This window comes from Coregonus clupeaformis, chromosome 16 (genome assembly GCF_020615455.1).
Source record: "Coregonus clupeaformis isolate EN_2021a chromosome 16, ASM2061545v1, whole genome shotgun sequence".
NCBI lineage: Eukaryota > Metazoa > Chordata > Actinopteri > Salmoniformes > Salmonidae > Coregonus > Coregonus clupeaformis.
This window is the reverse complement of record NC_059207.1, coordinates 55,124,980-55,246,875: the sequence shown is the minus strand read 5'-3', so window position 1 is coordinate 55,246,875 and position 121,896 is coordinate 55,124,980. Positions and strand designations below refer to the sequence as shown.

Sequence of the window (121,896 nt, the reverse complement as noted above, 5' to 3'; positions counted from 1 at the left end):
GACCAAGCTGACCTGTATCTGTAGAGAACAATCAATGTCAGCTGACACAATATGTGTAAAAAATACACATTTACTGCCATGCACTTTGAGCCTTGAGGTGCTGTTTATGTATTAAACATATACTTTACTGTAACCAAGTCTGATCTAATAAATTGTTATCTATTGAATACCCATAGTAATAAACCACATGGGAGCATAGATTGCAGTGTGATGAGTCTCTTTACCATGTGCAGATAAGGAAATTAATAAAATATGCATCCAATAAAGTCAAAACTTTGTGTGATGAGCACTTTATTTACAAATATAATTAAAAGCTTGGATGACAGACTCATGCTCTCTTAATCCTGGAAAACAAAATTAAAGTGCATGCAATAATAAAGCATTTATTTTACTGATCTGGTTTATAAGAAAATACACAGCATGTGGAGGTTAAAGCAAAAAGAATGATTCATTTCAGATGGACATTTCAGAGCAAGAAACCAATTGCCCGATTGATTTGCCTTTCAAATACTGAACGAAGAGGAAGGAGAAAAATCTAATTATTATTATTTTAAATTGATTTGAGTAACAGTTAAAATAGTACAATACGAAAATAAGTAAAAGCTCTCCAAAAAATCCTTCTATACACAAAATACATGTCCCTCCCCAAGCCCCGACAAAGCCCTTTGTGCTACCTTGGAGTAGGGATTCACATGGGTCTGTGTCTGGAATGACACCCTATTCCCTACATAGTGCACTATTTTATATACTATATAGTGCACTAACCAGAGCCCCAAAACTACTGCACTACATAGGGAATAGTGTGTCATTGACTCAACCATGTGGTATTCACATTACCTGCCAGTGCAGAGAATCAGTATGATACAGTGGAGTACCAGGGTGCATTGCAAGTCTCCCTCCTCAGTGTCTCATGTCAAGTCAATAATCAAATTCTCTCCAAAGAAGGAGTCACATTTATTTACTGTACCATTATGTAGACTATGACTTTAAACATGTTCTCAACGTATCAAATTGCTTTAAATTTTCCATAAAAATTTCCTGAAGAATATAAAAAGCAAAAAGAGTTGAATGAACTGGAAGCAGCGCCAAGAAGACAATAAGGCTGCAGAAGGAGGACCAGTTTGTTTTTAGGTTTTCGGCTTTAGGTTTTTGCACAGCTTGAACAAATGATTAACCTCTAATGCATGATCATTGAGCAACACAATATTATTCACTTCTATTGTCTCTTATTCTCTCCCTCTGGTTTCCGTCATCATTACACAAGAAACAGGAACACTGTGACATTGTATTGTTATTCTTTAAAACAAAGACAACCTAGGAAGTTATCCAGCACTTTTTGTCATCTTGTGACGGACACCACGAGAGAGGGGGGCCCGTTGGTTTTAGACCAGCACAGGCGTTCGGCTGGTTTGTGTGTGGCTGGTGTGTGTGTACACTCACATTTATGTGTGTGTGTGTATATATATGTGTGTGTGTGTGTGTGTGTGTGTGTACATCAGTAGCTAAAGACCCTAACTGCCCGGTCCAACCAAAACCAGATCAGGTCAAATCAGGTCAAGGGTCTGAGGAGGAACAGGAGGGTCATCAGACCAGACGATGAAGACTGAGGTCACCAGGGCTGGCCTAGTCATCTGTAGTCGTCCTTGGGGGGGTCCAGGGCCCCCAGATTACCGAAGCCCAGTCGGAGGCTCTCCATGTCGAACGTGTCGATCTCTCTCTCCTGGCGATCCAGCAGGTGCTTGATCCTCTCTGTACGCTCCTTCTGAAGGGAAGCCAGCTCCTCTTCAATCTACAAAACCACAACTTAGTTAATTAAACTACTTTGGAACCACAATATACTGAAGTAAGGTATGAGTATTGCAGAGTTTGACCTGCAAGGGCCAATGTAGTGTGTGTGCAGGCTTTTTTAGGTTTTTGCTTAAGCTAGGAGGGTAAGCGTTGATTTGAAATTCAGCATGAATTTGTAACCACTCCACCAACTAACTACAGACAGAAATACACCTGCACTAGCCATGAGTAGGGCCAAACACAATTTACTGTCAATCAATCCATTACAGCCGTTGTCTGCATCTTTAATCAATAAATATTAGCTGTTCATATTTCATTTTCAGCGTTTGGTATAGATTGATTCAATTCCATAATGCCTTTAGATACAGATTACATCTGGCCCCTGAGTCACGCTGTCCAGACAGTGGAACAAAATCTGCAGTCAGCACTTCTCTGGAAGCATATGAGTCTGGGGTGTGTTCATTAGGAACCAAATGGAAGACAAACTGAAACAGGGAGGGACTACCTGAACTGGTCCAATAAGAAATGCTCATTTTTGTTTTCAGTTGCAGAACGCTTTAAAACATCTCCAGTTGTGTGTTCTGATTAATACAACCCTGATACAGGGTTAACAATGACATCACCTGATCCAGACAGCCTGCAGGGCAACAGATAGACACCAGATGGCGCCACACTACCACTGGTTGCATAATACTGTAATGATACTACTGTAGGCTACTGCCTGGGCAACAGAAACTGGATCAGGGCGGCATGTTCCTTTGTTGTCAAGGAACTATATAGCGATGACATCATTGCTTTGGAAAAACATAGTATTCAAGAATTGAAAAAAATATATTCTGACTGATAAAGTGGCCTATAGTGATTTGAATTTATGCAATACCAGGCCATCACCATCCACTGTTCAGATGTAAATGGTCAACAGCGGGGTACAGAAGTATTGAGTGGGGAGAAGAGGTGAAAGTGAAGGTGTTGTGACTCCAGATTGTAGAACACAGAAAGGAGTGCATGACTCAATGACTCAATTAATACAATAGTAAGTCATGTCTTATTGTTATGGATGACCATATTACATAATCAAATTTTTTAACACACTGGTTAGGATTAAAATGTAGAACATGTTGTAAGAATAGTACAACACTAACATGTTGGGAGTTTGCAACAAAAGCTGAGAGCATGACAAATGATTTGGGCCTCAGTTACAAAGTAGTAGTGAGTGAAATCTGTGTCAAATGAAAGTGAAGTCTGTCTGTCTGTCTCTGTGGGTGCGTGTTGATTCTGCTTCCAGCACGTTGTGCTCCACAAGGGCTCTGCCTGCATGAGTGTGTATATCTGTGTCTGTCTGCGTTCTGTGCATCTGTCTGGGTGTAGTCCCCTGTAGCTCAGTTGGTAGAGCATGGCGCTTGCAACGCCAGGGTTGTGGGTTCGTTTCCCACGGGGGGCCAGTATGAAAATGTATGCACTCACTAACTGTAAGTCGCTCTGGATAAGAGCGTCTGCTAAATGACTAAAATGTATCTGTGTCTGTTTTTGCTCCTCCTGACCTCTTCACCTTTTGTTCTAGGTGTGTATGTGTGTGTCCGTCTGTCTGTCCGTATCAGTCAGTCACTCCCCCCTCCATGACACCTCTACCTTTTGTTCGAGGTGGGCTCTGCGCAGCGACACCTTCTGCTCCAGCTTCTGCTGCTCTCTGTCGTGCTGGGCCTCGGTCTGCATCTTGATCTTACTCTGGTAGGCATTCAGCAGCTCCATCTCCTGCTGCAGCTGCTGCCTCAGAGCCTGGCACTCGGCTTCCTGGGCCTCGTCCAGACGCAGCTGACAGGGGGAGAAATAAAGAGAAGACCCCAACAGAAAAAGGGGGAGTAAAGAGAGAGAGAGAGAGAGAGAGAGAGAAAAAAAAGGAAACACGGGGGGAGGGGTGGGGGGTGGGAGGGAGGGAGAGGGAATAGAAGAGGCGAAGAGTGGGGAAAGAGATGAAGAGAGAGGGGCAGTGAAGAGGAGAGAAAAGAGAGAGGAAGAAGCGAGGAGAAAAGGAAATAGATGAGACCGGACAAGTGATGGGAATAAGAGAAGCAAAGAGGGTTACAAACTCCTACAATGACTTAAATCTCCTATGCCTTGGGGCCTAAGATTATTTAATTCCCCTATGGAACTATTTTTAATGTCAGATATGAGTTAATAAGATCTTTGACATTGATATGAATTAGTTCTTTGAGATTGTCATAAAGGAAATTATCAAATGTCAACTTCTTAGTTGAAAACAAAATGTAGTTAGTAATCCCAACTATCGGGCATCAAAACACCCATTCTCCATTTTGTGCCGACTCACCGCCTGCGATGCCATCATCTCATTGATGCTCTGTTCGTACTGCTCGGCCAGGATGGCCAGTTTCCTGGTCTGCTCCTCCTTCAGGGCCTTGAGCACCGTCTTGTGCTCGCTCTTGGGCGTCACCTCCATCTGGCGGTGTCTCAGGGCCTTGTACTGCTTGGTCTGGACCTTACACGTGTCCTGGAACTGCTTCTTAATCTGCAGCTCCATGACCTGGTGGAGATGGAGATTGGAACGTGTGTTAGTTAGGTGAACAAGGAGTGTTAAACACAAGCACACACAGAGTTGGAGTTTAGGGATCCTGTTGACCCCATTACATTGAGTTTCTACTATCTGTTCTTTGCCTGTCCAAATATGTTTCAACTTCTGATGAATGCAATGGCTTGTTACGTTGAAGACTTTTGTAGCCAACAATGAGGATTTCCCTTTTTCCAGGAATGCGTGCACTAGGTGCACCCCCCTAACCCTCACCTTGAGGTTAATGGTCTGCTGTTTCCCCATGTCTTGCCCTATATAATCTGCTACCTGGTTAGATCAGAGCCTTTTCCTGGAGAACACCTAATGTAGCTACCAATGTAGCAATCACATTCCCAGGGCTGATCCGCACCTTGAGGTTCTTGGGTTGCTGCCGTAGCTCCAGAACGTGTTTGCGGTGGAGCTCTCTCTCGCGGCGGTTGTTGTACTCTATCTGGTTCTCCAGTTCTGTCTGGTGCTGCAGGCGGATCAGGTCCATGCGGAGCTTCTGAAGGGTCTTCAGCTGACGATGCTCCAGCTCCTGGGTCGACTCGTCATGTCTGATCAGCATGGCATGTTCCATCTCCTTCTGGGTCTTCTTCTTGTTCAGCTCCTGATCAGAGTGTGAGAGAGAGAGAGAGGGGGGGAGGGAGAGAGAGATATGGAGAGAGGAGGGAAAGAGAGAGATATGGAGAGAGAGGGAGGGAGAGAGGGAGAAATGGAGAGAGAGGGGGAAGGGGAGAAGGAGAGGGAGGAAGAGATAGGAATTATCATGGCCGTCCATGACACAAACTTTGCTTTTGTATGGGAAAGGACATTTGGTCTGGAGCATCAGTGTCACATGGTGGACATTGGTCATTGCAGACACTAGACTACACTTAAATTCTTTGTGCATTTGTTTTCGGCTTTTTCAAGGTTCCTATTGTCCTACTATGCGACAACAATGTCACTAGGTAAATAACATCTCAAGCACAACAGTGCCACCATACTATAGGCAATAACACACAGACACTATATCCAAATACTCCTAAACATCTCCCTTATTTCTATCCTTCAAGTCTATGAGAGGAGCAGCTTTAGGGCTGGTTGGGTTTTGGTAGCCTGATCCCAGGACTGTTTGGGCTGAGTGGACAAGACAGTACAAGCAGATCTTGGACCAGGCTAGCTTTAGGGTATCATCCAATGTGCCCCTAGGTTTCAGGTGGATGGTCATGTAAGGTCTCAGACCTCCTAATACTTTCCTACTCCCCCCTCCTGATTTACAGAGTAGATTAGGAGATTACTGCATTGTTGCCCTGCTTATACTTCATAATCTGCACCACTTCTCAGTGCTTTCCACAAAACAAATGGAATACGGATATTGGTCGAAGAACTCTTGTTTTTCATGTTACAGGTGCCATTCAAGGACAACATTGACCATGTTAATGTTATAGATAATCAGTTGGAGTTGGACATGTGATTTTCATATCCCTATTGGATTGCAGTGTTCACTGCACACCACTACAGACTGAACTTGAACTAAAATGTGTGTACATCCAAACAACAAACATCCCACTGATTCTCCGCAAGTGTCATCCACTCCTCCTTGCCTCTCATTTGAAATCTGTACATCTATATAATATACCTCTCGTATCTGCTCCTGTTCAAACTCGTGCCTCTTGATCATGACTTTGCGTTTGAAGCCTCTGCAGTTCCTGTCGTAAAAGACTCTCTGTTGGCCCAGGAGATGGGCCTCCTCCTCAGCCTGGCTGTGCTGCAAGTTCTCCTTGTGCTTCGACAGGCGCTCCTGCTTCTCCTTCTTAGGGGTGTGGTGGTCCTCGTTCATCTCCTGAAGGGATGGAGATTGAAGATAGATTAAGGTTAATATATATATATATACACAGTGCTGTGAAAAAGTATTTGCCCCCTTTCCAATTTTCTCTACTTTTGCATATTTTTGATACTGAATGTTATCAGATCTTCAACCAAAACCTAATATTAGATAAAGGGAACCCGAGTGAACAAATAACACAACAATGACATACTTTTTTCATTTATTTCATAAACAAAGTTATGCAACACCCAATGCCCCTGTGTGAAAAAGTAATTGCCCCCTTACACTCAATAACTGATTGTGCCACCTTTAGCTACAATGACTCCAACCAAATTCTTCCTGTAGTTGTTGATCAGTCTCTCATGTCGCTGTGGAGGAATTCTCGCCCACTCTTCCATGCAGAACTGCTGTGGGTTTTCAAGCATGATCTGCTCGTTTCAAGTCCTGCCACAACATCTCAATTGGAATTAGGACTGACTTTTTGGCTTTTTAGCGATTTTCATGTAGACTTGATTGTGTGTTTTGGATCATTGTCTTGCTGCATGACCCAGTTGCGCTTCAGCTTCAGCTTCAGCTCACAGATGGATGGTCTGACATTCTCCTGTAGAATTCTCTGATGCAGAGCAGAATTCATGGATCCTTCTATTAAGGTCCTGAGGCAGCAAAGCATCCCCAAACCATCACACTATCACCACCATGCTTGACTTTTGGTATGAGTCTCTTACTGTGGAAAGCAGTGTTTGGTTTTCGACAGGCATAATGGGACCCATGCCGTTCAAAAAGTTATACTTTTTTAATCATCTGTCCATAGAACATTCTTCCAAGAGTCTTGATGATCACCCAGGTGTTTCCAGGTCATTTTGTTGGCAAACTTTAGTCAACATTTCAGTATCTCTGTCACTAATTTCTGACTCAGGTTGCATCACAGAAATTCCGTTTTTGGGTGAACTATCCCTGCAGTTAGTGTCTGTCCCCATTCGGTTTCATGGATGTTATGGTAAATCCATGGTGTATCCCAAATGGTACCCTATTACAATTTTAGTGCACTACTTCTGGACTCTGGTCAAAAGTAGTGCACTATATAGGGAATAGGGTGCCATTGGGGGCACAAACCATGTCTTAATACACTCTCTAGCTAAAAACACTTTATTAAGTGTATTAGATCCCTGATCTCTCTGTGTGGAATGATTCATCTCTACCTACAGTTTGTTGGGATATATATCAATCCAGGCCAACAATGCCTCTGTTAACAGAGATGTTCTAGATCCGGTCACTAAGTGAAACATGACGTATCCAACAATCCACAGCAATGGCTCCAGTTTTGAGAAATAGTGTGTCAAGGTTCTTAGAAACAAAAACACAACTTGTGTGTGTGTGTGTGTGTGCGCGCGTGTGTGTAGTGAGTAGGAGGGATGACTCAGCTCCTTCTCAGTAAAAGGCATGACGGACATACAGTACTTGTGTATGTTTGTGTGTATCTGCAAGTGTGTGTGTGTGTGTATTCGGAGGAGGGCTGATTCTACCCAGCACAATACACATCATATCGAATGTATCATTCTATAGTCTCTTGTGATACAGGGTTCTGAGATTAGTCATACTATACAAGAGGCAGGGGAAGAGGGGGGTACAGTATTAGCTAGCTAGTGGACACAAACAGACACACAGCTAGAGGACATAAACAAACATAGCGTTGCGGACCTCTTTAATCTTCTCTTTGCAGAGCTTGTACTGCTTCTTCTGATTATCTAGGAAGGTGGTGAGCTCCTTCTTCTGCTGGGCCACTATCTGCTGCTGGAACTTCCTCTCGTCTGCTGACGTTGTCTTCATCTGAGGGGAGGGGGGAGAGAGAGAGGCAGAGATGTTAGTTAGCTGTGAAGGGGCCTCGTATGGGAGAGAGCAGAAGAGGGACAAAACAAATGGCTAATGTTGTTTTGCTAGCTAGCTTTCTGGAGGGCATGCTGGATCATGGAGGTTAGCCTAGTTTGCAGAGTTACAGATGACCTAGTTTGCTTTTTAACATCATCTCGACATTGAGTGGCAGCAATGCCCAACCCATAACATGAGTGAGTTGCCCTCTCCCCAAAGTAAAGAGGTTAACATCCCCATACCTCCCCAGACCCCTTCTCTGTGAGGACGGCATGGCACTTCTCCAGGACAAGCCAGTTTCTCTAGGTCAGGACCCCCAACCACTCCCCTCCCTGGACCCCCCCCCCAACCACTCCCCTCCCTAGACCCCCCCCCCCCGCACCAAACCTACCTCTTTGTCACAGTGGACGGCATGTCTCTTAGCTAGTTTCTCCAGCTCTATGTAGGCATTGTTGGCCTGGGTCTCCACCTCCTTCTGCAGCTTCAGTCGGTGTTCGTCCATCTCTGCCTTCAGCTTGTTCTCCAGAGCAATCAGCTGCTTCTGGTGCTGCCGTCTCATACGTTTATACCCGGACATCTGCTCCCGCAGCTCATTCTCCTGCTCATGCTCATGGATCTGCTTGGTCACCTGGTGAAGGGAAAGGTTCAGTGAGGTCAATGAGGGCAGAGATCAGAGGTCAAAAGTTAAGGTGTACAGCCAGGGGTGGTGTTCAGGAAACTGATGGTATGCAGGCAACCACTAGTGGGGAAACTGGAACAGAGCCCTAGCAGGTATACCATGCTACGCTAGGAGAACCTCAACATTGGTCTTCAAGGTTTAGCAGTTCCCTGTTCATGCAGATTTGATGTCATTCCAACTGGTTACTCAGCTTAGATTGACCTTATGAGTGGACTAAGATGTAATGTGAACCATGAATGAAGTGACAGCTAACAACATTGGATGCATTATCAAAGCCCGGATATACATCCAGAGAGGATGGAGTTACAACTAAGAATCACAACAAAAAAAGACCTTCATCTGGCAGTCAGAGATGTACATTCTATACACTCAATAGAGAGCCCATGACGGAGCTGATCAAAGCGGTTTGAGAAGCTTTAACGAAGTCAAGTCACACCGACCGCTTAGCTTATAACACCGCCCTGCCGGCTGATCAATCCCCCTATACAGTACAAAGACAACCAACACCAATGCTCTTGACCACTGCATTATTACCAGCCTCACAACAATCTAACAGGTGCGACCTGTAAAAACTTCCCCTGAACCGAGTGAGATGGGAGACATTTGTCAACGGCCTATGTTCCTCATAAGTGCCAAGGGCTTAAGCCAAGTAAATCAAAATCACAATAATATAAAGAGTTAAGAGGACAAACAAACCAAACCTGACAAAAGGGACTATCCGGGTCCCCATAGTAGTCGTTCATCTTCTCATAACTCATCTTCTTAAGGCCAAGCATCATGGCGACGTTCATGTTCAACAACCGTCCGAGCATCCAGAAACCCTGTGTGGCATTTCCTACACCCGAACCCCTCAGCTCAGCTTTACCCAGCCCAGCAACAAACTGGCAAGAACCGCGCTGGTTGGTTTACGTTTAGACAAACGACGTTGGACAAACACAGGGGCAGCTACACAGGGGCAGGCGTGTGAACTGTGAATGAGGGAAGGAGAGGGAGCGGGCTCCATAGGAAGGCAGAACAGAAGGGGCTCTTTGGGGGCAGAGCGGCGCTCGTTCAGCAGGTGGGTCACATGAAAGCCTCATTGAGAGAGGGAGAGAGAGAGGGAGAGAGGGTGTCAGAAACGAAGACGGGGGGGCTGAGAAAAGGAGAGAGAGAGGGAGAATGAGAGGGAGAGAGAGGGTGAGAAAGAGGGAGATCCCCTCCTAATCTAGCTGAATCAATACCCCTTCTGTAATGCAGGGCCAATCCTAGTCACTTGCTTTCTGCCACCAAGAGCCAAGTCACGTCATGTGACCACCATTCACACAGCCTGGCTCAAAGAAGGGAATCACGCTCCAGGGGGAACACTTCCAGGTCAAAGGTTATTAAGCCATTGGATTGGGACACCAGGTGGAAGGACCTTTTGATTGGTTTATTTGTTTAGTTTACCTTTTGTCAGGTCAGCCACTAAGTCAATGACCTGGTTTATCAAGGGAGCCTTAATGTGTGTTTTGAATGAAGTCGTATTTCTTTTCAACTTGTGTTATACTTCGACTTATACACTGATGTAGTATTCTATCTAATTGAAATGTTTAGCCATTTCAAAATGTCACATTGTAAATTGTTCTCTTTCAAAGGAAAACAGGATGTTGTACAGTGCACTCGGAAAGTATTCAGACCCCTTGAATTGTTCCACATTTTGTTACAGCCTTATTCTAAAATTGATTAAAATATTTTTTCCCCCTCATCAATCTACACACTATACCCCATAATGATAAAGCAAAAACAGGCTTTTAGAATTTTGTATGGAAATATCACATTTACATAAGTATTCAGACCCTTTTCTCAGTACTTTGTTGAAGCACCTTTGGCAGCGATTACAGCCTCGAGTCTTCTTGGATATGATGAAACAAGCTTGGCACACCTGTATTTGGGGAGTTTCTCCCATTCTTCTCTGCAGATCCTCTCAAGCTCTGTCAGGTTGGATGGGGAGCGTCGCTGCACAGCTATTTTCAGGTCTCTCCAGAGATGTTCGATCGGGTTCAAGTCCGGGCTCTGGCTGGGCCAATCAAGGACATTCAGAGACTTTTCCCAAAGCCACTCCTGCTTTGTCTTCGCTGTGTGCTTAGGGTCGTTGTCCTGTTGGAAGGTGAACCTTCGCCCAGTCTGAGGTCCTGAGTGCTCTGGAGCATGTTTTCATCAAGGATCTCTCTGTACAGTCGTGGTCAAAAGTTTTGAGAATGACACAAATATAAATTTTCACAAAGTCTGCTGCCTCAGTTTTTATGATGGCAATTTGCATATACTCCAGAATGTTATGAAGAGTGATCAGATGAATTGCAATTAATTGCAAAGTCCCTCTTAGCCATGAAAATGAACTTAATCCCAAAAAACATTTCCACTGCATTTCAGCCCTGCCACAAAAGGACCAGCTGACATCATGTCAGTGATTCTCTCGTTAACACAGGTGACAGTGTTGACGAGGACAAGGCTGGATATCACTCTGTCATGCTGATTGAGTTAGAATAACAGATTGGAAGCTTTAAAAGGAGGGTGGTGCTTGAAATCATTGTTCTTCCTCTGTTAACCATGGTTACCTGCAAGGAAACACGTGCCGTCATCATTGCTTTGCACAAAAAGGGCTTCACAGGCAAGGATATTGCTGCTAGTAAGATTGCACCTAAATCAACCATTTATCGGATCATCAAGAACTTCAAGGAGAGAGGTTCAATTGTTGTGAAGAAGGCTTCAGGGCGCCCAAGAAAGTCTAGCAAGCGCCAGGACCGTCTCCTAAAGTTGATTCAGCTGCGGAATCGGAGCACCACCAGCGCAGAGCTTGCTCAGGAATGGCAGCAAGCAGGTGTGAGTGCATCTGTACGCACAGTGAGGCGAAGACTTCTGGTGTCAAGAAGGGCAGCGAGGAAGCCACTTCTCTCCAGGAAGAACATCTGGGACAGACTGATATTCTGCAAAAGGTACAAGGATTGGACTGCTGAGGACTGGGGAAAGTCATTTTCTCTGATGAATCCCCTTTCCGATTGTTTGGGGCATCCGGAAAAAAGCTTGTCTGGAGAAGACAAGGTGAGCGCTACCATCAGTCCTGTGTCATGCCAACAGTAAAGCATCCTGAGACCATTCATGTGTGGGGTTGCTTCTCAGCCAAGGGAGTGGGCTCACTCACAATTTTGCCTAAGAACACAGCCATGAATAAAGAATGGTACCAACACATCCTCAGAGAGCAACTTCTCCCAACCATCCAAGAACAGTTTGGTGACGAACAATGCCTTTTCCAGCATGATGGAGCACCTTGCCATAAGGCAAAAGTGATAACTAAGTGGCTCGGGGAACAAAACATCGACATTTTGGGTCCATGGCCAGGAAACTCCCCAGACCTTAATCCCATTGAGAACTTGTGGTCAATCCTCAAGAGGCGGGTGGGACAAACAAAAACCCACAAATTCTGACAAACTCCAAGCATTGATTATGCAAGAATGGGCTGCCATCAGTCAGGATGTGGCCCATAAGTTAATTGACAGCATGCCAGGGCAGATTGCAGAGGTCTTGAAAAAGAAGGGTCAACACTGCAAATATTGACTCTTTGCATAAACTTAATGTAATTGTCAATAAAAGCCTTTGACACTTATGGAATGCTTGTAATTATACTTCAGTATACTATAGTAACATCTGACAAAAATATCTAAAAACACTGAAGCAGCAAACTTTGTGAAGACCAATACTTGTGTATTTCTCAAAACTTTTGACCACGACTGTACTTTGCTCCGTTCATCTTTCCCTCGATACTGACTAGTCTCCCAGTCCCTGCCACTGAAGAACATCCCCACAGCATGATGCTGCCACCATCATGCTTCACCATAAGGATTTTGCCAGGTTTCCTCCAGACGTGACGCTTGGCATTCAGGCCAAAGAGTTCAATCTTGGTTTCGTCAGACCAGAGGATCTTGTTTCTCATGGTCTGAGAGTCCTTTAAGTGCCTTTTGGCAAACTCCAAGCGGGCTGTCATATGCCTTTTACTGAGGAGTGGCTTCCGTCTGGCCACTACCATAAAGGCCTGATTGGTGGAGTGCTGCAGAGATGGTTGTCCTTCTGGATGGTTCTCACATCTCCACAGAGGAACTCTGGAGCTCTGTCAGAGTGACTATCGGGTTCTTGGTCACCTCCCTGACCAAGGCCCTTCTCCCCTGATTGCTCAGTTTGGCTGGGCGGCCAGCTCTAGGAAGAGTCTTGGCGGTTCCAAACTTCTTCAATTTAAGAATGATGGAGGCCACTGTGTTCTTGGGGACCTTCAATGCTGCAGAAATGTTTTGGTATCCTTCGCCAGATCTGTGCCTCGACACAATCCTGTCTCGGAGCTCTACGGACAATTCCTTCAACCTCATGGCTTGGTTTTTGCTCTGACATGCACTGTCAACTGTGGGACCTTCTATAGACAGGTGTGTGCCTTTCCAAATCATGTCCAATCCATTGAATATACCACAGGTCGACTCCAATTAAGTTGTAGAAACACCTCAAGGATGATCAATGGAAACAGGATGCACCTGAGCTCAATTTCGAGTCTCATAGCAAAGGGTCTGAATACTTACAGTGGGGAAAAAAAGTATTTAGTCAGCCACCAATTGTGCAAGTTCTCCCACTTAAAAAGATGAGAGAGGCCTGTAATTTTCATCATAGGTACACGTCAACTATGACAGACAAATTGAGGAAAAAAAATCCAGAAAATCCCATTGTAGGATTTTTAATGAATTTATTTGCAAATTATGGTGGAAAATAAGTATTTGGTCACCTACAAACAAGCAAGATTTCTGGCTCTCACAGACCTGTAACTTCTTTTTTCAGAGGCTCCTCTGTCCTCCACTCGTTACCTGTATTAATGGCACCTGTTTGAACTTGTTATCAGTATAAAATACATCTGTCCACAACCTCAAACAGTCACACTCCAAACTTCACAATGGCCAAGACCAAAGAGCTGTCAAAGGACACCAAAAACAAAATTGTAGACCTGCACCAGGCTGGGAAGACTGAATCTGCAATAGGTAAGCAGCTTGGTTTGAAGAAATCAACTGTGGGAGCAATTATTAGGAAATGGAAGACATACAAGACCACTGATAATCTCCCTCGATCTGGGGCTCCACGCAAGATCTCACCCCGTGGGGTCAAAATGATCACAAGAACGGTGAGCAAAAATCCCAGAACCACACGGGGGGGACCTAGTGAATGACCTGCAGAGAGCTGGGACCAAAGTAACAAAGCCAACCATCAGTAACACACTACGCCGCCAGGGACTCAAATCCTGCAGTGCGAGACGTGTCCCCCTGCTTAAGCCAGTACATGTCCAGGCCCGTCTGAAGTGCATTTGGATGATCCAGAAGAGGATTGGGAGAATGTCATATGGTCAGATGAAACCAAAATATAACTTTTTGGTAAAAACTCAACTCGTCATGTTTGGAGGACAAAGAATGCTGAGTTGCATCCAAAGAACACCATACCTACTGTGAAGCATGGGGTTGGAAACATCATGCTTTGGGGCTGTTTTTTCTGCAAAGGGACCAGGACGACTGATCCGTGTAAAGGAAATAATGAATGGGGCCATGTATCGTGAGATTTTGAGTGAAACCCTCCTTCCATCAGCAAGGGCATTGAAGATGAAACGTGGCTGGGTCTTTCAGCATGACAATGATCCCAAACACACCGCCCGGGCAACGAAGGAGTGGCTTCGTAAAAAGCATTTCAAGGTCCTGGAGTGGCCTAGCCAGTCTCCAGATCTCAACCCCATAGAAAATCTTTGGAGGGAGTTGAAAGTCTGTGTTGCCCAGCGACAGCCCCAAAACATCACTGCTCTAGAGGAGATCTGCATGGAGGAATGGGCCAAAATACCAGCAACAGTGTGTGAAAACCTTGTGAAGACTTACAGAAAACGTTTGACCTGTGTCATTGCCAACAAAGGGTATATAACAAAGTATTGAGAAACTTTTGTTATTGACCAAATACTTATTTTCCACCATCATATGCCAATAAATTCATTAAAAATCCTACAATGTGATTTTCTGGATTTTTTTTTCTCATTTTGTCTGTCATAGTTGACGTGTACCTATGATGAAAATTACAGGCCTCTCTCATCTTTTTAAGTGGGAGAACTTGCACAATTGGTGGCTGACTAAATACTTTTTTTCCCCACTGTATGTAAATAAGGTACCTCTGTTTTTTTATTTTTTATTAGCAAAAATGTCTAAAAACCTGTTTTGGCTTTGTCATTATGGGGTATTGTGTGTAGATTGATGAGGATTTTTTATTTATTTAATCAATTTTAGAATAAGGCAGTAACGTAACAACATTTGGAAAAAGTCAAGGGGTCTGAATACTTTCCAAATGCACTGTATATAAACATGTTTGAGGAGAGGATAGGGGAAACAGAGCTTAAGTGACATATGGTGAAGCTATCAGGATGAAGAGATGAAACAGCGGCCTCAGAATGCGCCCCTTCGTACAGTAGTCCTCTCTTCCTGTGGATAAGCTTGGGGCCTCTACATCCCTCTCTGTCTCTGTCTGTCCCCATAGAGAGGACCTCTCTCCTCCTCTCTCTCTGTCCCTCTCCCTCGCTCTACAGTCCTCTCGGTCTGTTCCCATAGAGGACTTCTGTCCCCTCTCCTCCTCTCTTTCTCTGTCCCTCCCCCGCTCTCTACATCCCTCTGTCTATCCCCATAGAGAGGACCTCTCTCCTCTTCTCTTTCTCTGTCCCTCCCCCGCTCTCTACATCCCTCTGTCTGTCCCCATAGAGAGGACCTCTCTCCTCTTCTCTTTCTCTGTCCCTCCCCCGCTCTCTACATCCCTCTGTCTGTCCCCATAGAGAGGACCTCTCTCCTCCTCTCTTTCTCTGTCCCTCCCCCGCTCTCTACATCCCTCTGTCTGTCCCCATAGAGAGGACCTCTCTCCTCCTCTCTTTCTCTGTCCCTCCCCCCGCTCTCTACATCCCTCTGTCTGTCCCCATAGAGAGGACCTCTCTCCTCCTCTCTTTCTCTGTCCCTCCCCCCGCTCTCTACATCCCTCTGTCTGTCCCCATAGAGAGGACCTCTCTCCTCCTCTCTTTCTCTGTCCCTCCCCCGCTCTCTACATCCCTCTGTCTGTCCCCATAGAGAGGACCTCTCTCCTCCTCTCTTTCTCTGTCCCTCCCCCGCTCTCTACATCCCTCTGTCTGTCCCCATAGAGAGGACCTCTCTACATCCCTCTGTCTGTCCCCATAGAGAGGACCTCTCTACATCCCTCTGTCTGTCCCCATAGAGAGGACCTCTCTCCTCCTCTCTTTCTCTTTACCTTTCCCTCCCCCTCTCTCTACATTCCTCTTGGTCTCTGTCCCTATAGAAGACCACTGGATAGACTGCCATCCTGAACAGGGACTGTTACAACCAAAACCTTTTGAGATTCATCCAACTTCAAACTGCCAACCAACGCTCCGGTCGACGAAAGGCAAGCCCCTTCCTTTGCCCATGTCTAAATTCTTGTTAGTGTATGACTGGTTCAACACCCAACCGTATCTGACATGTACAACATTTATGCAAAGCATGGTTGGATTGAAACTATTAGCATAGTCTATAGAATAGAGCCATAGATATTCTACGTAAATAAACAAACTAAAGTGCTGTATATGTGGACTAAACCAAAACATCCACAGATCTCAGATGGGCATAAAAGTGTTGATAAATGATATGTTAAATTAACATCTCTCGCTCTCCCTTTCCCAGTCTAGCTGACCTGTAATAACCCCATTCATCCCTCTCTCCTCCAGATGGGGCTCACTATCCCTCTCTTCTCTTTGCCTCTCCTCCCCCCATTGCTCTCCCCTCTTAACCACTATCTAACACTTCATTCAGTGAGACCAGACAGAACGCACCACTCTCTCCTCTCCCGCCTTTTCTCACTTTCTCTCTTGCCTTCTCTCTCCTTCAGTCTCATTCCTCTCTGCCTACTTGACTCGCTCTCTTGTCCATCTGTCCATCTGTCTGTGTCTGTTTCTCTGTCTCTCCCGCTCTTTCTCGCTTTCTTTCTTCTTCAGTCTTTTTCCTTCGCTCTCAATCTGTCTCATGTCCGTCAGTCTGACTGTTTCTCTCTCTCCTTCTCATCTTTTCTGTTCATCCCATCCCATTCTCTCATCTCTTCTCCATCCCTTTTTCTTTGTCATTATATTGCTTATCCTCCCTCCCTCCCTCCCCTCTCCGCCTCCCTTCATCCCCCCACCTGTTCTTCCCCGTCTGAGCGAGCAGTGCAGGTCCATCTGGGGACGTGTGCTCGCCTCGCGCCAGCCAGAAAGGGATGATGTAATCAAGTCATCGCAGCAGCAACAGACTACACACTGTCTGAATGCAACTCATACTACCACCTTGGAAAATCAACACCACTATAACCTGCCTCTTTTGGAGAATAACTAAAACAACCAATTCACTCGGATTAACTGATGAACACAGTCAGTAGAGCACTCATTTCAACAACAAAGAAAGGGTCAGTAGTGACACATGATAAAGAAAACACTAACGGTGGAAAACACTCCACAGTGCACACCACTACCAGTCAGTAAAGCTATGTAACACATGGCATGTTAAGGACATAGACACACAGAAACACTGTCTCCTCCCAGTTCCCCCAGTGCTAAAGCTAGTCCAGAGACCAGAAGGAAACAAATCCCACAATTAAAACCAGTGGTAGACAGACCATAGACACCATTACCACCCTAGATTGCTGCTTACCGGAGCCCTGTAACCATGACAACAGACATGGAGAGAGCGAGAGAGAGGCAAGGAGGGTAATATTACTCCATACTACTGCCTGCCCCCCACCCAACCATAGAGGGGGTATGAGAGTGATATTAGTGAGGGGGAAAGTACAGGAGAGAAGAAGGGAGAGGGAGGGGAAGAGGAGGTGAAGGCGAACGGAAGGATAGTGAAGGACCGGGAGAAGACAAAGGGGTCTAGTGAGAGGGAGGGAGGGAGGAGCGAGAGCAATAATAAAGAGAGGGAGGACAGGAAGGAAAGTACAGAGAGGAGAGAGATAACAAGAGGAAGAGAATGAGAAGAATGAGGAAGGGGAGAGAAACAGGAAGCTAGAGAGACAAGGACAGCCAGAAACTCAAAGGGAAATAGAGAACGACAAAGGAAAAAAGGGAGGGAAAGATGGACAGAGAATGGGGGAGACTTGGTATCACCCAGGGAGAGCGAACTATGATGTTAGCCCTTACCCGCGATGCTGATTTGATGGTGGATAGTAGACAGACAGACAGACAGACAGACACAGGAGAGAGAGAGAGAGAGAGAGAGAGAGAGAGAGAGAGAGAGAGAGAGAGAGAGAGAGAGAGAGAGAGAGAGAGAGAGAGAGAGAGAGATGAAGCTAGAGAGAGAGAGAGAGAAGCTAGAGAGAGAGAGAGAGAGAGAGAGAGAGAGAGAGAGAGATGAAGCTAGAGAGAGAGAGAGGTGTGTTGACCCTTACCAGCGATGCTGATTTGATGGTAGAAAAGTTGTTGTGGCGGTATGTGTGTGCCTGGCTCTTGTCTGAGGAGGCTGGTCTCAGCTCTGGCCTGTGTTCACGTTTCAGACCATCATCCCAGTTATACCCTTGGTCCTGACGAAAGAGAAGAGAAACTGAGTTTCATGGCTTGTTCCTACAATAGTATTACTTTTCACAGTGCACAGAATGAGATGAGAAAATTGCAAAATCCAGGTGCACTTTTGGATGGTAGTGAACATGTTTTGGATTAAACTTAACCCAAAGTGTGATGGTTAGAGTATAAACCTGGAGGGTTTGTAATCTTTTTAGTCATAATGCCAATACTGCACTTCACTACAACACATTGTGCTCAGTTCATGTCCTAAGAAAATGAACTATAATCTATAGACAGACAATAGTCTGTCACCTCCTCATGTTCTGCTATCCCCAACGGTCGTCTTGTGACACATCGTCAACCTAGACACCAAGTGACATTCTTAATAACAGTTTGTCATTGCAGGCAGATTCATAGACAAAGACAAGGAACAAGACGTGGCTAAAGATGAGGAATGGCATCTCATAATCTGCTGCTGTTTGAAGCGTGTGTGTGTGTGTTGTGCTATGATGCCCAAGACAAAGAGTATTCAGAGTGAATCTCAGCCATTCAGCAGTGTGTCAACATCAGCCCTCAGCCTGCATGGAGACGCCAGCGGAGAGGAGAGGAGAAGAGAGGGCATCTTTGTTCTGAGGGTGTGATTCACAGCAGTGATGAACTCTGGCTCTGTGTATCTCTCTGTGTGTGTGTGTGTGTGTGTGTGTGTGTGTGTGTGTCTATCAGGAGCATATTTTTATAGGAATCAAGCTAAGCAGGATTTTGGAGGGTGAAAAATGTGTCTGGTTTCCATGGTGTCAGTGTTTAACAGCGATGGGTTTATTTGTGAACAGTATGATTATATGATTACCTCAGAGAGGTTGGTTGTGTGTGTTTGTGTGTTTCTTTAGACGTGGGTTGGAGGGAATAGTGCAGAAGCTCACTCCTTTGTACGAGTCTTTATGTTTATGTGTTGACGCACCCCTGAGAGCTGTCATTCTTGAGGACGTGGGTTGAAGTTTGGTGTAGGTGGCTGCTGGCTGAGGGGACTAGATGAGCAGTACCTTATTGGCATGCGTGTTCCTGTTTGTTTGTGCTATTCTTGAGAACGTGAGTAGGGTTGGAGCGGGTGACTACCTGGAGGTTCACTGATAGTGCCAGATGAGTCTTACCTTCTTGCTGTGTGCGCGTGATACGCACGTGTGTGTATGCTAGCTTGTGTGTGTGTGTTTCTCTCCCTCTGTCAGTGTTACCTTCTTGGTGTGTGCGGAGGACTCGAGGGTGCTGTCGTAGTCGTGGTGCATCATGGTCATGTCGGAGCAGCTCTCGTCTAGGACCTCCTGCATGCTGTTGATGCTGCTGCTCCGGCTACCTGTACTGACCGAGGTGCTGGGGACGGAGTGATTACTGCCCAGGCTGTTCGTCTTACAGCTGGCCTGCTCAGATTCCTGGAGGGTACAGAATCAGGATATGGGGATCAGTTTTCAGTATGGGAATTGTGGGAAACACACATACATGCTTTTGTGCCACACGCTCGGTTTTGTGTGACACACTCAGGCATACTGATCCGGTTAGGACAGACACACAGACCGACATGACTGTAGGACATAGCTACTGTCTGTCTGTCTATCCAGGTGAAATGGACCGCATTGAGACAAATGGGGGTTAATGGTCAATTTGACATGAGTTTGAATGTGTTGCCCTCAATTGCAGGACATTATTTTTGCTGTATCAAGGTCGCAAGCTTAATGAGGCTATGAGGCAACCCATTTATTTACTGTATGTGTGTGTCTGTGTCGGAGGCAGGACCTAGCACAGGGAATCAAATAAAATTACCTCAAGCACATCCTGTCTGGAAATCTGTTCTTTATACATGTTTATTCAGAGCTTTTTGATGGTGACAAAAAGCCAGAAAAAATTCTGGGAAATTAGCAGTGACAGTTTTTCCTCTGTCCAGCTCCTGACCTGGACCGTCTCTCTGGATATCACGTAATTTACACCAGTGGCTACTTTGTGTGTGCTACTTGGGCCTGGTTCATGACCGGTAAACAGGAGAACAGGTGTCTTCTCCATGTCAACCTTTTCTGACCTCTGAGACACCTATTCCTCCTCCGTGACAGTTATTCCTTTTTGTGCCAAACAGGAATAGGAGTTCAGTTGAGGTTTAAACCTTCCTTCACTCAAGAAGCAAATCTATTCTCACACATACAGTACAAATACATGCCACCCATTTTGTCTTTGGTGAACATATTTTGTTTAAGTGGTGTTAAACCCACCTCCTCCTCCTCCTGGCTCTCCCCCATGGGTCCGTTGTGTTTCTCCTGGTAGAGGATCTTCTTCATCTTGCGGTACTGCAGGTTGTCCAGCTCCCGCACCGCATCCTTGGTCCTCTGGATGAGCTCCGTGAGGACCCGTGGGGGACGCTCCCGACGGACAAAGTCATGCTGGGGAGAGGAGAGAGGGCAGAGGTTAGAGGTCAGAGGTTAGAGGTCAGGGTTATGGTTCATGAGGACCCGAGGGAGGTGATGCTGATACACAAAGTCATGCTGCAGGGGGACAGGAGAGAAAGAGGTCAGAAGTTATACACAGTGTCTGTCTGTTTGACTGTCTGTCTGATTATAAAGTATGTAAATATGTGAGATATGTACCAAAAAACTGTGAGGATGTTGACAGGGTAGTCAGGGTAAGTGTAGAAACAGGTCCACAAAATGGGGGAAGACCTCTTAAATGTTTTATCTTTTATAACACAGCCGTTACTTCATGTTATAAATCCATGGTATTATTAACATATATTCTATATCAATAATATATCAATACTCCATGTGATTATTATTTCAGAGGACATTACATCTCTCTCTCGCTCTTTGCCCATTGGTCACTAGAGGGCGCCTGTGGGTTATTCAACCTAGATTTGAGTTTCTTCTGCTGGCTTACCAGAAAAAAAAGAAAAAAAGTATATATATGAAATACTCCATCCTATAGAGTGTTCACACACACACACACACACACACACACACACACACACACACAACTGCACTCAACACACATTCATAAAAAATAAATTAGCCAATTGGCTGCTGAGTGGAAATGCAATATATGCAACCACTTGGGGGCTGAAACAATGCATGTCTCTCCCTACACACCTTCCTTCTATCTGACAGATGCTGGCTGGGGTAATGTAATGGACTCTCCGATTCAGAAGCAGAAGGATGACATCATACTCTGGAAATAGAGATGAAACATTTTCCCGTTTTCAAACAAACGGACAGAGAGAGGGAGCGAACGAGTGAGTGAGAGAAAACGAGAGCTGCCATGGACCAGGGGGCTGGGAGAGAGAGAAAGATAGAGCGATAGAAAAGAGAGAGATGGAGGACTAATCTTCAGAGTAATCCCTTCCCGAAAAAAGGAAATCAAAAACCCCAATCCTGGGGACCATGAACGGAGTCGGACCGACGGTTCGCATCCTTCTCTTCCCTTCCCTTCCCCCCCATCCCAACATTTTCCTCCCCCATTTTTTTGATGCATGCACCCAACCATGTGATTCTCCAAAGATCATGGGGACAGGGTAGTAGTGTAGTTTTGGTTGGGTGTAGGACTAAAGGAGTATGGGAAGCGAAGTTTGCCTCTATATTGAGGAAGTGGAACCTGAAGGGAAAGAGATTAGTGACCTGATTTCTCCTAAAGAGCTCAAAGAGGGGCAGAGGGCAATGAGTGTGTGTGTGTGTGTGTGTGTGTTTGTATTAATCAGGGGCAGTGATCTGGATGCCCCCTTCCCCGACTCAGATTAGGAGCAAGCTGCCTACTAGGCACTGATCTAAGGTCAGTTTAGCCTTTCCCCTACTAATAATTAAAGGTTAGGATTTGGGAGAGGGAAAACTTATTCTAGATCTGCACCTAAGGGACAAGGGTTACTTCTCCCCAGAGCTCCAGACCCCACAATCTCATCCCCTCTAGCCCACTAACCCCTCCCTGGGCAGCCAGGTAAGACCGACAGGCCAGTGAGAGAGCGTGACAACCAACCAAGAACATAAAACTCTTAGCAGGCCAATAGGCTTACCTGTCGGCCAAACAAACAAAAAGATCAACTCTACATTACACGGCCAGACACACACACACACACACACACACACACACACACACACACACACACACACACACACACACACACAGATTAACAGTGGATTGGCCAATCAGGATGTATAAACAAAGGCTAGCTGGCAGAATACATTGACACACAACTGACTGTGCTCTTGTACTGTAACACATGGGTCTATGGGGACAGTCAGTCTGACTTTAGCTTTCATTGTGTGTCAAGGGGATATGTTCAGAATGTTTAGAGTGAGTCCACACACACACACACACACTATGGATGTCTTATGAACCTCCAACACCAGGTGTACTATAGCGCAAGATAAAAAAAAAAAAAAAGGGTTCAAAAACGCTTAACAACAAAACCCTAACCCCCTTCTCACTAGGGAATAGGGTGCCATTTTGGACACATTCGTCCAGATAGTATTTGAGAGACTTACACAGGAAGTGAGGTCACAGCCTCTGTCAGAGATAACAGGAAGTGCACTCACCCGCAGCAGCTCCCCCGACGAAAGTCTGTCCTGAGGAATTTTGAGTAGGCAGTAGTCAACGAAGCTCCGGAACGGGTCAGACCTTGTAGAAAGATAGAGGGATGGAGAGGTGGAGCAATGGAGAGGTAGAGTGGAGGTGGAGAGGTGGAAGGATTGGAAGAAAACAGAATACAACAATGATTAGACAGGCATAAAAGGCAATAGCTGTCTCACCAAGCTATCTTAAGATGAATGCATTAACTAACTGTAAGTCGCTCTGGATAAGAGTGTCTGCTAAATTACTACAATGTAGGAATATATACACTCCCCTACGTATTTATTTGGACAGTGAAGCTAAAACGTTTATACGAGGCGACAGTACAGAATGTAACCTTTCATTTTAAGGTATTTTCATACATATCAGTTTTACCTTTTCGAAATGAACACACTTTATTTATCTAGTCCCTCCAAGTATTTGGACAACTTCACTTAAAGTGTATTCAATTTAGTGAAATGTTTAGTATTTGGTCCCAGATTCCTAGCACGCAATGATTACAACAAGCTTGTGACTCTACAAACTTGTTGGATGCATTTGAAGTTTGTTTTGGTTGTGTAGAAATTAATGGTAAATAATGTATTGTGTCATTTTGGAGTCACTTTTATTGTAAATAACAATAGATTATGTTTCTGAACACTTCTACATTAATGTGGATGCTACCATGATTAGGGATAATCATGAATGAATCGTGAATAATGATGAGTGAGAAAGTTAGCGGCATAAAGGTCATGCCCCCATCTCCCGAGTGGCGCAGTGGTCTAAGGCACTGCATCGCAGTGCTAGCTGTGCCACTAGAGATCCTGGTTCGAATCCAGGCTCTGTCGTAGCCGGCCGCGACCGGGAGACCCATGGGGCGGCGCACAATTGGCCCAGCGTCGTCCAGGGTAGGGGAGGGAATGGCCGCAAGGGATGTAGCTCGGTTGGTAGAGCATGGCGTTTGCAACGCTAGGGTTGTGGGTTCGATTCCCACGGGGGGCCAGTATGAAAAAGAAAAAAATAATGTATGCACTCACTAACTGCAAGTCGCTCTGGATAAGAGCGTCTGCTAAATGACTAAAATGTAAAATGTAAATGTAAAACATGCTAACCTCTCACCATTACCAATAACAAGGGAGGTTAGCATTTTTCTTTGGGGGGTATGATATTTATGCCTCTGTACATTTCTCACTCATCATTATTCATGATTCATTAAATGATTATACGTAATCATAGTAGGATCCACATTAATGTAGAAGTGTTCAGAAACATATTATATTCTTATTTACAATAAAAGGGACTCCAGAATGACACAATAAATGATTTACCATTCATTTCTATTGGGAACAACATACTCCGAAACACAACCAAAACAAACTGCAAATGCATCCAACAAGTTTGTAAAGTCACAAGCTTAATGTAGTCATTGCGTGCTAGGAATAGGGGACCAAATACTAATCTTTGGACTAAATTTAATACACTATAAGTAAATTTGTCCAAGTACCTATGATACCTTCAAATGGTAGGACTAGATACATAAAGTGCTTTCAATTCGAAAATGGTAAAACATTTGATCTCAAATCCAACATGCTGGAGTATAGAGCCAAATTAAAAGTTCTAGCTTCACTGTCCAAATAAATACAATGTAGTGAATGTACATCCACTTTTCCACTTTCAAGCCATAGAGTCACGGTAAAGCCGGGGTGCTTCTGTAGCTATTCATCATGTTGTCTGTGCTATTGAAAGTCAATTCCAGTCCTGGAGGGCCGAAACACTTCTGTTTTTTATTTCTACCTGGTAGTTAATTGCACTCACCTGGTGTCCCAGGTCTGAATTAGCCCCTGATTAGAAGGAGAGGATGAATAACAGAGGTGTTTCGGCCCTCCAGGACCGGAATTGAAGAACCCTGGTCTACATAGTTGTATACATTTTAAACTAGTCTCAGCTAATGAGAGAGGCTAATGCCAGAGGCCTCTTTGGAACACCTCCAACAATACACTGACTAGTGTGTGTTTGTGTGTGTATACAGTGTGTGAATTCAATAGAAGACGAATCAAATTGTACCTCTATGGGAGGACCATAACCTTGCTTCACACACTCTCTTCAGTACAAGACTAAGGCTTGCTTTTAATGCTAATTTGTCAAAATATGCATAATCTTTGCATACTGAAAAGACAGTCAAATATTGTATTATTTTAGTTTCGCAATCACACAATCGATTCTCTCAGTAAGGAACATGGAAAAAATGCAACACTTACACCTTCAGGCAAATCACTTCGGAAAGAGTGACGCAGGCTTCCACTTGTTTTAGCTGTATTATAGATCCTCTATTTGTTGAAAGGAATGTATTCCTAAAGCCATATACAGTTGAAGTCGGAAGTTTCCATACACCTTAGCCAAATACATTTAAACTCAGTTTTTCACAATTCCTGACATTTAATCCTAGTAAAAATGCCATGTCTTAGGTCAGTTAGGATCACCACTTTATTTTAAGAATGTGAAATGTCAGAGTAATAGTGTAATAGTAGAGAGAATGATTTATTTCATCTTTTATTTCTTTCATCACATTCCCAGTGGGTCAGAAGTTTACATACACTCAATTAGTATTTGGTAGCATTGCCTTTAAAATTGTTTAACTTGGGTCAAACATTTCGGGTAGCCTTCCACAAGCTTCCCACAATAAGTTGGGTGAGTTTTGGCCCATTCCTCCTGACAGAGCTGGTGTAACTGAGTCAGGTTTGTAGGCCTCCTTGCTCGCACACGCTTTTTCAGTTCTGCCCACACATTTTCTATAGGTTTGAGGTCAGGGCTGTGTGATGGCCACTCCAATACCTTGACTTTGTTGTCCTTAAGCCATTTTGTCACAACTTTGGAAGTATTGATGCTGCCACCCCGTGCTTCACGGTTGGGATGGTGTTCTTCGGCTTGCAAGCAACCCCCTTTTTCCTCCAAACATAATGATGGTCATTATGGCCAAACAGTTCTATTTTTGTTTCATCAGACCAGAGGACATTTCTCCAAAAAGTAGGATCTTTGTCCCCATGTGCAGTTGCAAACTGTAGTCTGGCTTTTTAATGGCGGTTTTGGAGCAGTGGCTTCTTCCATGCTAGGCGGCCTTTCAGGTTATGTCGATATAGGACTCGTTTTACTGTGGATATAGATACTTTTGTACCTGTTTCCTCCAGCATCTTCACAAGGTCCTCTGCTGTAGTTCTGGGATTGATTTGCATTTTTCTTACCAAATTACGTTCATCTCTAGGAGACAGAACGCGTCTCCCTCCTGAGCAGTATGACAGCTGCATACTATGGTTTGTACAGATAAACGTGGTACCTTCAGGCGTTTGGAAATTGCTCCCAAGGATGAACCAGACTTGTGGAGGTCTACAATGTTTTTTCTGAGGTCTTGGCTGATTTCTTTTGATTTTCCCATGATGTCAAGCAAAGAGGCACTGAGTTTGAAAGTAGGCATTGAAATACATCCACAGGTACACCTCCAATTGATTCAAATTATGTCAATTAGCCTATCAGAAGCTTCTAAAGCCATGACATCATTTTCTGGAATTTTCCAAGCTGTTTAAAGGCACAGTCAACTTAGTGTATGTAAACTTCTGACCCACTGGAATTGTGATACAGTGAATTATAAGTGAAATAATCTGTCTGTAAACAATTGTTGGAAAAATTACTTAGTAGATGTCCTAACCGACTTGCCAAAACTATAGTTTGTTAACAAGAAATTTGTGGAGTGGTTGAAAAACGAGTTTTAATGACTCCAACCTAAGTGTATGTAAACTTCCGACTTCAACTGTAAGTTCTATATCCATCAGTATTTGGGTCCAATAGAGTACAACATTGCACCCACGTCAACCTTTATGGTGCGATACTATACTGTGCCAATAAAAGTACACTGGCTGTAGTATCATAACATTGTAAATGTTGACAGAGTCATGTTTGACTGGATCTTCCTCCTATGGCAGTCATCCCACTCTAAGTTCAAAGAGCATCAACAGCACCAGAAAGAGGGGGGGCTAGTGTGATTGCCGCCCGTCTTTCTGTCTCTCTCTTCCTTCTCTCACCCCGTCTCTGCCTCGCTTTCCCTGCCTCGCTCAATCCAGAGCTGCATTTGTCTGTCTGTCTGTCTGTCTAAATCCCTGTCTCTCTCTGCCTCCCTCCATCTATCCGTCTCACCCTCCCTCCCGTCTGCAGAGTGTGGTTTGGTGTGTGGTACAGTGCAGTAGTAGCCTGTGAGTTTAGCCTGGGGCTTGGTTCTTTAAATAGGAAAGGCCTCAGCTCAGCCCCTCAGGTAATTACATAAGAGACAGACTGGGACTTCCTGGGCTTTGAGAGGGTGTGTGTTTGTGTGGTCACACAGCTCAGCAGAGGGATGGTGAGGACTTACCACTCGTTGGACTGCAGCGTGGGAGAGTCGTTCTGGGCAATGTGATACAAGGCACTCATAGCGTTCATGTTGAACAGGGGAGGCTTGCGCTCCGCTTTGGAGAGGGAACGAGAGAGAGAGAGAGAGCGAGAGATGGAAAGGGGGAGTAAAGAAAGAGAGGAAGAGAGCGAAAGAGAGGGGGTTATCATATCTGGTTGACCAGGAGGAAAGATAAGATATAATTTTAACCTAGACAATGTTATTTTATCGCTCTCTCTCTCTGTGTGTGTCTATGTGTGTACATGTAGTGTCCGAAATGCATATGGGGCCATGGTAATCACACGACAAACACATGATTGAGCAACATTGTGAATCAACTGTCATGTGTCAGTCTGTCAAGAGTGTGTCATTGCTCTCTCTAAATGGGGAAGTCCAGGATGGTCTAGCTATGTCTGTTTGTTTCTTTGACATTCTGGAAAGGCCATAAAAAGTATATTTTCCTAACAAGTAACGATGCCTCCTGAGATGTCCAAAATAGTGTCTGTGCTAGAAGCTGAGTGGACTAGTTGCAAGATAATGATCTACAGGGAGCAAAGAGGAGTATCTATAGTGCCTTTAGAAAGTATTCATACCCCTTGTGTATTGAGAATGAAATACAGAAATATCACATTTACATAAATACAAGTTAGAATCACCTTTGGCAGCAATTACAGCTGTGAGTCTTTCTGGGTAAATCTCTAAGAGCTTTGCACACCTGGATTGTACAATGTTTGCACATTATTCTTTTAAAATTATTCAAGCTCTGTCAAGTTGGATGTTGATCATTGCTAGACAGCCATTTTCAAGTCTTGCCATAGATTTTTATGCCGATTTAAGTCAAAACTGTAACTAGGCCACTCGGGAACATTCAATGCCATCTTGGTATGCAACTCTTTGTGTTTAGGTTATTGTCCTGCTGAAAGATGACTGTCTCCCAGTGTCTGTTGGCAAGCAGACTGAGCCAGGTTTTCCTGTTGGATTTTGGCTGTGCATAGCTCTATTCCGTTTCTTTTTATCCCAAAAAAAATCCCTAGTCCTTGACAATGACAAGCCACCACCATGCTTGAAAATATGAAGTGGTACTCAGTGATGTTTTGTGTTGGATTTGTCCCAAACAAAACGCTTTGTATTCAGGACATAATTTCTTTGCCACATTTTTTGCAGTTTTACTTTAGTGCCTTGTTGCAAACAGGATGCATGTTTTTTGAATATTTGTATTCTGTACAGGCTTCCTTCTTTTCACTCTGTCATTTAGGTTAGCATTGTGGAGTAACTACAATGTTGTTGATCCATCCTCAATTAAACTCTAACTGTTTGGCCTCATGGTGAAATCCCTGATTTCCTTCCTCTCCGGCAATTTAGTTATTAAGGACGCCTGTATCTTTGTAGTGACTGGGTGTATTGATACACCATCCAAAGTGTAATTCATAACTTCACCATGCTCAAAGGGATATTAAATGTCTGCTTTTATTTAATTTTTTTACCCCTCTACTAATAGGTGCCCTTCTTTGCGAGGCATTGAAAAACCTCCCTTGTCTTTGTGGTTGAATCTGTGTTCGAAATTCACTGCTCGACTGAGGGACAGATAATTGTATGTGTGGGGTACAGAGATGAGGTAGTCATTCAAAAATCATGTTAAACACTATTATTGCACACAGAGTCCATGCAAGTTATTATGTGACTTGTTAAGCATATTTTTACTCGTGAACTTATTTAGGCTTGCTATAACAAAGGGGTTGAACACTTATTGACTCAAGACATTTCAGCTTTTCATTTTGAATTGATTTGTAAACATAATTCCACTTTGACACTATTGGGTATTGTGTGTAGGCCAGTGACACAACATCTACATTTTATCAATTTTTAATTCAGGCTGTAACACAACAAAATGTGGAAAAAGTCAAGGGGTGTGAATACTTTCTGAAGACACTGTATGTACCAATGCACTGACTGTAAGTTGCTCTGGATAAGAGCGTCTGCTAAATGACTGAAATGTAAATGTAAGAAAGACAGTAAAAACTGAGAAAAGCCTGGTACAGTAAAAACAGATGTACACTAACCCAGTTCAATACAGGTGATTCCCAGGGACCAGATGTCCACCTTCCCTTCATACTGGCCCTCGTCCATCGCTAGGATCACTTCCGGGGCCATCCTGGGACACACACACACACGTCAGTAATTAACCACCACTGTTACATTTGTGGAAATTCATAATCTGTTAAGCCTGGATACCTTAAAGTCCCTTTGGTATGCAGTGATAGCCTAGCTAGCAGCTCAGATCTGAGTACTGTGCTGCTGGAAGACTGAAGGCGTACGTTATGTGTCGAATTAACGTGACTGCCTGGCTGGATACAAGTAGCACACTGTGAGCTTTGAGTATCATGAATAGAGAGAGTATCAGGAGAATCGACACAGTGTTCTGGGATTTCTCCCTGTTTTCTTTATATGCTTGTTTATATGTTTGTCTCCAGCGTTACTACGAGGGTTTCTATGTGAATGACCAGTGGCTTTTATAACATAATAAATAGTTGTAAATTATGACACATAGCCATCTGGTCCCGGTGCTTCCCACATTTGTGTTCCAGCAGAACATGCGATTCAATGAATCAACTAATCGTCAAGGCCTCGAGTAGTTAAATCAAATGTGATAGTGGTGGGCTGGAAGAAAACCCATGGGGCGGCGCACAATTGGCCCAGCGTCGTCCAGGGTAGGGGAGGGAATGGCCGGCAGGGATGTAGCTCAGTTGGTAGAGCATGGCGTTTGCAACGCCAGGGTTGTGGGTTCGATTCCCACGGGGGGCCAGTATGATTTTCTTTTTTCTTTTTCTTTTTTTATATAAAAAAAAACCCAAAATGTATGCACTCACTAAACTGTAAGTCGCTCTGGATAAGAGCGTCTGCTAAATGACTAAAATTTAAAATTTAAAATTTAAAAATGTAAAAATGTGCATTCTGGGGAGGAAAGCCCTATTGTAGTGTGTTAGGTACTGACAAGTATGGTACAGTACTCCCACAAAGGAGAAGTTTTGGACAAGGTCTCAATGAGACTAACTTGGGTAAATAACAGCTAAATACAAGAGTATACAAATACAATACAAGATATAGCTTTACATTGCGTCAGTGTTAAGATATTGACCAGTAAGGTGTTGGTGTTGAGGTGCTAATCATGTAGGAATACACTGAGTGTACAAAACCTCCCACACAGTCACACACAGTATATACGCATGTGCACGGGCTCGCTTCATACTTTTACAACGTGGTAGCCACGGGACCAAAACAGTGGAGAAGTTGAGCCTCGCGCTTCAACGCTCTTAGTTGTTGCAGAAATGTACCCACTATGCTGTTTACTTTCTGCATCTACGTCATATCGCTGACTCTACCTTCAAATGGTAGGTACTGACCAGTAAGGTGTTCCTACGAAGGAGTTGGCAGGAGAGGCTATGGAGGCAGAGCCGAAGTCTGCCAGTTTGACCTGGCCTGGCTCAGTTAGCAGAATGTTTCCAGCTTTCACATCTCTGGAGAGAGAGAAAAAAAGAAGCGATGACACAGACAACAGGGTTAGAACAGGGTGGTGGGATATGGTTCAGAGTGATACGGGCTACTTTAGATGTATTGGCTACCTCTCTTGGGAGTGATACGTTTGAAGTGCACTGGCGTCTGTCTTTTTCATGCATATACCTGCATATCCACTAGCCTCTAGCGTCTAATGTGGTGTGCATATGACAATGTGACTTGATAGTGATGCGTTTAAAAGCGGAAAGAAAGGGAAAGATTGTCGCACTGTCAGGTTGAAATGCAAATAACTCAAGCTTAATAAAGACATTTCCTTGAGCTCAGCTAAACAGTGAGCGGAGCACACATTTATTTAGGCCTGTACTTTGGGAGGCATACAACCTCAATTAATTTATGTGGTGAATAAATATACTTATTTCTTTCCTTTTGGTTTCATAACTTTTAACATGGTAAAACAGTAATATTTGTCTTTATGGGCCATGGTGGTAAAATTCTAAGGGTTTCACGTAACATTTTCCATAAGTGATGAAGAGGGCTTGTTGGAATGCACGTTGAACTGCAGATTAGGGTTGGCAGATACAGACATGACAACTCTAAGAACGTTATCTCTGATGAGTTTATTATTACCTAACAGTGAGAACAGAGGCACCACGAATATCATCTGAGCATCAGCTCAAACGTGTTTTAATCTGTTGATGACAAACATTTGAACGAAGGGGAAGATAGAAGACAGGTAGACCGACAGCTCACCTGTGAATCATATTATGGGAATGTAGGTAAGCCAGTCCTAGCAAGGCACCGTGGGTTATGGCAGCAATTTCAACCTCTTGGAGCGGTTTCTTATGAACTGGAAGAGAGGGGAAAAAATAAGAGAAAAACACATCAAGGGAGAAAACCGTCAGTGATATCTAGAGACACAAGCAATCTGCCCTCCTGATATGACACACAACAACAAACCCCAGAAGCATCTGTTAAATGTGTAAAGTCTAACAGGGTTGGAATAAAAGGGTTATGAAGCACATTCCCTGTGGGTGGATTGCTGCTCTGGCAGAGTGATAGCCTGGTCCCAGATCTGTTTGTGCGGCCTTACCAACTTAATGACAATAGGAGTTGGCATTGGCAAGACAGCACAAGCAAATCTGTGACCAGGCTAGCAGAGCGACGCCTTGCCTTAGAGTCAAATAGGTCAAAACCAACCAACTGTCATGGCTTTTTAAAACGGTTTCCATGACAGCCAAGACGGGACACAAACAGAAGTGCTAAATATATCACTCAGGCCAAGGTGCGGAATGTTTGGAGACCCTGAACAAGAACATTCACAGTGGAATATTACATGCCCTGTAAGATAGAAAAGGTTCCTTGCTTACCATGAATATTGCATTACTAATGGATTTATAGAGCACATGCTCAGAAAGTACTCAGATATTTTCATTGCGATTTTATAACTTTTCTTTGGATGAACTGTGTGTGTGTGTGTGTGTAGGTGTATAAGTGTGTGTACTCACCCTCTAGTAAATCTGATGCGGAGCCTAGGCAGTACTCCATCACCAGCTGGAAGAGAGAGAGAGAGAAAGGTCAGAGGTCAGAGACACAACTGGACACCCAAAAACACACCCAGGATTGAGAGTTGCCTCCTTAAAAAAATTACCAACAACCCAAATTATCTATTACATAATGACAGAGACAAAAACAAGGAAAGCCTCATTTATTACCATCATAGCAGAGGTAGTGGAAACCAAAAAGAAGAAAGTGCTGTCAAGTGCAAAGAGATTTTCCTAACGACTTTTACACTGGAGTGGTTGGTGCATATTTTAAAAGGTCATGTCATAAACCACATTGTAAAAAGGGGGTTTAGAGAAGGAGACAAACGGTGAAAGACAGAGAATCAGAGAAACTATGCAAAAGAGAGATGGAGAGAGAGACAAAGATGGGAAAGATAGAAAATGGCGAGATATAGAAAATGGCGAGACCGAGAGAAAGAGAATGAGAGAGATTATATGAGAAAGAGAGAGACACAGTCAGAGTGAGAGAGAGAGATGGAAAGAAAGAAAGAGTTGAAAGATAGAAACAGCCTGATGAAGAGGGGGGAAAAAACGGGTTTCCCTGGTAGCTCTGCCACACTCCACTGACCCAGGCAGTGTTATCCTTCAAGTAGCAGCCTTTGTACTCAATGGTGTTTGGGTGGCGTAGCTGTTCCAAAAACTTGACCTCCTTAATGATGTCCTGCCATTTCTGAGGAGAGAAGGAGGGAGAGAATGAGAGATAGAGTGTAAGTGTCAACAGCATCAACACATCTGCAAAGAGCCCTATTCACAGCATGTTGACCCTGACATATTGGCCAGGGCAGTGGGTTTATGGATAGGTCAGTTCCATTTACACAAGAGAGGAGTTTGAACCCAACCCTTGACCCCAACCCTAACCTCAACCCAAGGCCTTGTGGATCGCAGGGAATGTTGAACCTCTGTTTAAAGCCCTTAGGTGTGACCATACTGTGGCCAGTGGGAAGAGTGTGTAATTTCAAAGGGTTCGTGTTAGTTGTCCTCTTGTCTCATTTGACCTCTGCTGCAAGGCCTAAGTTGTGACCATTCCAGTGGCCAGGTTGTGATTTCAAAGATACAGAGTTGTGACCATCATAGTGGCCAGAGGAAGGGACTGTCCATGGAATGCTGAACCTCCGTTTCAAGTCCTGAGGTGTGACCGTCCCATTGGCCATAGTGGGCCGAGTTTGAGAGGGAGTTCAAAATGTTTGTATTAGTTCTCCTCTCAACTTGTTTGACCTCTGTTTCAAGGCCTGAGGTGTGACTGATAAAGCAGACAGTGGTAAATTAGTTGAACTTGTGTTTAAAATGAGTAAAAGGCTGCAGTCCTCTCACCTCGGTGGTCTGTTTGCCATTGTAGGACATCTTCTTGATGGCCACCACCTCGTTGGAGTAGGAGTTTCTGGCCTGAGGGAGGGGGAAGAGAGAGAGAGAGAGAGAGAGAGAGAGAGAGAGAGGGGGGAGAGAGAGAGAGAGAAGAAGAGAGAGAGAGAGAGAGAGAGAGAGAGAGAGAGAGAGAGAGAGAGAGAGAGAGAGAGAGAGAGAGAGAGAGAGAGAGAGAGAGAGAGAGAGAGAGAGAGAGAGAGAGAGAGAGAGAGAGAGAGGAGAGAGAGAGAGAGAGGAGAGAGAGAGAGGAGAGAGAGAGAGGGAGGAGGGTGAATGCGAGAACAGGCATTTCTTATAGAAACACATAGCACTAGTCTGGATACAGGATATAGGCCTATATTTGACAGCTGGCTAGAATCCAGTTGGTAGCCGAAAACTGGTAAAAGTAGGTCATATGACTGAGATATAGCCAATCTCTATATATGGCTCTGGGTCAAATTAGGGTAAATGGGAAACAAGAATCAACTGTCTCTTCAAAAGATGGCGATACTAAACATATGTGACAGAATCTGATCACCACAGGAAACTCCCTGTAGTTACAGATATGAGCATAGAGGAAAACAAGCATAGAGGAAACAAGCAACTCAACAGAGAAGCTAGCTAGTTAGCTATGCACTTAACCACACAGTAAGTAGTACATTGCGTGTGTTAAACCCTCTAAGGCTTTTAGAACACATGGATGGCTTCCTCATATAAACATCAATGGTTCCCCATTCCAGTAATTTCCCCCCATACACATGCCTTTGGTTGGAAGGAATGTGAATGCATAGTAGAGCTATTAAATAGCCACTGCTGCTAGCTAACACTCCCAGTTAGCTATCCTAGCCACAGCGGGTAAAGAAGAAGTGTATCAATGACCACAAAGGCACCATGATTTCATCATAGCCAGCCAAATCAGCCAGACAAGACTGATGGCCTCAAAGTACTGTATGTGTTGATATTTAGCCAAATAAATAGAATTACTAGAAATGGGCAAATCCCTTCAGACTTTAGAAATTTGACTGGAACACTTTAAGGGGCTATCTGGGATTGGTATATCCATTTCGGTCTTTTAAATTATTGATACATAGCCATTGACCGCTGTTTTTTTTCGAATCCCAGATTGCCCCTTTAAAACCATTTCCCATTCTAGTAATTATATTTCAATGACTGGATATAGAGGAGCACTAATGCCAGTCAACCGAGGCCCAGTAAAATCTCCTGCCTGCCCATCTATATATCTATCCATCCATCCATCCATCCATAATAATAATAATATGCCATTTATCTATCTATCTATCTATCTATCTATCTATCTATCTATCTATCTATCTATCTATCTATCTATCTATCTATCTATCCATCTATCCATCCATCTATCCATCTATCCATCTATCCATCACCAGCTGGCCTCGCCACTTAATCCTGAGAACAGCTGTCTTAGGAGGAAAGGCTTCAGTTTATCCCTCTTCCCCCCAGCCTTGCATCTGGAGTGGCTGGGGGATGGATGAGGGGAGGAGGAAAGGGATGATGGACGTGGAGGAGGAGGAGGAAAGAGAGGGATTGGGGAAAATGCGGGATGGAGGGAGGGTTGAAAGGAAGAGGACGGAGGGAGGGGAGGAGGAGGAAAAGGAGGAGAGGGCTGGAGGGAGGGATGAGAGGGGTGAAGGGAGGGGAGGAGGAGGATGGAGGGATTGGTGCTAGCAGATTCATCCTCCCTCTCTGTGTTGATTTAGAATCAAAGGCTTTATGTCATTAGTGACGAACAGATTAAGAAATGCAGCAGAGAGACAGAACTTAACAGAAATGGCAGCAGAGTTATTATTAGACAACCTTGAGAGAGCGAGTGATCTTGTCCCTGGACTCTGACATCTATAGCCACAGACAGACTGACATCTATAGCCACAGACAGCTAGACTGGGTGTCTAACATGATCCTGACAGTGAATTGTATGGATTGCACTCAATAACCCAATGCATATAATACACACTGACCAGGGCCAGTTTTCCAGACCCAGATTAAGACTAGTCCTGGACTAAATGGCACTTTCAATTGACAATCGCCATTAAAGCATCTCCATTGGTTGAGAAACTGAAAAGAAATAGTCCCTGTCCAATGGTTGGCCAATAACTTCAAATACTATCTAAATACACAATTTATTGTGAAATATCTCCCAGTAATACAGAGTTAAACATATCTCAATTTAGTATCCAGCCCTGAGGTCCTACTCACAAAGTAGACAGCCCCGAAGCTGCCATGGCCGATCTCGTGCAGGTCACAGAAGACTTCCTCGGGGTCATCTTTGAAAAAGAGGTCGGCCAGCTCGGGGTCCTTCAGCGGTCCCTTCCGCGTGGACGAGGGCATGGTGGGGTGGGCAGGGCTAGACGGTACCGTGGTTACCGTGGTGTTCCACCTCACTGCAGCTGCTCCTCCTCATCCACGCGCCAGGCATTTACCATACCCACCTGGAGAGGAGAGGAAACATAGATAGATAGAGATAGAGAGAGACAGCATTTACGATCAATCACTACCTGGATGTAAGACGCAGACACACACACACAAACATATGAAATACTTTATGAATCCACAAATCATAATTCATACAATAAGGATTCAAACATTTCAGGACAGGGATATCGGGACACCTAAGGAAACAGATAGCATCTTCTCCACACAGCAAGGCTGCCCATGACTGCTGACACGGAGCAGTAACTTGCTAGCTGCTTCGTCTTATGCAGGCCTGCTATCTGAAGGCCACGTACTGTCAGTCTGTGAACATGGCCGGGACAGCGAGCTTGCACTGATAGCCGAGGCATGACACGAGGGGCTGGTATTTAAGCAGCTTGTTAGGAATGGCCTGATCCATGTCGCAGACACACACGTTTATGATGGAGTTACTGTACGCCTACACACAACATAGAGATTACATTAACAATCAGGACCTACAGGCAAACACAAACATGCATATACACACAGTCAGATCAAGTGACTGAATCAGTTCAACCTTGTCTGCTTCCATATCCTACTCATCCCCATATAACCTGATTCTTTCCAGGAATTACACGCTGCATGTGTGTGTGTGTGTGTGTGTCACGTGAACAGTTGGCAGGGTAGAGGGGAGGGAAGGAGATGGTATGGCATGGACTGCTCACTGTCTGCTCCTGTTGCTCATCCAAGCAGAAGATCAGACACACAGTCGGGGGAAAATACACACAAGCACGCACGCACACACACACACACACTGGACAGCTCGATCACCGTGAGTCATTGGTGCATCACTTCCACACATGCGCACACACACACTTGGACACACACTCGGGGGGACACTCGGGGAAACACAGGGCAGCAGCAGCAGGTAGGGCTGTTGTGAGTCACCAAGCTGCAGCCAGGCCATCAAGCGTGTGACATACAGCCTGAGCCATGCTCCAGTTAGTGACACACCAATGACTGTATATATGAATGGACAAAGCCATCGATCACGTGACACCATTGCGTCCTATGTGAAGACTCAATAGCACATTGAAGCCAAATGAAATCGGTTAAGATTGCTTCTCATGGAGACATAACATGCGCAGTTTGAGCTATTGCAGGAAGTGACGTTGCAGGCTAGCTCACTGCTGCCCCCTCTCATTGAATAACTCAAGTTGAAAGCCGACCGGGGTACTGCAGGCTGGCATTAGTAACTAAATTATCCTTATAACTTCTGTGTTCGATTTTAAAATAAATCGGTTCAAGGACATACATCTGGTGTATTAGAAGCAATTATTGGTACCACAGTTGTCTTCAATTAATTGTTTCAATTTACACGAAGATTGAAATTTTTTCCATTCAGTATAATGGGGGATCCTGTTTTCTGCTAACAATGCCTGCAGTACCGCAGTCGGTCTTCAACTTCCATGGCTTCAATGAGATTGGGGTTCTCCCCTGGGATGCACACACACACACACGGACACACACACACAGAGAGAGCAGAGGGCCACATGATCACGCACAAACACTTCTTTACACAGGCAGAAAAACACACACACAGAGTGTACACAGGCAGAGACAGTAACACACAGACACTCAACATCGTCATCATAATTCTCATGAGCTCCATCTTAAAAGAGGTATATCTTCTTTTCCGATACAACAATATATCAAAAACCCTGTTTTTATTTTAAATGGTTGCTTTCAATGTAAAGAGCTTTATGATTTACATCTGTAAATGAAATGCTCTACAAATATAACGTATTATTATTATTATTATTATTATTATTAAGTTGACTTCACGCCTGAACGATGGTATGACAAATGAATAGGCTACGGTGTGAAAAACCGATAGGATGTGTAGGAAGTATCCATAATGCATGACAGCCTGGGTACAATGGTTCTAATGTGTACATTACAATACTGTGCATTGTGTTACATTCTTGCTATAGCGTCACTCTGTTCAACTAAAGTGCACTTCTAACATACAACTCACATTATTACTGCTATGTAATACCCGTGGAAAATATGGGTTGAAACCTTTTTTTAAACATTGATTCGTTCCACCACTGATATCAGAGTTAGGAATGGGTAAACTACTGGCAACTTAACGCAGTTCATGGTCAGATTGTTCCGAATGAAATTGGCGCCATGTTTCTTACTGGCCTCTGCTGTTATAGACCTTACTTAGAACGATAAATACACCCTTTAGCTATAGAAAAACACCATGTATTCAAAGATCCTGCAATCATTCACTGGCCCTTCTGACATGCCAACAGGGAAAACACACTGTGTGTGTGTGTGTGTGTGTGTGTGTGTGTGTGTAGACAGTGTTTTTGTTTCCATGATTATAGGCTTTACTGTGAATCCAAATAAAGTATTCCAAATGTGTGTGTGTGTGTGTGTGTGTGTGTGTCTCTTCATTGCATCATCCCTGTCTGTCTCCCCTCTCATCTTGTTGAGCTCAAACCTCTTCAGTAAGAGCTTCAAATAAAACCTGACGTAAACCCCCTGCTCAATCTGGATACACAGCTTCCACCAGACAAAAGAACAGAGATCGAGAGAGAGAGGAAAGAGAGAGAGAAATGTGAGAGAGAGGGGAGAAGGAAGAGAGGGGGCAGAGGTGAGATAAAGAGAGAGAAAATAAAGGAGAGAGAGAGAGAGCGAGCGAGCGAGCATCAGTGATTTTACCCACGTGGGTTTCAAAGATTTCAAAGCCACTGAGTGCACAAAACATTATGAACACCTTCCTAATATTGAGTTGCACCCCCTTTTGCACTCAGAACAGTATCAATTTGTCAGGGCATGGACTCTACAAAGTGTTGAAAGTGTTCAACAGGGATGCTGGCCCATGTTGACTCAAATTCTTCCCAGAGTTGTGTCAAGTTGGCTGGATGTCCTTTGGGTGGTGGACCATTCTTGATTCACACGGGAAACTGTAGAGCGTTTAAAACCCAGCAGCGTTGCAGTTCTTGACACACTCAAACCGGTGCGCCTGGCACCTACTACCATACCCCGTTCAAAGGCACTTCAATCTTTTGTCTTGCCCATTCACCCTCTGAATGGCACATACACAATCCATGTCCATTGCCTCAAGACTTAAAAATCCTTCTTTAACCTGTCTCCTCCCCTTCATTTAGACTGATTGAAGTGGAGTTTTGTCAATTCAGTGTAAATGAGAGTGATAGAAGGATATAGGGAAGAGGGTCAGAGATAGAAATGGAGCAAATTAAGAAGTCACATGCTCACTCTAGGGACACTTCGCTTCCATCTCTCATCCCTCTATTTTCCCCACTCTCCTTCCGCTCCTCTCCTCCAGCTCCTCTCCTCCAGCTCCTCTCCTCCAGCTCCTCTCCTCCAGCTCCTCTCCTCCAGCTCCTCTCCTCCCGCTCCACTCCTCCCGCTCCTCGGTAGGAATATGTGATATGATGCAACGAGGCAACAACAGGTTGTAACAGTGCTGTTGGGTTGGTTCAACCACTGCTCCCCCGTCCACCCACTACCCACTTACACCGTTTGGCGTTTGGTGTGTGTGTGTGTGTTGGGGAATAATTGTGGATCTATGAATGCCATTGTGCTAAGGGAGGTGATTAGGGAAGCGGCTTAGATTATGTGTGTGTGTGTGTGTGTGTGTGTGTGTGTGTGTGTGTGTGTGTGTATATAAATCGGCTCACGTGTATATGAGGGAGTGCACATGCATGCATTTGTGTCCACATGAATGAATGAGTGGATGCATATAGTACAGTGCCTTCAGAAAGTATTCACACCCCTTTTCTTTTTCCACATTTGGTTGTGTTAGTCTGAATTTAAAATGTATTACATTTAGATTTTGTGTCACTGACCTACACACAATACCCCATAATGTCAGTGGTATTTTGTTTCTAGAACATTTTCGAAATTCATCAAAAAAATTAACCTGAAATGTCGTCAAGAAAAGGGGTTAACATGATTTTTTTATGACTACCCCATCTCTGTACACATAAAGATAATTGTAAGGTCCCTCAATTGAGTAGTGAATTTCAAGCACAGATTAAACCACAAATACATTTTTCTATGCCTCACAAAGAAGGGCACCGATTGGTAGATGTGTAAAAATAAAAAAAGCAGACGCTGAATATCCCTTTGAGCATGGTGAAGTTATTAATTAGGCTTTGGATGGTGTATCAATACACCCTGTCACTACAAAGATGCAGGCATCCTTCCTAACTCAGTTGCTGGAGAGGAAGGTACGAGCGCAGGGATTTCACCATGAGGCCAATGGTGATTTTAAAACAGTTACTGAATTGAATGGTTGTGATATAAGAAAACTGAGGATGGATCAACTAGGGCTGTGGCGGTCATGACATTTTGTCAGCCAGTTAATGTCATGCAAATGACTGCCGGTCTCACAGTAATTGACCGTTAATTAACATAAACACGTTTAGCATCTCCAGGCCTCCACGCATACAAGCAGCTGATACTCGCCTTTGGAACATCTACATTTAAAAAAGTATAATAAATCAATTTAACAAAATAAATAATGGTTATTTTAGGCAGGTCTGAAGAAACATTATGATATGAAGAAAATGTACTTTCAGAAGAACTGAATATGAGTTGGACTATTGTATGTTATCTGGCTATGCACCATGCCATAGGCTGTAGGCTATTGATTTGAGAAAGTCGCAAAAAAAGCTTACCTGTTCCTTGCCTCAGGCTGCACACCTCAAGTGATCATATTTTCATCCATCAGACTATTCTCAATTTAATCTTATATGATCACTTGAGGTGTGCAGCCTGAGGCAAGGAACAGGTAAGCTTTTTTTGCGACTTTCTCATAATCTACTAATATGTAATTGTAATTTTATTTAGAATGGCCCATTATCAAAACGGGAAGTAACAGGAGCAGGAGGAAAAAAAAGACTACTGGAATAGTGAATGGAGGCCACTTTGCCGCCGGTTCATTTTTCCACTCGTGTCAGGTAGACTATTCTGGTTATTTCACTCCATGTATCAACCACTGTTTGAGGAGCATGCAGCCTCTTGCTGTGTGACAGGTGATATTCCGCCCAAACTATGTATGCCATGGGCTCTCCAACCCTGTTCCTGCAGCTACTCAGTGCTTAATTTGGGAAACCAAGTTAAATCTGTCCGGGAACATCAACAGTAAGATGTTTTCACAACCAAACATAAATTAAACTGTTGACAACCCCTCTTTCTGCGCCCTTTAGAAAGGAATGAAGGAAAGAGGGGAGCAGATGGAAACGCACGGTGGTGAGATATTCTGTAGCTAAAGGTAATGTCAGCCTATTAATGATGAAAATATATAACATGCCCTATTACTAGGCTATTCAAAATCAAATACAAATTCACTTTAATTGTAGGCCAACTCTGAATGTGTTTAATTTAGGCTACCAATTATGTACCAAAGACATTCAATCATTAAAAAAAAAAAAAAAGTCTGCCGTGTGTAACATGTCTAGGCTATGTAATGTATAACAGCACAATCATTATTTTAATTCAGGTTTTATTTTGGGCTTGGGCCTCCCGAGTGGCGCAGCGGTCTAAGGCACCTCATTGGTTCGTTCCCAGGCTGTGTCACAACCGGCCGTGATTGTGAGTCCCATAGGGCGCCGCACAATTGGCCCAGCGTCGTCCGGGTTAGGGAAGGGTTTGGCTGTTATCGTAAATAAGAGTGTTCTTAAATGACTTGCCTAGTTAAATAAAGGTTAAAAATATATATAGCTCCATGCTCATGCATAAGCGCTAATATGCATACGGGTGTTTGAATTAATCATCACCTTAAAAAGCGCTGTCCTTTTCGTTGTGTTAGGCTTGAAACAACATCCACAACGACCATGTTTTCCACTCAGGTTCAATCTGTTGTTGAACTTCTTTCTTCAAATTGATCAATCACAGTGAGGTGAGTTTTAAAAGCATATACTGTTTTGATGATGTGTTTGATGTGATTTTCAATATCATTTGCATTGATGTCAGAGTGGTTAGAGGGACAATAGAACCCTGAGTACCAGGCCATTAGCGACCTGATGATCGTTAGCAAGTTGAATACTACTAACACGTGTCCAGAGTGCATAAAAGGAGATTACCGTGACTCAACGGTCACTTAGAAGTTTACTGTGGTCACGACTCATGACTGCTGGAGTGGCGGTAATACGGTCACTGCAACAGCCCTAGGATCAACAACATTGTAGTTACACAACAAAACTAACCTAAATGACAGAATGAAAAGAAGGAAGCCTGTACAGAATATACAGTGCATTTGGAAAGTATTCAGACCCCTTGATCTTTTCCAAAAAAAATTACGTTACAGCCTTATTCTAAAATGGATGAAATCGTTTTTTCCCCCTCAATCTACACACAATAGCCCATAATGACAAAGCAAAAACAGGTTTTTAGAAAATTTCGCTAATTTATTAAAAATAAAAAACTGAAATATAACATTTACATAAGTATTCAGACCCTTTACTCAGTACTTTGTTGAAGCACCTTTGGCAGCGATTACAGCCTCGAGTCTTCTTGGGTATGACGCTACAAGCTTGGCATAACTGATTTTGTGGAGTTTCTCCAATTCTTCTCTGTAGATCCTCTCAAGCTCTGTCAGGTTGGATGGGGAGCGTTGCTGCACAGCTATTTTCAGGTCTCTCCAGAGACATTCGATCGGGTTGAAGTCCAGGCTCAGGCTGGGCCACTCAAGGACATGCAGAGACTTGTCCTGAAGCCACTCCTGCATTGTCTTGGCTGTGTGCTTAGGGTCGTTGTCATGTTGGAAGGTGAACCTTCGCCCCAGTCTGAGGTCCTGGACGCTCTGGAGCAGGTTTCCATGAAGGATCTCTCTGTACTTTTCTCTGTTCATCTTTCCCTCGATCCTGACTAGTCTCCCAGTCCCTGCAGCTGAAAAACATCCCCACAGCATGACGCTGCCACCACCATGCTTCACCGTAGCGATGGTGCCAGGATTCATCCAGATGTGACGCTTTGCATTCAGGCCAAAGAGTTGAATCTTGGTTTCATCAGACCAGATAATCTTGTTTGTTCCTCATGGTCTGAAAGTCTTTAGGTGCCTTTTGGCAAACTCCAAACGGGCTGTCATTCCTTTTACTGAGGAGTAGCTTCCATCTGGCCACTCTACCATAAAGGCCTGATTTGTGGATTGCTGCAGAGATGGTTGTCCTTCTGGAAGGTTCTCCCATCTCCACAGAGGAACTCTGGAGCTCTGTCAAAGTGACCATTGGGTTCTTGGTCACCTCCCTTACCAAGGCCCTTCTCCCCCGATTCCGCAGTTTGGCCGGGCGGCTAGCTCTAGGAAGAGTCTTGCTGGTTCCAAACTTCTTCCATTTTAGGATGATGGAGGCCACTGTGGTCTTGGGGACTTTCAATGCTGCAGAAATTTTTTGGTATCCTTCCCCAGATCTGTGCCTCGACACAATCCTGTCTCGGAGCTCTACGGACAATTCCTTCGACCTGGTGGCTTGGTTTTTCCTCTGACCTTATATAGACTGGTGTGTGCCTTTCCAAATCATGTCCAATTAATTGAATTTACCACAGGTGGACTCCAATAAAGTTGTAGAAACATCTCAAGGATGATCAATAGAGCTCAATTTCGAGTCTCATAGCAAAGGGTCTGAATACTATAATTTTTTTATGTGCCAAAAAACCTGTTTTCGAGTTCTCATTATGAGGTAGTGTGTGTAGATTGATGAGGATTGTAAAAAAAAAAAAAAAAAAAAAAAGGCCAAGGCAACAAAGGAGTGGCTCAAGAAGAAGCACATTAAGGTCCTGGAGTGGCCTAGCCAGTCTCCAGACCTTAATCCCATAGAAAATCTGTGGAGGGAGCTGAAGGTTCAAGTTGCCAAACGTCAGCCTCGAAACCTTAATGACTTGGAGAAAATCTGCAAAGAGGAGTGGGACAAAATCCCTCCTGAGATGTGTGCAAACCTGGTGGCCAGCTACAAGAAACGTCTGACCTCTGTGATTGCCAACAAGGGTTTTGCAACCAAGTACTAAGTCATGTTTTGCAGAGGGGTCAAATACTTATTTCCCTCATTAAAATGCAAATCAATTTATAACATTTTTGACATGCGTTTTTCTGGATTGTTTTGTTGTTATTTTGTCTCTCACTGTTCAAATAAACCTACCATTAAAATTATAGACTGATCATGTCTTTGTCAGTGGGCAAACGTACAAAATCAGCAGGGGATCAAATACTTTTTTCCCTCACTGTATCTTGTTCACTACAAGGTACTTAAGTAATACTGCAAAAAAATGTACTTGTCATCGGCAAGGACTACAGAGTTTAAGATAAAATTAAATGGAATACAGCTAACCACAGGCAAAATCCTAGAGGAAAACCTGCTTCAGTCTTCTTTCCAACAGACACTGGGAGACAAATTCACCTTTCAGCACGACAATAACGTAAAACACAAGGCCAAATCTATATTGGAGTTGCTTACCATTATGATATTGAATGTTCCTGAGTGGCCTAGTTACAGTTTTGACTTAAATTGGCATGAACATCTATGGCAAGACTTGAAAATGGCTTTCTAGCAATGATCAATAACCAACTTCACAGAGCTTGAGGAATTTTAAAAGAATGGGGAAATATTGTAAAATCCAGGTGCGCAAAGCTCCTAGAGACTTACCCAGAAAACCTCACAGCTGTAATCGCTGCCAAAGATGTTTCTAACATGTATTGTCTCAGGGGTGTGAATACCTATCTAATCAAGATATATTGTATTATTTTTCATTCATTTTTTATACATTTTAGAATTTTTCTTCGGCATTCATATTGCAGAGTGTTTTGTGTAGATCGTTGTCCAAAAATTACAACTAAATCCATTTTAATCCCACTTTCTAACACAACAAAATGTAGAAAAAGTCAAGGGGTGTGAATATTTTCTGGAGGCGTGGGCGTGTGTGTAAAGAGCGAGGTAATGTAATTGTGATGGACTGGTTCATTAGAGTGATAATGATGACCAGGCAGGTACACACACACACACGGACATGCCCTCACATTTGCACGTGCACACAAACATACACTGCCATTAACAATATTCATAAACAGACATGCCCTCACATCTCTTCTTCCCCACATACACACGCACGCACACCCACCCACACGGATGTTTCTTACGCTGTAAGTTCCCTGAGGTCCCTGCACTGCCATTACTAATTTCTCTAAACATGTTGCTATGAAGGAAGACAATCAGGCTGCTGAATATTATATTCTATAGCTCTGCTCTGACATGCACACACACACTCACACTCACGCATGGATGTGCATGCACATACACATGCACCCATGCATGGCTACGCACACACATGCTCATACAGAAACACATATGTCAGAGCTCTACTCCACTGAGAGCTACCCGGTACAGTGAGATTGATGTAGATGGACCGTGTGAAAATATACTCTGAGGAGTTCTCGCTCTCTCCATCTCTCTCTGCCTCTTTCTCTTACACTAAACATTAATACTCTGAGGAGGATGCAAAGGCTCTTTCTCATTCACTCCCTCTTCTTCTCTCTGTTCCTCTCTCCATCCCTCCCAACGTTTGTGTATTCCATTTGAACTCCTACGAATGAGGGAGTGGAGGGGGGGGTGAATGCGAAGGCAGCTCACGGCCCTCCGCATTAAGGAAACAGGAATTATACAGACTGTGGGAATTCATTACGGATTCAAACGCAGCCGGGGACTTATAATAAATGAAAAAGATAAACTTGGCAAATTGTGCGTTGAGATAATGTATGGACGGTGGGATAGAGCGAGAGCGAGAGAGCGAGAGAGAATAATTACTTAATGATCCTTTCGCTTATACTACTATCATGATATAACAGAGTAGAATTAGGGCTTCTTGATAGGGTATTCTACTGTGGTATTCATTCCCATAGATAATCGCTGCACTTCAGTAAAGCCTTACTAATCAAGACATCACCCCTGGTGGCAGGTAGACTAGCAGGTAAGAGTGTCGGGCCAGTAACCAAAAGGTTGGTGGCTCGAATCCCAGAGCCAACTAGTTGAAAAATCTTGAGCAAGGCACTTAACCCTAATTGCTCCTGTAAGTCACTCTGGATAAGTGCGTCTGCTAAATGACTAAAATGTACGTGTTCTTGAAAGTATTAATAACACACTTTAACACAGGGGTTAGGTCATTCAATCTCACAGAGACACACGCAGAGACACACTCCCTCCCCAGGACCCCCCAGCGCTCCGCCTGGGCTCTGCACTACTCTGTGACTCAGCAGCCAGCTTTCCTCCTGGCGATATCTGTGTGTGTGTGTGTGTGTGTGTGTTTGTATGTGGGGAGAGAAACTGGAGCAAAGCTTGCTTCTCTTCTCCCAGAGAAGAGTTTAATTCTGAGTGATTGGTTCACGAAGGCAGCAGCATCACGCCGGCTCTTGTATGTCGAGCAGCAAAAGCGAAGCTACCTTTACAGACAAAACACATTTCCCACAGTCGCCTGCTTGGTTGCAATACAATATGGAGGGAGCAGACTTGATTGACAAAGGACTAAATGGTTCAAAATGAATAAATGTATCAATCAAAATAGATTGCATATTGATTTTGAGGATAGGTTCTGACTGTTGACTCCGTTGATTCCTGCACGGCCAGATACATTACAGACTAGTCTGAATATAGGTTAACTGTAGGTGGCTTTGGATAAAAGTGTCTGCTAGTGCTAGATGACTACATTACCTTAGAAAGTGTATAAGGAGGTGCTGCTATTCTCTGGGCTCAGAGTGGGTCTACAGCCCACTCCGTTTCATGACTGGAACAGATGATGGGAGAAAACCTGAGGAAACACAGAATGGGATATGCTTAAAGGATGTGGTCAAAAACTTTAACATATATCACATAGCCTCCTGATAAATGCAATGGTGCTTCAAAATGTTGTGAAATTGTTTGCGCTTATCCAATGCACACGTTAGGGAGTTGGCTGTATAGCCTAGTTGTGATTCTCTCCAGACCTGCGTTCAAATACTATTTAGGGTATTTCAATTACTTTCAAAGACATTGGAAGTACAGTGAGGGAAAAAAGTTTTTGATCCCCTGCTGATTTTGTACGTTTGCCCACTGGCAAAGAAATGATCAGTCTATAATTTTAATGATAGGTTTATTTGAACAGTGAGAGACAGAATAACAACAACAAAATCCAGAAAAACACATGCCAAAAATGTTATAAATTGATTTGCATTTTAATGAGGGAAATAAGTATTTGACCCCCTCTCAATCAGAAAGATTTCTGGCTACCGGTGTCTTTTATACATGTAACGAGCTGAGATTAGGAGCACACTCTTAAAGGGAGTGCTCCTAATCTCAGCTTGTTACCTGTATAAAATACACCTGTCCACAGAAGCTATCAATCAATCAGATTCCAAACTCTGGCCAAGACCAAAGAGCTCTCCAAGGATGTCAGGGACAAGATTGTAGACCTACACAAGGCTGGAATGGGCTACAAGACCATCGCCAAGCAGCTTGGTGAGAAGGTGACAACAGTTGGTGCGATTATTCGCAAATGGAAGAAACACTGTCAATCTCCCTCGGCCTGGGGCTCCATGCAAGATCTCACCACGTGGAGTTGCAATGATAATGAGAACAGTGAGGAATCAACCCAGAACTACACGGGAGGATCTTGTCAATGATCTCAAGGCAGCTGGGACCATAGTCACCAAGAAAACAATTGGTAACACACTACGCCGTGAAGGACTGAAATCCTGCAGCGCCCGCAAGATCCCCCTGCTCAAGAAAGCACATATACATGCCCGTCTGAAGTTTGCCAATGAACATCTGAAAGATTCAGAGGAGAACTGGATGAAAGTGTTGTGGTCAGATGAGACCAAAATGGAGCTCTTTGGCATCAACTCAACTCGCCGTGTTTGGAGGAGGAGGAATGCTGCCTATCCCCACCGCCAAACATGGAGGTGGAAACATTATGCTTTGGGGGTGTTTTTCTACTAAGGGGACAGGACAACTTCACCACACCAAAGGGACGATGGACGGGGCCATGTACCGTCAAATCTTGGGTGAGAACCTCCTTCCCCTCAGCCAGGGCATTGAAAATGGGTCGTGGATGGGTATTCCAGCATGACAATGACCCAAAACACACAGCCAAGGCAACAAAGGAGTGGCTCAAGAAGAAGCACATTAAGGTCCTGGAGTGGCCTAGCCAGTCTCCAGACCTTAATCCCATAGAAAATCTGTGGAGGGAGCTGAAGGTTCGAGTTGCCAAACGTCAGCCTCGAAACCTTAATGACTTGGAGAAGATCTGCAAAGAGGAGTGGGACAAAATCCCTCCTGAGATGTGTGCAAACCTGGTGGCCAACTACAAGTCTGACCTCTGATTGCCAACAAGGGTTTTGCCACCAAGTACTAAGTCATGTTTTGCAGAGGGGTCAAATACTTATTTCCCTCATTAAAATGCAAATCAATTTATAACATTTTTGACATGCGTTTTTCTGGATTTTTTTGTTGTTATTCTGTCTCTCACTGATCAAATAAACCTACCATTAAAAGTATAGACTGATCATGTCTTTGTCAGTGGGCAAACGTACAAAATCAGCAGGGGATCAAATACTTTTTTCCCCTCACTGTATGTATTTTGATATTTTTTATTTGAAAACACAAGTAGTTGAATATTGGAATGTATTTGGAAGTACACTTGGAAAAGTATTGGCATGTATTGACAGTATTTATACAAATATGTAAATACTCCCATGCATTTGAACCAGGTCTGTTTGGTATTTGAAATAATGTATTTGGAAATAATTCTTAGAAAATACTATCCAATAGAAGTAGTTGGTTCAGGACACATTGTTTTAAAATACTCCAATACACAGAAAATAAGTATATCATGTATTTTAACCCAGATCTGATTCTCTCAAGATGTTAGAGCAAAATATTTATGCATATAGGGGAAACACTGTTTTTATTCTGTGTTGTTACAGCATTCAACCCACATAATGCATTTAAAGTCTTTTTTTTTTTTTTTTACCGAAAACCATGATTATTTTTTTATAATGGAATCGAAACCGAACCGACCTCAAAAAGCACTAATCGCTCAGCACTAGAGTACAGCGCAGTCCTATCATACTCTGAGTTGACAGGTGGTGGAACATCCTCATCCAGCAAAGACACAAGAACAACCCTGTTCTGGCACCTAGCTAGAGTCTGGCCAAACAACACAATAACACGTTGTGAAGTTAACACCCACCCAGACAACATCAGCCAAGAGAAAATAGACTATTATTTAACCAAGGACCCCTGACCTCTTACTAAGAGAACTAGTTCCTCTTTTCTCCAAACGGCTTCTTCCTCTTCGATACCAGAGGCCTCAGATCAGGTTTGGTATAAAAACCAAAAGATTGAGAAAAAAAAGGAAAGGGGAGAGGATAAAAATGTATTGTGCTTCTTGTGAGTGTCGCTGCATGACTTATAACTAAAACTGACGCAGGAGGCAGGCGCCTCGGGAAAGTTAAGCTCTCAACTCTTCTCCTAAGAGAGAGAGAGAGAGAGAGAGAGAGAGAGAGAGAGAGAGAGAGAGAGAGAGAGAGAGAGAGAGAGAGAGAGAGAGAGAGAGAGAGAGAGAGAGAGAGAGAGAGAGAGAGAGAGAGAGAGAGAGAGAGAGAGAGAGAGAGAGAGAGAGAGAAGGATAGTGGTTGAAGGGCAAGAGAGGGAACGAGGGAAAGAGCGGGGGTCCTATTTTGGGTGAAGTAACTAACTGAGCTAGGTCAGAGAAGTCCTCGTAGCCAAGGGCAGGAGACGGCCTTCAGACACTGTTATTGGTATGTGACCGTGTGTCAGACTGTGTGTGTGTGTATATGAGTGTGCGAGTGATCTATGTGTACCCGCACAGACGTCCTTCAGACACTTATTGACTAACAGAGACACAGCCTTGCTGAATGTGTCTGAGTGAGGACAGATAGGGAGGAGATAGACAGCCTGGCTGCCATGAGCCATTTGACAAGAAAGAAGGATGGTGGTGTGTGTATGTCAGTGTCTTCTGTAGGGCCACAGATACAGTCAAAAAATATATATGTATGCACACATACACATACACATCATGAATGGACATGGCCCGCTCTGTGAATTGAAGCAATTGTACACGAGAGGGCTTGTCAAACAACTTTTGCTGTCGCCTCGTATCTAGGACCACAGCAAAGCCGTGCAAAATAAGTTGTTTAACAGTGCACTTTTTTTTTTTGGTGTGCTTTTTTTACAATGGGTTACCAATTAAATAAAAAACATTATTTTGATAAATGTGTTCACAGGCTACTATTTCATTATGAGAATATAGTCCCAACACAAATCTAGGGCCAGCTGGTTGTTAGTTCGATTTGCTTTGTTATCATTCAAACCGACTGGTCGTTCATTTGATTGGCATCGTTGTCAGCCAACCCCTGTGTAGTTAGTTCGATTGGCAACGTCCGTTTGGGCAGGTAGGCACTGCTAGTGCTGCTGCTGACAGTGATAGCGCTGTCCGTGGTGCTGAATTTAGTGCATCAATCATCAACGCTCATCAAGCAGAAATACAGGCCTACTGCCAGACCATTTTACAGAAAAGGCAATTATTGTAATCATAACAATGGCAATTTATTTCAATCACCCACTAGATGATGCTATGCAAGCTCTTCCCCTTTGCTAGCTGGATACACACCAAACCAGTTGCATTTAGTTTTGTTTGACCTGTCTTTCCACATAAAAAGTATGCTAATGCATGATTTCGCCAGCATCAGAAAAGCTGTCGGTCCTGACACGTTCATTTGGGCCGGTGGAGATCGCTATTCAAAATTGAAACAATGATGCAAAGGTGAGGAGACACAGCAACATTTGTACTAACAGCTTTTTTTGTTGTTGCACAGATTAGAATGCATCTCAACCAATCACAATGTTTGGTTTGACCAACCTGTTGTAGAAAATGTTGACACACACCTGTACCAACACATGATGTAGACCTACAGGCTATTACAGCATGTGCAAACAAGGCAGTTAACTCCCACCCAACAACCTTCAATAACAAATAAATATCAGAGTCCTGTTTTGGTGCCAGCTGGGATTTTATAGACGTGACTCATCTCAGATAGGTTGAATAATAACAGACACGCCTCCACACACACAGTCCGCTGCTACAAAGCAGGATTTCGTAGCTTTTCAGAGCAGCTCACATCTTAGTGACACTGAACATAATATGACTACTCTATGAAGATTCACTACAAATCATGGGAGTTAGGCTAAACTAGATCTCATGAAACGTGATGCTCTAGGATTAGTTTAGCCTGATGAATAATGGACAGGGAGGACCTGGTCCTAGATCAGCACTACTACTTTGAGGCACTGTATTTATGAATACAGGCCCTGGCCCCCTACTATTGCCCAATAAAGCACAAGGTCCACCTCTACAGTTCACTTTCCCTTTACAGTAATATACCTATACTCGGAGTGACAGCTTCACCTGGGCTGAATATAGCTACTAATAGTAAGTGCTGTGTTGATTAATAGTATCACCGATGATAGAGTGCTTAATTTAACACTTTAAAATCTTCTTCAATCTTATTCTCAGCTGTTCAGTTAAAAGGCACTCACTAGAAGGACATGGATGCTGATTGAGCTACAGTACAGCATGAGACGTTCGCAAGCTCACATCTTGCGAATACATATACATATACATACACACACACACAAACACAGTTGAAGTCGGAAGTTTACATACACTTTAGCCAAATACATTTAAACTCAGTTTTTCACAATTCATGACATTTAATCCTAGTAAAAATTCCCTGTTTTAGGTCAGTTAGGATCACCACTTTATTTTAAGAATGTGAAATGTCAGAATAATAGTAGAGAGAATGATTTATTTTAGCTTTTATTTCTTTCATCACGTTCCCAGTGGGTCAGAAGTTTACATACACTCAATTAGGATTTGGTAGCATTGCCTTTAAATTGTTTAACTTGGGTCAAACGTTTCGGGTAGCCTTCCACAAGCTTCCCAAAATAAGTTGGGTGAATTTTGGCCCATTCCTCCGGACAGAGCTGGTGTAACTGAGTCAGGTTTGTAGGCCTCCTTGCTCGCACACGCTTTTTCAGTTCTGCCCACAAATGTTCTATAGGATTGAGGTCAGGGCTTTGTGATGGCCACTTTAATACCTTGACTTTGTTGTCCTTAAGCCATTTTGCCACAACTTTTGAAGTATGCTTGGGGTCCATTTGGAAGACCCATTTGCGACCAAACTTTAACTTCCTGACTGATGTCTTGAGATGTTGCTTCATTATATCCACATAATTTTCCTTCCTCATGATGCCATGTATTTTATGAAGTGCACCAGTCCCTCCTGCAGCAAAGCACCCCCACAGCATGATGCTGCCACCCCTGTGCTTCACAGTTGGGATGGTGTTCTTCGGCTTGCAAGCAACCCCCTTTTTCCTCCAAACATAACGATGGTCATTATGGCCAAACAGTTCTATTTTTGTTTCATCAGACCAGAGGATATTTCTCCAAAAAGTACGATCTTTGTCCCTATGTGCAGTTGCAAACCGTAGTCTGGCTTTTTAATGGCGGTTTTGGAGCAGAGGCTTCTTCCTTGCTGAGCGGCCTTTCATGTTATGTCGATATAGGACTCGTTTTACTGTGGATATAGATACTTTTGTACCTGTTTCCTCAAGCATCTTCACAAGGTCCTTTGCTGTTGTTCTGGGATTGATTTGCACTTCTCGCACCAAAGTACGTTAATCTCTAGGAGACAGAACGCGTCTCCCTCCTGAGCAGTATGACGGCTGCATACTATTGTTTGTACAGATGAACGTGGTACCTTCAGGCATTTGGAAATTGCTCCCATGGATGAACCAGACTTGTGGAGGTCTACAATTCTTTTTCTGAGGTCTTGGCTGATTTCTTTTGATTTTCCCATGATGTCAAGCAAAGAGGCACGGAGTTTGAAGGTAGGCCTTGAAATACATCCACAGGTACACCTCCAATTGACTCAAATGATGTCAATTAGCCTATCAGAAGCTTCTAAACCCATGACATCATTTTCTGGAATTTTCCAAGCTGTTTAAAAGCACAGTCAACTTAGTGAATGTAAACTTCTGACCCACTGGAATTGTGATACAGTGAATTATAAGTGAAATAATCTGTCTGTAAACAATTGTTGGAAAAATTACTTGTGTCATGCACAAAGTAGATGTCCTAACTGACTTGCCAAAACCATAGTTTGTTAACAAGAAATTTGTGGAGTGGTTGAAAAACAAGTTTTAATGACTCCAACCTAAGTGTATGTAAACTTCCGACTTCAACTGTATGTGACTCGTTTCAGGAAACTAGGCATATGTCGCACGTCACTACTTCACAGGAGGCATTTTACCTTCTGGAACATGTGAACTTTCATGTGCCTTAATAACAATCTTGTATTCCACCCAAATTACGAGCCTAGTTGGTTTAGCCACGGAAAAAGACAGGAACCTTCCCGCTAGCCATGATTGGCTGAGATAATGGATGGGCTGGACATGCCGGGACATGAGTTTGGATTGGTTTGCTTCTGTCTATAACGTGAGCTGTTCAGTATTTGTTGACAATCCTTTCTACCGCGCCGTTTTTGAAAGATATAACGTTAGCCATTGAGAACTACAAAAGTTTTGCTACTTTTCTCAACAACATTGATGCCCTGAATTTAGGAGGCGCTATCGACAGATCAGTTGGAAAAAGTGCTGGGCTACTTTCTGCACATACCACAGTCAGTATGAACCGGAGGGACTTGACACAAAACACTGGCCAAACAAGATGTAGCTACAAACAAAACTGAGTTAAATGGTTCCAGTCTGCTGTGAAGCATTCATCCACGTATACGGGTAAGAGTCTAGCTACAATTCCAGATATAAGTTTCTAATTATGTCCAAAAGTATTTTTATTGCAAGTTAAAAAACTGTTAGTTAGCTAGCAAACGTTAGCGTGCTGGCTCGCTAGCTAACGTTACGCGTATGATCTGTGTAGTAATATTATTTGAATCAGAAAATCCATTTGCATTGCTAGTTATAGCCTAATGTTACCTAGCTATCGTTGAACCTAGTTTGTTATACATTTACATTTACATTTAAGTCATTTAGCAGACGCTCTTATCCAGAGCGACTTACAAATTGGTGCATTCACCCTATAGCCAGTGGGTTAACCACTTTACCACTTTTTTTTTGGGGGGGGTATTCCTTAAAGAGGTGGGGTTTCAAATGTCTCCGGAAGGTGGTGAGTGACTCCGCTGTCCTGGCGTCGTGAGGGAGCTTGTTCCACCATTGGGGTGCCAGAGCAGCGAACAGTTTTGACTGGGCTGAGCGGGAACTATGCTTCCGCAGAGGAAGGGGAGCCAGCAGGCCAGAGGTGGATGAACGCAATGCCCTCGTTTGGGTGTAGGGACTGATCAGAGCCTGAAGGTACGGAGGTGCCGTTCCCCTCACTGCTCCATAGGCAAGCACCATGGTCTTGTAACGGATGCGAGCTTCAACTGGAAGCCAGTGGAGTGTGCGGAGGAGGGGGGTGACGTGAGAGAACTTGGGAAGGTTGAACACCAGACGGGCTGCGGCATTCTGGATGAGTTGTAGGGGTTTAATGGCACAGGCAGGGAGCCCAGCCAACAGCGAGTTGCAGTAATCCAGACGGGAGATGACAAGTGCCTGGATTAGGACCTGTGCCGCTTCCTGTGTAAGGCAGGGTCGTACTCTCCGAATGTTGTAGAGCATGAACCTGCAGGATCGGGTTATCTTTAGCTACCTGCAGATTTATACTACAGCTATGACAATATTTGTATTGGTAGCAGTGGCGGCTCCTGAAAAAATTCTCAGGAGGGGCAATTTTTCTGATGATTTAGGTGACCTACACACATTTTTAAAAAGATATGTCCAGCAACAACATGAAGACAGGGGCAGCATATAAGTCAATACCAGAATCATTTATTGACTGATCTCAGGGAGTGCTCCTAATCTCAGCTTGTTACCTGTATAAAAGACACCTGTCCACAGAAGCAATCAATCAATCAGATTCCAAACTCTCCACCATGGCCAAGACCAAAGAGCTCTCCAAGGATGTCAGGGACAAAATTGGAGACCTACACAAGGCTGGAAATAATAATAATAATAACAATAATAATATGCCATTTAGCAGACGCTTTTATCCAAAGCGACTTACAGTCATGCGTGCATACATTTTTGTGTATGGGTGGTCCCGGGGATCGAACCCACTATCTTGGCGTTACAAGCGCCGTGCTCTACCAGCTGAGCTACAGAAAGTGGATACTCATGGATGCGCATCGCAATTGTAAAATGTCAACACAATTGGAGACACCACGTCATTTTTGGAGACATGTTATTGACAGTAAACTATTGTAGATGCGACTGCTAACTAAATAAAACATTTTAGCTGGCTAGCTAATCATCTTAGCTAAATGTGGGGCAAACAATTCAGTTATTTACCGTTAATTTGAGGGATTGGGGTGAAAGAAATCGAGTTACATAGTGATACTTTACGATATACTGTATTGACAATATCGCAATATAACCATATCCACCCTGTCCAAAGTCTCTACTTGGTCTCAGTTCTCCAGTAAACTTGTGATTATCAACACTAACCTCATCGTTGTGGCGGCGGACAGCTAGCCTGTATCCCTCATCCAGTTGAGTGGCAATGTTATTTTTTCGTTCGTACCATTTTTTGGAAAATCCTCGGGTGTAGGACTTCCCCCCTTTAGTAGAAACCTGTTGAATTATTAAATTTGGTCTGGGAGGTCCTAATTGTTTCGTTGCCAATTTATCTTCATTTGTTCGCCGACAAAAAGGAAATTCTTTGAAAGACACAATCGAGTTGCACTGAAGCCTAGCCATGTTGATAGTAGTAGTGAATTGATTGACGCTGCTACCCTCTCTTTTCTTAGTTACGTTCATGTGACGAAAGCGGCGTAAGTGCAAGCCCACAGACACCCATTGAGATTGTATTGAAGGCTCTGAAATTTGAAAAAAATAGATTTTACATGGGAGTCTATGACAGAAGTTCTGGGCGATTTTCAATCTGACTGAAATCGCCCCAAAAGGGGGTGGAGCCATTTGAAGCACGACTTTAGCCTGATTCGACATTTAGTGGCAGTGTGGCACTGTGGCAGATCAGACGTATAGATTACAACACTGATAACTACTGTTGCCGTGATATAATTGATTAGAAAAAAAATCCCTTCCTTTTCCCGTTTGGCAGTGCGTCGCCCATATCGCCCTATTGAACAGGCCGTCCCTGATTGGTAGTAGTATGAGTTGGGATTATGCCTGTTCATTGCTTAGCTAGCTAGCTACATGTCTAAACAAAAAGACTCCACTTCGGACTCCACTTCGGACGGATTACTGCATGACCCATCAAATTAGCAGGTGTGTCTGGGGGTGATTACGGCCATCTATTGTATTTCATGAACATGTGTACATGTCTAGACAATAGTGACCCATCCACTTAGCTAGATGTGGCTGGGGGGTGGTTATAGCATTTCCTTAACATGACCCATCAATTTAGACAAGTGTGTCGGGTAAGCGTCATCTAATAATGATAACATATTTTTATCCGGACACTTTCTGTTTTTGATATTGCTACTATGCAAGTCACCACTTCACTGTACCGTTTACACCTTCTGTATCCTGTGCATGTGACAAATAAAATTGTATTTGATATAGCGTATGTTTACCACATGGCCTCACATGTGAATCCTTAAAGAGATGGGTGGGGCTAGGGTTTAAGAGGGTGTGAATGATGCTGAATGGGTGTAGACAAATAAGAGCTCTCCAGTAGGTGTACCAATTAATTCAACAGCCATTTTCTCAAAAGTGGGGTTACAAGTTTATCAACTTTCAAAGCAGAATTACTTTCCCATTGTTCCTCAACTGCAGTGTATGATATACTACTTTCTAGCTCTGAGTCTCTACTTTTATCCAATATAAAAAAAAAACACAATTTCAAATTTTGCTACATAAGACCGAATAGAGGTGGTCGGTCACATACAGTACATTCGGAAAGTATTCAGACCCCTTGACTTTTTCCACATTTTGTTACATTACAGCCTTATTCTAAAATTAATTAAATTGTTATTTTTCCTCATCAATCTAAACACAATAGTCCATAATGACAAAGCAAAAACAAGTTTTTAGAAAATGTTTGCTAATTTATAAAACATAAAAACCGTAAATATAGTATTCAGTACTTTAGTCATTTAGCAGACGCTCTTATCCAGAGCGACTTACAGGAGCAATTAGGGTTAAGTGCCTTGCTAGTTGGCAAGTATTCAGACCCTTTACTCAGTACTTTGTTGAAGCACCTTTGGCAGCGATTACAGCCTGGAGTCTTCTTGGGTATGACGCTACAAGCTTGGCATACCTATGTTTGGGGAGTTTCTCCCATTCCTCTCTGAAGATCCCCTCAAGCTCTGTCAGGTTGGATGGGGAGTGTTGCTACACAGCTATTTTCAGGTCTCTCCAGAGATGTTCAATCGAGTTCAAGTCCGGGCTCTGGCTGGGCCACTCAAGGACATGCAGAGACTTGTCCCAAAGCCACTCCTGCGTTGTCTTGGCTGTGTGCTTAGGGTCGTTGTCCTGTTGGAAGGTGAACCTTCTCCCCACTCTGGAGCAGGTTTTGATCAAGGATCTCGCTGTACTTTGCTCCGTTCATCTTTGCCTCAATCCTGACTAGTCTCCCAGTCCCTCCCACTGAAAAAAATCCCCAGAGCATGATGCTGCCACCACCATGCCTCACCACAGGGATGGTGCCAGGTTTCCTCCTGATGTGACGCTTGGCATTCAGGGCAAAGAGTTCAATATTGGTTTCATCACACCAGAGAATCTTATTTCTCATGGTCTGAGAGTCTTTAGGTGCCTGTTGGCTGTCATGTGCCTTTTACTGAGGAGTGGCTTCCGTCTGGCAACTCTACCATAAAGGCCTGATTAGTGGAGTGCTGCAGAGATGTCTGTCCTTCTGGAAGGTTCCCCCATCTCCACAGAGGAACTCTAGAGCTCTGTCAGAATGACCATCGGGCCCTTCTCCCCTGATTGCGCAGTTTGGCTGGGCAGCCAGCTTTAGGAAGAGTCTTGCTGGTTCCAAACTTCTTGCATTTAAGAATGATGGAGGCCGCTGTGTTCTTGGGGACTATCAATGCTGCAGACATTTTTTGATACTCTTCCCCAGATCTGTGCCCTCGACATAATCCTGTCTCGGCGCTCTACGGACAATTCCTTCGACCTCATGGCTTGGTTTTTGCTCTGACATGCACTGTCAACTGTGGGATCTTATATAGACAGGTCTGTCCCTTTCCAAATCATGTACAATCAATTGAATTTACAACGGTTGGACTCCAATCAAGTTGTAGAAACATCTCAAGGATGATCAATGGAAACAAGATGCACCTGAGCTCAATTTCAAGTCTCATTGCAAATGGTCTGAATACTTATGTAAATAAGGTATTTAATTTTTTTTTTTTTATAAATTTACAAACATTTCTAAAAACCTGTTTTCGCTTTGTCCTTATGGGGTATTTTGTGTAGATTGCTGAGAAAAAAATGGTATTTAATCCATTTTAGAATAAGGCTGTAACGTAACAAAATGTGGAAAAAGTCAAGGGGTCTGAATACTTTCCGAAGGCACTGTATATGATCCATCTAAGTGGCAATATGCAATATTCAGTCCTGCCCCAGCTTAAAAAAGCAGCTGCTCTTTCAAGGCTCTGGGGACTGCTCCATGTTCTTTAACACCTCCCATGCAACACCTCTTCTCTGGGAGCATAGGCACTCACTCACACACTCAATAATAAACACACACACTCAAGCCCACTCACACACACACTCATTACACACACACACTGGGAAATAGCCTTGAAACTTACCGGGCCACTATCCCCATCTCTCACCCTGAGTGTGGTTGGATATTAAAGCCATAGAGCTTCTTTAGGGTCAGAGAAAAGATGACCCCTCAATTCCAAGTGGAGGTGGTTTGTTGAGATCAATATGGCTGTGATCATCATTTTGCAATACAGGGTTTGTTATCCTGTGTTTCACTCTGTGCTGTGTGTGTTTGAGTGTGTGAATAAGTGAAAGACAAGTCAAACGGATGCACACACACCAATGTGATTGGCTGAATGCGGTGTGTCCAGTGTTTGTGTGTGTGAGTCAGCGCAAGACATGCCCTCATAAAACGCAGAGTACACACACCAACATAAATGAAACAAACAAGCAAAGTGCCCTGTCACTCTTCACCCCATGGAGTAAATATTTAAACAAATCACTCACAGCTAGTTTTACACGCTCAGTTGGGAATGTGTCCCAGTACCATTCACAGTGGATCATTACACATTGAAAGAATCGGGGAGGGCGAGCAGGGATGGGAGAGCGAGGGAGAGAGGGGGGAGAGAAGGAGCGGGGTATGGAAGGCAGAGGGAGAAAGCGGAGAAAGGGATAGAGAGAGTGATAGAGAGATATGGATGGAAAGAAGGCAGAAAGAGAGAGAGAAAAAAAAAACATGCCATCACACCCGATCAAGCACCTATGACAGGCAGGCAGCTGTAAACAGCTGAGTCAATAGGGAGTGAAGCGTGAGGCGGGGTGCTGCTATCACTACAGTACTACTACAGTATTGCTGCTCCTCATAGAGCACCAACAACGCACCGACCCTTACTCTAGTCTAGATACATATGATCTGTGTCTAATGGGGCGGCAGGTAGCTTAGTGGTTAAGAGCATTGTGCCAGTAACCGAAAGGTCGCTGGTTCTAATCCCCGAGCCAACTAGGTGAAAAATCTGTCGATGTGCCCTTGAGCAAGGCACTTAACCCTAATTGCTCCTGTAAGTCGCTCTGGATAAGAGCGTCTGCTAAATGACTAAAATGTAAATGTAATCTAAAATGGTAGCCTAACCTTAGTGTCAGGACACACTGGGTGAAAAGGGTCCATATCAGGGGATATCTTTACACGACACATTTCTTTTTATATTCTAGAGCCTTCAGACTCAACTCTGGACCTCGAAGCTAGTTTCATGGGACACCAGGCGTGTGCATTTAATTATCAGGTAGAACAGAAAACCAGCAGGCTCCGGATCTCGTAGGGTAAGAGTTGAATACCCCTGTTCTAGAGAATACAGACCATTTCCATATTTGGAGTTGTGGATATGCACCATATCCTGACAAATTCTGATTCCAGATGTGTCTTTTAGACATACGGTGCATATAAAAAGTCTACACCCCCTTGAACTTTTTTTCAGATGTTGTTGTGCTACAAAGAGGGATTGAAATAGATGTAATTGTAATTTTTTGTCATTGCTCTACACAAAAATATAATAAATCAAATAGTTGTTGCGTAAGTATTCACCCCCTTTGGTTAGGCAAGCCTAAATTAGTTCAGAAGTCAAATTTGGCTTAACAACTCATAATAAGTTATATGGGATGATTTCTGAATGTCCCCCATATATATACAGTGGGGAAAAAAAGTATTTAGTCAGCCACCAATTGTGCAAGTTCTCCCACTTAAAAAGATGAGAGGCCTGTAATTTTAATCACAGGTACACGTCAACTATGACAGACAAATTGAGGAAAAAAAATCCAGAAAATCACATTGTAGGATTTTTTATGAATTTATTTGCAAATTATGGTGGAAAATAAGTATTTGGTCAATAACAAAAGTTTCTCAATACTTTGTTATATACCCTTTGTTGGCAATGACACAGGTCAAACATTTTCTGTAAGTCTTCACAAGGTTTTCACACACTGTTGCTGGTATTTTGGCCCATTCCTCCAAGCAGATCTCCTCTAGAGCAGTGATGTTTTGGGGCTGTCGCTGGGCAACACGGACTTTCAACTCCCTCCAAAGATTTTCTATGGGGTTGAGATCTGGAGACTGGCTAGGCCACTCCAGGACCTTGAAATGCTTCTTACGAAGCCACTCCTTCGTTGCCCGGGCGGTGTGTTTGGGATCATTGTCATGCTGAAAGACCCAGCCACGTTTCATCTTCAATGCCCTTGCTGATGGAAGGAGGTTTTCACTCAAAATCTCACGATACATGGCCCCATTCATTCTTTCCTTTACACGGATCAGTCGTCCTGGTCCCTTTGCAGAAGAACAGCCCCAAAGCATGATGTTTCCACCCCCATGCTTCACAGTAGGTATGGTGTTCTTTGGATGCAACTCAGCATTCTTTGTCCTCCATACACGACGAGTTGAGTTTTTACCAAAAAGTTATATTTTGGTTTCATCTGACCATATGACATTCTCCCAATCCTCTTCTGGATCATCCAAATGCACTCTAGCAAACTTCAGACGGGCGTGGACATGTACTGGCTTAAGCAGGGGGGACACGTCTGGCACTGCAGGATTTGAGTCCCTGGCGGCGTAGTGTGTTACTGATGGTAGGCTTTGTTACTTTGGTCCCAGCTCTCTGCAGGTCATTCACTAGGTCCCCCTGTGTGGTTCTGGGATTTTTGCTCACCGTTCTTGTGATCATTTTGACCCCACGGGGGTGAGATCTTGCGTGGAGCCCCAGATCGAGGGAGATTATCAGTGGTCTTGTATGTCTTCCATTTCCTAATAATTGCTCCCACAGTTGGTTTCTTCAAACCAAGCTGCTTACCTATTGCAGATGGAGTCTTCCCAGCCTGGTGCAGGTCTACAATTTTGTTTCTGGTGTCCTTTGACAGCTCTTTGGTCTTGGCCATAGTGGAGTTTGGAGTGTGACTGTTTGAGGTTGTGGACAGGTGTCTTTTATACTGATAACAAGTTCAAACAGGTACCATTAATACAGGTAACGAGTGGAGGACAGAGGAGCCTCTTAAAGAAGAAGTTACAGGTCTGTGAGAGCCAGAAATCTTGCTTGTTTGTAGGTGACCAAATACTTATTTTCCACCATAATTTGCAAATGAATTCATAAAAAATCCTACAATGTGATTTTCAGGATTTTTTTTCTCATTTTGTCTGTCATAGTTGACGAAATTACTATGATGAAAATTACAGGCCTCTCTCATCTTTTCAAGTGGGAGAACTTGCACAATTGGTGGCTGACTAAATAATTTTTCCCCCCACTGTATAGATAAAACATATCACCTGATATTGACCCTTTTCACCCAGTGACAGGAACGCACTGTAGCAGTAGTTGATCCAACCTCTAGCAGGCAATGCATGCACGGACCAGAGCATGTGTGTCTGTGCAAGTGTGTATGCTGTCCGCCCCACTTCGACAAGGTTGCCTTGCCATCAATACAGGCATTTTAAGCCCTTTAGTTCCAAGCCAAACTGGAAAACCTGGGCTGTGTGTGTGTGTGTGTGTGTGTGTGTGTGTGTGTGTGTTTGTGTGTGTTTTCAAGCTTCATCTGCATTAGGATACCACCATTCAAATCCAACTGGAAATAAATCACATAAATAAAATTAAACTAGACAAGTACATTTCCTGAAGAAAATGTGGAATGCTTGCTGACTTGTTTTAAAGTATTTAAGGTTGTGAAATAAGTTATAGCAGTGACTGCAGTAGTAATGGTATTGACTGGTTATAGTTGAAAAAGTAGGTAGATGGAAACTGATTGAATGATTGATAGATTGGATAGGATAGCCTGAACATGTGAAAGTTGGTTTGTTGTCTCTAGCTTGAACAGTTCAATAGTAATGCAAATGTATATAGCTGATAAAAGTTAAGAATTGGGAGTTAGGATAGCCTGAACATGTTGGTTTGGTGTCTCTAGCGTGAATGGTTATTTTATGCAAATGTAAATAATTATAGTTAGGATAGCCTGAACATGTTGGTTTGGTGTCTCTAGCGTGAATGGTTATTTTATGCAAATGTAAATAATTATAGTTAGGATAGCATGAACATGAGAAAGTAGGTTTGCTGTCTCTAGCTTGAACGGTTCAAGAGTTACTGATATTTAATGCAAATGTATACATATTTAATGCAAATGTATATAATTATAGTTTATAAAGGTTTTAAAGACTTTGAAGTTAGGATAGCCTGAACGTTTTAAAGTTGGTCTTATAGCTTAAGTGTCGAAGGAGCAGGACCATTTTGAATAGATACCTCTGAATTCCTACAGTTCTCATTCAAACCAATGTTATTTATGCACATTTTAAATGGTTATAGTTGAAAAAGTATAGATCGATTTAAAGATTGATTGATTGTTTGCTTAGGATAGGACAGCCATAACATGTGAAAGTTGGTTTGATGTCTCTAGCTTGAACGGTCGAAGGTTACTTCTACTGTAAATGGGTTGGTTTATGCTAATTTATTTACATTTATAACGTTTATAAAGTTATAATTGAGAAAGTTTAGAAACTTAAATAATTATTGAAATGCGTGTACCTTAAATTTTTTAAAAGCAATAGCATTTGACATGTCTACGAATGTGTTCTTATGGTTGGCGTTGAACTATGAAGTGTTATGCTAATTTATGCTAATAAAGATTATTAATATTTTATAAAGGTGTGAGAGAATTATAAGTTAGGATAACCTGCATGTTTTAAAGTTGGTCTTGTAGCCTAATTGGCCAAGGAGCAGGACCATTTTGAATAGATATCCCGTTTTTGAACTATATATACACAAATACACTACATGACCAAAAGTATGTGGACACCTGCTCATCGAACATCTCATTCCAAAATCATGGGCATTAATATGGAGTTGGTCCCCCCTTTGCTGCTATAACAGCCTCCACTCTTCTGGGAAGGCTTTCGACTAGATGTAGGAACATTGCTGCGGGGACTTCCATTCAGCCACAAGAGCATTAGTGAGGTCGGGCACTGATGTTGGGCGATTAGGCCTGGCTCGCAGTCGGAGTTCCAATTCATCCCAAAGGGTATTCAATGGGGTTGAGGTCAGGGCTCTGTGCAGGCCAGTCAAGTTCTTCCACACCGATCTTGACAAACCATTTTTGTATGGACCTTACTTCGTGCACGGGGACATTGTCATGCTGAAACAGGAAAGGGCCTTCCCCAAACGGTTGCCACAAAGTTGGAAGCACAGAATCATCTAGAATGTCATTGTATGCAGTAGCGTTAAGATTTCCCTTCACTGGAACTAAGGGGCCTAGCCCGGAACCGTGAAAAACAGCCCCAGACCATTATTCCTTCTCCACCAAACTTTACAGTTGGCACTATGCATTCAGGCAGGTAGCGTTCTCCTGGCATCCACCCAACCCAGATTCATCCTTCAGACTGCCAGATGGTGAAGCATGATTCATCACTGCAGAGAACGGGTTTCCACTGCTCCAATGGCGGCAAGCTTTACACCACTCCAACCGACGCTTGGTGATCTTAGGCTTATGTGCGGCTGCTCGGCCATGGAAACCCATTTCATGAAGCTCCCGACGAACAGTTATTTTGCTGACGTTGCTTCCAGAGGCAGTTTGGAACTCGGTAGTGAGTGTTGCAACCGAGGACTGACGATTTTTACGCGCTTCAGCACTCGGCGGTCCCGTTCTGTGAGCTTGTGTGGCCTACCACTTCACTGCTGAGCCGTTATTTCCACTTCACAACAACAGCACTTACAGTTGACCGGGGCAGCTCTAGCAGGGCAGAAAGTTGACAAACTGACTTGTTGGAAAGGTGGCATACTATGATGGTGCCACGTTGAAAGTCACTGAGCTCTTCAGTAAGGCTATTCTACTGCCAATGTTTGTCTATGGAGACTGCATGGCTGTGTGCTCGATTTTATACACCTGTCAACAACGGGTGTGGCTGAAATAGTTGAATCCACTAATTTGAAGGGGTGTCCACATACTTCTGTATATCTAGTGTATATCCCATTCAAGCCTATGGAGCATTTCTGAAAATGTAAAATGGTTGTAGTTCAACAAGTATAAATAGTATTTTAAAAAGCCTTTGACAAGCAATCAAAGTTGGGTCAGTCTGAACATCTGGTTGGTTTGGTGTTGATAGCTTAAACGGTGTAAGAGGAGATGCGTGCAAAGCTTTCCCCATGTAAGTCTATGGCCTTTTTTTTGCCATTAAACTGCATTGTGAGCTCATTTAAATATTGTTTTTATTTGAAGAACAAGAATAACAAGAAGAAGAAGAAGAAGAAGAAGAAGAAGAAGAAGAAGGTATGTAAGAAATCTAGAGTCGTGCTTAGCCTTCAGCAAGCACAACTAAAAATCAATAAATAGGCTCAAACTAATAATGCATATATAGGCCATAGTCAGATGAGCCCTGCTCCAGTCAGCTGGTCTAGGAGAGACAGACTCAGAGAGTGGGAAGAAGAAGATAGAGAGGAGAGAGGGAGGAGAGGAGGGGAAAGAAGAGGGAGAAGGAAAGAGAGGGAGACAGACAGAGAGAGCGGGGGAGAGGGAATGAAGCGAGAGAAGGAAGGACGGGAGAGGAATAGAGTTAAGGAGGAGGGAGGGAGAAAGGAGGGATGCAAGATTTGGGATTGGGAGAGAAGCAGGGGGTGCATCTCAAAGTCCAAAGCAGCATCCCCTCTCCCTCTCCACGTCTCCTCTCTCTGAGTAGAGGAAGCAACATTAAACTATTGAGATGCATCCAGTCAGAGGATCCATAGGGTACTGATAGTGGACTGTAGACATCTGGGTCAAGATCTACTATAGCCTCCTCCATGTTGTGTTATTTTGTTCTTATTCATCTACTTACTGTCTATTGATTCGTTTTGCTGCTTTACATTTATTCTGCACTGTTGACGGTGAGCGGTAAGTAAGCATTTCACTGTACCGTTTACACCCGCTGTTTCCTGTGCACATGATGAATCAACTTTGATTCCTTCTTTGATTTCATCAACAGCCTACACGACCACACACATACATACATCCTGCACAAGGGCAAGGCAGTAGATAGGAGTTTCGACTTCCGAGCATCTACTACCACCTCTGCTTAGCTGAGTCACTGGCCTGACATATACACTCACACACGATGGCGTGGGCTTTGAAGACGATTTTTGCAAAAACACTCAATCAATCTGTGTTTCTTGGAGTTGTGTGCTTCAACAACTAGTCATTTTCCCCAGGAGAGCAAGAGGGGAAAACAGTCTACATCCACCCCAGGGCTAGAGATAACCTAGATTTTCTCTTTCCAACTTGAATATACAAAATACATAAGTACCCTGTGCGTAGGGAGTGAAGGGGAGGCTTTATGGTTTCTCTGCGCCTGCCCTCTCGCTCACCCTGCTCTTGTAATTATAGTTTACAGTCAGAGGCAGATGCAGGGCGAAGGGGAGCACATCTCTGCTCCAAAAGTCTCACACACAGTCACGCACAAGCAGACAAGCATGCACGCACATGCAGGAAGACAGACTGTGTGTGTGTCTGGCACCAAGAAGTAAATGCACTGTAAAAGTAGAAGGAAAAAAATCCGGGCAAACAGTTATTCTGCTAAATGACAATAGACATGCAGCCAGCCTTGACTGTCATCCTCTAAACTTTGTTATTTTCCACTGGCATCATACACACACGCACAGCAGTCAGCACGCTAATCTGTTCACTCACTGACACACTTTACTTCTTCCAGTTCAGTGTAACAGATCCCACACAAACATCTCTCTCGGACTCTGCAATAGTGAAGTACTAGAACCCACCCAGCAGTGGAGAAGGTGCTTTGGGATTGGGATTAGGGCTGTGACGGTAATTGAATAACCGTGTAACTGACTGTTATGGATGAATACCGCCATGAAAATAAAAATACTGTCAAAACCTTTTAAATAGGCCTACATTATTTTATTTATTTGTATTAACTTTATTTTCATGTAGATAAACTTGACCTAATAGGAGTGTTTACTAATGATTATAAGCAATTGTTTTGCTTATATAGTCTGGTCTATTGAATGGTCTTCATCTCCTCGTCTTTCCAACTGTCGTTTGGTGCTCGAGCAGCTAATCCGCTAGATGTGCGGGGGTGTAGAAGTGCTAGCCTATAGGCCAGGGCTCTCCAACCCTGTTCCTGGAGAGCTACCCTCCTGTAGGTTTTCAATCCAACCCCAGTTGTAACTAACCTGATTCAGCTTATCAACCAGCTAATTACTAGAATCAGGTGCACTAGATTAGGTTTGGAGCGAAAAACGACAGGAATGGTAGCTCTCCAGGAACAGGGTTAGAGAGCCCTGCTATAGCCTATGGCACTTCAGTAAAACAAATCATTTGATGTGTGGACTTCCTTTTATACAATGCACATTTTCATTGCTTACTAGTAAATAAATTGATCTTTTAAAAAAGGTTGGATGTGTCTGCCTATTCATTAATTATTCAACAGCAGTCGACAAGGTTGGTCAGGCTCAAATGCCTAGAATGCGCTAATGTCGTGTCCAATGGACAATGCGCCAATCCTATCCAACCTGGCATGGTATAATTTGATACGGAATCTTTTCTTAATTTATAGACTAGTGTGATGTCACGAGAGGCTGTGTCCTGGAGGGACGTTACATCCCCCTGAGATGGCTGCAAACCCAGACAGCTATGGCTCCATCTGCTGGTATGGTCGGGAACTCCACCCCTCTATGGCCAATCTTCCCACGCAGCTGAAACCAATCAGGAGCTGATGAGCTGAAGGTTTGGGGAAGGGAAGAGACACGGTCTGGAAGGTGGGCTCGGAGAAGAAGAGAATTGTGTTATAATTTCGTTAGTTGCCGAAGACCTTTAATAAAAATCCTTGTTTTGGTTGAACCTGGACTCCTTGCACTACTTGGGCAACCCCGCTGGAAGCGGTAGCCTCTCGTGGCATCACAGATGGTGGAGAATACAGGCACGCTCAAGCGTTAATAGTGCATGTCAGAGGAGGATACCCGAAGGTTTGATCACCCAGTTTTCCAAGTTGGCCGTAGGCTCCCGCCGACTGAAATGGAGGACATATTGAAAGCCCTGGTTGCTGGCCAGCAAGCCCAGATGCAAGCAAACGTGGCTCTCTTGGAGGAGCAAAAGAAAGCCAACCTTCTGAAGGCAGAGGAATTGCAGTTGCAGAGACAGAGGGTGGTCCAAAATACCCGCCCAATAAAGGCAAGTGACTTTATATCTAAGATGGGAGCTACCGATGACATTGAGGCATACCTGCATGCATTTGAGGCCACGGCCACTAGGGAAGCCTGGCCCAAGCAACAGTGGGTTGGTCTGTTAGCCCCCTTTCTAACCGGGGAATCGCTGAATGCTGTCCGGGACCTGGGCCCTGACCAGGTTACTGACTATGATGCCCTGAAGTCTGAGATCCTCAGCAGATATGGACTCACAAAGTTTGGTATGGCCCAGCGCTTTCACAGCTGGACCTTCCAACCAGACCAACCTCCTCGGGCGCAGATGCATGAACTTGTCCGAATCGCAAGGAAATGGCTGGATCCGCAGAGGAATACAGCAGCGGCGGTGGTGGAGGCCGTTGTGGTGGATCGTTACCTCACGCGCCCTGCCTTATGAGGCAAAACGGTTCATCAGTCAACAGGCCTTGACCACGGCTGATCTGACCGTGGAAGCTGTGGAAAAGTACCAGGCCACAGCGGAGATGCTGAATGCTTCCCGAAAAGACCCCAGGAGTGCGGCCCCACCACAAATGGGAAGAACCCGTCCAAAGGACCCCAAGGTCTCGAACCCAGCCACGTCAGGACTTATCCCGGCTCCAGGGGGAGCCAGAAACCAGGCGGGTCCAAGAAGAGTACACCAGGAGGGGGAAACTCGACAGTGTTACCGGTGTGGGGAGATGGGACATATCTCCTGGCAGTGTGGGAAACCAGCCGATGAACCTATGCCCACTGCGGAGTCCTCCAGCTCAGCACCCACACACCGTTTTGCCTCGCTCTTGGGAGTCGTAGATGGCGGCCCAGATCGACCCCCCACCTGCCCGGTAACTGTGAATCACCATGATGTGGAGGCCTTACTGGATTCTGGTAGCCGGGCCACCCTGGTGCGTAAGGATTTGGTGGGCCCAACGTGTCTGACCCCGGGGAAAGTCCTCCCAGTTTCCTGTGTCCATGGGGACACCAGAGAATACCCCATTACTGAACTTACAATGACCAGCACACGGGGAACCATACACACGACGGCGGGGGTGGTTGATTCCTCCCCGTCCCTGTCCTAATTGGGACGAGACTGCCCAGCCTTTTACCCACTCTGGAGAGAGTCTCAGGAGAGGATAACCCGAGTACCTCGGAAACGGAGAGGCAAGACTCATCCTGGGAAGGCTCCGGTGCAATCCTCCGAATTACTCACTCCCGCCCGGGCTCTGATAGGGATGGCAGGGGCCCAGACCGACACAGAGACGGAGCTACAGAATCTGGACAAAGAACTGTCTGGTCTGAAGGGGACCGCTGAGAGGTATTGTTTGTTAAAGCAACAGTTAGACATGAAGACAGAAGAGTTAGATATCCTCCAGGCTAAACTCCAACAGAGCTCCTTCCATAAGCAACAGGGGGAGCTGGAGAGGCTGCGCAGGACCATCGAGGAGTGTGAGGAGACCCTGCGCAGTAGTAAGGAGGTCCAGAAGAAGGCAGAGGAGAAGTACAAGGTGTTGGAGAACAAGATGAAGAATGCGGAGGCAAAGAGAGAGAAGGAACTGAAAGCTGCTCAACAGAAGCTAAACTCTGCTAAAACCAAGGCTGATGCGTTCAGTAAGAAACTCAAGGAGAGACAACAGGAGGCTGAGTCCCTGGTCCTAGAGGTGGAGGAGTTGAAGAGAGAGCAGGCTGGCAAGCACCACGGCAATGCGGACGCCCTCTCCCGGCGTGATGCCTTCTTCGCTGCCTTTACCCCGACGAGGACGTCGGTCCCGAGGAGGGGGATGTGTGATGTCACGAGAGGCTGTGTCCTGGAGGGACGTTACATCCCCTGAGATGGCTGCAAACCCAGACAGCTATGGCTCCATCTGCTGGTATGGTCGGGAACTCCACCCCTCTATGGCCAATCTTCCCACGCAGCTGAAACCAATCAGGAGCTGATGAGCTGAAGGTTTGGGGAAGGGAAGAGACACGGTCTGGAAGGTGGGCTCGGAGAAGAAGAGAATTGTGTTATAATTTCGTTAGTTGCCGAAGACCTTTAATAAAAATCCTTGTTTTGGTTGAACCTGGACTCCTTGCACTACTTGGGCAACCCCGCTGGAAGCGGTAGCCTCTCGTGGCATCACACTAGTCAACGCTGATAAATACGATAGGGAAAGGGGATACCTAGTCGTTTCGGTTGAATGCAACAGAATGCATTCAACCATAATGTGTCTTCCACATTTAACCCAACCCCTCTGAATCAGAGAGGTGTGGGGGGCTGCCTTAATCGGCGTCCACGTCATCGGCGCCCGGGGAACAGTTGTTGTTGCTCAGGGGCAGAACGGCAGATTTTTTTCACCTTGCCGGCTTGGGGATTCAATTTCATCTTCATGCCTATCACAGCTGTCTCTATATATCCCCCTTAAAACTTTCCTCATCAATTTATATGATAGGCTACACTGATTTAGCATTATCCTAGAATTTTGGGGGGATATCCTACAGAAAGGATTTTTAATACATTTTTGGGAAAGGACAAATGGGATTTGCTTATGTGTCTGAGTGAGATGCGCTTCAGGCAGCTTTGATTGGTGGATGGTCCTTTTAGGCGGGTGGGTGTGTGTGTGTAGGAGTTTGCTAATATGTCCATTCAGAAAGTTTCCTAAAGTAGGCCTAGCTTGTCTTGACTTCATCTCTACACCCAAACGAGGGCATTGCGTTCATCCACCTCTGGCCTGCTGGCTCCCTTCCTCTGCGGAAGCATAGTTCCCGCTCAGCCCAGTCAAAACTGTTCGCTGCTCTGGCACCCCAATGGTGGAACAAGCTCCCTCACGACGCCAGAACAGCGGAGTCACTCACCACCTTCCGGAGACATTTGAAACCCCACCTCTTTAAGGAATACCTGGGATAGGATGAAGTAATCCTTCTACCCCCCCAATAAAAAAAAATAATAATAATAATATATATATATATATATATTGTAAAGTGGTTAACCCACTGGCTATAGGGTGAATGCACCAATTTGTAAGTCGCTCTGGATAAGAGCGTCTGCTAAATGACGTAAACGTAAATGTAAATGTAATCTCTGACCACAGGTGGCAGTTTTGTGTTTCCGCTCTTGTTAAATGGGTTGCAACTGAATGATACGTAGCCAAGGTCCTTTCATGATTCATCCTATAGGATGCATAGCCTATATACATATATTTTCAGAAGCATATTCTTTTTCCAGTAGTATATGATTTTTCTCTCATTGCTGTGTCCTCTCGAGCCACTTTGAACAACCTATTGCCACAGAGAATGACCGCAGCAACGTTGGTGAAGTTATGCAAATTGTTCGGAAAAGTAGAGGGAAAAAACACATCGGACTTGGTGTGAATGTTTTAGTGTGTCAAAATTAGAATCTGTAATTTTTCAGAATTCCTCTCCAATCAGGCATTTCTTAATTTGTATACTGGACTAATATTTAGAGGTAATAATAACTTGCATAATAATGAAATGCTACTGATAATAACGAAGTGTAAAGGTAATAGTGAAGTTGCAGAAAAAAGCCACGTGTTTCTTTTTAACCCAATGGTTATGTCGGTGACTGTGAACATTGGCCTGGCTAATTACCATCATCTAAAATTCCAAGACCGTCACGGCCCTAATTGGGATGAAGGCAAAACGGCTATGACGATTGTGTGTGTGTGTGTGTGTGTACTGCCTGTTGGTTCATGACTGCTGCTGGCGGGTTGGTAAACAAACAGAGACAACAAAAGGGCAAAAGCTCAGTGTTTGTGTGGCCCACCTACACACCCACACACGTTGGAGCAGTCTCCTGACATGACACCCCCTTCGTCAGAGACAGGATCCCCAGGCCTGAATGAACTCACGTCATCGTACGGGGCGAACCACCAACGCAGATCCCAAAAATAATCGGTGACCTTACCAAAGCAGAATGGAAGAATGAGTCATACATAAACTAGCCCAACTATTAGATTGATATACTCTCTATTAGAGCCAAGAGATTTTCCTGACTATGTGAGAAACTCTTAATGCATGTGGTCTTGTTTTCTGTAACTGCCTATGGCCTAACACAGCGTGGAGGCCATTAGGCCACACCATGTATTTATCCATTATTCAGGCTAAAGGTTAAGCAAAAACCAGGCTACTTTCTCCTCCTACACAGCATCTGTCCAATTATGCTACTGTCCAATCACCTCCTCTGTTGCCTCTCCCAGGAATAATGACAGTTGATCAGGGGTTTGGTGAATGGACTGTTTGTAAATCAGGGGCTGACTGGGCATTAAGCCAGAGGTTGGCATGAGGTCAGTAGGTTTTAATGACATTCTGAAAAGAGGTTAGGCTTAATTGCCAAGTCTCTCAATCACCATCCTAACCAGACCAATGAATCTAATTCACGAGCTGGCCATGGTCATTCCAAATCCAGGTTAGTGGGATAGGAAACTGAAGTCCTACATTGAAGTCAATTCCTTTGCTCTGGGTAAAGAGATCTAGGATCAGATTACTTAGCCCCTGAATAATAACCTTGACCATTAGGGGAAAATGCATAACTGACCCTAGATCAGTCTAGGTAGAAACTTCACTTGACTCCAATGTGCACACCAACTCCAGTTAATGCAGGAAGTAGGCTTTAGTAAATTAGATTGGAGAATTTGGAGCTGGAACAAAATGACCCCATGTTGCTGTTCTCTTGCCTTGGCTATTTAAAGTCCATGTCTACTTCCTGAATTGACTGGATTAAATACATTTGGATTGACCAACCTCTTCTAGCCAGCCTGTCCAGCTCTGCTACATCATTGCAGACAGAGCCACCTCAGATTATTGAGACGCAGCCAACCCGAGACTACTGCCTTAATAGGGTCACTGAGGCCATTGCATTTCCCATACTAACTGACAGGATCCATACAAGGAGGAAGCAACTTTAGACTACTGAGATAGATAGACTACCAACCCAAGACTATCATACTGGGGTTATTGAGGTCATTGTAATTCCCATACTGGATCCCAGTCTTCTGATTGACAGCCATGGTTTGACATGGGGCTGCCATTGCAGTTATAGATATAGCCAGACCATTGAAATGAACGTCAGACCATTTAATAAGTACTCATTCCCATCAGTGTGTGGAAAACAGCTCAACTGTATTGCCATCGACTGGGCCTGGGCAATGACCCTTGGTCTGTTTATGACGCTATCAATTCCCAGCCACATTGATTTTCAACAGGCCTGCAAACTAGATAATGGTGAGTGGTGCAGTATAAAATCTGTCCCACGTGAGTCCGTCAGTGTGTATGGATTAACTATGAATTACACCCGCTGTGTCATGGCTAGGGTTTGGTTTCAGGCAGCTTCAGCACCGACTGACAGGCTGGCTGTTACAGGCCTGGCTAGCTCTGCCAACAACCAACTGCCAAAGCTGACACAGTACATGGGGGAGGAGTAGACACACACAGTCCCATGGATGCCCCTGACACAACCGTAACAAGTGCTTGTGGTGAAATGTCTACAGAAGCCCAGTGAATCAAGTTTCTACTACAGTCACAGCTGGGCTCCCACTAGGACATGTAAAATGCATGAGAAGAGTCTGTGGATGAGCAAACACACACACACGCAAATCAACACAAACACAGTCGACATACCCACTGGACAGTACTGTGTACACACAGTCAAACGCAAACACTCAAGCTCAAACACTACTGTTCATTATAACATACACGTACATCACTTACACACAATTCGGTTTGTGTCCCAGCACACACTGCCGCACCAACTGATCTAGTTTCAGAGAGGATGAGGAAGGGGGGGACTGGAGTAGAGGGCTGCTCTGATGCTAAAGCCCAACAGGATTTTCCAATCAAGAGAACCAGGAAGATTAATAGTGGTCTGCTTGCACGGTTGCGCCTCAAATAGCACCATATTCCCTGTATAGTGCACTATTTTTGTCCAGGGACCATAGGGCTCTGGTCAAAAGCAGTGCACTATATAGGGAACAGGGTGCCATTTGGGACGCAGACTGTGTTTCACAGTGAACACAGAATCAAGCACAGCGCAAAAAGACAAAACCCACCACAATCCCAGGACAGGCTCTGGCATCCACGCAAAACCAGAGCTGCTTAAATATTTAAAATATCAAATGAACAGATACTACTTTGGCTCTACACATTAGATCAGAGTGTGTTAATGGGGTCAATGGCCCCGCTGCAACGAGATGAGGTGTCACGACTAGAACTGTTCGAGTGATTTGGGGCTTGGCGGAGAGGATGGCGTAACTAGGGCAGGATGAGAGGAGAGGAGTTGAATTTCATTCACTGATCCACAGTTTGGGAGGTCAGTAGGAGAAAAGGTTGGACCTAGAGTCCATCTCAATAGTCTAAAGTCGCTCTCCTCACCTTTCTCTGTACTGATTGGAACACACACTGGATAGCTCATTGATACTAGGGGTGGACCTCAAGTGTCTTCTTTTTCTCTTCCACACAGGATATGTGACAGCAATATGATGGACGGCACTAGAGCCTATTGAGAATTTACAGTCACCCGTTTCATAAGTGTAAATGAAGGAAAGGAGACAAGGAGAGGAAGACAATTTATATTATTGAGATGCAGCCCCAGATTCTCTCTCCAAGGCCATGTTCTTGAAGTGGGTGTAATGATGTCATACTGTGACCAGTCACTGAGCTCTCAGAGAGGTTGTGATTCATTGGCATACATTTATTAACTATACCATCTTTTCAGCTCTATCAACTTTAGAATAGGCTGGATGAAGTCGTTTTTGGCGTACCCTTCCAACAAGGAGGCAGCCATTTTGAAAAGAAGCAGTTGATTTTGGCAATGTGAGAAAAAACTGAAAACATTCTCTGTAGACATACAAAACTCAACCACCCTGCAACTTCCCCGCTACGGTCTTTCAAGCAAGGGAAATACGTGTGGCGCGCACTCTCATTCAATTTGCAAACAAGCGTGTTAGCGAAGACGCAAGTCGACAGATTAGTTTGACCAGAAGAGAAAGCGTACCATTGAAGTGGTTGGTTGTGAAAGCAAGGTGCAAGTGTTGTGCGTTGCGCAAATGGAAAGGATCTAGACATGGCCTAGGCATGATGATGTACCAAGCCTTGCCTACATCCTTTCCTTTCATCAGTTCTTCTATACAAAAAAAGAAGAATGAAAAACAAAGGAAACGAGAGAATGATCAACACAGACATAAAAGACAGAAATGGGGAATGAGCGAGAGAACGAGAGAGAAAGCTGAAGAGAGAATGAAAGAGACAAAACGTGCACGAGAGAGAGATAGTAAGAGAGAGAAAACGAAAAAGCGACAGAATGAAAGAACGAGAGAGGGGGGGGAAACGCCAAAAAGGAAACATTGCATCTAGGCCACTGAGTCATTTCCCCTGTGCTCTTCTGCGCTGCTTTTTCTTTAATATACACTGACAGTATAAATTATGTACATCATGGTTAGGAGTTTACAGGGGCGAGAGGAGAGGGAGAAGACCCATGGGTTTAGGGTTGGGATTTCAGCTTTTATCCCTGTAAAGTCTGCCTGCAATTAATTTGGGAAATAATGCAAGCGCAGAACTCTACACAGCTAGCAGATTCTCTTTTTTCTCACAGCTGCACTGTTTCGGTTTCATCCCAGCATCCTCGTCTCTCTCAATAAAACCGTTAGAATTCAGCCCTGTGGTGCTGTGTGAATTTACGTAATATTTTACCCACAATGATTTCTAGGTAGGCTAACACCCTGTGGTAGTAGTAGTATTGACTGAAGTAGGATTGCTAACGTGGCATTGTACTGTAGTAATTGCGCAGTTGCCTGGAAATGATTTATGCAAGGAAAGATCATGCTAGGGGTAATTTACTGACGTGTCATACCGAGGTCCGTTACATCAAAAAATCAATACGCTTCGATACGCTGTAGAACTGTATCTAACCATCGAGTCTTTAAGCCTGAGGCACTGAAATATTGATGGATCCCTTTAAATGATTACCAGTGAATGAGTGACACGGTATAGTGAGTACCACTACTCCCCCTTAACCCCACACCCCACTACACCGACCCCCCATCTTCACTGCACCACACACACACAGTACGCACATGCACACACTACTCCCTGTGCGCTCAGCCGTCAAAACACCTTTTCACGTCACCTCAGTGTGTGTGTGTGTGTGTGTGTGTGTCAGGGTTTCCGTTAGCCAGCAACTGCCGGCTTTCGGACGGTAAAAAAAAAAAGAAAAGCTGATAAATAAAACTGTTGCCGGCCAAAATGACCAGGATAAAAAAATACTTGCATTCACCATTCAAGTGCAGGCAACAGGCTACCCACCACTTTACATTGTGAGCTGGAGGCAGTATGCATTTTGTTTGAAACCTGAATGTTTTATTTCATATTATGTCTTACCTTGCCTCAAAGTAGCATATAACCAAAATCAGACCATGGAAATGTGGCCACAATTATTTTATAAAGATTTCATAGGCGGCGCATGAGTTTGAAGTTTGGGGAAGCTTACAATTTATCCTCCCTACCATTTCTACAGATCTGCGTGACAGTTATGATTTTCATATGCCCATTTTTGTGGAACTGTTTCATTTTAGTAACGTTTTTGGTTCTCAAAATCATTGTCACGTGGTTAACCTCAGAAAGTCTAAGCCGTTGGGGGGGTACTAAGCGAACATAATGGAATTGTTTTAAGATGGTCATACCATGGATAATTTAGCTATTTGATACCTAATTTTAGGTAGCCCAAAAAACATATATAAAATATATATTTGATAAAATATAGAATTTGGCCTTTACTACTATAGCCCATAGACACGTATAGAATAAAACATTAATAAATAGCAAGAAAGCAAGAAATAAAAAAATGTATCATAAGGAATATGTTTTTTTGGCACATATTTAACCCCTTCCATTCGTTTGTATGGGTTACCTTTACATGAGTCCCGGGACACTTGTGGGGGCCGTAGAGCAAAACGGAGAACACCATCATGTTCGTGAGATTCTCCCCTTTCCATAGAGTGGTTTGTAGGCCGGTGCTACAGACCTTTTCGTGAGAAGACCGATTTTTCGGGATGTCTCATGGTCTGACAAACACCACTGTAGCTCTGCCACTTTCCACCGCAGATGTGGAAGGCAGACATAGGCGGACGCGGTGGATTGAATCACAGCCCATGCAAAAAACCTGGTGAGTTAAGACAATCAGAAATCAGACATCCCCAAATGGGCACTTTCCTACCAGGTACTTCTATGCGTGTTCAGGCACATGTGCTCCCGCAACATTATCAGGACAGAGAACCAGACACTTGCTCATTGCTCACATGGAGCAATCCAAACAAAATACCATTTAATATTTTTTTAGAAATCTTGTAAAAGATTGTTATGAAATGAACCAAAACTTGTTTCTCACAAGTGCAGCAGGTTGTGAACTCTGCAAATAACGTTTCCACTCTGAGAATGAGAACGGTAAATTACTGTAATTAATACATGCAGTAACATAAATTAATGTAATCAAATGACAGAGATTAACAATACATTTACTACTGGTGACATATGTAATGGGGAATTTATAAAAATAAATCATCAAAGGGCAAACAATTCACACAATGAAACTATTCACGTGCAAGAATTGGCGGGAGACAGCTGAGGCCATTCTGGAGAGAAACTCTCCTATATCTTCGCCACACACCCCTCCCCTTCTTCTTGTCTGAAAATGATTATTAATTATACTCAAGACACATCATCTTCACACATATTTTAGATGCTTTTCACTAACAGCCGCAACGAAATAATCAGCTAAGCCTATTGCCACGCACGCTGCCCTACTAGGTATAGGCCTAGGAGCCTGTGATTTGAAACAATCCACAACTATTTTTTTTAAAGAAGCTAATGATCCTCGACTCCTCTGTGGCTAAGTCATGCTTTCTGGTGAGGTATATAGACAGGCAAATGTATTACAATTGACTTCCCTATTGGACCCACTGCTATGCCATTTCTCATGTTCTATTGTTTTTCATATTAACTTTCTTTCATTGTCCAGAAGCCAAAGGCACAATCCTAGTCATTATTAGCAACCCATCCTAGTTGTTGCATCTTTAAATCCCCCCTCTTTCTACGTTTTCATCTCTGTCATATATGGAACCGCTCTCATCAGGTGCGCTGTTTAGAATGGTGTTTTCCCGCTAATTGCATTTTGGCAAATGTTTGAAAATGACATTTTATTGGCTGCTTCATTACAGGAGTTGCATGTTCTGTTAAGATGAATTACCATAATCTAAATGTGATTTCTGTCACTCTGAGCACCGTGGGTGGACACCCTAACTGGTTACGCACCCAATGCATATGGGTCCGGTAAATTTCACAAAAACGGTCACGTTGTCCGGTGCCACATTTTCCAAACGAAACCCTGGTGTGTGTGTGTGTGTACAGACTGTCCCAGGCAGCCTATAGCCGCAGGCCTAGCAGAACACACAGTGGTAGTTATGAGGCTGACTGGGAGAGCTGTCGACAGTCATCCCTGACTCACCCATTCTGCCTCAGACTACAGATACATTGTGCCTGGATATACAGTACTGTATGGGCCCCAGTCACTGTCTGCATCCCAAACTGCATCGTATTCCCTACATAGTCCACTACTTTTGACCAGAGCACTATGCTTTTGACCAGGGCCCATATATAGGGCGAATAGGGTGCCATTTGGTATGCACCCTTGAGTACAGACACTACTGAACTGAACTAAAGCAGGCTGGCTATCTCTCAGCTAGCCCTCCTCTCTTCTGGTTAGTGTACAGCCAGCCAGTCAGCTGTGAAGTGCCAGCTCTTGTAACACACTAACCTTTCTCTGTGTCGGCTATCCTAGATATCATCACTCTGTGGCCCATACTTATCTGTTATGACTGTCTCTGGTGCCATCCTTTCTTCCTAGCCAACCTTCCACCTTTCCTCTGCCAATACAACAACTTTATTTATCCCATCACGGGAAATGAAGGGTGAAATTGCCAGGTCACAAATAATAATATCCCCCACATATGATATGCTGTTATGGTGATGGTGCTTTAGCTCCACTCTGGCAGTGGTTCATAGAAATCAAATGGGGAGCAATATCAGAAGAAGCTGGAATAATTAGACACATCGGGACTGCTACTAGCAATTGCGACGGTGTACTGGATCTGTGTATCCTCCTGGCTAGCGTTTCTCTGCCTGGCTAGCCGCCACGGCTAACAACCTCCTCAGAGGATCACCAGCACTTCTACCACTGCCCCTCTCCTCAACCAACCTCCCATCCTCGTGAGATCTAGCACATGCTCTGCTTAGGTCAGGCATCCAGGGAGATGACCACACACACACCCCATATCCCCTCTTGTGTTTCACTTCAATAATTCATTGGGTAAATCTTCTTTGTACTGCAAATATTTTATGAAGAAATACAAGGACATGAATTAATCATGGAGAGCCACTTCATTCAGAATAGAGACAAATAAATCACAGGGAGCAGAAGACCACCAAGGCTCAATATACAGAGAGCACTGCCCCCAAGGCTCAATATACAGAGAGCAATGCCCCAAGGCTCAATATACAGAGAGCACTGCCCCTAAGGCTCAATATACAGAGAGCACTGCCCCTAAGGCTCAATATACAGAGAGCACTGCCCCTAAGGCTCAATATACAGAGAGCACTGCCCCTAAGGCTCAATATACAGAGAGCACTGCCCCTAAGGCTCAATATACAGAGAGCACTGCCCCTAAGGCTCAATATACAGAGAGCACTGCTCCTAAGGCTCTCCCATTTCCACTAAGGCACAGTTCAGGCTTTACTCGCCCATTGAATATCACATGGAAATAATAGATTAGGGATGTGTCTGAAATGGCACCCTATTCCCTAAGTAGAGCACTATATGCTATGAAAGTGACACAGCATTTTCCAGGAAGCAGTCTCTAAATAAGCTTAGTTGTCAAATTAAAAAGGTAAAATAGACTGCATTTCAAACAGTCAGCAATAATCGAATGAATTCAGGGCTTGTGAAATTATACCTAGGCTAAATATAAGCCTTCCACAATCATAAGACCCACTAATAATTAAATTATTTTATCAAAATAGTTTTACCTGCTTTTTTTGGTAATAATCACTGATCTTCCTTTCAAGTCTGTCTATCAAAATGCCCTTTTTGTTACATATTTAACCAGAACCATGCATAATGCACATTCATTAATAATGACCAACTTGTAGCAGGCATTATAGAAAATTAACACAGGTCTCAAAACAATCTCTCAAGCATAAGACCACGTGCTAGTGAGTTGCCAGCTAATCTTTATATTTTAAGTTTAGCCAACTTGGATCTATTTGCTAGCTAACAAGGTATGACAGTTGAATTGTTATGAACACACCCTTCTGTTCAACTTCAACTGTTTGAACAGCATGCTAGCTTGTCCACTTTCTTCAGATGTTGAAATCAAGTGGCCTACCTTATTTCTCAGAATGAGAATTAGTTGTCAATTCCTTATATAATAGTGTTTTATGTTCATTGCACATTTATAAAACACAGACTAGAAACACAGACTAGATGGCTAGTATAACAGTCTGTGGCTAAAATGTTTCTAGCGGTACCAGCGCGCAACAGAAACGGCAAATGTTCATTGATACTCTTGTTTTAGTAGGGTCTGCTCTTCGCACAATTTGAGGAGTTGAGACATAAAAAGGGTATCGTTGGAAAGTTTAAGTTCTCGTCTATTACAGTAAAATAATGTCCCAATAATGTTTCGGTGTCCATATGAGAGATTCTGTTGCACCAAACCTCAAATGCAAATAGCAAGTTGAAACCGCTTGTTGTCAGAGAGTAACAAGTGCTTTCATCTTTGTCGTTGTGAGTGGCTGGGGGAGGAGCTTTGTGAGTGGCTAGGGGAGGAGCTTTGTGAGTGGCTGGGGGAGGAGCTTTGTGAGTGGCTGGGGGAGGAGCTTTGTGAGTGGCTGGGGGAGGAGCTTGGTGTGTGTGTGTGTTTAAATGAGAAGGTGCACAGTCACAGCAGAAGGAGCGAAGGAGACGAGACCAAAAAGAGAACAAGCGGACATAAACGCTCAATATTTTTTTATATATTTTTTTTATCACAATTAATTGATTCTTGCGATACAGGCATGTGGAATATCACGCTAAAACAACATGTGATATATCTCCCAGCCCTAACGTAGGACGACGACACTTTCATACCGTATATAGGGAGTAGGGTTCCATGCGTCCGCAACGGTACCCTATTCCCTATAGAATGCACTATTCTTGACTAGATAAAAGACCACTAAGTAGTGCACTAAGCTAGAGGATAGGGTTCCATTTCAGGAGCAGAGTAGGTCTTCCTTTATAAAGGGACATTTCTGTCCATTATATTATCTGGCCATTACACCAGGAATTATTAAGTGGACTGTGAAGTCATGAAGGCCAGTGTGCAGGATGAGGCAGAGGGAGAGATTGGCCTTCTGTTGGTTCTCTTCATTGTCTTGCCTGCTCTTGGTTTCCTTCACTCTGTCTTCTCAGACAATCACATTTCCTACAGAACAATTAATGTAGGGTTCAGAGCCCAGCAGCTGTGCGGAGCAGCACATCTGTTCCTGTGTGTGTGTGTGTGAGTTGGTTCTTCTACCCTTGTGGGGACCTAAAATCCCCCAAAAGCGTAGTAAAGCAAGGAACATTATCCCTCATAGGGACATTTCCCACATCCCCATGAGGACAAAGGCTTTTTTGAACTTAGGGGTTAGGTTTAGGGTTACAATTAGGGTTAGAGTTAGAATTAGGGTAAGGTTAAGGGGTTAGCTTTGGGGATAGTAGTTAGGTTTAGGTTTACGGTTTGGGATAAGAGTCAGATTTAGGTTTAGGGAAAATAGGATTTTGAATGGAAATTAATTTTAGGTCCCCACGAGGATAGAAGAACATAATGTGTGTTTGTCCAACTGCGAGAGAGAGAGAGAGAGAGAGAGAGAGAGAGAGAGAGAGAGAGAGAGAGAGAGAGAGAGAGAGAGAGAGAGAGAGAGAGAGAGAGAGAGAGAGAGAGAGAGAGAGAGAGAGAGAGAGAGAGAGAGAGAGAGAGAGAGAGAGAGAGAGAGAGAGAGAGAGAGAGAGAGAGAGAGAGAGAGAGAGAGAGAGAGAGAGAGAGAGAGAGAGAGAGAGAGAGAGAGAGAGAGAGAGAGAGAGAGAGAGAGAGAGAGAGAGAGAGAGAGAGAGAGAGAGAGAGAGAGAGTTTTCAGCGAGTCACAGTTTAATTGGACTATTGTTCAATTCAACCCCAGGCTCTTCTGACTCACAAAGGCATATAAAACCTAGGCAGTATGGACTACTAAGCAAGAAAAGGATAATAGAAATGCAACATAAAATACCATTTACTTATGAACCCTGGGTGTTTACTCTGAGAGTATGAAAAAAAGCATTCACTAGATTCTAGAACATTCAAATACAATGCTTTCAATTCAAATTGGTGCAGTAAAAAGGATCCTTGTGGCAATTATGGGAGGGCTAATGTTGAAGTCAAACATATCAGTTCCTAAGGCTGCAAAGAGAAGAAGTAGAGCCCAGTGGTTCAAAACAGGGGGTTAAATCTCAATTTATTTGTTGGCGTTGACATTGTGATGCATTATAAATCACAAACATGTCACACACACACACAGGGTTGTTATCTGCATATTCAGTCCCAGGAATGGCAAGAGAGAGAGCCAGAGAGTCAGAGGGAGAGGGAGAGAGAGAGCCAGAGAGAGAGGGAGAGAGTCAGAGACTTAAATAAAATCACATTTAGCCTGATTCACTGCTGGCTCGCGGTGAGCACGACGCAATCTCCCCAGATTCATCACAGGCCAGGCAAATCTCCACTTGACCCAATAGAGAATAGAGAATATCCAGTCCCAGCATTACTTAGGGCTACACCCACCGAGAGACCACAGCACAGACACAGACAGACAGAGAGAGAGCTTGGGAAAGGACCTAGTTTCTAGTTGGGACTAGGGGAAATGCCCAAACTCTGGGAAACCAACTCCAACAGATGAAGAGGATCAAGCATCTAGACCTACATCATCAGCCCCAGAGTCAGCTTTATGTAGGCATCTCTAAATTAGAAAACGGACCATTTAAAGAACATACGTCAGCAGCCCACTATAAATGAGGGTAGGCTACATTATTGCCACCATCTGTCCCAGTGCCACTCCATCTATACCAACCAATAAAGAATCAAATATAATTCTTACAAAAAAAGGACACTTCATAAAATGAGAACAGGTTTAAAGCTGATGTTGGCCAGCCAGGGAAGCGAGCAGCTCTGTTGTGGAGTGGTGGAGTGATGGTGAGGCAAAGCGCTTTAGGCAGACCGAGGGAAAGCCCAAAAATAGCTCACCATCCGCCACGACGGAGTGCATTACCTCACTTCCCACTCACATCAGCAAATGTGTCCATCACAATCACCCACTCTAAACCAAGCTGGCATCCCCTCTCTGCAATGCTAGCTAGCTAGAAGCTCATACCGTAGCTACTAGCTACTCCGCTGTGGGTTCGGTTGGTTTGCTCGGGAATCCAACCGCAGCATGGCACATAAAAGCCGTGACACTTGAATTTTTCAACAGGCATACGGTATATGCGGTCTAAAAATACTGCGCTTCTGCCTTATTCTAATGAGCTAAATTAAACCTAGGCCCAGGGGCAGCACACAGCAGCACAGTGGGCAGAGATAAGACAAGTACAGTCATCAGCAATGTCTCTTTCTCAAAAGTCTAAAAATCCCATGCTTTCATCCTCGTCTCCTTCCATTCCATCAGGAAAAGACTTGATGAGGGAAAACAATATGGTGGAATGCAGCTCATTATTAGTCTGGCTTTCAGATCAGTCAGCTGGTCAAGTTCTTTCTGATCAGTACTGATGAAGGAGAGGAAGCAAGAAGGAGAGGAAGTGAGGAGGAGAGTAAGTGAGGAGGAGGACTGGAGAGGATATTTCGACAATTGAAAAAAAGCTCATGTCTGAAGTACTCATTTGGAATGTAGTCTGCTAAATGACTAAAATGTAAATGTAGTACTCATTTGGAATGTAGTACTCATTAGGAATGTAGCCTTACAGTACAGCGGGCAGAGAAGACAAGTACAGTCATCAGCCATGCCTCTTTCTCTGGGTGATGACAGCCATGGCGGCCTATTCAACTGAGCAAGTACAGTATGGCTTCATTATGTAGGCTCAGTCACAGGCAGCGTTTCGTGGCAGAGAGGGGACAGATACACGCACGCACAGAGCAGAGCAGAGGGGGGTGGACACGACTCAGTTGGTTGCAGCTGCCGTTTTCTTCCCGCCAGAAAATCTGAGGCGACGCATTTTGTACTGGAAAGGCTGCAATTAAGTTGCTCGCTAGCGTTGCGTCCCTCACCCAATCAGTGTAGGCCAATTTGCCAAGAATGCCTCTCTCATGACTGAGGGGGTTGTACACGGCTACGCACTCGAAGAAAACAACATACGGGGAGAAGAGCAGTAGATGTACAATATGAGAAGCCTTTTCTCTATATAGTAGAGATGTAAGGATTCACTGATACGCATCGGTCCCAGTTGGTTTAGGACATTAGGACTCCCCAGTTCACTAATGTTTTTAACTAGCACTGTTTTATTCCGAAAATACCTCTTATCTGTTGTGACTGAATTGATGAGTCTATCGAACTTTTATGCATGTAACTGCGTACTAACTGCGTATGACTGTCATAACTGTGCGCACAGTGCTGGAGACACAGCTGCTTGTGCTAACGAGAGGTAGGCCTATCCCTGTTCTAAAGCCTTGTTTACACTGCAGGCCTTTATGCTCAAATCCGTTTTGTTTTTCAAATCCGTTTGGGACTGCTGACTGTCCAAACAGCAAGATACAAGTGACCAAGGCTATGCTAGTTGTCATAGTAATGACGGGTATGTGTGCAGTGGTGTAGGCTGATTGGTGGTGGTGCTTCCTATCACTCAGAAGTTATGTAGCAAGCTAGTGACAAAAATGCCGGCCATGGACGTTTCCCAGTTGCTTTGAATGTTCAAAATCATAGTGTAAGAACACTTTTTGAGCCTCAAAGGATAAGATGATCCAACTTTCAAAACAAGTATTTTGGCTAGCCACAGCAGTAAACTAGCTAGCTAGGTAGCTGTTTAGCTTTCTAGCACATTCATTTTCTAGCACATTATTAAGCTAGTTATCTACCACATGTTCTTGTCAAACTGTCAGAGTAGCTAGCAAGCAACAAGATATGCCAAATAATAGTCTAAAAACCACTTGAGGGCAAATAAATCAGATTTGACCATTCAGACAAGTCACATGGCCAGGAATCAGATTTGATCTGACTTTGTAGGTGGTTTGAAATGTGGCTTGAAATATCCGATGCCATGTGCTTTTTGGCTGTTCAGACTGCAAGAAAAATGAACAGATTTGCAAATAAATAGGATGAGTCACTTCAAACTGCCAATGTGAACACGGCTTAATAGGCTATTCGTACATCTGCATTCAGATGCTTGTAAAATGGCTCTTGCAATGTCAAATCATAGGCTTTATTAGTTGAGTGACAACCAATGTAATTTGCTGGGTCATTGTTACCAAATGCCCTGTAGAAAATGGTGTTTTACCAGAATTGTATTGCCTACCAGAATGGACAAAACTCACATCCAACTGCTGATTGGGGTTTTCAATCGTTCAGATTTGATTTAGATTGTTAAAGTTCACCATAAGAAATAGTTTTGGTAGTTTAGCTTTAAACAGTCAGTGTGTATTTTGTCATTTTTACATGAACAGGGTCATTTCCTACAGCAATCATTTTTGCCAGCTGCGCATTCATTCATTGGTCAGAGCGGGAGAAGCTCACTGTAAAATTCTAAACGGTCTAAACCATTCACTTTTGAGATGGGGATAAAATCCAAAGCTGCATTATAATAATTGGCTAAATGCCATGCTAATTTCTAAAGATAAATATTGACCTGGTACTAGTTTAAAACATGTTTAATCTGCAAAAATGACAAGTAAATCAGTGGGTGATGGTGATTTCAGATAAAAAGTGTGGGGACAAAAAGCAAAAACATCCCACCCCTTATCTGACAGTGGGGTGTTAGGTGCAGTGTGCCCTATGGCTAAGGTGCCTACGCACGCACACAAACAGAGAGCCACTCAGCTTAGAGAAGTCATCTCAGACAGATCCAGCTCAGAGAGGCCCAGCTCCCGAGCTCCCATCAGCAGCAGATATTAATTTTTAATGGAAAATTAATGTGTTCATGCAAAAAATGTTAGTGCATCGAATCGTATCAATTCGCTCCCCTAATCAAACCGAATCGTTTCAAACTAAAAGTATCGTTCCTGTATCGTATCGGAGCCAATGTATCTAGATGCGTATCGAATCGTTCATGAAAGGGGAGATGCACATTCCTACAGTCTAGCTGTTCTATATCTGTAAAGACAGTGCTATAGGGGGGGGTAGGTAAGGTGAATTAAAATGTCAAGCCAGCCAGGAGACTGGCTAGAGTCTACATGGGTGTGGAAAAAAATGATGACATTTGCCTGGCGCAAATAGGTCGGTATATGTACATAGCCGTTGGTTAGCCTACATTAGAGTCAATGGCTGCTGCTATGCTGCTCTACAGCTCTTTGCTCCTGTCTGTGATGACAGCTGCACCCCAAAGCTCCAACCAAGTATTTCATGTGAAAATGGTCAGTTAAGAAAGACACAGAGAATGGATCCTTTGGAGCGTTGGTTGGGTGGGAGTACAGTCACTGGGACGGCATTCACAATCACTAGACACAGACCATACCTTCCTTAGTGACCATAGGGTCAATCTCAATTGTATTTATTTGATTCCACAAGTCACATCCTCTCTCCTCACCCTCAAGCCTTCTCATCCAATGTCTTTTGAGAAGGAGTCGAGGAGAGAGGACGCAAGGAATCAAGGATATACAATTTAAATTCTCCCCATAAATGTGCTCGACTAGCCCCTGCATGTGATTTAGGTCTGACTGGGGTAACTGGTGGACCATGATGAGCCATGAGCAGACACATTCACATGTCCCAGTGACTCCTTCCTTCTTTCCACAGTCATCCATCCAAGAGGCAAATGCAGACTTTCCACCAGACCAGACGATGAAGAGAGAACTAGGGGAAGGAATGTCTCAGAGCGACAGCTAGGGCTCCAGGCCTCATTGAAACAGACAGTGGAGAAGCACATTAGGAGAGAGGGCGGGGTAGCTAGGCATGAAACATGCTTAAAAACCAGAGCAGACAGTCAGAGCATCTGATCTTCCACACACACCTTTGATTAGGCTGACAGGATGGATGACAAGACCGCCAGCAGCTTTCTGGTCTGGAGTACAAACAAACAATAGGTTATGCTCTGACGAAGGTCATTAGGCATACGGACTAAATGCTTAAAGCGAGACTGAAATTGCATCTCTTGGCTATTACATACTGAAATTGCATCTGTGTGCAGAGGCACCTTTTTCACTCGTGTCTCTTCTCCTGCATGTTTCCTAACCAAATGGTCGGGTGTGTAGCAGATCACCTGGTTATACAAACAAGTGTTGCCTTCATGGTAACACCTGTTCTGAACAGGGTGTCTATTATGAGGTGGTAGTATGAAGTGGTCAATATTGGTTATTAAATATAGTGGTGTTACCCAACATCTGTACCCACTCAGCATCCTAAATGGCACCCTGGCTATTCCCTATATAGTGACTTTTTTTTAACCAGTTCCCTATGGTAGTGGACTATATAGGGAATAGGGTGCCATTTGGGACAACCCATCTGCTTTCGCACGACCAGACCACTCGCCTCACAGCTTTCAGCGTACGCAGGGTTTGCAGTCTTTTCAAATCATCATTAATAACTCTCTAGAACCCATATCGGCCGTCGACGGACGTTCTTTAAAATTACTATAGCGGCGGCGAACGGCCTTGTTTTTCTATCATTATTATCTTGGTCAATATTGCAAAATGAACTTGCCAACAACCTGGTGTCTTATTCGCGAGGCTGTTGTCATCAACCAGAAACCGGAAAAAGGGTATGCTGTTATATGACTTTTTACAATTTCTTCACTTCATTACTCAAAATGACGCCGCCGAAGCGGCCACAATTTTTCACTGTGCAAGAGGCTGTATCTATGTTGGTTGGTGATAAGGATTCGGACACGTCCTTGCACTTTGAAAGCGATGATGATGTAGAGGTGAGTGAAATAAGTAAACTGCAGATATATGTTTGGTGTTGTCGATGTTTGATGCTGTGAAACTTGGTGAATAGCTCACAGCTAAGCAAGTCCTGTCATGATCAACGGGTTGATACAGGTGAGTACATCAGCGGTGGAGCAGTGTTTAGCTGTAGGCCCTATATAGTCAGCTAACTCTTTTGATGTTTTGTCTTGTTTCTACCGAAGTAATTCACATGGAAACGACCCAAGCCGCTTGCTATAGCTAGCGAACTAGCTAGCAAACTGTCAGGTTCGTCTGTCAGGCTAGCTAGAAAAGTTGTGTGGCTTTAAATGTGTGCTGAGCTTGGGAAGCATCAAGCTACCTAACGTTAGCCACACAGATAAACAGCAAACTAGCCACAAAATAGAGATTATAATAATTTGTGTTTATCTGTTGGATTTAGGTTATGGTTTGTCATGTTTGCTAATTCCAGACATTCATACACTATACATTGCCTTGATTTCCTATTATTTCACAGCTTGCTTAGCTGTCGTGTTATGGTAGAAGCCTGCGCAGTGGAGCTCCAATGATATTGAGTTGCAGTGATATTTGTTTACACAGCCAGCTAACAAGTTGCTTGTTTTGTCCTGTTTTTACCAATGTAATTCATTTGGAAACTGTCCCAGCTTCGTAACTAATCAGCTAACTCTGTAGTTGTCTGTCAGGCAAGAAAACGAGAGTTGAGGGGAGGCGGCAAAATTGTGCTTCGCTCTCGACGCTGTCACTTGATCATCTCACAACCCTGAATATTGTCCTCTGGTCACATTTTGGATTATTATTTTAATATTTATATGTAATATCTATAAGTATAATATCTTATACTTGGTACACTTTGAGTAAGTAACTTAGTCAAATTTACTACAATTTAAATACTATTTTTCTATTTTTTGTTGTGTTGAATGTTCATTTTTTTTGATAGTGTCTTTACACAATGGAAGACAAAATGATTGTTATTCCTTATTCCTACTGAATGTGGTGTCATGCTCTTTAAAACGAAGTTAACTTGTGATTGTCATTTGTTCTTTGTTTTTGAGCCATGTCTGTTTGTTTGAAATGTGTGAGAAAATTAGGTTTATCTTGAAAATTCTCAGTAATCTACAGCAGCATTCTATAATTGTATTGAGGTCTAAAGGGTTAAAAGAAACATCTAGCTAGAGATTGAAAGGAAAAGAAAGGAGTGGAGGAGCATAATTCTCCTAGTCATCCGAGACAGCATTCTTATATTAGACAAGTTAAACCCGACTTACATCCAAATGGCACTCTATTCCCTATATAGTACACTACTTTTGACCAGAGTTCTATGGGCCCTGGTCAAAAGTAGTGCACTATATAGGGAATATGGTGCCATTTGGGACACAACCCAGATCAGTGCAGAACATTAAGCTTGACAGCGCAACGCTTTAATATTTGATGTGCTTTGCTACTGTCTTGGCGTATATACACACACACACACAGGCTATAACTGACAATTCTCTCTCTCTCCAATCCATCCCCTTAATATATTTTTCTGAAGTAAGGCTTCTCTCACGTGGCAGGAGGGAGGTGGCGGCGAAGGAAAGAAGAGGGAGGGAGGGAGGAGAGAGAGAGAAAGAGAGGAGGAGAAGGGAAGAAGAGAGAGAGAGAGAGAGAGAGAGAGAGGAGGAGGAGAAGGGAAGAAGAGGAGAGAGAGAGAGAGAGGAGGAGAAGGGAAGGAGGAGAGAGAGAGGAGGAGAAGGGAAGGAGGAGAGAGAGAGGAGGAGAAGGGAAGGAGGAGAGAGAGAGGAGGAGAAGGGAAGGAGGAGAGAGAGAGGAGGAGAAGGGAAGGAGGAGAGAGAGAGAGAGAGAGAGAGAGAGAGGAGGAGAAGAAAGGAAGAAGAGAAACAAGTTCAAGGCTTTCAGCTGAGACGCATGAGGTAGTTATGTTGCACAGCAGGAGAAGAGGGGGAGGAGGAATGTGAATGCATTGCACTGGCAGGGACTCACTCGCAACAGGTTGCCCCTGCCACCAACTCAGGGAGGCCTACAGGGCCCTTTACACAGGAAGTACACAGGATGTCAGTTTATAGGCCGGGGGGAAGGGATGCAGGCATATGCCAGTCATATTGCACTGCACATACTGGGTCTCATTTATCAAAATGTGTGCGTCTCACTGTTAATAAATGTGTGCGGGGCAATAGATCATGGCGGGCCCTCGTCTCTAACACAGATAAGCACACGATGGCGCTAAACATAAACACAGCAGAATCCATAATAGAAAATGATACTGATATATATATATATATATATATATATATATATATATATATATATATATATACATACACACACACACACACAGTGAGGGAAAAAAGTATTTGATCCCCTGCTGATTTTGTACGTTTGCCCACTGACAAAGACCTGATCAGTCTATAATTTTAATGGTAGGTTTATTTGAACAGTGAGAGACAGAATAACAACAAATAAATCCACAAAAATGCATGTCAAAAATGTTATAAATTGATTTGCATTTTAAATTAGGGAAATAAGTATTTGACCCCTCTGCAAAACATGACTTAGTACTTGGTGGCAAAACCCTTGTTGGCAATCAGAGGTCAGACGTTTCTTGTAGTTGACCACCAGGTTTGCACACATCTCAGGAGGGATTTTGTTCCACTCCTCTTTGCAGATCTTCTCCAAGTCATTAAGGTTGAGGCTGACGTTTGGCAACTCGAACCTTCAGCTCCCTCCACAGATATTCTATGGGATTAAGGTCTGGAGACTGGCTAGGCCACTCCAGGACCTTAATGTGCTTCTTCTTGAGCCACTCCTTTGTTGCCTTGGTCGTGTGTTTTGGGTCATTGTCATGCTGGAATACCCATCCACAACCCATGTTCAATGCCCTGGCTGAGGGAAGGAGGTTCTCACCCAAGATTTGACGGTACATGGCCCCGTCCATCGTCCCTTTGATGCGGTGAAGTTGTCCTATCCCCTTAGCAGAAAAACACCCCCAAAGCATAATGTTTCCACCTCCATGTTTGACGGTGGGGATGGTGTTCTTGGGGTCATAGGCAGCATTCCTTCTCCTCCAAACACGGCGAGTTGAGTTGATGCCAAAGAGCTCGATTTTGGTCTCATCTGACCACAACACTTTCACCCAGTTCTCCTCTGAATCATTCAGATGTTCATTGGCAAACTTCAGACGGGCCTGTATATGTGCTTTCTTGAGCAGGGGGACCTTGCGGGCGCTGCAGGATTTCAGTCCTTCACGGCGTAGTGTGTTACCAATTGTTTTCTTGGGGACTATGGTCCCAGCTGTCTTGAGATCATTGACAAGATCCTCCCGTGTAGTTCTGGGCTGATTCCTCACCGTTCTCATGATCATTGCAACTCCACGAGGTGAGATCTTGCATGGAGCCCCAGGTCGAGGGAGATTGACAGTTCTTTTGTGTTTCTTCCATTTGCGAATAATCGCACCAACTGTTGTCACCTTCTCACCAAGCTGCTTGGCGATGGTCTTGTAGCCCATTCCAGCCTTGTGTAGGTCTACAATCTTGTCCCTGACATCCTTGGAGAGCTCTTTGGTCTTGGCCATGGTGGAGAGTTTGGAATCTGATTGATTGATTGCTTCTGTGGACAGGTGTCTTTTATACAGGTAACAAGCTGAGATTAGGAGCACTCCGTTTAAGTGTGTGCTCCTAATCTCAGCTCATTACCTGTATAAAAGACACCTGGGAGCCAGAAATCTTTCTGCTTGAGAAGGGGTCAAATACTTATTTTTTTGTTGTTATTCTGTCTCACTGTTCAAATAAACCTACCATTAAAATGATAGACTGATAATTTCTTTGTCAGTAGGCAAACGTACAAAATCAGCAGGGGATCAAATACTTTTTTCCCCTCACTGTGTGTGTGTGTGTGTATATATATATATATATATATAGGGAAATGATTTATTGTATCATTTTGACAATATCGCAATATTGTTTTTTACAATAGTTTGCTGTACCTGCACCCAAGCTCCAGTGTTTTTTTCCCCATCATAGCTTGTTCTCCATTTTCTTTATTTTTAAATAGGGAGACCATTTGTTTTCAGCACTTTTATTTCCATGACCGATCAAAACGTGTTCCTCTCATGTCTCTCTTGTCCCACTGCTGCAGACATATGGTGACCAATATGTTTGGAACATCAAATCGGATTAAAATCACATTATCGAATCGCAATACATATAGAATCTTGAGAATCGCAATACATATCGGATCGGCACCTAAGTATTGTGATATCGTATCGTGAGGTTCCAGGCAATTCCCAACGCCAGAAAATGACAAAACTGCAGGCCAATATATAAGGGCTCTGATGCAGCTATATGATGCAGTAGGGATGTAACGAGCGGGACCCTAAACCGATTCAAATATAGCATGCATCAGTCAGAAAACTGATTTAAACGTTACGAATCACTGGTGACGATACCCCGAAAACCCAAACCTGCATGTATATAGCGAAATACGGTATACCGCCCAGCCCTACAAGTCATTTTGCATGCCGAACAACCCCTAGTCAAACTGTGCACTGTTAAGCGCGTTGACCAACGCGTTGGCGGCCTATTCCTGATCTTGCAAATCTGCATGGCACCTTCAGCATTCAAATGCTTCTGGAATGGCTTGCGCAATATAATGCTTTATTAGTTGAGTGACAACCAATGTAATTTGGTTATCGTTATCAAAAGAGCTGTTGAAAATTGTGTTTTACCAGAACAGAAGTAGCCTAAGGGAGACAACTCTCATCTGGTTATAGCCTACCTAATGATCGGGGCTTACATTAGATTTTATTCTGATTGTTCAGGTTCACCATCAGCAATAGTTTTGGTAGTTTTGCTTTAAACAATCAGTGTACATGGTCCTTTTTAGATATACATTCATCAACTTTACCTTGTATAACGAGGACAGCAATCGCTTTTGCAAGCGGCACTGCATCGAAGCGGAAGGAGAAGCACTCTGAAAACTTCCAAACGGTCAAAACCATTCGATTTTGAGACGGGGGTGAAATCCAAAGTTGTGCTATGTCATCGCAAATTTAAGATAAATATTGATCCATTACTTGTTCAAACTCTTTTAATCTGGAAAAATTACAAGTGGGTGATGGTAATTTCAGATCAAAAGTGTGGGGAGAAAAAAAAGCATAGGCTACATTCATTTGGAACGGAACAAATGTTAGCACATTGAAGCGCATCGATTCGTTCCTCTAATCAAACCGAATCAAATTGTTTCAAACTAAAACGTATCGTTCCTGCATCGTATCGGAGCCCACGTATCTAGATACGCATTGAATCGTCTTGAAAGGGAAAGCGGCACATCCCTAGGGTGGGTAGAGCGACAGTGAAAGGAGAGAAAGTGAGAAAGTGAGATGGAGAGAGAGAGAAAGCTAGAGGAGGCTTTCCTTGGAGCGCTGTTATCAGTGCTAATTAGAATGGGCCCAGGTCCTCTCAGGCCACAAGCTGGCCTTTGTAGCTCCGCTCAACTGCAGTGGCTGACTGCTCGCTGCTCTTAAACTAACCTATTCAGGGTTACACTGAAAGTGATTTGCCATTAACCTTAACCGCTGCTCGACATACAGTGCATTTGGAAAGTATTTAGACCCCTTGACTTCTTCCACATTGTTATGTTACAGCCTTATTCTAAAATTGATTAAATAGTTTTTTTCCCTCATCAATCTACACACAATACCCCATAATGGCAAAGCAAAAACTGGTTTTTAGAACTGAAAAATAACATTTACATAAGTATTCAGACCCTTTACTCAGCTTTGTTGAAACACCTTTGGCAGCGATTACAGCCTCAAGTCTTCTTGGGTATGACACTACAAGCTTGGCACACCTGAATTTGGAGAGTTTCTCCCATTCTTCTTTTCAGATCCTCTCAAGCTCTGTCAGGTTGTCTTGGTGGTTGGTGAGTCTTGGTGGTTCCATTTATTTCCATTTAAGAATGATGGAGGCCACTGTGTTCTTAGGGACCTCAATATTGCAGAAATGTTTTGCTACCCTTCCCCAGATCTGTGCCTCGACACAATCCTGTCTCGGAGCTCTACGGACAATTCCCTCGACCTCATGGCTTGGTGTTTGCTCTGATATGCACTGTCAACTGTGGGATCTTATATAGACAGGTGTGTGCCTTTCCAAATCATGTCCAATCAATTGAATTTACCACAGATGGACTCCAATCAAGTTGTAGACACATCTCAAGGATGATCAATGGAAACAGGATGCACCTGAGCTCAATTTCGACTCTCATAGCAAAGGGTCTGAATACTTATGTAACTAAGGTGTGTATATATATATATATATATCATATTTATTTTTTTGCAAAAAAATCTACAAACCTGTTTTGCTTTGTCATTATGGGGTATTGTGTAGATTGACGAGAATGTAAAAAAAAAAATCAATTTTAGAATAAGGCTGTAACGTAACAAAATGTGGAAAAAGTGAAGGGGTCTGAATACTTTCCGAATGCACTGTAAGAGGGCAGTGAAGCAGCGGAGGCAAATAGTCTTGAAGTGAATGGATGTTACCTTACCCATAGCGATAGAGCAGTTATATTCCTATGACCTTACCAATGATTCAACATAAAGTACAGTACTGTGGCCTGGTCAATGCTGTAGGCTATTTCTATGAGTCTATTGTACACCTGGCAAATTGGTATTTCTCCATATCGAATCCTTGTTCTTAGAGCAAGGAACAGAATGTACAGGTATCATTGAATGCTATATTGTCGTGATGGTCGAGCAGAAACAGACTCTTTCCTCGTTCAGTTCAGGCCTTATTTTCCTCCTTCCTCCACTCGGAACAGTTGAAGGAGAGTAGTCTAAATCCAAAACAATAGACTAGACTAGTCCTTGAGGAGAGAGAGAGAGAGAGAGAGAGAGAAGGAAAAAGAACAGCTGCAGTGGAAAAGCTCTCTCTCTCTCTCTCCTCTCCCTCTCTTCATATCTGAAAACGTTATTCACACCCAGATTCTCCAGCCCTTTACAGAGCAGTCAGTCAGTGGGTACTGATTAAGCCTGTGTCATGGGTATAAACCTCCCCGATATTGGGTCTGCCTGCCTGGGAGAGAGTTTCTGCTGCGGGAGAGGGACCTGGAGCCTGGGCCTGCCTGTGCCAAATGGCACCCAATTCTGTTTGGGCACTGGTCAAAAGTAGTAGGCCCTGGTCAGAAGTAGTGCACTATAAAGGGAATAGGGTGCCATTTGGGACAGAACTCTGTCTCTTTCTCTGACAGCTACATCAGCCACTTGCCAGCTGATGTGTCCTCAGCCCACGCATCCATCAACACACACACACACACACACACACACACACAGGCCCGCAACCACACACACAGTCTCACACTTGCAGAGATATAGTTGCACGACACGTAAACATTTATAGTCACACACACGTCGCTGACTGACTCAAACAGAGGAGGACATATACAGACACACTCGGGGAAGCAGTAAGACAAGACATACTTTTCATTGGACTTTTATATACATTACACGTGCATTGGAACATGCATGTAGGCCTAGTACATACTAAGCTCTTTATGTAGGCCATGCCAGTAGTATATAATACACACATACCATATACTCACAACCAAAGCACAACCTTTGAACAAGCCAAAAGATCATGGATACACAGGATGTCAGTGACAGGGGGCGCGTCCCAAATGGCACCCTATTCCCTATGTAGTGCACTATTGGCCCTCGTCAAAAGTAGTGCATGTACTACGTACGGAGCCATTTGGGAGGATGACGCATCTGAATATACTACAGAAAAGCTAAACTAACAGTGTTCAGACGAAAGGGGGCGGGGAGGGGAAGAAAGTTATACAGCTGCACCATCAAGAGCATCTTGACTGGCTGCATCACCGCTTGGTATGGTAAATGCACCGCCATCAACCGCAAAGCGCTACAAAGGGTGGTGTCGACGGCCCAGTACATCACGGGGCCAGCTCCCTGCCATCCAGGACCTCTATATCAGGCAGTGTCAGAGGAAGGCCCGAGAAATTGTCAAAAGACTTCAGCCACAGACTGTTCACTCTGCTACTGTCCGGCAAACGGTACATCGGCTCTTGGACCAACAGGCTCCGAGACAGCAGTTTTATGGCTTGGGGGCAGATGCTAAATAGTCATAAAACTGCTGAATAGTTAAATGGTTACACAGACTATCTTGCAGTGACTATGCACACTCACAAGACACACACACACACACACACACACGTTCAAAAGTTTGGGGTCAAAAGAGTGTGCAAAGCTGTCAATCAAGGCAAAGGGTGGCTATTTGAAAATATATTTTGATTTGTTTAACACTTTCTTGGTTACTACATGATTCCATATGTGTTATTTCATAGTTTTGATCTCTTCACTATTATTCTACAATGTAAAAAATAGTAAAAATAAAGAAAAACCCTGGAATGAGTAGGTGTGTCCAAACATTTAACTTGTACTGTGTGTGTGTGTGTGATATATATATATATATATATATATATATATATATATACACACACACACACAGTACCAGTCAAAAGTTTGGACACACCTACTCATTCCAGGGTTTTTCTTTACCTGTCTATATTAGGTCCCACAGAGGCACAGATCTGGGGAAGGGTACCAAATATGTCTGCAGCACTGAAAGTCCCCAGGAACACAGTGGCCTCCATCAATCTTAAATGGAAGACGTTTGGAACCACCAAGACTCTTCCTAGAGCTGGCACTGACAGAGTGGCTTCGGGACAAGTCTCTGAATGTCCTTGAGTGGCCCAGCCAGAGCCCGGACATGAACCTGATCGAACATTTCTGGAGAGTCTTAAAATAGCTGTGCAGCGACGCTCCCCATCCAACCTGACAGAGTTTGAGAGGATGGGAGAAACTCCACAAATACAGGTGTGTCAAGCTTGTAGCGTCATATCCAAGAAGACTTGAGGCTGCAATCACTGCCAAAGGTGCTTCAACAAAGTACTGAGTAAAGGGTCTGAATACTTATGTATAATGTAATATTTGTTATTTTTTATAAATTAGCTAAAATTTCTAAAAACCTGTTTTTGCTTTGTCATTATGGGGTATTGTGTGTAGGTTGATGAGGGGGGGGGGGGACAATTTAATCACTTTTGGAATAAGGCTGTAACCTAACAAAATGTGGAAAAAGTCAAGGGGTCTGAATACTTTCCGAAGACACGGTACAATCACCTGTAAGGTCCCTCAGTCGAGCAGTGAATTTCAAACACAGATTCAACCACAAAGACCAGGGAGGTTTTCCAATGCCTCGCAAAGAAGGGCACCTATTGGTAGATGGGTCAAAATAAAAAAAAGCAGACATTTAATATCCCTTTGAGCATGGTGAAGTTATTAATTATACTTTGGACGGTGTATCAATACACCCAGTCACTACAAAGATACAGGCGTTCTTCTTAACTCAGTTGCCGGAGAGGAAGGAAACCGCTCAGGGATTTCACCATGAGGCCAATGGTGACTTTAAAACAGTTACAGAGTTTAATGGCTGTGATAGGAGAAAACTGATGATGGATCAACAACATTGTAGTTACTCCACAATACTAACCTAAATGACATAGTGAAAAGAAGTAAGCCTGTACGGAATAAAAAGATTCAAAAAACATGCATCCTGTTTAAGGCACTAAAGTAAAACTGCAAATAATGTGGCAAAGAAATTAACTTTATGTCCTGAATACAAAGCATTATGTTTGGGGCAAATCCAACACAACACATTACTGAGTACCACTCTTCATATTCTCAAGCATGGCGATAGCTGCATCATGTTATGGGTAATGCTTGTCATCGGCAAGGACTAGGGAGTTTTTTTTAGGATAAATAGAAACGCAATAGAGCTAAGCACAGGCAAAATCCTAGAGGAAAACCTGGTTCAGTTGGCTTTCCAACAGAAACTGGGAGACACATTTCAGCAGGACAATAACCTAAAATACAAGGCCAAATATCATTGAAGTTGCTTACCAAAGATGACACAATGTTCCTGAGTGGCCTAGTTACAGTTTTTACTTCAAATCTGCTTGAAACTCTATGGCAAAACTTCAAAATAGCTGTCTAGCAACAATCAACAACCAACTTGACAGAGCTTGAAGAATTTAAAAAAGAATAATATGCAAATATTGTACAATCCAGGTTTGCAAAGCTCTTAGAGATTTACCCAGAAAGACTCACAGCTGTAATCGCTGCCAAAGGTGATTCTAACATGTATTGACTGAGGGGTGTGAATACTTATGTAAATTATATATTTCTGTATTTCATTTTCAATACATTTGCCAAATTTTCTAAAAACATGTTTTCACTTTGTCATTATGGGGTATTGTGTGTAGATGGGTGAGAACAAATATATATTTAATCCATTTTGAATTCAGGCTGTAGCACAACAAAATGTGGACCAAGTCAAGGCGTATGAATACTTTCGGAGGCCACAATATAGACACTCTCACACCAACAACACTCTTTCACACTCATCATATGCTACTGCTACTCTGTTCTTTATTCTTACATGTATCATCAATCCTAATGCCTAGTCACTTTACCCTGCCTTCATGTACATATCTACCTCAAATACCTCATACCCCTGCATATTGATCTGGTACTGGTACTCCCTGTATATAGCTTCATTCTTGTGCATTTTATTCCTTGTGTTACACTTTTTTTTTTTTACTCTGCATCATTGGGAAGGGCTCTTAAGCAAACAATTTACGGTAAAGCTGGTGCATGTGACAAATATTATTTTATTTTATTTGGAAGGGCAAGTTCAGTTTAACCTTGGCCACACACACACACACCTATTTCAGGCTATTGTCTTCAATTAAACATTTATCTTGATGCAATAAACATTGAACTGGCCTAGATACCAGTATTATCAGCTAGACAGCCAGGCGACACAGGCATCCTTATGGAACAAAAAGTAGACCTGTCATGGTGTAACTTTCTGTTCATAGCTACTTCCCTCTCAGAACCAGAGGCTTACAGATGAGCTGGATGGCCTACTGGAGGTTACTGTATGGGAAAGCATAGACTTATGCAATGAAATAATATGCTTATTTATTAATTAATTTATGTTTCCTTAACTTTCCAAACCCCTCTAAAAGACGAAGATAGTTTCAATATACACCTGGCAACCAGAATAAACAAGACAAGCATGTTCAGAAAAAACGGAAATGTGTTCATTAAAAACATATCTGTTAGTTTGCTACTCAAGCGGTCTACATAAAGAGATGACATCATTAAGTCAGGTTGGTTTTTGTAGGCTGTTCCACTGGCTGCTATTTTTGCCATTTAAAATCATTCATTTCAAGCGGGTCATATTAACCTACATGTACTTTTATGCAGATTACGGAAACAAAAGCTCTGTATTAGTGGCTAAGCTCTCCTTGAAATCATTGTACGAATGACAAAAGACGGCAAATCAAACAGAATCATGTTTTGAATGTAGCTGTCATTGTTGTTAAACTAGCCTACCCTGTGTACACAAGTCCAACATTTGCTTCGAGCACAAATAGAGTAGGCGCACTAGACTCGGGGACAATGTACTTGTTTTCTTCTTCTGTCTGTCAGTTACTGTACAGCCTATGTCGTCTCATTTCATTGCCATTGTCTAACATGTGCATTGAGCTATGCCATCGTCGTCAATGTCTGGCAATCCGTCCATCGTAGAATGTCCAGAAAATAATGATAAAGTAGATGGTTGTAGAGCGTTCACTCGCAACAATGTATCCGCTGGAAAACAGTCTGTGGCACAGCCAGACAGTCTGGCTACATTGTAGACCCATCTGTCTAGTGACAACTCGCCAATTATCAAGTAAAACCTCTTGGAACAAAATGACAATTCTCAAAATTGACAGCTAAACAAAGTTTAAATGCTTCTGAGCAACTGCATACAGGTTTGAAAACATGGTGTACAATTTAGCGAACGGTTCAGTTTGTGTACCAAACCGGCTTGTCATTTGTTTGCAATACACTTACCCATGAGCTCAGGTGCTTTTATGAAAACCCGTCCTCTGTTCCTCATTTGCCAAGCAATATTTTCATCGATTAAAAAGCCTTGTATGTACAAACAATGTCCAATGAAACCGATAGTGAGAATTGTTTTGCGAGCAGGTGTAACCAACCAACAGAACAGTTATTAACTGGCTAGTCCCGTGTAGCTCAGTTGGTAGAGCATGGCGTTTGCAACGCCAGGGTTGTGGGTTCGATTCCCACGGGGGGCCAGTATGGGAGAAAATATGTATGCACTCACTAACTGTAAGTCGCTCTGGATAAGAGCGTCTGCTGAATGACTAAAATGTAAAAAAAAATGGCTTGTACAGTTTAACTGTTACCCTACGCACTTCACTGGCTGCCTATCTGGTCACAGACTGTGACGTTAAAACAACAGATGCGTTCAAGTCTTAACTTTGGTAGTCCTCATGTTATCTGGCAAGCTATGAGTCATAATGAAGACTAAGCTACATTAGCCTCGTAGCTTGACTAGGAAATACTCAATTCACAGTAACATACCTCTCGACTTCAGCTAGAGGAAACTAAGACATGATGTAGGAACTTGGAAGTGTCTCTCGTACTGCATGAAGTCAGCAAATTACAACAGTAAAAAGTTTAAATCAATAAGATAAACATTTGTACTTTCATCATAAATAAACCAATGTAAAAACTGACCAGTGATGTTTTTGCTCCTGTTAAAGAATCCCACGTTTCCAATAACATTTAGTCCAACTCCGGAGGAGACACCTTGACTTTCTGAAGTGTTGTCTGGACTTCCTGAATGAAGGCTCGAGTCCTCTGCTCCACACGAGTACAGCCCCTTGTCGCTGACAGCTAGTTTGACAGGCGGAAATAAATTCGTAGATTATGTGGCAAGAAGCAGTTCGACGCACCTCCAGAAATGTTATGGTTTGGCAAAAAAAAACAAGCATTCAACCTCTTTCCCTATATGTGCCACAATTGTTTAGATAACGGCCATTGATTATGGATCAATAAAGTGCACTGATCAGATCTCGACACAAAATTTGACATTGTATTATGTGCAATTTACTACAAGGCAAAACAATCGAGTTCAGAATCACAGCAGATGAGGACAACAATTTATCGGTTATCGGGGATCATCACCGACATCCTTCCTTTGCTTAACGATAAATATACATGTTATAAATGATCATGAATACTGTATGAGGTCTCAGTCCATTACTCATGTCCACATAATCAAACGAACATGTTGTTAATTGAACACCATGAAAGCATGAATGTCGGTCACAGAAATATGTCAATACTGACCGAATGTGTCACGTGGCAGTGTTCACAAAAACTGAGGCGACACTGCCATCTGGTGTTATACCTGAGAATGAAACCTCCAATACCAGGCAGTCAATTAAATGAATATGCCTCATAAAAAACATTCAGAATGGTAGGAAATCCATGCAAAACGCTTGACAAGTGAAGTGAGAACAATCAAAGACTAATTTGCTCCTGGCTCCCTCCCAGTCCCTATTGGCCAGGGCAGCAGTGATTCTTGACAGGGTTTTTTTTATGGGAATGTATGCGCACCAGGCAGAGATGCTTCCCATAGTGCATGTGTATTATGGTCTGGGGGTGGTTCGGAGCCAAGTTCGCATAAGCTCCTTGCCTGAGACCTTTAGACTTGCATTGGCTGCCAAGCTAATACCTAGGCTTTGGTTAGCGGGGAAAAGAGAGAGAGAGAGAGAGAGGGTTGAAACAGCAGGTCCGGGACGAGATAGCACAACCGGTGAACAGGTCAGGTTTCCATAGCCGCAGGCAGAACAGCAGAAACTGGATCAGCAGCACGACAAGGTGGACAGGGGACGGGGACAGCCAGGAGTCGTCAGGCCAGGTATTCCTGAGGCATGGTCCTAGGGCTCAGGTCCTGGTGTGAAAGGGGGGAGGACGGGACACTGTGGCCCCGTCCAAAGCTACCCCCGGACAGGGCCAACCAGGCAGGATATAACCCCACCCACTTTGCCAAAGCACAGCCCCCACATCATCAAAGGGATATCAACAAACCATTAACTTACTGCCCTGAGACAAGGCCGAGTATAGCCCACAAAGATCTCCCCACCAGACAAAAGCGCAAGCAAGCCAGCGACTCAGCCCCCATAATAGGGTCAGAGGCAGAGAATCCCAGTGGAGAGAAGGCAGCCGGCCAGGCAGTGACAGCAAGGGTGGTTCGTCACTCCAGTGCCTTGATGTTCACCTTCGCACCCCTGGGTCAGACTACACTCAATCATAGGACCTACTGAAGAGATTAGTCTTCAGTAAAGACTTAAAGGTTGAGACCGAGTCTGCGTCTCTCACATGGATCGGCAGACCATTCCATAAAATTGAGCTCTATAGGAGAAAGCCCTGGCTCCAGCTGTTTGCTTAGAAATTCTAGGAACATAAGGAGGCCTGCGTCTTGTGACCATACCATACATGTAGGTATGTACGGCAGGAACAAATTGGTGAGATAGGTAGGAGCAAGTCCATGTAATGCTTTGTAGGTTAGCATTAAAACCTTGAAATCAGCCCTAGTCTTAACAGGAAGCCAGGCTAGCACTGGAGTAATATGTTAAACGTTTTGGGTTCTAGTCAAGATTCTAGCAGCCGTATTTAGCACTAGCTGAAGTTTGTGTAGTGCCTTATCCGGGTAGCTGGAGAGTCGAGCATTGCAGTAGACTAATCTAGAAGTGACAAAAGCATGGATTAGCTTTTCTGCATCATTGTTGGACAAAAAGTTTCAGATTTTTGCAATGTTACGAAGATGGAAAAAGGCTGCTTTTGAAATATTTTTGATATGTTCGTCAAAAGAGAGGTCAGGGTCCAGAGTCATGCCGAGGTCCTTCACAGTTTTATTTGAGACGACTGTACAACCATTGAGATTCATTGTCAGTTCCAACAGCAGATTTCTTTGTTTCTTGGGACCTAGCATCTCTGTTTTGTCTGAGTTTAAAAGTAAAAAAATTGCCACCACCAAATTGCCACCATCCACTTCCTTATGTCTGAAACACAGGCTTCCAGGGTAGGTAATGTTTTATCGAAATGTACAGCTGTGTGTCATCTGCATAGCAGTGAAAGTTGACATTATGTTTCCAAATTACATCACCAAGAGGTAAAGCTAGCTCACTGGGCTAACAGTATTTTGGCATACAAAAGACCTAGGTTTAACCCACCCGTTGTCCTAGGGTCAAAATGACCCGCCACTGTGTTGAACCAACTTTATTTAATTTTTATATTTTTTGGATCATTTGTGAGAAGGAGGCAGTGATACTTAAAGTCTCACTGCCTCCTTCTCACAAATGATCCAAAAAATATAAAAATTAAATAAAGTTGGTTCAACACAGTGGCGGGTCATTTTGACCCTAGGACAACGGGAGGGTTAACCCCGGTCACATACAGCATGTTCAAGTGCTATCAGATATGACTTGATGGTATCATCAGGAGTGTGATACACTAATCTATGGCCTGTGTGGCAAACCTGCTGTGGCTTCCCCAAAACTTAGAAGTTTCTGCAGCCCACTCTGACACCTCTCCTCCTTCCAGTGCCGATGTGTCTGCCTGTAGATCTTGCTCACCTCCCCTGACCTTGGTCAACTGACCTCTGATTGGTTGCCATGTAGCCCGGCAACTATCACTCTGATCACCAGACTGATGCAGCCAATCACCATCAAGGAGTTACCTGGTTTAGGCTGCTCTGATCTCAGCCTACTCAAGCTGCAGAGGGAGATTGAATGCGTCCGTATCTTAAAAAAAGATATATATATATTTAACCTTTATTTAACCAGGTAAGCCAGTTGAGAACAAGTTCTCATTTACAACTGCGACCTGGCCAAGATAAAGCAAAGCAGTGCGATAAAAACAACAACACAGAGTTACATATGGGGTAAACAAAACGTACAGTCAAAAACACAATAGAAAATCTATATACAGTGTGTGCAAATGTAGTAAGTTATGGAGGTAAGGCAATAAATAGGCCATAGTGCAAATTACAATTTAGTATCTCTAAGCTGCTCCCTTCACATCTGGACTTCTCCATCCAAGGACTACCACCGGTGAACACCTTTCGTGCTACAACCTCTGGACTTCTTTAGTGTGTGTGCGTCACTGCCCAGAGTAAATGGACTTTGTAGCCAGAGTGCCTTTATAGTTACTTTCTGTATGTGCCCTTTATTCCTAAACCCATGTAGTTACTAACTATTTATTACTGTTACTCAATGTAACTTAGTTGGTAGCGATATCAATATCATGTTGCTGTAGTAAATCATGTTACATAGCCATTTTATCCCCTTATGGCCGGGTTATTAGTAATTTTACTGTTGGGCCAATATTTACTCTACGTGCCATTGAAACCTATAGGAGATGGCCGCAAGGTAATTTTTCATGTTCACTATGGCCTCCGGCCAACATGCGTTACCGTATCCGCCACTTCCAGTGGTTATTATCATGTGACCATTCTAAGATGGCGGCGCCTCATGATAACCGGAATTCTAACATGCTAAGCTAACTTATGTTAACTATATAGGATGTTAAGTTGTTTACCATGTTAGCTTAGACTGTTCCTGATGTTAGCTTGCATCCTATTCCTTGCTAGCTTTTACCGTCAGTCTAGCCTTAACCGTTATATCACATTTATAACCTATGTCATTACACATCCCTATTAGCTATTATGAATATCCTCCTACTGTACACTATTGCCATTTCTATTGGTATAGCCTTGTTATTGTATTACATGTTATCTGCTATTACTCTTACCATTAATATTGGTATAACTTTAGCTATACAACTGTGTAATAGATATTATTGTCTTCTTCCATAGATACAACATCACACTTCCTATAACACTACTTCCTGTTTCTCCTGTAATTCTGGTGTGTGTTGAGGCTGGCAATAAACCTGTATTATTTTCCCCTGTTTCCACTGAGTCATCGCCCCCTCTAATTGGGGACCTAGTAGGGCAGTTGTTCCTTATACCTTTCACCGGCAACTCTATGGGTCCACCTCTTACTGGGTGGCAATCTGTTTCAGCCTGTATTAAGTAGGAGTGCTGATTTTGGATCAGGTCACCCCTGTCCATGTTATCGTATTCGTTATGTTCTATAAAGCCAGAACCTTATCCAAGATCAGCACTCCAAGCTGAGATGCTTGATGGGCGAACGTGAAACCACTACACGACATTACGGAAACTGAATGTAGAGGGTAGAAATGGGGCAGAAATAATTGCTGTGGTGTCCATATGGTCTTGTCAAGGGCAAATGTTGGAGTGTGTCAATGATGTACAGTATATAAAGATTAGATTGATGATGCTATGTGTATTGGCCATTGAGAGGCTTTGAAGCCACCATCGGCCATATTGGTACTCCTCAGAAGAAGCAGTCTTCCATAGGAATGAATGGAATTTAAATGTTGTTGTAGTGGGGACAGTAACATTAATAATCAAAAAATATACTTTAAGGAAAATGTTTTTATATATTCTTTACTTGTATGTTTAGTACACAATATGTAAAAGTATGCATTAAGGTGTTTGTAATAGAATACATGTGGCAAAAATGAATGTAGACATTAATAAATGCATTTCTATAGCCAAAATATTTTACAATGGTTTCAACACATCGCCCCCTACCAGTCATCTAGTGTATATATAAATCATTGACACACCCTGAATAAAGATTTTATAAGCAAATGCATACATTTACTCATATATTACAAGTACCCCTATGCAAGGACCAAGATACAACTTAACTACGATAGTGAAACTGTCTGGTGCCACCACTATATACATACACTCACTGGCCAGTTTATTAGATACACCACCCCGTTCACGAAAATGGATCGCTCCTACAGTGAGTCATGTGGCCGTGGCTTGTTATATAAAGCAGGCAGACAGGCATTGAGGCATTCAGTTACTGTTCGATTGAACGTTAAAATAGGCAAAACGAGTGACCTAAGAGACTTTGAGCGTGGTATGATTATTGGTGCCAGGCGTGCTGGATCCAGTATCTCAGAAACGTCTTCCCTCCTGGGCTTTTCACGCAGGACAGTGTCTAGGGTTTACCAAGAATGGTGTGACAAACAAAAAACATCCAGTCAGCGGCAGTCTTGTGGGCGAAAACAGCTCGTTGATGAAAGGTCGAAGGAGAAAGGTAAGAACTGTGCAAGCTAATAGTCGGGTCACAAACAGACAAATAATGGCGCAGTACAACAGTTGTGTGCAGAACGACATCTCGGAACGCACAACTCGTTGATCCTTGTCACAGATGGGGTATTACACCATACAACCACACTGGGTTCCACTCTTAACAGCTAAAATCAAGAAGAAGATGCTCCAGTGGGCACTCGATCACCAACACTAGACAATTGAGGAGTGGAAAAACATCACGTGGAACACGACAGCGAGTTCAGTTTACTTAGGTAGCCTGTGCAGTCCCCAGACCTCAATCCAATAGAGCATCGTTGGGATGAAATGGAATGGGCTGTTGGCAGCATGAATGTACCGCCGTCCAATCTGCAGCAACTGCGTCATGCCATTGCGTCAGCATGGACGAACATCCCAGTGGAATGCTTCTGACACCTTGTAGAATACCCCCCGAATAATTCAGGCTGTTCTGGAGGCAAAGGGGTCATACCCGGTACTAGATGGGTGTACCTAATAAACTGGCCAGTGAATATACACTACAGTGCCTTGCAAAAGTATTCATCCCCCTTGGCGTTTTTCCTATTTTGTTGCATTACAACCTGTAATTTCATGTAATGGACATACACAAAATAGTCCAAATTGGTGAAGTGAAATGAAAAAACATGACTTGTTTCAAAACATTCTAAAAAATAAATAACGGAAAAGTGGTGTGTGTGTATGAATTCAACCCCTGCTATGAAGCCCCTAAATAAGATCTGGTGCAACCAATTACCTTCAGAAGTCACAAAATTTGTTAAATAAAGTCCACCTGTGTGCAATCTAAGTGTCACATGATCTGTCACATGATCTCAGTATATATACACCTGTTGTGAAAGGCCCCAGAGGCTGCAACACCACTAAGCAAGGGGCACCACCAAGCAAGCGGCACCATGAAGACCAAGGTGCTCTCCAAACAGGTCAGGGACAAAGTTGTGGAGAAGTACAGATCAGGGTTGGATTATAAAAAAATATCAGACATTTTGAACATCCCACAGAGCACCATTAAATCCATTAGTAAAAAATGGAAAGAATATGGCACCACAACAAACCTGCCAAGAGAGGGCCGCCCACCAAAACTCACGGACCAGGCAAGGAGGGCATTACAGAGAGGCAACAAAGAGACCAAAGATAACCTTGAAGGAGCTGCAAAGCTCCACAGTGGAGATTGGAGTATCTGTCCATAGGACCACTTTAAGCCGCACACTCCACAGAGCTGGGCTTTACGGAAGAGTGGCCAGAAAAAAGTATTTGCTTAAAGAAAAAAAGAATAAGAAGGTACTCTGGTCAGATTAAACTAAAATTGAGCTTTTTCAAGGAAAATGTCTGGCGCAAACCTAACACCTCTCATCACCCCGAGAACACCATCATCACAGTGAAGCATGGTGGTGGCAGCATCATGCTGTGGGGATGTTTTTCATGGGCAGGGACTGGGAAACTGGTCAGAATTGAAGGAATGATGGGTGGCGCTAAATACTGGGAAATTCTTGAGGGAAACCTGTTTCAGTCTTTCAGAGATTTGAGACTGGGACGGAGGTTCACCTTCCAGCAGGACAATGACCCTAAGCATACTGCTAAAGCAACACTCGAGTGGTTTAAGGGGAAACATTTAAATGTCTTGGAATGGCCTAGAAAAAGCCCAGACCTCAATCCAATTGAGAATCTGTGGTATAACTTAAAGATTGCTGTAAACCAGCGGAACCCATCCAACTTGAAGGAGCTGGAGCAGTTTTGCCTTGAAGAATGGGCAAAAGTCCTAGTGGCTAGATGTGCCAAGCTTATAGTGCCATACCCTAAGAGACTTGCAGCTGTAATTGCGGCAAAAAGTGGCTCTACAAAGTATTGACTTTGGGGTGGGGGGGGGGCTGAATGAATAGTTATGCACGCTCAAGTTCAGTTTTTTGTCTTATTTCTTGTTTGTTTCACACAAAAAAATATGTTGCGTCTTCAAAGTGGTAGGGATGTTGTGTAAATCAAATGATACAAACCCCCCAAATATCCATTTTAATTCCAGGTTGTAAGGCAACAAAATAGGAAAAATGCCAATGGGGGTGAATACTTTCGCAAGCCACTATACATACACAAAGGTATGTGGACAACCCTTCAAATTAGTGGGATTCAACTATTTCAGCCACACCCGTTGCTGACAGGTGTATAAAATCGAGCACACAGCCATGCAATCTCCATAGACAAACATTGGCAGTAGAATGGCCTTCCTGAAGAGCACAGTGACTTTCAACGTGGCACCGTCATAGGATGCCACCTTTCCAACAAGTCAGTTTGTCAAATTTCTGCCCTGCTAGAGCTGCCCCAGTCAACTGTATGTGCTGTTATTGTGAAGTGGAAACATCTAGGAGCAACAATGGCTTAGCCGTTGTGATGTCACGAGAGGCTACACAGCTTTCAGCGGGATTGCTCAAGTAGTGCAAGGAGACCAGGTTCAATCAAAACAAGGATTTTATTAAAGGTCTTGGGAAACTAACGAAAGTATAACACAATTCTGTTCTCTTGTGGCTCTTTAAGGGTTAACAGTTCAGGGATGTCTCTTCCACATCCAAAATCATACCTCTCCCTCGCCCAAATAACTTTTCCCCAGTCTTACTGTCTTCCACGTTGCAGCTAGTGGCCAACCCAGCAAAACGTCCTTCCAAATGTCCCACACGTATTTCCACAGGTGCATATATCCAAAGGTGAGTATTTCCCAAAGGTAAGTATCTCCAAATCCTTATATTCCTCATGGAAGTGGACGTGCAGCACTCTTGTCCTCCAGAGAGCCCAGCTTGGAGACCGTGTCTCTTCCCTTCAACAAACCTCCAGCTCATCAGCTCCTGATTGGTGTCAGCTGCGTGGGAAGATTGGCCATAGAGGGTTGGAGTTCCCGACCATACCAGCAGATGGAGCCATAGCTGTCTGGGTTTGCAGCCATCTCAGGGGGATGTAACGTCCCTCCAGGACACAGCCTCTCGTGACATCACACATCCCCCTCCTCGGGACCGACGTCCTCGTCGGGTAAAGGCAGCGAAGAAGGCATCACGCCGGGAGAGGGCGTCCGCATTGCCGTGGTGCTTGCCAGCCCTGTGGACAACAGAAAAGTTAAACGGTTGCAAGCTCAAAACCATCTGGTTACTCTACTGTTTGATTCCTTGTTCTTGGCCATCCACTGCAGAGGGCGTGATCAGATACCACCATGAAAGCGTCGGCCCAGGAGATAGAACCGAAGGGACTCCAGGGCCCAGACTACAGCCAGACATTCTTTCTCCACCGTTGAATAGTTCTTCTCTCTTGGAAGTAACTTCCTGCTTAGGTAGAGAATGGGATGTTCTTCACCGTCATGTGCCTGGGTGAGGACAGCACCCAGACCCACCTCCGAAGCATCCGCTTGGACAATGAATTCCTTCTTGAAGTCTGGTGCCACCAGGATCGGACTGGAGCAGAGTGCTCGCTTCAGGTTGAGGAAAGCCGCCTCCGCCGCAGGGTTCCACTTCACCATTCGTGAGTGGCGTTTGGTCGTCAGCTCCGTCAACGGTGCAGCTATGGTAGCAAAATCTGCAATAAAGCGTCTATAGTAGCCAGCGAGGCCCAAAAATGACCTTACTTGCTTCTTGTTGATGGGCTGCGGCCAGTCCTGTATGGCCCGCAGTTTGGCTTCCTGTGGTTTGACCAACCCCCGCCCAATGGTGTACCCCAGGTAGTTTGTCTCACTGAAGGCCACCTTGCACTTCTTCGGGTTTGCCGTGAGCCCTGCTTCCCTGAGCGAATCCAGCACCGCTTGTACCCGGGGTAGGTGGCTGGCCCAATCCTGACTTTGTATAACAACATCATCCAAATAAGCCGCTGCGTGCCTCTTGTGGGGCGCAAGGACTCGATCCATCAGGCGTTGGAACGTGGCAGGTGCCCCGTGGAGACCAAACGGAAGTCGGGTATACTGGTAGAGCCCCTCCGGGGTGGCAAAGGCTGTCTTCTCCTTAGACGCCGGGGGTCAAGGGCACCTGCCAGTAGCCTTTTGTGAGATCAAGAGTGGTTAGGAAACGAGCATGCCCCAAGGAGTCTATTAAATCATCGACACGAGGCATTGGGTATGCATCAAATTCAGACACTTCATTCAACTTTCGATAGTCATTACAAAATCGTACTGAACCGTCTGGCTTGGGAACTAGTACGATGGGACTTGCCCAGGCACTGTGGGACTCTTCGATTACTCCCAACTCCCGCATCTTCCTTACCTCCTTCTGTATAACCACTTTACGAGCCTCTGGCACGCGGTACGGGCGCTGGTTTACCGTTCGGCCAGGCATGGTGCGGATCTCATGTTGGACCACCTCTGTGTGACCGGGAAGGGAGGAGAAGACATCCTGGTTCTGCTCCACGAGTTCCAGGGCCATCTGTCGTTGATGTGGGGACAGATTTGGACCCAGCTGAACCTCTTCTCGCGCCGGTTCCTGGGTCTCTGTGGGGGGTAGAGAGCTGAACAGCGCCTCTCTGGCGTGCCATTTCTTTAAAAGGTTAACATGATAAATCTGCTCAGTTTTCCTTTTATCTGGTTGCCTCACCTTGTAGTTTACTTCTCCCATGCGTTCAATGACCTCATATGGTCCTTGCCAGGTTGCCAGGAATTTGCACTCAACGGTTGGCACCAGGACCAGCACTCTGTCCCCGGCTTAAACTCCCTGGGTTGAGCAGATCTGTTGTAGGAGGCTTGCTGTTGCCGCTGACTGGCCTCCAGGTGTTCCCGCATCATGGGATAGATGGCCTTCATTCTCTCCCTCATAGCCCCTACATGGTCGATCAGTGTCCGCTGTTGGCATGGCTGCTCCTCCCAGGCCTCCTTGGCGATGTCGAGCAGTCCTCTGGGTCTGTAGGAAAGCAAGAGCTCAAAGGGTGAAAAACCAGTAGAAGACTGAGGTACCTCTCTCACCGCAAATAATATGTATGGTAACAGCTGATCCCAGTTGCGCCCATCTTCCCCTACCGCTTTCCGCAGCATGGATTTTAGTGTTTTGTTAAAACGTTCGACTAGGCCATCTGTCTGGGGGTGGTAGACCGAGGTTCTCAGCTGTTTGATTTTCAGTAAAGCACAGAGTTCTTTCATCACCCTGGACATGAATGGCGTCCCTTGGTCCGTCAATATCTCTTTTGGGATTCCCAGACTAGTTGAGAGACGGAACAGCTCCTTGGCGATTTGTCTGGATGTAGCCTTCCTCAGCGGAATGGCCTCCGGGTACCGGGACGCATAGTCCAGAATGACCAGAATGTATTGATGTCCCCTGGCACTTTTTCGGTAAGGGCCCGACTATGTCTAATCCAATCCTCTCAAAAGGAGTTTCGATAATGGGCAAGGGAATGAGCGGGTTTCTATATGTGGGCTTTGGCGCAACCTGCTGACACTCAGGGCAACTACGGCAGTAGTTCTCTATCTCTTTGTGTACTCCTGGCCAAAAGAAACGTTGCATGATTCTTTCCTTAGTCTTCTCTACCCCCAAGTGGGCCCCTAGCGGGTGTGTGTGGGCTAGGTTGAGTACTGTGGCCCGATAGGGCTGTGGCACGAGGAGCTGTTCATGCACTTCCTCATTTTTCTTGACTATCTGATATACTAACCCCCGGTTTACTGCGAAATGGGGGTAAGTAGGGGTTGTCTTATCACCTAACACTACACCTTCTAATACCTGCACATTTCTTAAGGCATTTGCAAGAGTAGGATCTTGTAATTGAGCCGTACCATACTGGCCTGTGAGAGGGGGAAGCTCTTGGGTGCCTGGGACGTCTTCTTCACTGGAGAACGGAGCACTTTCCTGGGCTGCGTTCTCTTCTCCCGTATCCGGACCAGTCTCGGTGTCGGTCTGGGCACCTGCCATCCCTATCAGAGCCCGGGCGGGAGTGAGTAACTCGGAGGATTGCACCGGAGCCTTCCCAGGATGAGTCTTGCCTCTCCGTTTCCGAGGTACTCGGGTTATCCTCTCCTGAGACTCTCTCCAGAGTGGGTAAAAGGCTGGGCAGTCTCGTCCAATTAGGACAGGGACGGGGAGGGAATCAACCACCCCGCCGTCGTGTGTATGGTTCCCCGTGTGCTGGTCATTGTAAGTTCAGTAATGGGGTATTCTCTGGTGTCCCCATGGACACAGGAAACTGGGAGGACTTTCCCCGGGGTCAGACACCTTGGGCCCACCAAATCCTTACGCACCAGGGTGGCCCGGCTACCAGAATCCAGTAAAGCCTCCACATCATGGTGATTCACAGTTACCGGGCAGGTGGGGGGTCGATCTGGGCCGCCATCTACGACTCCCAAGAGCGAGGCAACACGGTGTGTGGGTGCTGAGCTGGAGGACTCCGCAGTGGGCATAGGTTCATCGGCTGGTTTCCCACACTGCCAGGAGATATGTCCCATCTCCCCACACCGGTAACACTGTCGAGTTTCCCCCTCCTGGTGTACTCTTCTTGGACCCGCCTGGTTTCTGGCTCCCCCTGGAGCCGGGATAAGTCCTGACGTGGCTGGGTTCGAGACCTTGGGGTCCTTTGGACGGGTTCTTCCCATTTGTGGTGGGGCCGCACTCCTGGGGTCTTTTCGGGAAGCATTCAGCATCTCCGCTGTGGCCTGGTACTTTTCCACAGCTTCCACGGTCAGATCAGCCGTGGTCAAGGCCTGTTGACTGATGAACCGTTTTGCCTCATAAGGCAGGGCGCGTAGGTAACGATCCACCACAACGGCCTCCACCACCGCCGCTGCTGTATTCCTCTGCGGATCCAGCCATTTCCTTGCGATTCGGACAAGTTCATGCATCTGCGCCCGAGGAGGTTGGTCTGGTTGGAAGGTCCAGCTGTGAAAGCGCTGGGCCATACCAAACTTTGTGAGTCCATATCTGCTGAGGATCTCAGACTTCAGGGCATCATAGTCAGTAACCTGGTCAGGGCCCAGGTCCCGGACAGCATTCAGCGATTCTCCGGTTAGAAAGGGGGCTAACAGACCAACCCACTGTTGCTTGGGCCAGGCTTCCCTAGTGGCCGTGGCCTCAAATGCATGCAGGTATGCCTCAATGTCATCGGTAGCTCCCATCTTAGATATAAAGTCACTTGCCTTTATTGGGCGGGTATTTTGGACAACCATCTGTCTCTGCAACTGCAATTCCTCTGCCTTCAGAAGGTTGGCTGTCTTTTGCTCCTCCAAGAGAGCCACGTTTGCTTGCATCTGGGCGTGCTGGCCAGCAACAAGGGCTTTCAATATGTCCTCCATTTCAGTCGGCGGGGAGCCTACGGCCAACTTGGAAAACTGGGTGATCAAACCTTCGGTATCCTCCTCTGACATGCACTATTAACGCTTGAGCGTGCCCGTATTCTCCACCATCTGTGATGTCACGAGAGGCTACACAGCTTTCAGCGGGATTGCTCAAGTAGTGCAAGGAGACCAGGTTCAATCAAAACAAGGATTTTATTAAAGGTCTTGGGAAACTAACGAAAGTATAACACAATTCTGTTCTCTTGTGGCTCTTTAAGGGTTAACAGTTCAGGGATGTCTCTTCCACATCCAAAATCATACCTCTCCCTCGCCCAAATAACTTTTCCCCAGTCTTACTGTCTTCCACGTTGCAGCTAGTGGCCAACCCAGCAAAACGTCCTTCCAAATGTCCCACACGTATTTCCACAGGTGCATATATCCAAAGGTGAGTATTTCCCAAAGGTAAGTATCTCCAAATCCTTATATTCCTCATGGAAGTGGACGTGCAGCACTCTTGTCCTCCAGAGAGCCCAGCTTGGAGACCGTGTCTCTTCCCTTCAACAAACCTCCAGCTCATCAGCTCCTGATTGGTTTCAGCTGCGTGGGAAGATTGGCCATAGAGGGTTGGAGTTCCCGACCATACCAGCAGATGGAGCCATAGCTGTCTGGGTTTGCAGCCATCTCAGGGGGATGTAACGTCCCTCCAGGACACAGCCTCTCGTGACATCACACCGTGAAGTAGTGGGCCACACAAGCTCACAGAATGGGACCGCAGAGTGCTGAAGCGCGTAGTGCGTAAAAATCGTCTGTCCTCGGTTGCAACACTCACTAACGAGTTCCAAACTGCCTCTGGAAGCAACATCAACACAAGAACTGTTCGTCGGGATCTTCATGAAATGGGTTTCCACGGCCGAGCAGCCGCACACAAGCCTAAGATCACCATGTGCAATGCCAAGTGTCGGCTGGAGTGGTGTAAAGCTCGCCGCCATTGGACTCTGGAGCAGTGGAAACACGTTCTCTGGAGTGATGAATCACCCTTCACCATCTGGCTGTCCGACGGACTAATCTGGGTTTGGCGGATGCCAGGAGAACGCTATCTACCCGAATGCATAGTGCCAACTGTAAAGTTTGGTGGAGGAGGAATAATGGTCTGGGGCTGTTTTTCATTGTTCGGGCTAGGCCCCTTAGTTCCAGATAAAGGAAATCTTATCGCTACAGCATACAATGACATTCTAGATGATTCTGTGCTTCCAAATTTGTGGCAACTGTTTGGAGAAGGCCCTTTCCTGTTTCAGCGTGACAATGCCTCTGTGCACAAAGCGAGGTCCATACAGAAATGCTTTGTCGAGATCGGTGTGGAAGACCTTGACTGGCCTGCACAGAGGCCTGACCTCAACCCCATCGAACACCTTTGGGATGAATTAGAACTCTGACTGTGAGCCAGGCCTAATCGCCCAACATCAGTGCCCGACTACACTAATGCTCTTGTGGCTGAATGGAAGCAAGTCCCCGCAGCAATGTTCCAACATCTAGTCGAAAGCCTTCAAAGAAGAGTGGAGGCTGTTATAGCACCAAAGGGGGAACCAACGGCATATTAATGCCCATGATTTTGGAATGAGATGTTTGAGGAGCAGGAGTCCACATACTTTTTGTCATACATATATACACACACACACACACATACATACATATATACAGTACCAGTCAAAAGTTTGGACACACCTACTCATTCAAGCGTTTTTCTTTATTTTGACTATTTTCTACATTGTAGAATAATAGTGAAGATATCAAAAATATTAAATAACACATATGGAATCATGTAGTAACCCAAAAAGTGTTAAACAAATCAAAATATATTTTATATTTGAGATTCTTCTAAGTAGCCACCCTTTGCCTTGATGACAGCTTTGCACACTCTTGGCATTCTCTCAACCAGCTTCACCTGGAATTCTTTTCCAACAGTGTTGAAGGAGTTCCCACATTTGCTGAGCACTTGTTGGCTGCTGTTCCTTCACTCTGCGGTCCAACTAATCCCAAACCATCTCAATTGGGTTGAGGTCGAGTGATTGTGGAGGCCAGGTCATCTGATGAAGCACTACATCACTCTCCTTCTTGGTCAAATAGCCCTTACACAACCTGGAGGTGTGTTGGGTCATTATCCTGTTGAAAAACAAATGCTAGTCCCACTAAGCCCAAACCAGATGGGATGGCGTATCGCTGCAGAATGCTGTGGTAGCCATGCTGGTTAAGTGTGCCTTGAATACTAAATAAATCACAGACAGTGTCACCAGCAAACCACACCCACACCATCACACCTCCTCCTCCATGATTCAGGGTGGGAACCACACATTCGGAGATCATCCGTTCACCTTCTCTGCATCTCACAAAGACACGGCAGTTGGAACCAAAAATCGCCAATTTGGACTCATCAGACCAAAGGACAGATTTCCACTGGTCTAATGTCCATTGCTGGTGTTTCTTGGCCCAAGCAAGTCTCTTCTTATTATTGGTGTCCTTTAGTAGTGGTTTCTCTGCACCAATTCGACCATGAAGGCCTGATTTACGCAGTCTCCTCTGAACAGTTGATGTTGAGATGTGTCTATTTCTTGAACTCTGTGAAGCATTTATTTGGGCTGGAATTTCTGAGGTGCAGTTAACTCTAATGAACTTATCCTCTGCAGCAGAGGTAACTCTGCGTCTTCCTTTCCTGTGGCGGTCTTCATGAGAGCCAGTTTACTCATAGCGCTTGATGGTTTTGCAACTGCACTTGAAGAAACTTTCATAGCGTCTTAAAGTAATAATGCACTGTCGTTTCTCTTTGCTTATTTGAGCTGTTCTTGCCATAATATGGACTTGGTCTTTTACCAAATAGGGCTACCTTCTGTATACAAACCCCACCTTGTCACAACAAAACTGATTGGCTCAAACGCATTAAGAAGGAAAGAAATTCCACAAATTAACTTTTAACACAGCACACCTGTTAATTGAAATGCATTCCAGTTGACTACCTCATGAAGCTGGTTGAGAGAATGCCAAGAATGTGCAAAGCTGTCATCAAGGCAAAGGGTGGCTACTTTGAAGAATCTCAAATATAACATATATTTTAATGTGTTTAACACTTTTTTGGTTACTACATGCATCCATATGTGTTATTTCATAGTTTTGATGTCTTCACTATTATTCTACAATGTAGAAAATTGTTTTTTTTTGTTGAAAACTTTTGACTGGTACTGTATATACACATATACATACACTACCAGTCAAAGGTTTGGACACACCTACTCATTCAAGGGTCTTTCTTTATGTTTACAATTTTTTACATTGTAGGATAATAGTGAAGACATCAAAACTACGTAGTTACCAGATATTTTATATTTAAGGTTTTTCAAATAGCCGGTTGTGACACAGCCTGGGATCGAACCCGGGTCTGTGGTGATGCCACAAGCACTGCAACGCAGTGCCTTAGACCACTGCGCCACTCGGGAGGCCTGCACAGTTATTTCCAGGTCTCTCCAGAGATGTTCAAACGGGTTCAGGTCCAGGCTCTGGCTGGGCCACTCAAGGACATTCAGAGACTTGTCCCGAAGCCACTCCTGCGTTGTCTTGGCTGTGTGCTTAGGGTCATTGTCTTGTTGGAAGGTGAACCTTCGCCCCAGTCTGAGGTCCTGAGCGCTCTGGAGCAGGTTTTCATCAAGGATCTCTCTATACTTTTCTCTGTTAATCTTTCCCTCGATCCTGACTAGTCTTCCAGTCCCTGCCGCTGATAAACATCCCCACAGCATGATGCTGCCATCACCATGCTTCACCGTAGGGATGGTGCCAGGTTTCCTCCAGACGTGATGCTTGGCATTCAGGCCAAAGAGTTCATTCTTGGTTTCATCAGACCAGAGAATGTTGTTTCTTATGGTCTGAGAGTCTTTTGGTGCCTTTTGGCAAACTACAAGCAGGCTGTCATTTGCCTTTTACTGAGGAGTGGCTTCCGTCTGGCCACTCTACCATAAAGGCCTGATTGGTGGAGTACTGCAGAGATGGTTGTCCTTCTGGAAGGTTCTCCCATCTCCACAGAATAACTCTAGAGACCATTGGGTTCGTTGTCACCTCCCTGACCAAGGCCCTTCTCCCCCGATTGCTCAGTTTAGCCGGGCAGCCAGTTCTAGGAACAGTCTTGGTGGTTCCAAACCATTTAAGAATGATAGCCACTTAGTTGTTGGGGACCTTCAATGCTGCAGATACTTTTGGCTACCCTTCCCCAGATCTGTACCTCGACACAATCCTGTCTCGGAGCTCTACGGACAATTCCTTCGACCTCATGGCTTGGTTTTTGCTCTGACATGCACGGTCAACTGTGGGACCTTATATAGACAGGTGTGTGCCTTTCCAAATCATGTCCAATCAATTTAATTTACCACAGGTGGACTCCAATCAAGTTGTAGAAACATCTCAAGGATGATCAATGGAAACAGGATGCACCTGAGCTCAATTTCGAGTCTCATTGCAAAGGGTCTGAACACATGTAAATAAGGTATTTCTGTTTTTAATTTTGAATAAATTAGCAAAAATGTCTAAAAACCTGTCATTATAGTGTATTGTATGTAGATTGCTGAGGATTTATATTTATTTCATCCATTTTAGAATAAGGCTGTAACGTAACAAAATGTGGAAAAAGTCAAGGGGTCTGAATACTTTCCGAAGGCACTGTATATCAGTGCATTCGTAACAACCTAACCAATATGAAACTTTCATTCGATCAAATAAGCCTCACTTAGCAATTCAATATTTTGTTGACCAAATCGACACTCTTGTTGACCTCCATACAAAAATCCCTCACTTCGTGGGCTTCATTTCGTGGACAGATTTTGGGCGGAGTAAAACCTCTCGCTTCACCCCTTCCTCTCTGACAGTACTTCACTTTCCTGCATGAGCAATCATAACAAAGGATTACAACCCTTTACTATGACTGGCACTGCACAGAAGAGATTGGAAGTGGAGGGCTAGATGAATGAGAGAAATCATATGTAAGGCTGCCTGGTTTTTGTTTTGGAGCGTGAAATCCCGTGGAGGTGGTTGAGCAACACTGGGCTGTGACTGGAGCCGAGATGGATGGAAAGGTAGAGGGGGTTAGGAGTTGAGGAGGACGGGATGGAGTGTAGTGGTGAATTGGAAAAAGGTGAAGGTAGAGTAGTGAGAGCAAAGGTTAAGAAGAAGGGGAAGCCTGAGGAGCCTTTGCAGGTCTTGTCAGAGGAGAGTAGTGACGAGGGAGGTTCGGTTCGTAGTGTTGAGTTCAAGGTGTTGGTGAAATTTAAGAACGAGGGTGGAGTCATGGCGTTGAGGGATTTGGAGAGTAAAGTAGGATAGGTTGTGTCTGCTAAAGTTCTTCATGATGGAAGTTTGGGGGTCGTGTGTATCAATGCTAAACAGTACGAGAAGGTGCTCAAACTCAAGCAGGTATGTAAGTGTGTGGTTGATAGTAGCATGCCGGATCAAACTGGACAGCAGTGGGTGAAGGGAGTTATTACAGGAGTTCCATAAATTGTTAACATTAAAGAAATAAAGGACTACTTGAAGGGAGGATCTCTTACTGAAGCAAAGCTTCTCCAGATGACACGAGATCGGAAGAAGGTGGATAGCCTGTCAGTGCTACCACACGTTGAGGATCTGGTACTTCCAGAAAAAGTTAGGATTGTGTATATGAGTTACTATGTCCGAGCTTATGTTCCGAAGCCATTGTGTTGCAATAACTGTCAAAGGTTTGGGCATGTGGCGGCAGTGTGTAAAGGCAAAAGGAGATGTGTGAAGTGAGGGGGAGAACATGCATATGGGGAATGTGGAGACGGGGCCCAGTTAAAGTGCTGTAACTGTGGGGGCACCCATAGTGTAGCGTATGGGGGTTGTGCAGTGATGAAAAGACAGGTGGAAGTGCAGCAGGTGAGGAGTAAGCGTAACATCTCGTATGCAGAAACAGTGATGGTAATTCACGTAGAAACAAGCAGGGCACCTAGAAGAGCAGGTATTCCAGGGCAGATTGGGATGCAGGTTGGGCGTGATGTAGGGAGCAGAATGGGGGAGAACACAAGACTGGTAGTGGACATGAAGACGATTGTTACATTTGTGACAGCAGCAATCAATTGCACAGAAAAATTACAATCTAAGACTAAGAAGATAGAGATCATAGTGGCGCAGGCAGTGAAGTATCTTGGGATCACAGGACTGACGTGAAAATGTACAGGATGACCTCAATAAGATTGAGGAATCTTGTATTGGTTAATTTTCCTAATGGTGTTAATCCTTCAATGGAATGCCAGAAGTTTGATGGCTAATGGGCAAGAGTTCCAACTGTTTCTTGAGGAGTTACCAGCCAAACCTGATGATATGTCTCCAGGAGACATGGCTTAAACCTACTCTAGATTGTGTAATACAAGGTTATGTTGCAGTCTGTTAAGATAGGGGGGGGTGGGGGGGATATGGTAATAGTGAACTTTTACAACCTGTGTAAGAGAATAGAGTTGATGGCCCTTGGGAATGTAGAAGGCCAAGATAGGAGACAGAGGATGTGGTGTGGGGATTTTACTGCTCATAGTACGCTCTGGGGAGGGTTACGGACTGATGTAAATGGAAAAGTGTTGGAGGAACTACTTGACGAGAAAAGGCTTGTAAATCTTAATGACGGCCGGGGAACCAGGATTGATCCAGTACCTGGAAATAAATCTGCTCTGGATCTTACTTTGATCTCAAATTCAATGGCAGGCAGATGTAGTTGGGAGGTTTTGGAGGAATCTACAGGGGATAGTGATCACTATCCTATCATGTGTACTGTAGGAATCAGGGTGGAAGATTCAGTAGGAAATGGATTGAGGAGATGGATATTTGGGAAAGTGGAGTGGGTCAGTTTCAGGAGTTGAGTGAACAGGAGCTGTCTCAGGTTGATCTCTATTCAGATATAGAAATAGTCAATGATGGAATAAGAGGAGCTATAGCAGGGGCCGGAAGGCAGGTGTTTCCTATGGGTACAGGGGGGAGAAATAGTAACACAGTCCCATGGTGGACTGAAGAGTGTAGAGAGGCAGTGAAGAGTAGGAACAGGACTTTCAGAATGTTGAAAAGGTCCCATAATTACCAGCACCTGATTCAGTATAAACAAGCACAAGCAGTAGTAAGGAGGATCATTAGGACAGCTAAGAGGGAGTGTTGGTGCCGGTCCTGTGGAAACATGGGCAGGACCACTCCTGTGGGAGAGGGATGGGGGATGATTAAGATAAGTGGGGTCAGACGAGATTGGGATATCCCTGTGCTGAAAAGTGGGGAGATAGTTGCAGTGAGAGATATGGAGAAGGCAGAGATGTTAGCCCAGGCATTTGTGAAAGTGCACAGCTCAAATAATCTGACAGAAGAGGGGCTGTGTGGGAGAGAGAGGGTCAGAGGAGAACATCCGTGGGTCCTAGATCAGAGAGAGATGGTAGGTGATGCATTGTAGGCCCCTTTTACATTGGCTGAGATTAAGAGAACATTAGGGTAGTATCTCAGTTCAGTGACACTGCAATGGGGAAATAAGGTGTGGCAGGAAGGGAAACTGCCTGGAAGTTGGAAGCAGGCTGTAGTGGTGCCGATACGGAAACCAGGGAAAGACCCTACTAGTCCTTCAAGCTATAGGCTGATAGCGTTGACATCTCACGTATGTAAACTTATGGAAAGGATGATAACGGAAAGGCTGACTTACTTCCTGGAGAGTAGAGGACTAATGTCACCAGGTCAAAGTGGGTTCAGGAAAGGCAGGAGAACAATGGATCCTGTACCGTGCCTTGAGTCAGTCATACGGAAGGCACAGGCATATAAGGAGGTGGTGGTAGCTGTTTCCTTTGATGTAGAGAAGGCTTATGATATTATGTGGAAGGAAGCTGGATATGATGGGGGTTGGGCGATCAATTCAAGTGAGGGTGGGGAGCTCTATGTCAGAAAGCTATGAGGTGGATAATGGTACCCCCCAGGGAAGTGTCATTAGTCCTTTGTTGTTCTCCATTATCATTGATTATGTATTCTCCCAGGTGAGACCTGATATTGGGAGGTCATTGTTTGCGGATGACGGGGCACTGTGGAAGAGAGGGAGAAATATTACCCATACAGCCAGGAGAGTTCAAGAAGCGATCAGAGAAGTTGAGCAGTGGTCCCTCAGGTGGGGCTTCAAGTTTTCAGTTGAGAAAACACTGTTCTTTTTCTAGAAGGAAGGTTGGGGAGGAAATATACTTGAAGTTAAATGGAAGGAATCTGGAGATGATGGGAGTGTTTAGGTTCCTGGGGGTCTG

The 121,896-nt window shown here is 44.1% G+C and overlaps 1 protein-coding gene across 6 annotated transcripts; it reads right to left on the bottom strand.

Annotated features, from left to right (window-relative positions):
- Positions 1 to 935: 935 nt before the first annotated feature.
- taok3a (TAO kinase 3a) lies at positions 936 to 101,250 on the bottom strand. Of its 6 annotated transcripts, none has more exons than XM_041901647.2 (21): positions 100,893 to 101,250; positions 46,843 to 46,939; positions 35,915 to 36,147; positions 33,653 to 33,724; positions 32,910 to 33,011; positions 32,285 to 32,330; positions 31,530 to 31,626; positions 30,668 to 30,781; positions 29,327 to 29,418; positions 27,249 to 27,342; positions 22,840 to 22,921; positions 20,536 to 20,703; positions 19,513 to 19,707; positions 18,172 to 18,303; positions 8,419 to 8,655; positions 7,860 to 7,988; positions 5,973 to 6,176; positions 4,722 to 4,961; positions 4,115 to 4,327; positions 3,418 to 3,600; positions 936 to 1,789 (listed from the first exon to the last, which is right to left on the bottom strand). In XM_041901647.2, the coding sequence occupies exons 3-21, from the start codon at positions 36,044 to 36,046 to the stop codon at positions 1,628 to 1,630; spliced, it is 2,694 nt and encodes an 897-aa protein (XP_041757581.2). In that variant the 5' UTR covers positions 36,047 to 36,147; positions 46,843 to 46,939; positions 100,893 to 101,250; the 3' UTR covers positions 936 to 1,627. The 6 variants fall into 6 exon arrangements, with proteins under 6 accessions (XP_041757581.2, XP_041757582.2, XP_041757583.2 ...); XM_041901648.2 differs by lacking the exon at positions 100,893 to 101,250 and adding an exon at positions 100,203 to 100,405; XM_041901649.2 differs by lacking the exon at positions 100,893 to 101,250 and adding an exon at positions 76,984 to 77,177.
- Between the last annotated feature and the right edge of the window lie 20,646 nt (positions 101,251 to 121,896).

Excerpts from the sequence above, each read along its gene's own strand:
- taok3a (XM_041901647.2), bottom strand. The coding sequence starts at position 36,046 with ATGCCCTCGTCCACGCGGAAGGGACCGCTGAAGGACCCCGAGCTGGCC. Across the intron at positions 30,782-31,529 it reads TCCCATAATATGATTCACAG|AGATGTGAAAGCTGGAAACA; the intron begins GTGAGCTGTCGG and ends CTCTCTCTCCAG. Across the intron at positions 29,419-30,667 it reads TTCGTAGGAACACCTTACTG|GATGGCCCCGGAAGTGATCC; the intron begins GTCAGTACCTAC and ends TGTGTGTCCCAG.